This window comes from Lemur catta, chromosome X, assembly GCF_020740605.2.
Source record: "Lemur catta isolate mLemCat1 chromosome X, mLemCat1.pri, whole genome shotgun sequence".
NCBI classification, from domain to species: Eukaryota; Metazoa; Chordata; class Mammalia; order Primates; family Lemuridae; genus Lemur; species Lemur catta.
In genome coordinates, this window is record NC_059155.1 from 10,839,772 (window position 1) to 10,941,359 (window position 101,588).

Below are 101,588 nucleotides of genomic sequence, written 5' to 3' on the forward strand. Positions count from 1 at the left end.
TTATATCTGACTTCTAGTAGCTTAAGATCTAGAAGGTGCCCCTAACAAGGTTTTAATGATCTATTTTGTAGATGGAGGAACTGAAAGAGAAAAACACAAAATGACAATATAAAATAGTCAAGACAAATTATAAGGTTAAGCTTATACAGTAAAGTCTGTTTCTTTAAACTCTAGTTTGAGCACAAAGTAAAAGGTTTGAATAATAATCAATTTTCACTGTGATATAAACTCTAAACCATGAGGCTCATAAAATAATGAGCCAAATTGTTATTGCATATATCTAAATATTGGAGTGTCCACTCTGTGCCAAGCACTGGGTTAGCACTAAGAACACAATACAATATAAGCAAAAACAGACATGGCCTCTACCCTCATGGAACTTACAAAAGTTGTGGAAGAGAAAGACATTCAAATAAATTGCACAAACATGTGAGATAAATGTGATAAAGGAAAGGTATGTGGTTTATGTTAGAGCTTTTTAATGAAGAAGGGGCACTAGGAAAGTTTTTCCTGAGGAAGTGAACTTGAAGTATAAAGGACTTGAAGCAGAAGGTATGCTTGAGGAATTAAATAAGGTCTGGAGTGTAGAAAGTGAGTTACAAGATGAGACAGGCAAATAGACAAGGGTTCTTGCAAGACTGTACAGAGTCTTATAGGCCATGGTAAAGACTTTAGTTTGTATCTTTAAAGCACTGGGAAGCCATTGAATGGTTTGTGGCCACTATCATGTTTTAGAATGATCATTGTCTGCTGGAAGGAGAATGGATTACAAGGAGGTTGGCAGATTGTGCTAGTTGAACCCCAATACCTGTTCTCTTCTTCTATAGCAATAAATCCAATTTTTAGCTGAGTATGTGACTACCTAAAATAAAGAATACCTTTCCCTGCTTCCTTTGTGGCTAGATATGGCTTTGTACTAAGTTCTGACCAATGAGAGTGAGCATAGGTGATACGTACAATTTCTGAACCATTCCCTCAAAGGACAGCTAATGGGTGCAGTGTGCACCATCTGGAGGATGGACATGCTTGAAGCTCTGACTCAGGTGGGGCAAAGGCAATGTATGTAACCTAAACATTTCTACCCCTGTAATATGCTGAAATAGAAAAAATTAAATAATTATTATTTTTTTTTTTTAAAAAGGGAATGCTCTCTTTCCCTCCCTTCCCCATTCTGCTGGCTATAACGTGAGCATGGTGGTGAGACATCTTGGATCATGCAGAGAAGAGCAACACCCTACCGATGGCAAAGTAACCAGCAGGTAGGAACTTAGGTCCCTGTCATTGTGGAGCTGCCATACCAGCTTTGTACCGCTTACCTCTTTTGGCTGTTGTATGAGAAAAAAATAAACTTCTAGCTTGTTTAAGCCACCATTATTTTGAGTCTCTGAACAGAAATCTAACCTGTATCCTACTAATGCAAGAGGCAAAACTGAAAGCAAGGGGATTAGGTAGGTGACAAATGAGATTGAGAGAAGTGGATATAGTCAATATAACTTTTGAAGGTAACATTAAAATACAGATTTTATTGTTACAGTTAAAATACAGATTTTAAAGGTAATAAGTACCTTTATTAAGGCACTTAAGTACAAGTAATTGAAAAAGTCTAGTAATATTTAATGTTTGAAACAGTACTATATAGCAATGGTTCTCAAACTTGGCTTCATATTGGCATCACCTGGGAAGTCTCAAAAATTACTATACCTGAGACTAACCCCCAATTATCTGGGGTGCAGCCTGGGCGTCAGAATAGTTAAAAGCTCCCGAGAGATTTTAATGTGCACATAAGTTTTAGAACCATCAGTATATAGTACTGTTTCAAGCATTTGTTAGTTTTATTAGAGTTCAAGCTTTATACAATACTTTGAACTTAACTTTCCTATTTAGGTGCTACAATTCTGTGTACTCAATACACCCTTGCTATGAATTGTGCTGATGGGAAGGAAAAATTAGAAATTGATAATTTCTAAACAACTTTCATTTTCACAGAGCTCTAGTATGTCAGATCTGGAAAAGACCCTATAGATAAATCCTAATCCAACCTCTTTTATTGTGCAAATGCAGAAAAAGGCCCAGAGAGGTTTTTGTTTTCCCAAGGATATACTAGTTGTTGCAGAGTCAGCACTAGTGGAAACTGTTAGTTTGTAAGATACTTCATAAATGTTCAGAGTACCAGCTAAAGTGCAAGTAAACATCAAACCTTTATAGATTGGAAGTTGAAGCACAATGAGGTTGAAATAAAATGGCAGCAACTAATCTGTCAAAATCAGAACTAGATCAAGTTATCATCCATCATGTACAAGTTGTGTGATCTAAAGTTCTCAAACTTGAAAGTGCATATGAATTACCTGGAGGGCTTATTTAAAGTACAAATTCCTAAGTTTTCCCTCAGATTCTGATTCAGGATTATGGAAGGTGGGACCCAGGAATCTGCATTTTAATAAACTTCCAAGGTATTCTAACGTAGGTAGGTGTTCTGCAGACAAAACTAAAAACACTGAGTTAGCACTTAGACCACTCAACCTCCTGCAAATTACCTTAAGAGTAAAAAAGAAAATTAATTACACTGATGGGTACTTATTATTCCAGGACTCATTTTACTCAACTGCAAATTTTTAAAAACAATTTAAAATTATCTTTGCAAGTTATGACTCACTCTGAAAGCCATAAAAGAAAAACATAAAAGCACTTAGATATAAGATACCAAATAAAGTCATGCACTGACCTCCAGAACAATACCTAATAGTTTAGTGAAATTCTGTGATACACAGTGAAATTCTGTGATACACAGCACTGGCACAAGCTGTTAGGAGAAAGTTGTCATTTTTAAGGCACATAATGATTTAACTTGTACAAAAATATAATGTGAAGATCTGAAACTAGTATGTTAAGATTATTTAATAGGGAGACAGTGTTAAAGGCCCAGGTGTGTCTTTCTACCTTTCTCCATGTTTGTGCATACAGATATATTTCCTTTTAAAGATACAAAGGGGGCTTAGTTTTATTACCAAAATAGAGTCATAGTATATATATTATTCTATAACTTGCCTTTTTTCACTTAAAATGTATATCACGGGCATAAGGTCTTTAATAATATATAATAAAATACCTTTGGCACATTTGCTACAATATTTCCCCAATGTATTGCTGCCCAATTGACATAGTTTGACAATGTTGACTGGGCAAATGTTCCTCTAATTTCTTCCACAGATAAGGTAGCCTGCTCTGCTTTTTCTCAGGGTTTAATAAATACTCAGCTCTGTTTTCTGCTGGTTTTAAAAAAAATTATTAACTTTTTAAAAATGTTATTTAGTCCAACTATAGTTTATTTTGGTGTAGGGTGAGGAGGAAATGAGAAGCCAAACTGATTATTTTTCTCTTTGAACTTACTAACCAATTGTCCCATCACCCTTTATTTAATGGTGCTTTTTTGTGTTTTTATTAATACATCATGGTTGTACTTACTTTGGGGGTACATGTCATATTTTGATACCTGTATTCAATGTGTAATGATCAAATCAGGGTAACTGGACTATCCATCACCTCAAACATTTATCCTTTCTTTGTGCTAGGAACGGTACAATTCTTCTAGCTATTTTGAAATATAGAATAAATTATTAACTATAATTTTCCTACTGTACTATCAAATACTAGAAGGTATTCCTTCTATCTAACTGTATTTTTGTACCCATTAACCAACTTTTCCTCTCCCCTTCCTCCCTTCCCTTCCCAGCCTCTGGTAATCACCTGGGAGACATTGGAAGGGGATTGAACCAGGTGACTTTTTACTTTGTGTATCTTTGTCCTGAATCGGTTCTCTTGGTATCACAAGCATATATTACTTTTATAACTTGAAAAAAAATAGAATTTTAATTTTAATGATATGAAAAACACCTAAGGACAAAGAATATCTAACCAAAAATAAGGAAGAGAAGAAATGTAACTTTATGAAAAGAAATGGTCAGCCTCAGCCAGGCGCAGTGGCTCACGCCTGTAATCCTAGCACTCTGGGAGGCCAAGGCGGGAGGATCATTTGAGCTCAGGAGTTCAAGACCAGCCTGAGCAAGAGCGAGACCCCGTCTCTACTAAAAATAGAAAGAAATTGTATGGACAGCTAAAAATATATATAGAAAAATTAGCCGGGCATGGTGGCACATGCCTGTAGTCCCATCTACTCGGGAGGCTGAGGCAGGAGGATCGCTTGAGCCCAGGAGTTTGAGGTTGCTGTGAGCTAGGCTGACGCCACGGCACTCTACTCAGGGCAACGGAGTGAAACCCTATCTCAAAAAAAAGAAAAAAGAAATGTTCAGCCTCACTAGTAATCAAAGAAATACAAATGAAAGTAAAGTATTTTTGATTACTAAGTTAGTAAAAGTATTTCAAAATGATGACCAAGGCAAGGGAAAAGAAGATGAAACCAGCATAATCATGCAACATGCGTTGTTCTAACCCATTTGAAAAGCAAATTGGCAAAATGCATTAAGATTTTTCAAATGTTCAAATCTTCAACCTATTAAATCCACTGGAAATATATCCTAGGATATAATCTTAAATAGAGAAAAAATGGTTGTACAAAAAATGATAACAGCAAAAACTATTGTTTAAAGTTTTGATCAAATGAACAAAAATGGAATGACAAAGTAAACTGAGGTAGATCCATTAATGGAATTTTATATATCTAATAAAGCATTATCTACAAAGATTATAGAATAAAATGTAAAATGCTTGAGACATATAGTCAAATTTTTAAAATTTAAAAATATGTAGCTATAACTGTAAGAAAAAAACTCTCTACATAAAATAATGAAGTCTTAAAAAACAAAATTATTTAACAAAATTTGACTTCTAATGGATTTAGCTAACTTCTCACTAATCTGTTTTTAAACTATTTCATGAGAAGTTTTTCTTTAAGGAGCAATTTAATAACTGGTGGAAAAGTCAAATCAAATTTCTGTGACTTTCCTAATTATTTGAATGTTGAATGCTGATACTGAATTTATCACAAATGACTGTCCATCAGCAATCAGCAAGCTAATGGCTTTGACAATGATATTTATAATAACAGTAATAACATTTCTGTTTTCAGTCTGATGATGTTTGTTGTCTAGTGAATATAGGCTTTATTATGATCTTTTTTTTTTTTTTGAGACAGAGTCTCACTTTGTTGCCCAGGCTAGAGTGAGTGCCGTGGCATCAGCCTAGCTCACAGCAACCTCAGACTCCTGGGCTTAAGCGATCCTACTGCCTCAGCCTCCCGAGTAGCTGGGACTACAGGCATGAGCCACCATGCCCGGCTAATTTTTTTGTATATATATTTTTAGTTGGCCAGATAATTTCTTTCTATTTTTGGTAGAGACGGGGTCTCACTCTTGCTCAGGCTGGTCTCGAACTCCTGACCTCGAGCGATCCACCCGCCTCGGCCTCCCAGAGCTAGGATTACAGGCGTGAGCCACCGCGCCCGGCCTATTATGATCTTTAAAAACACATCAAAATGGTAGTGCTAATAGCAAAATTACCAACTATTTGTGTTTACTCTTAAATAGACCGTAAGTTAATACACAAGACCTTTAAACTTTTCAGTTCAATTATATGAATTACTAGGTGATTTACTATGTGTAAGATGCTACTAATACCAGGTACTATGGGAGGATACACAGATGAGTAATTGGCAACTATGATGTGATAGAAAGGTTCACATTTGTATTATGCATCTGTTGGGATTTATTCAGCAGGTTTTGCTGCTGATTTCCTGAACTCTTCCCCTCTGTCAGGTGGTGTTAACTATTAGTTTCCCACCTTCAGGGTCCACCCCAGTGCTGATGTCTCAGATGCTTCAGAACAGAAAAGAAGTAGGAGGAAGAAACAACTATCGATCATCTCCATCAACAATGTCTCCTATTTTCTTATTTCCTTTTATTGTGTCCCCTTGGCTCTGGTAGTCTTGCTGATTCCAGACTACTTGCCTTGGACTTTGGACTACCATTATGCCAGCCTTCCTTGTGAACTGGTGGCTTTTTGCTTCTCTGATGCCTGATGCCTGCTTCTCTAATTTGCTGACTCTTGGCCCAGACTCCTGATATCTCTGTTTGTCTTGTTCGTTCCTCTATTCCTTCACCAGCCCTTGGCACACATTGCAATCTCCCTATCCCAGCAATTGGCCCAGCCCAGTTGGCCCATAGCAATATGTGTGCTAGTGCTGATTCAAAACAGAACTTAAAGGAGACAATGAACAAAATTAAGCTGTGTATACATTTGAAAGAACTTAAAATAAAAACTCTAAATGTTAAAAGTTAAACCTTGATACATCATAGTGAGGTTTTTAAAAAAATTAAACCTTGAACAGTCTTTTTTAGAGTATGACACATGGGACATAAAAATTAATGGAATGCAGCAACTCATAGGTATCAATCAACAAATATTTGCGTGCCTACCATGGGCAAGGCACTGTACTTGGAAGGAAAATATCTCTAGACACTAAAATGTTTACTTTCCAACAAATAAACAAAGTAGCAGAAGATATTCCTTGGGGAGCCTGCTAACCAAAAAAAAAAAGAAAAGAAAAGAAAACCCACCAAGAAATTAGAGGAAAAAAGGCAGTACAATCTATTAAAATTACAGATCTTAACTTACTCCTAGCCAAACTGGTTGATAGCATATTTCAGCAGGGCTTGGAAAACCAGTTTAGTGTTTTAGATATTCTGAGAGAGGTGACTTTCAGCTTTGTCACGTGGGATTCCCAAGAGTCCAGTTCCTCATTCCAATCCACTCCTTGTTTATGAAAATGCATTAGCTACAACAGTAAGAAGAAAAAAATTTCACTGCAGGAAGTCATCCAATCCTGATAAGTTGACATGTAGAATAACGTTGATGGTGTTATTTATTCCTAAGGTAGTCCTGGTTAAGGGTTACGTGTGTGTACCGTTGGAGGAGGGGAAGGCAAAGGGGAATGTAGATAACTAAAGTGAAATAGAGCTGATGCATTCAGAGCTTACGTTGCTAGGGGTGAGATCGGTTTCCTACCTGCAACTGAAATTTCAAACTTCTGTTTAGCAGGGACATGAGTGGACAATGGTGACTGATAGCTGGAAATATCAGCAGACATCTTAAATTTTATGCTGAAATGAACAAGCAATGAACCAGGAGAATAAGTCCAGGTTTTTTTGGCTCCTCGTCATCTTTACCTTTTTACTTAAAAGTACAGCAGCTTTCTCAATGAACGCCTATGTGGTTGTGACTTATTACAATGAAACCAGCAACTATACTACAGTGGAGACATGTGAGTGTGGTGTTTATGGATTAGCCTCACCAGTGGCTAATGCCATGGGGGTGGTGGGCATCCCTAAGAACAGTAACTACCAAGCTTGTGACTACAACACTGAGTTTACTAATACTAAGAAGCCCTGGATTGCGCTGATAGAAAGAGGTAATTGTACATTTTCAGAAAAAATTCAAATAGCAGGCAGAAGAAATGCTGATGCTGTTGTGATTTACAACACTCCAGAGACTGGCAACCAGACGATACAGATGGCAAATTTTGGTAAGTAATAATGGATTCCCAAAGAGGGTTAATGCCTTTGCTTATCTTAAAACAGTATTTCCATCTAGAATTACTCTAGGATCTGCAATGAGGTTGTAAAACAATTTTACTTTAAATTTTTTTTTTTGCCTGGCACTCCTTGGAATTACTTTATTATTATTCGATGTTTTTTCTTAATTTGTCCCAAGGACAATAGCAATTCATGAAGTGGTTCCTATTTTATTTCAAGATTTCTTAGCAGTATCAGTTTTCCCGGTGTGCTTACATAATTGATTTTTAATAAACTGTGCCTTTAGCTCTGAAAATTTTTAAAAATCTTAATTTCATTATTAATTTGTACTTTTCAGTTTGAATCATTTTCTCCTGCAAAAGGGATTGTATATATTCAAGTATGTGAAACTGTAAAACTGATTCATTATTATGATTAAACAGTAGCATATTTTAAGTGTGTAAAATGTTACAGAAATGAGAATTTGACTCTACTGTGTGCAGGTAAGATCTGAATCTGTTTTCAGGACTAATACATACAGAACTCTTCAAGAAATGTTACCCATTGAAAAGGCTATGGCATGTATAGGGTAACACTGTAATTCGCATCAAAAATAAAGATTTCCCTTAGAAATGTTTATTAATAACTTCTTAAGTAAATAGTATCATCTAATTTATTAACTTTGTAAACGAATTTACTTATGAGAATTACTGTTTTTATTTTATTTTATTTTGTAAAAAATGACACTTTCCAAGTAAATGGTTTTTTAAACCAACGAAGAAGTAGACTTCTAACCCAAGTTTTCTACACTGTGGGCGGGTATATGTATTTTTTGCCCCAGACGTGGCCAAAGGGAAAAAAATAAAGGAGTAATTTCAATCAAGGCAAGCACTGACAGTAAATGAATACAATATTTTGATAATTAGTGTTATCACCACCAAATATGGCCTGTAAGAAAATTAATGCAAATTAAATTAAACGAATTTCAGAATTATAAAAGGAGAAAATCAAACTTGTGTGAAGAATAATAGAGTGCTTGGAACATTCTAAATTGTGTACATACAATATGGCAATTCAGTACTAATGTTTGAAAAACAGTCTACTTGTTTCCCTGGGTATTGAAAAACCAGGTAAGGTGGTCTTTCAGCAGAACAAAATTACTCAGTAGTACAAAACCCCGTTTGCTACCTTTTGTAACACATCCTGGACATGGCCAGAGCTCACTCAAATATTTTTTTATTTTCAAGCTAAGAGCATTTCATAAGCTTTCCCTGTATGTTCCTATATTTTTACGAGTGACTTTTATTTTTGTAGAAAGCAAGCAATGTCACTCTGATGAAAATTGAGGATTAAACCTGTTCTAAAGAGTCTCTTTATATTTAAACTTAGAGATCCTGAGTCCTCTAGGTTTCCTTTTGCTTGTACAATCACTGTACGCTTATTCACTCTCCAGCTATTTTTAAACTATAAACATTATCAAACTAAATAGTGGTCCTGTTCTCAAAACTTGCTTTGCAACCTGTGGCAGGGACCAACATCTAGTGCAGTGTACGTGCCCCACCACTTAATTTGAAATATTTACCAAAGCTCACTCACAGTAAATCTGTCCAAAAAGTATGTGCACAGTTACTTGAATATGTGGCTCTGAACAGAGTTTTTAAAAGAGGCAGTTAGACTTATCATTCAATATATAACTCCAGTATAACCAAAGACACGTGATCAAAAACATTTTTAAAACTACAGTGCCACCCCTAAAGTAAACAAACACGTTAAAAATGATAGCATAATGGCAGGGCGCGGTGGCTCACGCCTGTAATCCTAGCACTCTGGGAGGCCGAGGCGGGTGGATCATTCGAGGTCAGGAGTTCGAGACCAGCCTGAGCAAGACCGAGACCCCGTCTCTACTAAAAAAATAGAAGGAAATTATCTGGCCAACTAAAACTATATATATAGCAAAAATTAGCCGGGCATGGTGGCGCATGCCTGTAGTCCCAGCTACTCGGGAGGCTGAGGCAGGAGGATCACTTGAGCCCAGGAGTTTGAGGTTGCTGTGAGCTAGGCTGACGCCACGGCACTCACTCTAGCCCGGGCAACACAGAGAGACTCTGTCTCAAAAAAAAAAAAAAGATAGCATAATGACAGTAACTGTAAGAGTTAACATTTATTGGCATTTACTGTATGCTGGGCACCGGTCTAGGGCCTTTATTTTATTTAATGCTATTGTTTTTTAACATTCAATGATCTCAACCCCAAATAATTCAAGTTGTAAGTTTGGAGTTTTGCAATTTATAAGACCTGTCTACTAGTATGTCATTGGATTTCTTCCTTCCCAGAAATTTCCCTTCTATAAGAACTATTCTGTGATGTACTTGACAAATACAAGGAAGCAAGTGTGGATATGAAAACTATATGATCAGCTTCTGGATTATTGAAAACTGAGTCGTTATTTTATAACATAAGCCAAAATTTTGTTGTTGCAATCTTTTCATTAGTGTTTTGTTTTGACACGGAGTAGGGGAAACAATTCATCCTCCTATAAAAGTTCATTTCCATCACCACATATTTACATCTTTTTTTTTTTTTTTTTGAGACGGTCTCGCTCTGTCGGCAGGGCTAGAGTGCCGTGGCGTCATCATAGCTCACAAAAACCTCAAACTCCTGGGCTCAAACAATCCTCCTGCCTCAGCCTCCCAAGTAGCTGGGACTACAGGCCCATGCCACCACGCCCTGCCCGGCTAATTTTTCTACTTTTTGTAGAGATAGGGTCTCACTGTTACTGAGGCTGGTCTCGAACTCCTGGCCTCAAGAAATCCTCTGGCCTCAGCCTCCCAAAGCGCTAGGATTACAGGCATGAGCCTCATCTTTTATGATTTCCTAAAAACCACCTTTTCATAAAACCACACTGGAGCCCACTCACCCCATGCACCCTTCCACTCTTCCCTGGCTCCCCCTACCTCTTCATTCCTTCAGTCTCATTTTCCCATGCAAGGCCTTACTAGCCCTTCCACGATGGTGTGTCCATTTACTTCTTACTGATGTCAATGTCTTCCAGCCAAAGACCACTCGCAACAGACTTGTAGTTTAAAAAGTTAGATTTATTGCTTGTTGCAGCAAAGGGAGATTGCATACCATGGCGCACCATGGAACAGCTCAGTAATAGGATGTTAAAAAGGATTTAAAGATTTGGGCTTGCTTTAGGTGATTTGTGGGAGGGTTTAAGGAAGTGGGCTGTTCACCAACCGTCCCAGTTTCCTTGAGATTGAGGGATTTCCTGAGATGTGAGACTTTCAGTGGTAAAACCAAGAAATTCCTGGGTAAACTGGGACAAGTTGGCCACCCTAGCTGGCTTTGTTCTGGACTTGGATGTTGTCAGGAAGTGAAGGTAATTCTGTGATTGGGTTTCTAAATAAATCTTTTTTATAAATGGGGAAGCCTAGCCCAAGGTCAAAGCTATAATTGGCAAAGAAGGAATAGTTGCTATATTAGCTGGGATAAGGTGATATTTGGTCATTTTTGTGGCTTTGACATGGTCCATATTTTATCTATGTTCAGACATTTACCAAGTGGTATTGTTTTCGTCTTGATCCATTGTGGTCATAGAATGAACTTCTCTAATGTTGATGTTTTGTGAGATAGTTTACATTCAACAAGAAAACACCAAGGGTCCAATCGATAGAGTTAGGTCAGGTCCTGGATATCAGGGGGCTACTTGTCTCTTTCTCAGTGACAATCCACTTTGCCCACTATTTTACCGATATGCAAATGCATTCCCTCCCCCCATGTCCTTTTACATTTCTGTGCCTCCCCATCCTCTATAGGCTGCCTTCAAGGGCCCCAGTAAGCCTAAGGGATGCTTCTGCACCCCTTTCCTCACATGGTTTCATGATGTAGGTACAGAATGTCCTTACTCCTGGGCCCAGTCTATTTACAGCCTCCCTACTAACAGTATTCTTTTTCTGAAGGGGATAACTTCAGTCTGAGAAGAGCTTCCACTGAGGAAGAATAGTGTATAGCCTAATACTTGGAGGTAAACTTTTAATTCAAAGTTTCCCAATTTTCTGTGTCCAATAGCAACTTCCCAGTTTGCTACTGGGCTTCCCCTTTGGATCATATCCTACAGTGGTGAATGTAGACTGTATCTATATCTACCCACAAACATAAATGCCTATATGTATGTGTATACATGTATATATATTCATATTCTAGCTTACCAATAAGAATGACAAGATTTTGACTTGGCATTTTGATGAGGTTGGAAATAGAAGGATATGTTTACCATGTCTTTAAGTAAGTATGTAACTTCATAACAATCCTTTTCAAATGCTGCAGAGACAGCAATCCAATTCTATCCCAGATGTGCAAGAAAAGTCAGGACTCCTGAGCTATCCAAACAGAAAATTCAGAGCATATCAAGTACTTGCTTGCCAAGCAGACAGTTTTTGAAAGTTAAATATACTATTTATAAGTAATTTGCCTTAATAAATGCTTAGATTTGAACAGAGTTTATGTCAGCAAAGTCAATAATTTGGAAGGGATGAAATGGTTCCTACTCTATATCATTTATCTCCGTCTGACTATGTCCAACAAGTAGATTACAGCGAGGCTTACAGCATTTCAGAACCCCCCAAACTCACCAATCCAGAGCAATTAAGTGCATGGAAAGGAAGGGTTTAATCAAAGCAGCAAACTCACATACTTTATAAAAATATTTTTCTAGAAATGAAAGGAGAAATAAAAGCATATTATATAAATGAAGTGAGAAGACAATTTTAAAAACTCTTCAAAAAGACTCAGATATAGACATAAAGAAAAGCATAATTCAAGAAAACCAATCAGTTTCATTTCAAATGAACCTCAAACCGGTCTAGCTTTTTAGAGAAAATAAATCTTACTCTGTTTATAATCCTTCTGTGGCCTATGACACTTGTGGTAAATTCAAACTTCTTTGCATGTTTTTATCCAGCCCTGAGTCATCTGGCTCCTGCCTACCACTCTTGATCTCACCTCTAATCTCATCTCCTCTCACTCCCCACTCTCTCGCTCGCTGAGCTCTTGTCACACTGGGTCCCTTTCAGTCTTTCAATTCCACTAAACTTTTCCCTGCCCAAGAGCCTGAAAGTAACCCTTGCTACCTTCCTCATCTTCACTCCCACACCACATTAACTATAAGGTCCTATTGATTCAACCTTCAAGCATGTCTTAAATCCATCCACTTTTCCACCTCTGCTGCTTCGACCCAAGCCCAGGCCAACATGATCTCCACCTAGATTACTGCAATGGCCTCCCAACTGGTTTCCCTGCTACTCTTGCGGATCTACAGAGTCTGTCTTCCACACAGTAGCCAGAGGGATCCCATGGAAAATATAATTCAGTCTCAATTAGAATAAAATCTGGGCCGTGAACCCAGGCCTACAAGGCCCTGTATGATCGGACCTTATCCTATGCCCTTCTCCCCCACATTACCGTGCCTCATCCACTCTGGTCTTCTTTTTCTGCATCCTAACCAAGAGAAACACGTGCAGGCTTTTGCATTTTGCTGCCCCCTCCTTCATTTTTTCACATCAGGCTGCTTCCAAAATATAGCCGTGTCTACTATCACCAGCCTAGTGCAGGCTACTGTCAGCTGTCACACTGACTACCGTGGACAGCCTCCAAACTGGGCTCCCTGCTTCTACTATTGCTCCCTACCCCATATATTCTCTACACAGCTGCCAGAGCCATCTTCTAAAAATACACCTCACTCTCTTCCTCAAAGCCCCCCAGTGACTTTCCATTGTTCTTCAAATAAAATCCAAACTTTACCATGCCTAAAGGATTTGTATGATCTGGCCTTTGCCTTCCTCTCCAACCTAACAGTCCACTCTCCCTGTCCCTCAGGATGCTTCAATCACTCTGGCCTTCAGACATTTTCTCCAACACATGAAGCTTTTTCTGCATGAGACCCTTTTTGCTTGCTTTTCTTCCTCTCACCACAATCACTGTCACACATAGTGGGTTCTCTAAATCCCAGTTTAAATGTCTTTTCTTCTAAGGGGTCTCCCTTGACCTTACCCACATATTTCCCATCAAAACCTGTGGCTCAATTTTGTTTGAATCTCTTATAACATGAAATGATTTTGTTATTTGATTATTATCTGTCTCTCCCACTAGACTGTAAGCTCCAGGAGGACAGAGACGATGTCTGTCATGCTTGCCATTGTATCCACTGTGCTGAGTGTAGCACATGGTTTTCACTAATTGTTGAATGAATGAAAGTTTAAGGAACTAGAAAGCAATTCCTTTTTATGTATGAAAAGATGAACAAGCTTAAATGAAGTTGATTAGGTGATTTCAGCAAGATAACTGCATTTTTAAATTGTTTTTATTTTTGCTGATATGAGTAATAAGTGAATACTTTTTCGTTATAAAAAATACTAAAGATATAATTAAAGTCTCCCCTTTACTACCACCTCCAATCCAGGTACCCTTCCAAGAGATAACTATTGCTATGCATTAAATATATAATTCCATGTCAGTAAATTTAGATATAAATTGAATTTATTCTTGTAACTATTGCATAATATTCCACAGTGCACCCACACACAATTTATTTAACTACTCCTCTATTAATGGACATTTGAGTTCTTTCCAATGCTGCTCCTTTCCAAACAGTACTTCAATGATCATAGTTATTACTGATACATAAGAAAGCTATTGGTATTGATCCTGTCTCACTATGGATGGTGATCTTGGATCTGACCACCTTGCTGAACTCCTATTAATTTTAATAGTTTGTCCATTGAGTCTCCCGAAGTTTCAAGATAAATGATTATTTTCTCTACAAAGTTTTGCTTCTTCTTTTAGACTAATTATACCTCTTAATTCTTTCCAATGGTCTTATTCCATTATCTAAGGCTACAATAGCAGTAATAGTGTACATTCTTGACTTGTTCCTGACTTTACTAGAAAGTGCTCCCACTGTTCTACCATTAAGTATGTTATTTGATTGGAGTTTCTAGGAGATACTCTTTATCAAGTTTCAGGACGTCAGTAAGGCTTTGAATTCTGTTATTCTTATTGGTAAGCTAGAATATGCATACATATTTGTAGATAGATATATTAATAGATATATTCACCACTGTAGGATATGACCCAAAGGGAAAATCTAATAGTTTACTGTCAGCTTGGAAGAAATAATAAGTGGTATATGGAAGCAATAGGTAAAAGAGACAATTTTGTTTTTCTATTTTTTCAAATTTAATTTTACTGATGCCCTGCATAAAAGAATTGAAAAAAAAATTTCATTGCTTTTACATATGACCCCAATTGAGTGTCAAGTTGTACGGCACAAACAAAATTTTAAAATTTTGACAAATTTGGAAAATTGTTTATTAAAAACAAGGTGAAGTACCATAGTGAACAGTAAAGTATAATAAATGTAAAGACAGATATAAAATAAAAAAACATGGGCAAAAAAGACAGGTTTATAAGCAAAATTTGACAATCACATTGTATTGCAAGTTAACTGAAGAATGACAAAGTTATTTTATAAGTTGACATAATCATGGGATGTACTAGCAAGTATATAACAAGTTACGTCTGGAAAATAACTCAGCTATGCTTGGAATTCATGAATCTCTTCAAACATCATATGCCTTTGTATAACCTGGCTTATAATAACAAGATTTTAATATCTCTTTTGTTCTTTCACACAAGTGCCCAAGTATCCCCCCTCCCTTGGGTACAGGCATGTACAAACGTAACTGCATAAAAATGTATGTTTACAAGGGAATCAAGATATAGTACCTCTGGACACTAATTTCCAAAAAAATGGCAAAATGAGTAAATTTACTGTGAGCCCTTTAATGTACATTTTATCTGCTTTTTCTCCATTTTAAAATCAAGGACTATTTTGTGAGTTTAAATATGTGCTATTTGTTCATTAACGTATTCTTTGTTTAACTCTTGGCCTTTTCCTCCTAAATTTTTGATGTTTTATTTATTATGTTTTGCTGCTAGGACATTGATTTCCCCCAGAATTACTGGTAATTATTAGGAAAGAATGTGTGTGTGTGTAAACATACACAAAACAATGCCTGAGCAAGATTGTATAAAGTAGGCTACTTCCTCTTAAGTACTCTCTCTACCTCTCATTTCAGCAATCCTTGGTTCCTAAGTGCTCTTACCCCAGCTACCTCTCTTCCGTCATTCAACCTTACCTTCCCTAGGCAGCAAAGACTTCATGTAAATAGATTATATCCATTTCCATCTAAACTTGCAAGTCCTATCTCCTATTGGTTTAGAGAAGTGTTAGATATTCAGGAGCTATTTTGATAAAGTGGCCCCTAGTGGGTGAGGAGGCTTTTCACTTGTTGCACCTGGAAACAACACATCTTAAGGGAGAAAAACAGCTTCTAGCAGGTGAGAATATCAGACCTTGGACAGAACTATGAAAGAGTGAATTTGAGAAACTTGTATTTCAGAGCATCCCTCATCACATCATGTAAGCAACAACCTATTCTACCTATGCTCAGGACCTGCTTTGAGTACATAAATGTTCAACAGTATGGTAATGCTAATTATAACTTTTTAGAATTTTTGATGTATACTGCATTTTTATCCCAATTTTTAATAATATATATTCTCAGCATGACCTATCTAATGACTTCACTATGCCATAATAGTGACACAATGTGGTCAAATAAACTAGTCTCTAGCAATAATAAATACATCAACATTGCCTCAGTGGAAAGAACAAATAGAAATGAAACTTTGCTTAATAATTCACTTGCTTTCCATTTATATTTTAAATGACTGTCTCTCAGTATCATTGCTCATAATAATTGGTGCTCTTTTTTTCTTTCAGTATTTTACGTGTTTTTCCTTGTTTTTCCTTCCCCTTTATGAAGGCAATTGTTAATAGTAAGTACTCTATTAGCTATGTGCCAAGTATTCTTCTAAGTGCAATTATCTCAACAACTCCATGAGTACATAGTGTCAGTATCTCCATTTTGTATGTAAGGAAACTGAGGCACAGAAAGGTTGGTTAACTTCCCCATGGTCATACCGCTAGTAAGTTTCAAAGCTGAACTTTGAAACCTAATATTCTGACTTCAGGGTTCGTCCTCTTAATCAGTACACAATACTAGCCCTCTAGTGAGCATATACTATGGAAGGCACTATAAAAAATGGTACAAAAACATCATCATTGCCCTCAAGCAGGGAAAGGTAGACAGGGGAACCAATATTTACACAACTAATAGAAGACAGAATATAAAAAGCTCTATCATAGGAGTGTTAAGGTTATTGGAGTGGAAGAGATTAAGAAATTGTAAGGTCCAAGTGTTGGAAGGGTCATCAACACTGATGCTAAAGTTATAGAAGATGATAGCAGAGAAGTCAAAGATCAATGCTGAGAATATAAAAGTGAGAGAGTTATAGGACAGGCAATCAGAAAGTGGGATATTTCCGTTAAGATTTCAGAGGTTGGCTGGGTGCAGTGGCCTCACACCTGTAACCCCAGCACTTTAGGAGGATCGCTTGAGGCCAGGAGTTTGAGACAAGCCTGGGCAACATAGCAAGACCCCATCTCTACAAAAAATTTAAAAATTTAGGCAGGCATGATGGCGTGGCCTGTAGTCCCAGCTACTAAGGAGGCTGAGGCAGGAGGATCACTGGAACCCAGGAGTTTGAGGCTACCGTGAGCTGTGATCACACCAGTGCACTCCAGCTTGGGCAACAGATCCTGTATTTTTTTAAAAATTAAATTAAATTAAAAATATTGCAGAGGTTGAGCAGATTAGGATGATGATGATGTCCAGAGTATGGTCATGGTGGTGGGTAACTAAAGTGGAATGGAGACAAAATCCCTGAAGTTAAATCACACTGAGTCCAGAGTGTTGGCTGGTGGAAGGACTTGGGGAGGAGAGGATGGCTATGATCCAAATGAAAAAGTCTTCAGTAAATGTGGGGGAATGACTGAGAGGTTGGTCCATGACCAAACATGGAGGAAAGGGATAGAGGGTAGTAAAACCAAATGCCATGATTCTCCAAGAAGCAGGGGTTTTATTCATGAGAGTGGGGGAGAAATTGTCTGGAAACAACAATGTGGGAGTGAAGAGACTCCTTATACCCTGAAATAAGTGGGGCACAGACAGATGAACTGCCTCTACCGAAAACAACTGAACAAGTAGAGTCCTCATAGGTAAGACAGGTTTGGGTTGAGTTAGGAACCATAGAGAACTCACAGTGAAGAGAAGATGAGGGAATTTTACAAGTGTCATGTAACCAGAGACCTAGAAGACACTGTAGAAACTCTTAGGAGGGGAGCAGTAGAAGAAAATAATGAGCAGCATGGAGAGGGGAGCGCGGAAGTGAATATTAACCAAATTAGCTTCCATTGGGGGCAGTAACTAAGGATGAAATGGATGTGAGGCCAGGTGGCAATAGGGTAAAAATTTCAAACTAAATTCTGGAATAAAATTGTCTCAGGCAAGTACAGGACTTGCTTTATCAGTGTAAAAGGCCAGCACTGTGTATAAAATGTAAGAGAATTATTCACAAGGGAGCAGGCACTCTTGAAGGGGATGAGAAGGCAGAGCAGGACAGGTTAGAGATGAAAATATGAAAATTTAAGTCAGAAGGGTTTGTTCCTAGAGCTGTGATTGTAAATCACAGGGATGAAGGAGAAGCGCGTTAATGTTTAGGCAGGGAGTAGAGTGAGGGTGCAGCAGAGGTTAAACAGGTGCTAAATGACCTAAATATAAAACTAACCTACCTTAAGGTTCCAAATGGAAGTGCTTTAGAGTCTTAATCCAGGTACAAGTTGGTCCTTGACTTGAGTGTTACCTGGATATCTGGAGGATGTAGCATAAAAATAGGAAATCATTATAAAGAATGAGCACATTACAAAATTCTTTTGGGCCATTTTAATAAATCAAACGTCTGGGGAATGATCTGTTTGTTATGACTAATGCTAATTACCTCTCTCTTCATTGAGGAGATTAGGACTTTAGTTAAAAACTGGTAGAAACTTAGTCAAGGCCTTAGGATGTCAAAATTGTGATCATTAAATGCCTGGATACCCTGCATTCCAGAATTGAATTAAATCCAATCTACATTTACTTCTGTATATTTTTAGCTTTTCAATGGAAATGTAAATTGAGTTCTTTTCCTCAAAGTAGTCAATTCAGCGGAGGAGGAGAAGTGTGGAATCAGTCAAATCAGATGTCTGAGATTATCTTAGTTCTAAAAACGTCAGCATGGACCAAATAACCATTTTTCAGAAATAATTTTTCAACGGATTTTTTTAACCTCATATAGGATGCAGCCAGCAGTTAAATGCTCAGTAACTTTTGTATAGTGATAATATCGGCAGTTGGAGGCCACAGTGGTTAATTCTGAGAAATTTAGTACCATTTCGATCATACAGACAGGCCAATACTCTCAGAAAATTAGTCTTAACAAAAACCCAGGATATGAGAAAGACCGTATTTACGAAAGGGCTTTGTGAGGACTTCTGATGGAGAGGAATAAATCGCATTTTGCTTAAAGGAAAATATGTAGTTTGACCATTTCACAAAGAACACGTACTTTCTCACCTGAAAACTGCAGCCCATTGCCTCAACAAGGGCAGCTTGAAGAAGGCCTAAAGAGAAATACTAGGGCTCTTACCTGCTGCACATTACCAAGATACTTCGCCCACCTGGGAGACCTAGGGGCAAAGAGAAACCCTAGGGTATAAAGCCCTCAGGTGCTGCTCGTTCTTGTTTACATGTCTATAGTCTGGGCCAAGGTAGCTCTGCAGTGGCGAGGAGGAAATCTCTTAGGGAGAGCAAGTTCTGGATGACAGTTGGGTTTTCTAACATGCAAATAAAAGAAGGTCAAAAAAATGTGGTTCTTATTTTTTTTAAATCTAAAAAGCAAGGGTTTACTTATTCACTCAACAAATATTTACTGCCAACTATTTGTCAGACACTCTCCTCCCAAGTTTTATACTTCATAGTTCTATCTCTGAGCCTTCAACCATGTATGGATTCTACCAGAAGCCGTAGAATATACTAGTGATTCAGAGCATGGGCTTCATAGGGAGATGGACCTGGATTTGAATCCCAGATCTGCTGTTTGTTTTCTAGCTGTGTGATCTTGGATGAGTTACTAAACCACTCTGAATTTAGTCTTCTCATCTCAGTCAACTCATCTGTAAAATGGGAATGCTAGTAGTACTACTTTCTAGGGTGGGTGTAAGGATCAAATGTGATAATGTACATATTAATAAAGAAAGCACTCCTCACAGTGTCTATTCCATAGTAGATACTAAAAAATATGATAGTAGGAAGATGATGCTGATGAAATCATCCCCTTCTTGGTTTAGTCTCCCTCTTCTTCACTTATCCATGTCTCTTTCTCACATTAAAATCTTGGGCAAAATTTGTGTCCTATGAAACGTATTTTTGATCAGTTTACCCTGATTTTTCCTTTACTTGGCACCTATACAACACTTTATATACATAGTTTAGGTTATGGTAATTTACTTCATTGCTTATTTTTATGTATTCTTTTGCATTCATTGGTATCATTCCTGGATTCTTAATTATCATAGACTAACAGGTTCATAGACTAAACAAACAATTATAAATCTTCCATGTCCTCCAGGAATTCCCTTCAACTAAAACGCTGTCTGGTGGTCATTCATTTACTGCTTAAGCACTTTTGGTGACAGGGAGCTCATTATCTCCCACGGTAGTTCAGTTCATTGCTGGACATCTCCAAGTTTTTAGTAAGTTATTTTTCAAACTATGCCAGAACGAGCCTCCCTCTAACTTTCACACATTGTTCCTAGCTGTGCCTTCACGAACAATATAGGACATTAGACTGTTCACTATTTGAAGTTGTCTTCTATTTACTTTATATCATCCAGTCAATTCCCAGCGGTATTCACTTGTTGCCTTTTTTTCCTTTTTACTAATGGTAGAATTTGAATCTCAATGTTTTTATTACTAAAATATTTTTTTCTATTGATGGAGTAGGAGAAATTCCTTCTGCTTTTTGAGAATGACTTTACTTTTTATGTCTTGGAGAAGGATTTGAAGGCCAGTCATCTGTGTAATGTGGTTTTCTGGGGGTCTCAGGAATTCCCCTGCCTAGTAATATTCCCCTCCTTACTGATATGCTGTTCAAAATTTCATCCTTCATTAAAGCAGCATTCCTGTAGGTTTTAAAGGCTATAGGGTCATTGAGTCCCTGTTTAAAAGGCACATCGTCCCTGGTGGTCTAGTGGTTAGGATAAATAAATAAGTAAATAAATAAGTGGCACATGATCTGGGAAAAATAACATTTAACCTTAACAACAGATACCATAACAGGGGTTAATTCATTGATAGCACCCTGAATGTAATATAGGAGACTGGATGAGATGTGATCTGGAAGCAGTAGTAGACTGCTGGAGACCCAAGGACCTTATTTCATTCATCTCGGTATATATGGCACTTTACACAGTGACTGATTCATACTAGACTCTCATTAATAAATGAATGAATGAAAATGAATGAATGAAGCTGGAAAGGGGAATATCCGTCCCCCCAAAACAAATATTACCTATTTCACAATTCTATCTATAGCCATTAGAGTATGGCAGCACCAGAAATGTTTGTGTTCCTTGGCTTAATGACGCTATGTTGGTTCTTAACAGAGTGTTCTTTTTATCTCTGTCTGCTCTCCCTGCAACTATTTGGTGTCTCATCTCTAGCTGGCAGTTGGGGACATGACTTCTTTGTTAGGCTGCTTCTATATAAAGCTCTGGCAATAGGAACTGCCTAGATTACAACCAGTGATTCACATAGCTACACAGAGTGCTTACACCCACACAGGGTCATAGAGTGAAGAAATCAGATTCCAGGTCAGATCTTGTTTCACTGTACGATATTGTGGAATTAGTTAACATTACTCTTCTAAGCTATTAGAGATGTAGCAATTTGCCTCACAGTATGTGAATTTGGGTAGAGTATTAAAAGCCTCATTAATTCTCACCGGTGTTTAAGGTTAAAATATGGGGTTAGCATTTAGAGGAGTGAGGAGATGATTAAGAACCTTCAGAGAACTGAAACTCTTTTTAAGCAGTATATGGAAGCAACTGTTTCCTGCAAATAATCTTTGCCTATTCATTAAAGCAGATCCAGAAGTGCTTCTCTTTGGCAGCATTTTAGTAGCAACTCATTTGTGTTATTGTATTACTTGAAAATAATAAAACTACATTTTGTATTTTGTCAAAACTTAAAGAGGAAGGCCTGACAGCAGATCCCATAACAATGGAAGGGTATTTTTAAAAATACGCAAAATGCCTATTTTCAGACATACAGAGTAATGTAATCAAAGCTAACAAAGTATAGAAATCTGCTTCAGAGAACAATGTAAATAATTTAAATTAATAGTCCAATTGCTTTTATGCAAATGAATACTTCCTAAAGCACTAGAAAAACTGGTTTTCTTGTACAAGGTAACTATTCCCAGTGTAGAACTTACCTATAACATGAATTTCCTTTATGTTATAAGAGAGAGTCTTAACCTCTCTCCAAAATAATGAAATGTTACTATATTCTATAATTCCAATTATGGAACTTGCCAACTTCAAGCAAGTCTGATTTACTAAAGTTTTACTCTATTTGCAAAATAATTTCATAGTGAAAGTAAAGTTCTATTTTCTTTATTCTGCATGCTTGGACTATACTTCTAGCAATGAAAAAACTTAAATCTAAAAGAATATCCCCGTTGTTCATTTTTGGAAGTTGTTCCAATTATCAGATGTCCTATAAATACTTCTCTGAAGAAGTAATGTCCACAACCCATTAATCCTCACTCTGTTGTTAGAGCCGGTTCCCCTCGGCCCCAGGAACAGAGAGGCAGAGTCACCGAGGCTGCAAAAGGCAAAGGAGTTTATTGGCTAGCTCGAGCTAGGGTCCAAGTCCCAGAGCACCAATGCAGTGGCCTCTGCATGAACTACGACCCTGCCCTAGGGTAAGAACTAAGCTTTTATACTTTTCAGGAGGTTACATGCACTGGGCATACCATCCCCCCTTCCTCCCTTAGTTCATTTGTTCCTTCAAAAGTGGCTGATCATCTTGGCTCCTGATTGGTTGGTTTCCAAGCCGCGGGTCTGGCTTCTGATTGGTTGGTTTCCAAGCCACGGGACTGGCTCCTGATTGGTTGGTTTCCAAGCCGCAGGGCTGGCTCCTGATTGGTTGGTTTTCAAGCCGCGGGACTGGCTCCTGATTGGTTGGTTTCCAAGCCACGGGACTGGCTTCTGATTGGTTGGTTTCCAAGCTGCGGATCTGGCTTCTGATTGGTTGGTTGCCGCAGGACTGGCTCCTGATTGGTTGGTTTCCAAGCCGCAGGACTGGCTCCTGATTGGTTGGTTTCCAAGCCGCGGGTCTGGCTTCTGATTGGTTGGTTTCCAAGCCACGGGACTGGTTTCTGATTGGTTGGTTTCCAAGCCACAGGACTGGCTCCTGACTGGTTGATTACAAGCAATACTGGGAACATACACCATGCACAAGCTGTTCATGCACTGATCATGCCTTGCCCTTCTTATCTGATTAGTTGATTGGAAGGCCCCGGGACTCTCTAGCCCTTTATCAGGAAGTAACTTGTGGTTATCTCCCTGGGGCCTTGTTTTTCTTAACTTTAGTGAAGCCTGCCATGGCTCCACTTAAGCTAAGCGTCATGGCTCCACTTAAGCTAAGGACCAAGCCAGCAAGCCATATTTACAGAAGCAAATAGCATCAGTTAGAATCAAAGAGAGCACACATTTTTTTTTAAAAACAATTCCTGTTCTTCACTGTAAATACCTAAAACATTAGTAAGGTGGTAAACACTGATAAAACGTGTCTCCTTCAAGCAGTAATACCTTATAAATCCGCTACTTTTAGGCTTCCATTTAACTGGCCCTTAACCAGTATTTACATTTTTAAAACATGAAGTTATGGTGGTTTTGTTTTGTTTTGCATTCATTTGGGACATTTTTCTTTCTTTCTTATTTATTTATTTATTTATTTTTGAGACAGAGTCTCATTCTGTTGCCCAGGCTAGAGTGTCATGGCATCAGCCTAGCTCACAGCAACCTCAAACTCCTGGGCTCAAGCAATCCTTCTACCTCAGCCTCCCGAGTAGCTGGGACTACAGGCATGTGCCACCATGCCCGGCTAATTTTTATTTATATATATATTTTTTAGCTGTCCAAATCATTTCTTTCTATTTTTAGTAGAGACGGGGGGGTCTCACTCTTGCTCAGGCTGGTCTCGAACTCCTGACCTCGAGCGATCCGCCCGCCTCGGCCTCCCAGAGTGCTAGGATTACAGGCGTGAGCCACTGCGCCCGGCCTCATTTGGGATATTTTTCTGCTCTAACTTCTTATGGGTGTTAACTAAAATAAAATTTTAAGGCTCACCCCCCACTGGCTGACTAAATGGACCTCCTCATGGCCAAAGGAATATCCTAAAACTAAATTGCCTGCCACGAGGAGGGAGGTCAAAAGTGCCTCGTCATGCCCCTCTCCCTTCTTGGGGACATCCTTTGTAACCCATTAATAAGCCTAAGGGTATGCAAGACACACCTGCAGGCCCTCAATTTACACAACAAATCTCTGTCCAGTGGCTTGTCTCTGATAAACAGCGACTATGTTAAAACATTCCCAGCCTTTAGACAAAGCTTCATGTCTTTAACCAATTACAAGCCAAAGAATCTTTAAACCCACCTGTAACCTGCAAGCCCCCACTTCGAGATGGCCCACCTTTTTGGGCCAAACCAATGTATGATTCCCACGTATTGATTTATGACTTTACCTGTAACCCCTGTCTCCCTGAAATGTATAAAACCAAACTGTAACCCACCCACAGTGAGTCCACTTGCTCAAGGTCTCTTGGGCGTGGCTCCAGGTCATGATCCTCAAATTTGGCTCAGAATAAATCTCTCTAAAATTATTTTACAGAGTTTGGTTTCTTTTCCGTTGACATGGGAAAATTTCTATTTCCCTACAGTAAATTCTTGGTGATAGCATACTTTTTAAAAAAATCTTCCCAAATCACATACCCTATTTATACTTCAAAGAAAGAGAATATGGCCAGGCACGGTGGCTCACGCCTGTAATCCTAGCACTCTGGGAGGCCAAGGGGGGCGGATCATTTGAGCTCAGGAGTTAGAGACCAGCCTGAGCAAGATCGAGACCTTGTCTCTACTAAAAATAGAAAGAAATTATCTGGCCAACTAAAAATATATATAGAAAAAATTAGCCGGGCATGGTGGCGCATGCCTGTAGTCCCAGCTACTCGGGAGGCTGAGGCAGGAGGATTGCTTGAGCCCAGGAGTTTGAGGTTGCTGCAAGCTAGGCTGATGCCACGGCACTCTATCCAGGGCAAAAAAGCGAGACTCTGTCTCCAAAAAAAAAAAAAAGAAAGAAAGAAAGAAAGAAAGAAAATATTACTCAGAATAGGAGGATAATTCAAGACTTTTTGCCTCCAACCAAGCAGAATGACAAAAACAAACAAACGAAAACCCCAATGTCCAAAATTTACCTTCATATAAATTTAGATTATTGCATAAATTGTATTCTGATTTCTGAGAAGCTAAACAGTAAAGTACCATGTCCTACTGAAATATGAAAAAATTGATAATCCCAGTTCCTGTAATATGACTGTTTTCCGTCCCTGAGTCAGTTTCACCCTTGTCTTTGATCTCTCACTAGGATTTATAACAAAAGGAAAGCAGTGAAGACATACACAGCAAAGAGCAAATTTTTAGTGCTCCAAGCACTACTGTTGCACCTGTGATTATTTATTCTGTTAACATAGCATAAGCAATTATGGATGATGTGTTAGGAAACTCAAAGAACTATAATTTAATTGAGGGTATTGATCTAAATGAGTATAGAAGAATTTTCAGTTTGATAAAATTAAAACCTTTTTGAGTCTTAGGGGTATGCAAAGCTTATCTAGGTGCCTTAGGGAGAAATTCATAAAGAAAATAGCCAACTATATTCTGGCCAAATTTTTTGAATGTCAGTTAGCACTGTGGGGGGGTGTAGAAAAATTAGTCTCTGGGTTCAGTCTAGTTTTGTGATTTGCCTCTTCTGAAGGTATTAGCAGGAATATGTGGTCAACTAAAATGTGGCTGACGTGCACAATTTATTGAACTTTGTATGATGCCATTTGACAGTGAAGGAAGTTACTGGGAAGATACTTGCTGGATATTTGCTACTTTACCACACTAGATGTTGAAAAATATTTTGATCCACTAGAAATATATGAATAATTTTTGCTAAAGAAAACGCTGATGCTAATTCCCCATTCTCTTCCATAAGCAAAACACCCATTTAATTTATAGAAATATGTGCTTGTTTATAGGAGTAAGCCTCAGATTCCTCCCCCCTCCCCTTGGGGGTGGGGGGTGGGAGTGGAAATGCACCTTGCAAACCCTGCAAAAATCTGGAATTAGCATCTAACCTTCACAGATATCCTCTTGTGGATGATAGAATTATTTAGTTGGTTTACATATTTATGGAGAGTTCGCCTGACAATATGATCATCTTGTTTCATAAAACACAGAGGAACTCCCAAGCACATAACAAAGTTTTCATTTACTTGGGCCCAGATGGTATTTTAAATCTTCCTTTTGAGACTAGCTAAGTGAGCCAGACTTATCCATGCCAGAAAGACTAGTGAATTTATATTTAAGGTTTATTTCTTCCACATCATAGTTACAGTGGGATTCCTTTTCTCAATCCACTGTACAACCAAGTGACACAGCATTTTTTTTTCCAATCTTATAAAAGAAAGGCCCAGCAGAGGGCACATTGAGCATTTTTATGGCTAATCCAAACACCTCGGTGCTTGCTTCAAGCATATGTAAACAGTAACTTGATATATTGGCACCTGAAATCAAATTTCCAATGTTTTCTGACACCAAATGGCAACTTTTTCAACTAAGAGACCACTAAAGACATTCAGCCAAGGTCAGCCAAATAGATTTAAATAAAACAAAAATCAATCTAATTGATTATTTTAAAACTAAGCATCTTGAATGTAAATAAGTTCCCAGAATGAGTAAGACCAGTGAGTCCATAGATTCTCTTTAGTGGCTACATGCTCGTGAGAGTAAGATGATATACAGAAGATAAATATGCTAAGGTATGCCATTAATTTAATTATCTGCATGTGGCTAGTCCACTGGCAGTGTTTAAATCTGAGGCTAACTTTCTTTGATCACTCAGCATACTTCAATCATCTCTTATGGGTCTGAAGAGAATGCCTCCGTAAAACATAAGAGGAAAATGTGCTGAAAAATGCATTTCCAATCCAACTCCAAGTGTCTTGTGATTATCTGCCTTTTTTTTTTTTTTTTTTTTTTTTTTTTTTTTAGACAGAGTCTCACTTTGTTGCCCGGGCTAGAGTGCTGTGGCTTCAGCCTAGCTCACAGCAACCTCAAACTCCTGGGCTTAAGCGATCCTACTGCCTCAGCCTCCCGGGTAGCTGGGACTACAGGCATGTGCCACCATGCCCGGCTAATTTTTTCTATATATATTTTAGTTGGCCAGATAATTTCTTTCTATTTTTTTAGTAGAGACGGGGGTCTCACTCTTGCTCAGGCTGGTCTCGAACTCCTGACCTTAAGCGATCCACCTGCCTCGGCCTCCCAGAGTGCTAGGATTACAGGCGTGAGCCACTGCGCCCGGCCTGCTTTTTTGTATTATCTACATCACTGCTTGCCATCTACTGGTATCTATAATTAAGATCTGATTCAATTCTTTCTTAAAGACTAATAAATAAACAGCGACCCTGAGAAAACTCCACCTTGCTTTAGGCGGAAAATGAAATTCAATTCAAAAAAAGAAAAAAATTGATTTCAATATCTGAAAAAAAAAATTCAGTAAGGCAAGGTTATTGCTTGTGTTTTAAGTGTGTAATTCTTCTAAGAGAAAGATCATCAGAGCTTTGGTAAATGACTACCACTTTAAGCATGAATGCCCTCTATTCCTAAACATTTGACAAACTACAATGAACCAGACAGCTACTTATTGCAAGACACAAGTTCCTTTACATTTTTCACCTTTTTTTTTTCTGCCTACACATCTAAAATATTACTCAACTCAGCTATTTATTTTCTCATCACAGCATTTAAAATCTTGCTGTTTCCTCTCCTATTTTAATAACCCTTTGCCACAGTTAATATCATGTATGTTTACATGACACTAAAATAAATAAAAGATACTTATTGTACAAAGCAACTGAACGTTCTACTTTTAACCAGTTGTTTTGGTGTTATGTAGATAAGCCTGACTCTTGACTGTCTCCTAATGTTTATTCTATATCTAGGTTCTCCTTCAAAACTACTTTGTGCATTTGAAACAATTCTTCCTATTTGCAAGTGCCAGTCATATGTTCTTCTGTCATTGTATATAATAATTGAAATTATAAGAATTTGGACTCTATAGTACTTAATTCAAAGACGATTTAAGTTTAGTCCCTTGGTTGAACCCAATGCAAAAAAAAGACATTTATGGATAAAATAAAAATCAATCTGAAGAAGAGTTCTTAGGCAGGGGTCCTTGGAGGTATGTAGATGGGACTCATGCTGTTTTTATGCAATTGAAGTATTCTTGAAGTTATAAGTACATGGATTTAATTTTTTTTAAAAAATAGAAGCAAATCTTATCCTAAGTGTTATAGAGCAATGCTTTCCAGTAGGACATTTTGCAAAGATACAAAATTCTATCTCTGTGTCAAATATGTAGCCACAAGCCACCTGTGGCTATTGGGCACTTGAAATGTGGTTAATGTGACTGAAAAACTGAATTTTTAATTTGTAAAGAATTTCAATGGCCATATGAAGCTATTGGCTACCATATTGAACAGTGCAGCAGTAGATAAATGTCAACATGGGGTCACTGGATAAACTTCATGAGGTCCATAAAACTCCTTAAAATTGTGCATAAAATTGTGTGTGTGTTAATTTATTCTGTACATAGGTTTCATCAAATTTTCAGAGGTAACTCTGACCTTAGGAAGGTTAAGAACCACTATAGCAGAAGCAGAAGTAGTTGCCCCTTTGTGGGTTTTATGCTTCCTAACAACAAAGTTAAAATTAGAAACATGCAGATTTTATTGTTTTTTTATGTCATAAGAAAACATGCAAATTCCTCAGCAAAAGAATAATAATTTCCTAAAGAGAAATTCAAATAATACATTATAAATTTCTATAATCAACATGTATTCCTCTTTTTAAAAACTTTTTATTTTAATAAAATGGTAGATTCACATGCAGTTGTAAGAGATAGAGAGATCCTGGATACCCTTCACCCAAGTTCCCCCAATGGTATCACTTCATATAACTATAGTACAATATCACAACCAGGAAATTGACACTGATACGATCCACTCACCTTACTTGGATTTCGATAGTTTTACATGCACTCATTTGCATGTTCTATGTAATTTCATCACATGTGTAGGTTCATGAGACCACCACCATAGTCAAGATTCAGAAAAATTAATCTTGACACTGGGCTCCCTCAAGTTGTCCTTTTGCAGCCACATGTACCTCTGCCCCATATCCGCTTATTAACTTTGGACAGCCACTAATATGTTCTCCATTAGTATAATTTTGTCATTTCAAAAATGTTATATAAATGGAATCTTACAATATATAACCTTTAGGAATTGGCTTCTTTCACTCAGTATAATTCTCTGGAAATTCATCCAGATTGTTGCATATATTAATAAGTCCTTATTGCTAAGTGGTATCCCATGGCATGGATATACCACAGTTTGTTTTACTATTCACTCTTTGAAGGACGTTTCGGTGGTTTCCAATTTTTGGCAATCGTGAGTGAAGCTGCTATGAAAATTTGTGAATGGCTTTTTGTGAATGTAACATTTTATTTTTCTGAGATGAAGGCCCATGACTGAAATTGGTGAGTCGTATGTTAGTTTCACGGTCTGTTTCATAAAAAGCTGCGAGACTGTTTTCCAGATTGGCCATGCCATTTTACATTCCCACCAAAAAATGTACGTATGGTACAGTTTCTCCTCATCCTTGCTATCATTTGGTGTCACTACAATTTTTAAAATCTTAGCCATTCTGGTAGGTATGCAATGATATCACATTGTGGTTTTAATTTGCATTTCCCTAATGGCTAATGATGTTGAACATTTTTTTATTTGTTCATTTGCCATCTGTATGTCTTCTTTGGTGAAATATCTATTCATGTCTTTTATAATCAGAAAAAAAATACAAAACAGGAATGGGTTCTTTTTATATAGGAATTTCAGTAATCAGTGGATAATATGGTTTTACAAAAGAAAGAAATGCCATTCAACGGGGATTTTTAAAATAGGCTATCTGCTAAGACAGATGCCCTAACAGTAACTCTTACCCCAGTGAAAATGTTTTTGGGGAGGACTAGGAAAATAGGATCCAAGAACAACACTTGGGTTTCTCATACCTTGACTATGGAGAGAATGGAGAGAATACACATGAATGGAAAGATAAGAGAGCCTTTGGCAAGTATTGGATGCATTTTCTAGCACATACCTGTAGTGAAGATATTTTATGTCCTTTGTATGCTTTGGATATATTTAGATAGAGTTAGTTGCCTTGTTTTAAGAGTCTCAGTTGTATACTCAGCTGGACAGAGAGCTGTGTACTTCAGCTCAGGCAGGGAAGTAGAATTACTTGCAGACAAAACTACTACTCTTCTCAAAAAAGAGCTTGGATCAAAAACCTGCAATGGCAGCCCACTGCCTGATGAATCAAGACCAATTCGCAAAAATGTTATTCAAAGTCAACAAAGCCCTAACCTACCTTTTCTGCCCAATCTCCCAGGACTCCTCCTTTTGTGCTCTAGCCAAACTGTTCCCCAAATCCACTCTGCTCTTTCTGACTCTGAGCTTTTTGTTCCTTGCTGTATCCTTTACTGAAATACTTTCCCTCACCATTTGTGCCTATCAAAACCCCATGTATCCCTCAAGGCCCAGCTCAGATGTTACTTTCTCCATGAAACATTCCCTAATTCCTTGAGTCAGAAGCAAACATTCCTGTCTCTATTCTAGCAAAGGACTCTGTACTCCCTCACAGCACTTACCTACCCAACCACTCTTTTGTTTAAATGTCATGCAATACAATAGCATGGATGAATCTTAAGTGCATTTTGCTAAGTGAAAAAAGTCAGATACAAAAGGCTACATTTATATGACAATCTGGAAAAGACAAAAGCCAGAGGGAAAGAAAACAGATGAGTAGTTGTGAGGGGTTAAGAGTGGGAGGAGGGTTTGACTATACAGACATAGCTTTGGGGAGTTTTGGGGGTGATGAAACTATTCTACATCTTGCTTGTAATGGTGGTTACATGACCATATACGTTTGTCAAAATTTTTAGAACTATATGCTAAAAAGGGTGAATTTTACTTTGTGTAAACCATACTCTAACAAAAACAGTGGAAATACCACTAGACAGCAAACTACACAGCCTGCCCTTGAGTTCTTGCCATCCATTTACTTGCTCTTCAAATGTACTGTAATGTACCAGAGTAAGATCTGGGGCTACAGAGAAGAAAGATATATGGTCCCTCCTCTCAAGGAGCTGTCAGCAATGAAGGGGATAGGTATGTAAGTAAATAAATGCAGCATCGTATGAAAGATGCTTTATATGATACAAGTATGTGTAAATACAGTGAAGATGTAAAAGAGGCAGTGGTCAGATTGCCTCTAGATTGTTGAGACCTAGAATTCCAAGTTCAGAAATTTATAGTTTATTCAATATGCAATAGGAAGTGACATAATCATAGCAAGGTTTCAGAAAGTATAATCTGGGCCAGGTGTGGTGGCTCACACCTGTAATCCTAGCACTCTGGGAGGCTGAGGCGGGTGGATCACTTGAGGACAGGAGTTCGAGACCAGCCTGAGCAAGAGTGAGACCCCCGTCTCTACTAAAAATAGAAAGAAATTATCTGGACAACTGAAAATATATATAGAAAATATTAGCTGGGCATGGTGGCGCATGCCTGTAGTCCTAGCTACTTGGGAGGCTGAGGCAGGAGGATCACTTGAGCCCGGGAGTTTGAGGTTGCTGTGAGCTAGGCTGATGCCATGGCACTCACTCTAGCCTGGGCAACAAAGCAAGACTCTGCCTCAAAAAAAAAAAAAAAAAACAGGAAATTATAATCTGGCTGTATTATGAAGGATGATTTGGAATGGGAGAGAGATGAAAGACAGGAAGATCAATTAGAAGGCTATTCACAATAGTCTAAGAAAAAAAATATTATCACTTCTCTTCTCCATTTGTAGACAATTGAGATTAGACTATGCTTTCAAGTAAAGTTTATATTGCTAATAATCTAGACGCATGTAGGTAAAAACAAAGGGAAGGCCCACAAAAGTTTTCTTGATACAATTTATCCCCAGTAGACTGAGATTTTTAATGGAGGGAACTTGTTGCATTTGTCTTATCTTCTGTGGCAACTTTGTAAGACTTTGTAGACAGTAGAAGCTCTAAAAGGTGTTTATTATTCTAATGAATAAATTAGAGAATGGATGAATTTTCTTTTAAATCACTGAAACTCCAAAATAGAAAATTATAATTCCTTTATGCCCAATGATGGTTATTGCTTACAATTTTGTATGTCAGAAATCTCAGAGGGTCAAAGTTGGTAAAAATATTTTATTCCTAAATTTGTATACTGACTGCAGTGATCAGGTGAGGTTAGTCTAGCACATTTTTCCCCCCAAATATTGTTTTATTGAAAGTCTGCTTGATCTTTGCTTGTTCACTGCTACCTAATATAACTTGCAGTGAGTGACAAGGGTAGGATTCAATTGAAAAGAAAGCCAGACAACAGCAGACATTATAAATCCACTCTTTAGCATACTACTGTTAAGCAATTGATGATTGTCTGTCTTGGAACCTGCGAACCTCTTCCTAAAATGCCATATGTGTGGCATATTGAAAGCAGTGATATATAATAAATTAGACTGCTTCCTGGAATGTGTGTGCCGAAGAGTTTTCATTCTGCCTTGAATCCAACCAATAGAAGGCCCTCAAACCAGCAGGGTGCTGTGCCCTAAACACTGCATAAAGCCCAAACGTGTTCTCATCAGGTCTCTAAACACTTCAACTGTCACCTAAGAAAAGCTAAGATATTTAATGAACTGGTGGGATCATTGACAGTAAACTTGATGAACCTCTTCTTCAAACAAACAAAAGCTTTGGGCTTTCAACTTCTGCCCTCTTTTTTTCCCTCCTAGAAAGGCAAACATTGCCAAACCACTTCATTGCCTCTGATAAAAGACTTTCTATGGCTCTAGGGTTGACAACATCCAGAATATTAAGCCTTCAGTGACTTCTGTGTCTGAACCAGTTTACTGTGAAGAACATAAAGTATTCTGATGCTATCTGCACCCAATGTTATGCAGACATAGCTTAAAAAACAATGTAACAATGTACCAATATACCTACCCCTCCCCATAACTGGAAGATTGTTAGCTAAGGGAGAAGTGATTTTATGGATGCCAGGGTGTGCTATGGTTCAATGTATCTGGGCATTTTTTTCCTTTTGACGTTCCCACTAGAATTTTCCCCCATTAAAGTTCCTGTGCTTTATACTGCATGATTTGTGGTGAAGCCAAAAGCCAAAGTAATTTTTGTAGCCATAAAACACCTTTTTGTTGGAGGCTTGCTTGTCCCTTGCCTATTTCCAGCTACCAACATAACCATAACACTTATCTAACTGGTGTGACAAAACTTAATTACTGTGTGAACCATGAGTGGCAAGCCAGCCAATTTCAGTTGTCACAACTATGTGGTCACTTATTGCCAGATACTTGTTTACTCCCAGTTATTGATCAAGTTTGAGTCCTGGGCAGCTGCAGCTAATCCTAATGCATATAGTTGGCAGCTGTGAATTTGCGACTTTGCCCCTTGGAATACAAAGACTGCCTTTGCCCACATTCATGCAAACTTTAGCTTCTAAAGGGCAAGTCTTAGCCCCAGCCGGTGATTGTAATTACGCACTACACTAGAAGGATGTTTATTCTTAAATTGCTTTTTCAGAAGCCCCAGCCTTACTAGAAATTATGAAATTAGGTTCCTATCTTAAAGGAATTTCTTTCTGTCTGTAGGTTAAAAAAGTGCTCATGTATATTTCTTAAGAACTTAACTCCTCCCTAATTTACTAAACTGATCCTATCCACGCCTGCCAGGTCCACCTCCTTCTACAACTCTTCTGTTATCTGTCCTAGGCAGTGGCAAGATCATAGATATTTATTTCAGATATACTATCTGATCTGTTAGGCTTTCTTCTAGTAGAATATCAAATGGTTCAAAATATATCTATTCAATTTATTATTATTAGAGTCCCTATTCTGCAGTTGAAAAAGAAGAAATAGAGACTTTCTCAGTGTCACATAACCAGTCAACAGCAAAGGTAAAAATAAGAACAGAGACTAGAATCGGGGAGTTCTATGGATCTAGTCTACAGAGTGGCATGCTTGATCTGATGAATGGAGTGAAAATAAACCTCAAATATGTGGTCATATTTGTATAGCACAATTTATTAGAAACATTTTCCTCTCATTTTCCCTAAGTAATTGTTTTTTCTTTCTTTTAATAACATATACATAAATCCTCTTGTGGTCACAGCGTTAATTCTTTTGGAATCTTCATCTTACTGGAAACCTGAAAAGGAAAGATAGGAGACTGTATGAGACCAGATGAGTTTCCCAAGTAGGTCTGCCAGATACCACAGTAGGGGATAAAGACCTCTCATCTATATAGTTCGTTCTAGCACCTCCCCTGCCCAACATGCGCCCAAGGCCATTCCTGCTGCCATGCCTCAGGCTCTTCCCTCTGTGTCTGAACTAGTTTACTGCGAAGAACATAAGGTATTCTGGTGCTGTCTGCACCCAAAGTTACACAGAGATAACTTTGGTTTATCCCTCTTTGAGATCACAGCAATCTGTGATCCACTTAATCACATCCCTAAACTTAAGATAGCTAATCTGATCCCCCAGTAGTACTAATGAAATAGACACAATTTAGCTCAAGTTTTCTGTAGGGTCCTCCAGCAACACAATTTCTGTGCCAGTTTTCATCAGTGGGCATAAAACACATTACAAGTGTTCAGGCACTCCTCTCCATACACTCATGTGAGCAAGCACGTACAACTGACTATGTAGGCATTTGTAAGTGATTATGAAGCACTTGACCAGATGTCCTCTCGTAATCTGTTATCTAGGATTTCTGGGATTGCTCAGCAAGGCATCAGGGCACTCTGGGGAGGGGGTTCTTAGTATGCTAAAATGTATTACTGGATGTGGCTGAAGAACACCCATTCTTTCTGCCTTGAAATGATATCCTCCCTATGTATGTAAAGAGGTAGCAAAGCAGAATGAAAATAGTATGGTATTTGGAGTCATGCATACCCTTGTGCGAATTCCAACTCTGCCACTTACTAGCTGTGTGACTGTTTACCTTTCCGATGCTCATTTTCCTCATCTGAAAAATGGGAATTATAATAGGATATTATTACCTGTTGTGAGAATCAAATGATATAATCAATACATGTAAAGTGCATATAGTAGGTTCTCAATAAATATGTTTCCTTGCTACTTCTACTTTTTTTTTTTTTTTTTGAGACAGAGTCTCACTCTGTTGCCCAGGCTAGAGTGTCATGGCATCAGCCTAGCTCACAGCAACCTCAAACTCCTGGGCTCAAGCAATCCTCCTGCCTCAGCCTCCCGCTACTTCTACTTTTGAAGGTAGTGTTATATAAAGTGGAAAGTGGTATAATAGGAAGAGTATAGTTTTGTAGTTAGACATGGGATCAAATTCTAATTCTGTCATTTGATTACCATGGGTGACCTAGGCAAGTTACTTAGCCCAAGCCTGTTTCTTCTTCTGTAAAATGGAGTATATAATACCCACAGGTATAAAGTACCTTGCCCATAGTAGGCCCTCAATGGTAGCTGTTAATGTTATGAATATGAAAAGACTTCTTAGTTTCAGATATACCACACCTACTGTCTGTAAAGCCCCTCTCTGTAATTCCATCCTTTCTTTGAGTGCATCAAAGCTTTGTTTTTAAAAAAATCCCCTGTTTTCTAATGGTTGTGTACCAACTTGAGCTGACTGAGTTTTATCTGCATTTGCAAGTGATGTCACATTATTTGGAAGTATGCTGCAGCATCACATTGTGGCTTTTTGTTTTGTTTTGTTTGGCTCCCTCTCTCCATATCCCCACCCATAGAACAGCTGCCTAGAGTGGAGATTTGTTACTGTCCCTTCTCTACGCATTCTCTACACCTGTGTTGTCAACCTGGGTAGCCACAGCATCGCTTAGATGCCAGGGCACTATTTTTCCCAGGTTGTGCATTGCCATTTGTTTAATGGTAAGAAGCCAGATGTGATGTCTCATTTCTTGCAAACATATTAAAGACTGAGCACTATCGTCCATCTCTTCGACTCTGCAGAAATTCAGTGTGATCAGAAACTTAATCTGCCACAATGGTGCCCTGCTGTTGCTCCTGCAGGATGCGGCTCTGTTTATCAGTTCATCATTAGATTGTGCACTGCTCAGGGTGGCTTTCAGTTCAGTATTGCTGATACAAATATTTGGCAGGGTTAGCCTTTGTGGTAAGATTTGAGGAATTCAAAAAGGCTCCTGGTCCAAATATATCTCCCTCAATGGTCAACAGTGCCTGAAATGCATACAAGAAACATTTCACTTGAAATTTCTTTCTTTGGTATAAAGCAATGTTAAAATGTGAATGCCACTTTCCAGAGGGAAGATAGAAAGTCATTATCAGCTAGTAATACTTAAGAGTCAGAACTGCATTAGAATCCTGCTGCTGTTCCTAGCGATATGAGCTTAGGCAGGTTGCTGGAATTTTCTCTGAGCCAGTTTCGTCTTCTGTAAAAATGGGGTTAATATTTGACAGTTGTGAGGATTAAATGAGATACTGTGTGTAAATCAAATAGTAGCTGTTCAATGAACACTGGCTGTTATCAGCCTTAGGGAGAGTAGAACCCTGAAGGAATATATTCAGGACTAGTAAATTTGGTTTGTCAGGAATCAGGTGAGGTCTGGTACAGGGGTGCTGCTCAGAGGAAAGGCCTGGTGAAGTGGTGATATGGCCAGGCTGTAACATGGAAACTCTAAGGGCCTGGAGTTAGAAGAGGAGGGTGGAAGGAAGAGGAAGGACTGAAGCACAGTCAAACTACACTTACATGAACTTTCCAACGAGAAAAGTGTAATCTTACTCAGGAGGCGATGCTTTGTAAGGTAGTGAACTGTGCCCCTGGGAGTGTTCAGGAAGATACTAGGTGCTGGCTACTTGTCAGGAATACTCTAGTCTACCCTAGGGCTCCTCAAACTTACTTGTATGTTCAAATCACCTGGGGATCTTGTTAACATGCAGATTTTGATTCAGTCGGTCTGGGTAGCACCTGCAATTCTGCGTTTCTAACCAATTCTCTGATCATGATGATGCTCCTGACCAACAGACCTCACTCTTTGTATCAAGGCTTCATTTTAGTTTGAAAATAACTCACAGTGAGACAGAGGGATATGGTTGGGGAGAGCCGGTGAGTTATCCAGGCAAGTCTCCATGGAGTAAAAGGACTCTGATGCAGTCATGATCTACAATCTGGTTTTTAGCTTTGCAAGCTCTGAAATTTGATTGGTAGCATAACCAGAGACTGGGCTCCTGGGGACTGATTCACATTTAACCAAATTCACAGGAGACCAATATGTAAGCCAGAATGCCAACTGATTAATTTATAATGAGAAGTATAACTTCCAAGTGGACCAGATACTAGTGTTTGCTGATCAGTGCATTATCTCCCTGTAGGCATATTTACATGAGGAGCTAAATGATAATAAGTAGGTTGCTTGGTGAGGGTGGACTCAGAGCAAGGGTAGTTCACAGGATGACTTTAATGGCTTATGTTATCAAGCTATGATAGTCTGATAACTCCATCCCATAATTGGGCTAGACTTTCAGAACAGTTTTGGAAATGTTAGTCTTCTCACTAGTCTCTCTGCCACCAGTCTCATCCTCATACAATCCAGACGATCTATTTAAGCCTGAATCTGATCATATGAATCATTTGCTCCACTGATTTCAATATAAATTCATAATTTTAAACTCATTATTATAAAAAGTTAAAAATACTATATGCAGAAAAGTTGCAAAAACATTATAATGAGCACCCATATAACTACTACATAGACTCAATTATTATCATTTTCCCATATTTGTTTTATGTAAGTCAGTGCACACATACATGTGTGTGCATGGATATTGAGTCCACACTCTTAAACATAATTTTCCAAACTCAGATGCAGAGAGAAAGAAACACTTATACACCGTTGGTGGGACTGCAAACTAGTACAACCTCTATGGAAAGCAGTATGGAGATACCTCAAAGAACTGCAAGTAGTTCCAGCAATCACTACAATCACTACAAGTGATCCAGCAATCCCACTACTGGGTATTTACCCAAAGGAAAAAAAGACATTCTATAAAAAAGATATCTGTACTCAAATGTTTATAATAATAGCAGCACAATTCACAATTGCAAAGATGTGGAAACAACCCAAGTGCCTATCAATACATGAATGGATTAATAAAATGTGGTATATGTATACCATGGAGTACTACTCAGCCATAAAAAATGGTGAACTAATACCCTTTGTAACAACCTGGATGGAGCTGGAGACCATTCTCCTAAGTGAAGTATCACAAGAATGGAAAATCAAACATCACATGTACTCACTATTAAATTGGAACTAATTGGTCAACACTCATGTGCACATATGGAAATGAAATTCAACCGAAATCAAGCAGGTGGGAGGGGGGAGGAGGGGATGGGTAAATTCACACCTAACAGGTACGATGCACACTATCTGGTGATGGGCACACTTATAACTTTGATTCAAACTGTACAAAAGCAATTCATGTAGCCAAAACATTTGTGCCCCCGTAAGTCTGAAATAAAAAATAAATAAAAATAAATAAATACAAATTTTCCAAACTCTTCATGTTTTGGCACAACCTACTTGACTAGCTTCATTTCCTGGGCTCCCCCTTTGCAACTTACATCCCAGCCATACCTAACTACTGAATGCTGACTGTTCTTTGGTGTTTTCTTACAATACACTATTGCCTATGCCTGAATATACTTACTCTCTTTGCTTGGGTAACTCTACTTGTTCTTAAAGACTCAGACATACCTGTGTTGCCCTAGCACCTATGCTTTTGTCAGTCATAACATTTATTACCCAGTACTGTTATTGTCAGTTTACCTCTCTGTCTGTCCCACTGGACTGCAAGCTCATTGAGGGCAAGAACTATTTCTTTTGTCTCTATATACCCCTGCCTCTCCAGTGCTTGAACTCAGTGGGTGTTCAGTAATCCGAAAATCCAAAAACACAGTGTTATCTGGTTACATCATAACCTCAAAATCAATATATCTAAAGTGAACTCATCTCTCCTCCTACCCACTCTACACATTTAAAACCCTCCTCTGTATTCCCTGATGGAATGCCATCCAGTCTTCTGAGCCAAAAACCTCAGCACAATTCCTAACTCCTCCCTCTCTTTCATCCCCCAAATCAAATCTTGTTGATTCTACCTGCAAAATACATTCCCATTCTGCCCACTTCTCTCGTCTCTGTTACCCATCTAGCCCAGGCCACCTTCGTCTCTGGAGCACTGCCACCAATCTTCTATCTAGGTTCCCTGCTGCTACTCTTGTCCCCTCTAAATTACCCACAGAGAAACCATACTTATTTCTAAGTTTCAGATCTGATTATATTACTCCCTGCTTAAACCCTGATATTACTCATTGCTTTGGGATAAGGTCCAAACTCCCTAGCTTTACCCAAAGGACTCTCAAGAACTGGTCCTGTGTACCTCTCCAACTTTATCTCTTACCATCCTCCTTGTATTCTAAGTTCCAACCATTTTGCACGTACAGGGCTTGTAGTAATGGTAGTTTCCCAACATTTTCTGTTTCATGTCTCAGTGACTTTCCTCGTGCCGTTTTCTGCCTAGAATGGCTAACCCTCTCAAACTCAAGCATGGGTGTAACCTCTTCTGGGAAGCTTTCCCTTACTTCCCAGTCTGGGATAGGTGCCTGTTCTCTATTATCCACTACTGCCCTCTGTGCGTACCTCTATCATAGTGCTTACACTAAATACATATATCACCCTATACTGCAATTATCATTTTACTTGTCTTTCTCATCAAAGGTAATTTATGAGTTTGTGAGAGGAGAGTTGATGTCGTATTTGATTTTGTACCCCAATGCTTAGACCATGGCATATAGTAGATGTGCAATACATATTTAAGAAAATAATGAATACACATGAATAAATGTCTCTCTGAATTTTATTTTTGTAGATAACTTATAAAATACCTTTCTTTTGAACACATTGTTTCTTCAAAGTATGTTATAGTTGATTGTCATTTAAGCAACATTGATAGATTGAATTTTGAGTGTTCTTCACCAGCAAATTCAGACCATTCCTGGAATTGGAATTATACCCATTCTTAGAGATGGTTGGGCATACCCATTTCTTTTCCCCTAGGTAATTTTTATCTCAGAGATTGTCATCAGTATTTCAGGGTACTATGCTGTTGGCTCCATATGCCCCACCTTGACTTCTAAAGTCCCTTTTAATACCTAGGGTTCATATTTCACAAAATTGCCCATGTATTTATATTCTATGTTCTGTTTGGTATATGATGTTAATTTTCCTCTAGGTTTCTCTCAAGCTATAAGCGTATCAAATGCAGAATTGTCCCATGGTTGATCTTTGGGAATAACATTAAGTAAATGTTGGGGCAGGAGTTGAGAGGAGTGATGCTGGACTAGATAAAGTAGATTTATTTCTTTAAACTGAAAAAGTGGCTAAGACAATATCCTGAACATCATTTTCTCTGATTACCTCGAAGTAACAACTTTCGGACTATTTTAGAATTACTGTGTCCCTGAACCTGTTTAATAATAGTATTTAACATATAATTTTTATACTCTGCTAAGCATCGTTCTAAGTGCCTTACATGTATGAACTCATTTAATCATCTGAACAACTCTAGGGAGTCGCACTATTATTATCCCCCTTTTACGGATGATGAGGAAATTCAGGCACAGAGAAATTTCCCAAGGTCAAAAGTTATTCATAACTGTCAGACACTAGGTGTATTAATTCAGCTTAACTCAATGCATATTTATAGAGCACTTAGTAAATGTAATAGTTGACAGGGTAGACAAAAATTGTTTACTTAAATAAGGATAAATCACAATGCAATAGTGCCATGAGTGAGTTGCCTAGGTGGGTCAGGCTCCTTTCAGTTAGTGGGAAATGGAGGAAGATTATGTAGTTAAGGTGACGCATGGCGCAGGAATATTCGTTTGGGTGAACCTGGTTTGCCGAAGGTGAAGAAAAAAGGCTTGGTTTTGAGGTGTGTGAAAACGGTGATCTTTTTGTGAGGACTAAGATTACTTTTAGAAGAGGCATCTGATGCAGTATATTTAGCCTGGGGTAAGGGTGAGAAGGAAATACACAAGTCTGACGCTTGTTAGGTGCAGGAAAGGAGAAAGGTGCCATTTGGAGCCAGTAAAAGGGGGTAACAACGCGCTTTTTCTGCCCTTCCTCCTTACAGAGAATCAGTAACAGCCTGATTCTACCCACATTCCACCCAGCTACCCAAATTTTCTTGATTACAATTCAGACCCTTAGGATGTGCGCTGTTTGGAAGTCCTGTACTTTCACAGTCTGGCACCGTAAGCCTGAAACGCCCTTTCGGCAAATGTTAGAGAAGGGAATGTTGTATGCTTGCAATTCACCATGGAGTGGAATCCTACCAGAAAGCTTTTATATTGGCGGATCTAGAGTTCCTCACCCGTCCTTTTTCATAAAACGACGCGACACACCTGGCCACCCAGCCTCAGCTCCTACTCTAATGCTTCCTATCCGGTTACCCTTTTAAGAGGCGGATCCCGCAGTGTCCTTTCCTCCCTCCCAGCCACCTCTACCCCCAGCCAGCGGGGCGGAGCTTCATGCCAAAGCCCCAGAGCCCGACGCGGACGCAGCTGTAGAGCAGAGGACTGGAGCTCGCAGGGGCTGCGTCTGCGGCAGCCTCTCTCCGCTGACGCTACGTGCTTCCTGGCTCCGACCTAGCTCGCGGCGCGCCGCTCTCGGTCCGCTCCCTCCCCACCTGGCGCGCACCTGGTCAAGGCCAGGGTCCCGCCAAGCGCCAGCAGGGCGCGTGCCAAGGGCCAAAGGAACCGCGGAGCTCGCGCGCCATGGGGCCGCCGCCCGGGGCCGGGGTCTCCTGCCGCGGTGGCTGCGGCTCTTCCCGATTGCTGGCGTGGTGCTTCCTGCTGGCACTGAGTCTGCATGCCCCTGGCTCCCGGGGGGCCGAAGCGGTGTGGACCGCGTACCTCAACGTGTCCTGGCGGGTCCCACACACCGGAGTGAACCGCACCGTGTGGGAGCTGAGCGAGGAGGGCGTGTACGGCCAAGACTCGCCACTGGAGCCTGTGTCTGGGGTCCTGGTACCGCCCGACGGGCCCGGGGCACTCAACGCCTGCAACCCGCACACGAATTTCACGGTGCCCACGGTTTGGGGAAGCACCGTGCAAGTCTCTTGGTTGGCCCTCATCCAGCGCGGGGGGGGCTGCACCTTCGCGGACAAGATCCATCTGGCTTACGAGAGAGGGGCGTCTGGAGCTGTCATCTTCAACTTCCCGGGGACCCGCAATGAGGTCATCCCCATGTCTCACCCGGGTGAGTGCAGCTACTAAATTGCACCCCTCCAAACCTCTACCGAGGCCAGTTTCTCTTATTTTCCTCAGTGCCCTCCTCCCCCTATCCCCTTACCCTGAAAGAAAACGAGTGTCATTTCTGCCCTCACCGAGTGGAGCAGGGTCCTCCCCGAGATTCACTAGACGTGGTGGGGGTTGGGCGGAAAAAAATCGTTCAGAATTTGCCTCTCTGGTGGAAAAGGGTAAGACAAACGGGGGACAAGCGGAGGCTGGCAAATCGAGGACCGTTTGGGCTCTTTGCGTCCCCTTTTCCTGATGCCAAGGGTGCCTCGCCTTGGATTAAGTGGTAGTGGGCATTGGCTTTTATGTGACTGGGGAGAAGATCGCCTGGAAATCCCTTCCTTACTCTGCTGTTTAACAACCTCAGGCCAGCAGCAGATTTTCCTCTCCTCTCTCCCTGTTTTTCTTTCCATGTTCCCGAGGTATCAGGTACTAGATTGTGTTACTGTGCCCTGTTAACCTCATTGCAATTTTGGTGGAAACTTTGCTTAGCTCTTGGATTCTTCTCTGCCTGGTGGTCTCAAGTCCCAAGTGACTGTTGGTATCAGTGTTGCCTCTGAAAAATCTGATTTAGGTTATTGAGTTGCAAAACAGGTAACTAACGTTATCGAGAAAGGAGAGGTTTATGCATGAGATAGCAAAGGCCTGGACTTTGGGAAAAAAATAGTCCAGGTTGTTCTTAAATGTGTGGAGCTAGTATGGGTTACTATTTTTCCCCCTTCAGTGATCTGTCCAGAAACCTCCCTATTTGTGATTAGCTATACATAACTTATGTATATAGTGACCCTAGGCCTCCAAGGACAAAGAAAAAAAATTGGAGAAAAAGGTAGAGACACGTGTAATAGCAGTATATCATAGTTGTTAAGAGCTGGGCCTCAAGTCAGATCTTGATTCAAATTCCTGCTCCATTGCTTACCAGTCCTGTGACCTTGGGCAACTTATTTGAAGTCTTTGAGCCTGGGTTTTCTCATCAGTCAAATGGGAATGAATAATAAGAAAACTTATCCACAGGTTTGCCTTGAGGATAAAATGAAATGACACCATAAAGAATTTGGCACAATATAGTACATCATCTGTTCTCAGTAAAGGTTAGCCGATAGGATTAGCATTCTAGGAGTCACTGGAGAGATGAATCTGCTTATTTGACTACTAGAGGTTTTCTGTTTTTCTTAAAACAGTGTAACTAGTCCTGCCTATAGAGCACTTGTATTGAGAGGCTGGAGGGCATAATAGAAAGAGCACTGAACTGGAATTTAGGAGATTTGAGTTCTTTAGTCCCTTCTTTGCCTCTACCAGCTTTGTAACCTTGTACAAGTTATTCATGTGTCAAATGGTAGTATAGCAGTAGGGGGTGAAAGCCAGGAGTACAGTGTACAGAGAGAAATGTGAACTAGATGAACTCTAAAATGCTGTGATTCTTAGATTTTATATTGATTAAAGGAGGAACTGTATTTCTCTTGGTTGATAATGCATTGATTAGAATGAAATTACTTTTTTTAAATCACCTTTCTCAGGTTGAATGGATGAAATTACATTTTAAAAGCTAGTAAATGAAGAATAAGGACTTTAGCAAATTTTAAAGTCTTTACATTTCAGTTGGCTATCTAATTGCAAGGGTTTGCCTTTGTCTCCTTCAAAAGAGATTCATTTGCACAAATGATTTTGTAATTATAGAATATTCTTTAATTAGAGAGTTCCTATTTAGATCATTTTTATTTTACTTCTGTTAAAGATATTTATCTGATAGTTTTAGGGGACAATAAAATTAACATTTGTTGAGCTCCCACTATGTGTCAAGCACTCTACAAGCACCTCACTTATACTTTATTGAGAGGCAATATGGTGTACTAGGAAAAGTGTAGGCATTGTAGTCAAGATTGAGAATCAGATTCTAGATATACCACATAATAGCTTTGTGTCCTTGGTCAGATTATTTAAATTTACTGAGTCTTGGACTCCCCATCTGTAAGATGGAGGTAATATTTACATTGCTGTGATTACTAAGGATAATATATGTAAACTACCTAGCAGATAATAAACAGTGAATGATATAATAATAACCTATGCTAACAAGGTGCAAAAAAATTAATGTACAAATGTATGATTATGCAACTGTTGATTTGAAGACATGAAGACACTGGGAATCTATTTATGGCTGTTGCATTTCAGGATACCATATAGGAATAAAACCCTAAATATTGATCACTTAATTATAATACAGTCAGAAAAGCATTTTGATATTTTAAAAACTTAGTATTATCCAAGATAATGGCTATAGTCAAGTTTGCCATTACACTAACTAGCCAGAAAAGCTAGCAAACTACTTGAGGTATGGAATCATATTTTTCCGTTAAACTCCTGGAGAAACTACTTTTCAACATAGGGGAGAAACCACTTTGCATTTCATCCACGTGTGTTATTGAATATTTGTTTGCAAAGTGCTGTATTTGCTTTGCTCATTCCTGAGAGTAAGCCTAGTGCTTCATTTTAATCTCTGGTCAGAAAAGACTTATCTTGGATCATAGTGGCAGAGGTAGGACAGGCTTAAGTGTCGATTAACTCATTATAAATTGTCATAAATTACACAGAGGCCACCAAATGTGGAAAAGCCATTGCTGTCGTCTTTGTTTACACAATCTCTCCTCACTCATTCTCAGGGTCCTGCCCTTGAATTGTTTGTCCTTTGTCAGAGTTTGTGCTGAGTGTCCACACTCACCTTTCACAATCCTTGTGACCATGAAGATAACGTTTGTTTCAAGTAATAGAACTAACTGGTTTAGAACAGTTGCTTTAAAATTTCTGTTTAGTAGAGAGAAACTCCGCTATATAAGAGCAATCAATTAGGAAAATGTGACTGTTTCTATGTATACCAAAGTTTCACAAAAAGTAGTTGTAGCCTACCATCAACTCGTGCAGTTTATTTTTGTAGTTTATTTTGGTTGCAAAGTACTCAGAAAGTACTGATTCACACAGATTAAATAATTACGAAGGACAGATGTTTATTAACAGTTTGCCTTGCTAGCTCTGGATATATTTCAGTGAAATTGGTCCAGAAACCTGGAAGGAAATTAGGAGGAAATTTTGGTTTTAAACTTTAATTACCATTCGGATTGCTTATCTTAAATATGAAAATCAGATAAGCAGCAGCCAAGTCTTAGCGTAAGCACTAAAGCCATCTAAAATGTAGGATTGTCACGATGAGACACGTAAAGCATGTTCTCACTATTGCGCAACTAACTGTTCTGCTTTCGCCAAACAGATGGGCCTGAGCTTTGCCTGCTGTCTAATTGAGCACAGCCCCCCGGGTTGAAGAGGTGTGTGTACTTGCTTGTACAATTTTCCATGAGTCAACATGCGCAGGCATAAATGTATTGAAAGACCCATGCAGTGCTACAACCTTCATAATCCGTGACACATTCACAAGAACTTGAAACATATGCAAAGGGATGGCAGGAGAAGCATTATCCCTGAGGGCTGTTTAAAAAAAAGTGAATGAACCAAGCACTTCAAATTAATGATTTGGAAGTCTCCGATGGGATAGTGTGATATATAAAACAGTTGCTTGTGTATATTGTTGGAAGACAGTAGAACAGATTTATTAAGAGGTTGGGCTCTGTCACTTAGTATTTTTAAAATCTTAGCCCAGTCATTTTACTTCTCTAAGTCTCAGTTTTCTCCTATGTAAGATGGACATAATAAGAAACTTGCCTCCTAAAGTTGCTGGGATTAAATGAGATTATGCAGATAAAGCATCTAGCACAATGTCTGGCATATAGGAAGGCTACTATTTAAATCACAGTTTAGATAGTTAAATGTATTTTAGAAAATGAAAATTGAATCCTGTGTTTATGGAATATAATTGGAAACAAACAGCCTAGAGTACTTCAAAGTCCATGTTACCTGAAATCCCAATTTGGTCCCTGTAGGAATAGGGTAGGTAGACTGAGTTCTTTACAAGGAAAAGATCTTTTGCCCTTCCTATGTTTGTCATTCTTTTTTCAAATAACTGCTTCTCCCTCCTGCTACCAATCTTCTTTTCATTTACAAAGGGCTTTGGAATAATATTTTATACTGATTTTCCACCACCCAATTATTTTCACCCCTTCTACATTTAGTTTTTATTTTATTTTTTCTGTAGGATGTTGACTTTGAAAAAAAAAACCTTTTCAGTAAAGAGGTTCAAAAGAGGATGAGAAGAGATAGGCTGACGATGATTTACCAATGTAAAATACCATTCCCAAATCTACTTTCAAATGTCTCCTTCTAGATATCTCTGTACTACTGTATTTGACACTGTTGACCACTCCTTTGGAACTCTCACAGTCTCTTGCTTCTCTTGCCTGTTTTGTTTCATTTCTATTTTATTAATTCATTCAACACTTCTCCTTTGCATCCCAGACCTTCAGCACTCCCCTTCTAATAAATAGCTACCACATCCTGTTGATTCTATTACTTTAAACATTATCACATATGTCCCCTTCTCCCTTGCTTTCATTATCTTACTTTCAGTTCCTGTGTCTTCTCATGGGAAAAAATACTTAGCCTCCTGATTGGTCTTCTTGCCTCCAGTCGTTTTCTCTCTGTATGCAGTTTTTCCTCCATTATTGCTACCAGAACACTGCTCTGATCACATACATGCCATTATTTATAAATTTTAGACTACATATCTCAGCATGGCATACAACAAGACTCTTAATAATCTGGCCCCAAGTGACTTTCAAAGCTTTATATCCCTCTTCTCTCATGTTGAACCCTAAACATTCTTTATCTTTTCCATTAACATTCCTTTGCCTGGCCAGGCGCGGTGGCTCGCACCTGTAATCCTAGCACTCTGGGAGGCCGAGGCGGGTGGATCGTTTGAGCTCAGGAGTTCGAGACCAGCCTGAGCAAGAGCGAGATCCTGTCTCTACTAAAAATAGAAAGAAATTAGCCAGACAACTAAAAATATATGGAAAAAATTAGCCAGGCATGGTGGCGCATGCCTGTAGTCCCAGCTACTCGGGAGGCTGAGGCAGGAGGATCGCTTGAGCCCAGGAGTTTGAGGTTGCTGTGAGCTAGGCTGACGCCATGGTACTCACCCCGGGCAACAGAGCGAGACTCTGTCTCAAAAAAAACAAAACAAACAAAAAAAAACATTCCTTTGCTTATTTTTCTGCTGTTGCCTACACACCCTTTTCTTCCTAGCTCTGCTGGTCAAGAATTCACCATCCTTCAAAATACAACACAAATGCTGCCTCATCTTTGAAGCATTTCTTAATTCCTTCTTTTCCTCTTCTCACCACAGCCCACACTCAAAACACAGTACAGTAATCTCTCTTTGTTCCCATAGCACTTCATCTCTTATAGTTCTTTCTGCATTTTGCTGGTAGTTATTTGTTTACATATTTTACCATCCTACTGGACTGTAATCATTTTAATGTTTTGTTAAGCTTCGTATTTCCTATAGGAACCTTTGTGCTATATGTGCTCCAGAAATGCTTGTTGAATTGCATTAAACACCCAAAAACTCTACTGCTAGAGAATCATAAGATTACTGGAAAAGTATCTAATGGAGGGGGACTGGAATTCAGTTCATTGAGCATTTATCAAAGGTCTACTGTCTGCTAGGTATTGTGCTTCTTGTCTGAGTATACAAAATAATTAAGGTAAAGTCCCTGCCCTCTTAAGCAATGTAGAGTCAGGAAAAGAGCATGTAGGAATAAGAACGTACAAATTCTTCAAGATTACAGCTTCTCTGATTTCTATGGTGACCACCATTATGGGCCGGTTTTATGGATTGTTAATGGCAAAATGACCTAGGCAGCAAGGAAATAGTGACAAATGAGTTTTTAGAATTTTTATATTGAGTTCTCCCTGTGCTATTTTTCTATGTTTTAAAAAATATTTATACCAGCATTCAATTTGTGTCTCCAATTAAAATGCTTCCATTGAACATGTTGATGAATGTGAAATTTCATGACCTAAAATAAAACCCCCTTTTTTAAAAAAGGGGAAATAGGACTGGGCACAGTGACTCATGCCTGTAATCCTAACACTCTGGGAGGCTGACATGGGAGAATTGCTTGAGGTCAGGAGTTCCAGAGAAACCTGAGTAAGAGCGGGACCCCATCTCTACCAAAAATAGAAAAATTAGCCAGATGTGGTGGCAAATGCCCATAGTCGAAGCTACTCAGGAAGCTGAGGCAGAAGGAGTGCTTGAGCCGAGGAATTTGAGGTTGCAGTGAGCTGTGATGATGCCACTGAATTCTAGCCAATATGATAGAGTGAGACCCTGTCTCAAAAAAAAAAGAAGGGGGAAATAGAGTCAGCCCTTTGTATCTGTGTCTGCATCCGTGGATTCAACTAACCAAGGATCGAAATGTTTTGGAAAAAAAAGTCTATTGAATATGTATAGACTTTTTTCCTTGTCATTATTTCCTAAATAATACAGTATGACAACTATTTACTTAGCATTTACATTGTATTAGGTATTATAAGTAATCTGGGGATGATTTAAAGTATAGGGGAGAATGTGGGTAGGTAATATGCAAATACTGCAACATTTTTATATAAGGGACTTGAGCATTTGTGGATTTTGGTATCCTTGGGAAGTCCTAAAACCAATCCTCCACAGATAACCCAGGGACGTCTTTATAGTTTAATCAGTGAATTGTTTTCTAAGCACATAGAGAACTTTTTTTTCTTCTTAGTCTCTGGAAGATGTGTTATCACATACAGAATACATTTAATCTCTGTTCCCAGTCTTAAATGGAGGAAAGAGAGGAGACTACCAAAGACATTTTCTAAGTTATTTTCCAATTATAAAATTATTTATGGGCCAGGCATGGTGGCTCACACCTGTAATCCCAGCATTTTGGGAGGCCAGGAATTTGAGACCAGCCTGAGCAATATAGCAAGACCCCATCTCTACAAAAAAAATTAAAAATTAATTATGCTTCTTATGGAAAACTTAGAAAATACAGAAAAGTGTAAAACTAAAAATAAAATACCCATAATTCCACAACACAGAGATAGCACTGTTAATATTCCTTCTTCTCTCCTTTTCCATGCATAGGCATAACTTTGTATGTTCCTTTTATCACAGTGGTTAATTTTTCATGAGTATTAATGTAGTATTAAGAAAATACAAAAAAATTAAAAGAAGACATAGAAATCTGTAGGTATAACCATTTAGCATTTTCAGGTGTTGTCATTTTATTCTTTAGCTCTGCATATATATTTAAAGAATTATAATTATATACTCTGTATACTAGTTTTGTATCCTGCTTTTTATTGTGTTTCCCCATGTAATTAAAAACATAAGAGGGTTCTCTTATAGTTGAAGGTCATGGCCATTGACTGGGGGTGGGGTTGGGGATTGAGCCTCTCTTCTGTTAGCTACCAGAAAGAAAGTGCAAAAATGTTGATGGGAAGGAGTGTGAATTGGGGCATTTAAAACAAAGACATGCTCCACAAAGGTTTATTGTAAAAATATACTTACTAGCCATAAAAGTGGTCTGATCTAACTTGTATTCATTGCCTGCTGTGGCCTTGGGTCCTTTAAAGGATTTGATCACCATTTGTGTTTAGTTCCTTTTCTCCCACAATATTCCTATAGGTGATGTCTTTTTTCACAATTGAGATTTTTTACTTGGTTTCCCTGTTGCTTTTGGTTAAGTAGCACTTCATTGAGTAAAATAGCTTTTCTTTTATTATATCATGATGGCTACTGAGCTGTAAACTATTATTGAGGTTTTCCCCAAAGTGTATTTGATAAGGCACCATAAATATTTCCTGGGGATAAATAATTTTTTGTGTATATAAATTTTATTAAAGTATCACATACATACCAAAAAAGGTACATAAATCATTGTTTTATAGCTCAGTGGATTTTCACAAAGTGAACACACCTGTGAACCAGCACCCAGTGCAAGAACTAGAATAGAACCCAACTCCAGAAGAACACCTCACATCTCAGTATGAAGAATTTTTGACACAGCATAGTTGTCAACTTTGTCTCCTGAGGGAATGACCTCTGGCAGCATGTGATAGTAGCCCAGTCACCTGTAGAGACTCTTTCACTGCACTGGATCTGTGTTACAGGGGTGATCCTCAGCTACATACTCTGGGCAGTTATTAGCAAGCCAGTCACCACCATGCACCTTTTGATGCAGTTACTAATACAGTTCACAGTTGCCACACTTTGCTGTGTAATACCTACCTTGGAGCCCTATGTTCAAAGTGGAACACAAGGGCTCTTCGTTACTATTTCATTTCCTGTTCTGTCTTTTTCGTCTGTATGTCCTTCTATACGTCATGGTAAGTAGTCACTGCTTGAATTTACCTATAGGCTTAGTACAATATTGATTTCTTTCGAAAGGAAAGTTTGGTGATTTATGCTGAGCTGTGAGAAACTGGTTGATGGAGGTTGTTAAATTCAGAATCTAGTTGTGAATTACTTGGTTGTAATACTTGAATGACCAAGTTAGGTACAAATCCGTGATTTCAAGTTAACCCTATTCATTTTGACCTTTTTTGAAAGAAGATGGTACTGGAACTCACTTGTTTGGTGTAGGTGTATGTTTCTCTCTAGATATTAACTTGTCATTTTGGATAAAATGCTAAAGTGGCTTAGTTAAATGCTGCCTGCAACTAAAAGTGCTTTTAAAAAGAAAATACACCATAAAGTCAACATTGTTGGTGAATTTATGGGTGATTATTGTTCTCTTTGTTATTATTTTTATGTATTTACTGAAGTTCCTATGGTGAATATGTTTCACATTTAGAATCAGAAAAATTAGTTATTTTTAAAAACCCAAAATACTCCCAATAGTGTTGATGAATCCTAAAGAAAGCATAATAGTGTGACTAGCTACAAGAACAAAGCATATATGATTATAGAAATGATTTACAGACTATTATAAGAATTTAAGAATTACTTTGGCTTTTTGAATATATCTAACCCATATGATAGTGTGATCCTTTATTGTTAACACTAATTGGTTTCTTCATATATAAAATGAGCCTTGAATACTAAAAGAACTTTGAGGACTGACTTTTCCTATTTTAGCATGGAATGTTTCTCTTCTCTTTACCCATTGCATCACTATTTGTATTTTTTCTCCTCTCCCCCACATCGAAGGACACATACCTCACCTTTCTTTGTATTTTTGGTTCTTTCCCAGAAGAGGCCTGCTTGCCCTCATTAGCCCCCTTCAGTATCTATTCTATTCAATGCTTTTAAGATTAGTGCTAAGTTTAATAGCTTTATGAAGAATTTAATATATTGGTAATTTTCACCCATGAGACACTGGGTTCATCTGATGATGATAGCTTTTGTCATTCTAGAAAAGAGAAGGAAATTTTGTTAGAGCAAGGGTAGAGGGCAATCATGATGTTTTTATTTTATACTTTATTAATAATATACAGAACATACAAGCTCATTAAAATTGAGTTACTTGGCTGGGTGCGGTGGCTCATGCTTGTAATCCTAGCACTCTGGGAGGCTAGGGAGATGGGAGGATCTCTTGAGCTGAGGAGCTGGAGACCAGCCTGAGCAACAGTGAGACCTCTGTCTCTACTAGAAATAAAAAACTTTAGCTGGGCGTGGTAGTGCATGCACCTGTAGTCTCAGTGACTCAGGAGGCTGAGGCAGGAGGATCACTTGAGCCCAAGTGTTTGAAGTTGCAGTGAGCTACGATGACACCACTGCACTCTACCCAGAGTGACAGACACTCTGTCTCAAAAAAAAATGGAATTACTTGTTTTTAAAATTAGCATTTCCCTTGAAATTATACCTTGCTATATAAAATTTTACCAGTTGTTGGTTCATACAAGAAACTGTTAAATTTCAGGATTGCTTTGGTATCATTTCTTTTCTTCTTAGTATGCATTTTGTGTCCTACTTTTCTACCCCTTTCCTCTGCCTTTCATAACTTGATTAATTCTGGTAGAATTAATCTTACACACACACACACACACACACACACACACACACACACACACACACACCCTCTTGGACCCCTTCTTCCTTTTAAAAAATTTGGTGTTTCCTTCTATATGATTCCACTTCCTTTGAAGTGAAATTAAATATTATAACAAACCAGTACTCTCAATATCTAATGACCTCAAATGTATCTATAACTTTCATAATTTCCACAGAAAGCTCCCATCAACCATGTAATCCTCCTGATTAAATATGCATTTTCTCATGTACTGGTATTCAAGATAAATTTAAGTGCTTTTTTTTTTATTTTGCCTTAGATATATTACAGTGATATTGTTTTCTGAAAAGTTTTATTACAAATATGGGTTAGATATTAATAATTTCTATTTGCTTTTCAGTTTTTAGTCCTCAAAGCATTTTTACATGGAATAATCAAAGGGCTCATTTGCAAACCCAGCACTATTTAGCAACATTACTATGGGAAAATGTCTTGTCTCTAGTTCCAAAGAACTGGCTTACACATGAACTTTTGAAATATAACCCATTAGTGTTTCTGTTGTGGTTATTGTTCATAATGATAGCCCCATAAAACATAGTTTATTATATTCTTCCCAACTGTGCCGGTTTAGAGAGTTTTCTCCACTTACTCACTTTGTCATGTTGACCAAGGTTCTTCTTCCTCACCTTTTCCATGTGTTTCACCTTAAGGCCTTTGCATTTTTGTTTTCCTAATTTATGATCTCAGAAGATGTTGACTTATTTTAATAGCATTTGTAATATTCCTAAAAATCTTAAGAATATACCTGAACTTTAACTTGTGGCTTAGTTAGCCATCAATAGATTTTCAAGTACAGTTGGCCCTTGGTATCCATGGGGGATTGGTTCTAGGACCTTCTGCAGATACCAAAATCCAGGAATGCACAAGTCCCATATAATAAAATGTTGTAGTATTTGTCTATAACCTATACTCATCCTCCCTAAACTTTAACTCATCTCCAGATTACTTATAATACCTAATATAATATAAATGCTATATAAATAGTTGTTATACTATATTGTTTAGGGAATAATGACAACAACATTCATGTACATGTTCAGTGGGACATTTTTTTTCCAAATACTTTTGATCCTCAATTGGTTGAATCCATGAATGCAGAACCCACAGATATAGACGGATGACTGTACATCTTTTCTTATTTTAGAGAATTTCAACAGTCGCTTGGATGAAGGCTAGAAAATTGTTATTATATTGAGTGAGGTTTTCATTCATAGAACCATGAACAACCTATTATATATTGAACACAGTTGTAGGGGTGTTTCAGTCAAATTCTTCTTTTTCACCACCACCATTTAATTTTGGCAGGAGGGTAGGATGTGTAAGAGAGACTGAAACTCGCCAGTATAAAATCACCAGTCCCCTCCCTTGACCCAACTCCCAATCCCCACCCATTTTGCTGCTCCTGTCTGACTAATGCCTTTTGGTTGAACTGGCTAACAAGACAAAAGAATTGACTTACCTTGAGTAATGTAATTAAAGGCCAACAAATTATCCTTTGATGGTAAGGAAAGCTACATGATCGCTCTATTTATATTTCAATCTGTTATACCCAAGGTGAATGTGTTCCATTTGAACCTGGGAGACAGCATATTGCAATGGAAGAACAGGTATCCTTGAGTCACCTGTTCCAGCTTTACCAATTAATAAATATGTGAGCCTGGACCTCATTTATCTTGTTCATAAAAAGGGGGATAATAATGCCTACTTTCTGTGATGTTGTAAATAAAATGTTTGGCGTGTGGTGAGTACTTAGTAAATGTTAGTTCTCTTTAAACTTTTGATAACAATTTTATTACTACTAAACATAATGCTTTTCCTTTGGTTATTATAGCTGTTTACTACCACATTTTGAAATATATAATTGTTTCATATATAAAGAAGAAAAAAACTGACATCCATATTGCTATTTTTCTGGGCAGTTCTGAGAAATGCAGGGAGAAATCACATAATCAAGAAACTGAAACAACTATCTTGTCTTCCTTCTCCCCTGTGTATTTCCATTTCAAACAACAGTAAACACTTAAAATCAAGGTATTAAGCTCTAACAATGGAAATGGCTATGGTCCTTTTGCTGGCACAGTGGTAAAGAGAAAGGACTTAGGAATCAGATGGATTTTGATATGAATCTCAACTCTCTCATGTAATATCTTTGTGACCTCAGCCAAATTAATCTAAGATTCAGTTTCTTTGCCTGTAAAGTGGGGAATGATAATTGTCTCTACTTCATACGGTTATTGTGAGGGATAAACTAAATAATACATGTAAAGTGCTTAGTGCACATCCTGGTTCATTAAAGGATGGCTTAATCACCACCTCACCCTCATCTATAGCCCAGTCTTGGAGACTAGCCATGTGTATCACTGCCGAGCTTCTCAGAACCTCTAATATGCTAAAGAAACCCTGTTTAACTTTGTTCAATGCATTATTTTCTGAATTTATTTATCTGTAGAAGCCTTTTTCTCTCCAAATACTTAACATCTGAAATATCATCTGGAAAACACTGATTGTGTTGCATTTGACAACTTCTCCCTCCTTTCTCTTTTCTCTCTCTCTCTCTCCCTCCGCCTCCCCCCATCTGTCTTTAGGCTGGCCTCATATTTTAACTGAATCAAAGTTTTGTCAATGTCAGGGAGTGACTAAACCAATAAACTTACCTTGCTATGATAAAAACAAAATGTTTTCAACTGCGATGACAAACATTTAGTTTTTGTGTGTGTACTAATACGGTACCTTTTATATCAGGTTAATGTGGCTTCAAAGTGTAGTTCTATAGACTAGGTTTATTCTCATTATTGACTTTCAGAAACAATTTATTGTGAAAGGATAAAGACATAAGTGAAACAGGTCTGTGTTTTTTATAATTAGTGTGTGGGCCTTAGTGCAGAAGCTAGCTTTTGTAATACTTCATACAGGAGAAAATTTAATATACTTAGAGACTAGAATGTTCTTATGAATTTTTTGGTACCTATATGATACCAAAAGTTATGCAGAGGCATACCAAATTATTTTCTCTAATTTGGGTGCCTAATGGAATGCTAACTAATTGGACTACTGGAGCTTTTGCACCCTTTGGTTTTGTGGCCAGGTCAAAATGAATACCTTCTCTCTCAACATAATATTCTTCCTAACTTTAATGATAAATGCAATATTCAACCTAATCCCCCCACTACAAACTATACCTGAAGAGAATGCATGGAAAAAGAGGTTTCGATTTCAATAAAAGTTTGAACACCCCTTGATGACCAGCATTTTGCTAGATGTTGTGGTAGGAGGAGAGGAGTGAACAGGCAATAAGTAAGGATAAATAATGACGTGGTCCTTTTTTTCCAAGGAGCTCACATTTTTAGCCTTTATTGCACTTATTTTGGCTAATAATGATGTTTTAGTCTGGCACTCAAATATCAATTCAGCTATGATTGGGCCACTTCACTCTAGGCTGGGCAACAGAGCATGACCCTGTTTCTAAAAATTTTTTTAAATTAAATTAAATTTAAAAAATAATAAATAAAACCTCGCAAATATCAATTTAGGTAGGACTTTCAGATCTATATGAAAATGGCACTGTCTACAGTTTGGTAACATTTAGGGTACAGAGTGCATATATCTTCTACATATTCTTATACTAGTTCCACCTGGTGTGAAAGGTTGAGAGTAAAGTGTCAAGAGATGGAGGCCATGTCCAGGTTTCATTGTAAGTCTAGGCTATGGCCTAGTTGTGTACCCATGTGTTTGCCCATGGATATAGCAATAATTTATTCGTGGAATTCTCCTTTGCAAGGCTTCACATGATAGCAAATCAGAACCAACAAATACTAGTACAAAAGGATCACCGTAATTTCTAATGTTCATTTGTATTAAGTTTTCTTTCCTAGAAACCCAAAGTCTCCTAACCATTTACCATTTTTTTACTGCTCAACAAATAATCTAATTATTTTTAACCTGTTGCATATATCTTATTAGTTATAGTTGCTTCACCTTCTACCATCAAATATTCTTTTTTTTTGGGGGGGGGAGAGGCTCGCTCTGTTGCCCGGGCTAGAGTGAGTGCCGTGGCGTCAGCCTAGCTCACAGCAACCTCAAATTCCTGGGCTCAAGCGATCCTCCTGCCTCAGCCTCCCGAGTAGCTGGGACTACAGGCATGCGCCACCATGCCCGGCTAATTTTTTTTCTATATATATTTTTAGTTGGCCAGATAATTTGTTTCTATTTTTAGTAGAGACGGGGTCTCGCTCTTGCTCAGGCTGGTCTTGAACTCCTGAGCTCGAGTGATCCGCCCACCTTGGCCTCCCATAGTGCTAGGATTACAGGCGTGAGCCACCACGCCCGGCCTCTACCATCAAATATTCTTATCAGATTCTGAACAGCTCTGGATATTGTGCGATTTATTATCTCAAGGGACTGAATACATCGATGCTATAGAGTTTACTGACTAGTGTTCTTTCAGAAAGCATTAATAAACAGCAGCAGCAAATGTTGAATTTGGTTTCTAGAAACCTTACCACCACAAAACAAAAACTATGACAATAGAAAACATTAGAATAAAATTGATTATATAATTACAGAATATCCTATTTACTAATAACATATATACTATAACTCCTGCATGGCCTTGCAAAAACATATCTTATTATTTTCTTTTCCTCAGTATCAGCACAAATTTAAGGTTGTGTAGAGACTCAACCTGTTCAGCTGCTTCAACGCTTCTCTTTTATGCCCTCTGAACCTCCTTATAAGTGCCCTAACCATCATTCTCCTAGTGAACCAGGATGAGTGTGTTTTAACTTGAGCCTTAGGCTAAAATGGCATCATCTGTCCTAACATCTGAATGTAAGCCTGAAACTGAGGTGTAGCCAAGTCCAAGGTTGGAGAGAGATTATTGCCACCATTAGTGCAGCTCTGGCAGTATGGTCATTTCAACAGAGTCTGCACTATGGCAGTAAGCATCACACTAAACCCAAGGTCTGTATAGTAGGATTAGTGTTTAACTTTTTATTTGTATATTTATTTGATATGACCCTGCTGTAGGCAGACATATCCTATCTGGATATGCCATCTTTGTATATAGAGAGGAGGTGCACCTTAGACTCTGTTCACAACAATTATCTTTATTTTTTTAGACTAGTCAAGTACAGTAGTGAGAAGGGAGCAAAGTAGTAGAACAAGGAGTTCATTACCTTTGGACCAGCCCACAATTATCTTTAAAAGGTGAATTTGTTTTCAGATTGAGTCAAGATTTAAATTATTACTAAATATAGCATATTTAAAATCACATTCACCAAAAATTTATTTGACATGTGTTATATGCCAGACACTCTGCTAGATGCTATAGATACAGTGATGAAAGACCCAGTTCCTAACTTGAAGAAGTCCGTAGTTTAGTGAAGGATAAGTAAACCAGATGGCTTATAGGAAGTCTGCACTAGATAGTGTAAAAGTGAGACATGTAACCCAGATGGGTCAGGATCTTATAAAAAAAGATTGGACTTTATTCTGTAGGTGAAATGGAGCTCTTTAAGGGCCTTTATCAAAAGAATATTTCCCTTTCAGAAAAATTTTTCTGGTAGTCATGAGGAGAATGAATTTGAGGGCTAGGACTGGTGGCTTGGAGACCAGTTAGGTTGTTAATAGTGATTTAGGTGAAAATAATGGTGACACTAGAGATATATATATATATTAATAATAACAGTAAAGGAATGGGACTATTTCTGATGTGGCTAATTTTCAAACTTCTCTACATGAAGTATATTATATACTGATAAAAAACAAAATAATTCTGTTAGAGTTTTTCTAAGCATGGTAAAGGATTGGTCTTGATCTAGACAGAGTGACTGGAATACTATCTTGAACTCTTTGACCGTAACATCAGTGAAACTGTAATCAAACTCTAGCCCAGTATTTTTCAAAGTATGTTCCACAGACCACATGCAGCAAAAATAACCCACAGAACTTGTTAAACCTGCAGATTCCCAAGCCCCACCCCAGACATAATGAATCAGAGAATGGGGCCCAGGAAGCTCAATGTTTTAACAAGTTTCCCAGGTAATTCTCATGCATTTTAAAGTTTGAAGATCAATGATCTTCTAGCCCAATAGTTCTCAAAATAGGATCTGGGGACTGCTGGTCCCAGAGAGTCTTTCAGAGGTCCGTGAGGTCAAAATTATTTTTATAATAATACTTAGACATTATTTGCCTTATTCACTGTATTGATACTTACACAGATGATATAAAAGCAATGGTGGGTAAAACTGCTGGCACCTTAGCATAAATTAAGACAGGGACACCAAACTATTAATTGTATTCTCTACCTTCATGCACTTACAGGAAAAAGAAAATGCCAGTTTCACTTAAGAATGTCCTTGACGAATCAGCAAAAATAATTAGTGTTATTAAATATCTACGCTGTACCACTCTATACAGTGTGTGTGTGTGTGTGTGTCTGTGTGTGTGTGTCTGTGTGTGTGTCTGTGTGTGTGTATATATTTCTGTGTGATGAAATGGGAAGTAGACATAAAGCACTTCTGCAGCGTTCTAAAGTATGATAGTTATCTGAAGTAAAAACACTTGTATGACTGTGTTGTGAGCTCAGCTAGCCACTTTCTTCAAACAACTTCTTTTAACTTTAAAACCTACTGACAACCAACAGTTATTCAGACTTAGGTAGTATTTGGAAGACTTTTTCTCAAAAATGAACTAGGTAAGCCCGTCATTTTAAGGAAAACAAATGACTCTATTTGTTGACAATGATAAATTTTAAATTTTCAAGCAAAAATTAGAATTTTGAAAAACTTATTCACCACATGAGCTTGATAACTTCCCAATACTTAGACTTTTCTAATGAGATCAGTGGTGATACTAACAACTGATTTCGTTATTGTTTAATCTTGAAATGAGTCACCATATGGAAGATCTGCATAACTCAGTGAATATTTTCCAAATGACCAATGCATGATATTACAAAACCATGCATGAATAAAAGACCCATTCAGTATTGGGGATAGGCCAATGGATTTTAATTTAACCAAGTAGAAAGAGTTTATTGATATGGTTTCAAATTCTACCTCACACATAATGTTTAAGAAACTACCACTTGTTGAGTTTTGGTGTAGTATCAAAGAAGAATATCTAAATGATCTGAAAATGCTATTAAAACACCCCTCAATTTTCCAATTGCATATCTCTGTGAGTATAGATTTCCTACATACGCTTCAAACAAAACAACATATCACTACAGGTCTAATGCAGAAGCAGCTATGAAGATACAGCTATCTTCTATTAAGTCTGACATTAAAGAGGTTTCACAAATGACAGTCAGTACCACTCTTCCTTATTACATTTTTTGGGGGAAATATAGTTATTTTTAATACACTTATGTTGATTATATTAACATGTATATATGATTATTTTAAATGAATAAATATTTTAGAAATTCCTCAGTATTGATTTCTAATATGGTAAATATCAATAGAAATAATCAAGATAAACACAAATTCTTTGGGGTTCTCAATAACTTTATAAGTATAAAAGGGTCCTGAGACCAAAAATTGGAGAATTTCTGATCTAGCCCATGGGTTCTTAATGATATGCTAAACATAACTACTAGTGGAAATCAGAATAGTCCAGGCAGGACTAGGTATTTATTTTTGTTGTTGTTTTTGTCTGAGACAAGGTCTTGCTCTATTGCCCAGGCTGGAGTACAGTGGCATCATCATAGCTTACTGCAGCTTTGACCTCTGAGGCTGAAGCAATCCTCTTGCTTCAACCTCCTGAGTAGCTGGGACTACAGGCGTGTGCCACCATGCCTGGCTAATTTTTCTGTTTTTTTGTAGAGACAGGGTCTTGCCATGTTGCCCAGGCTGGTCTCAAACTCCTGGCCTCAAGCAATCCTCTTACCTCGGCCTCCCAAAGTGTCGAGATTATAGGCACGAGCCACCATGCCCAGCCAGGACCGGTGTTTTATATAACAGTTCTAGGAATTGTTTACCTGTGAGTGTGACATGTCATTTACAAATTATTCATCTGTGACCTTTTGAACAGTGTTGCTTTTAATTATCTAGTACCTTACATATGTTGTTTCCTGAGGACTCCATTTGCTGGAGAATTTTTGTGCTATATCAAGCCTGTGACCCATTCCCTAGTATAGTATTGCCTTTAAAAACTACAGCAAAAGTATCTGGGGGTGTAGAGAAGAAAGAAAGTCAACTTGCTGTACTATACATGGCTGTAGGCCCCTCTTTCATTTGTTGGCTTACAACTTGTAATAATAAAAGGTGATTTTGGTCACCTTCCCTGCCACCAACCGCTTACCCCAAAAGATGATTTGTAATAATACAGAACGTTAGGAACCAGTTCTTTAATCAACAGCTAATCTGTACTAATGCCTATTCTGCAACAGACTAGATTTTAACTAATGGCTAGTTAGTAGGTGTCTTGTCCCTTTGTGTTGCTATAAAGGAATACCTAAGGCTGGGTAATTTGTAAAGAAAAGAGTTTTATTTGGCTCATGGTTTTGCACACTATACAAGAAGCATTGCGCTGGCCATCTGTTTGGCTTCTGGTGAGGGCCTCGTGCCACTACCACTTATGGCAGAAGGTAAAGGGGACCCTGCATGCAGATGACATGGCAAGAAAGGAGTTAGAGAGAGAGGGGAAGAGGAGGAGGTGGTGCCAGGTTCTTTTCAACAACCAGTTCTCTCAAGAACTAGGAATGAGAACGCATTCCTGTGAGAATGGCACTAAGCCATTCATGAGGGATCTGCCCCCATGACCCCAAACCATAGCATTCCTCCCCTGGCCCCCCAATGTCATGTCTTTCTCACATGCAAAATACAGTCATCCCTTTCCAATACTTGTTCCAGCATTAACTCAAAAGTCCAAAGTCTCATCAGAGACTCAAGGCAAGTTCCTTACTACTGTGAGCCTATAAATCAAAAACAAGTCATTTACTTCAAAGATACAGTGGTACTTCAGGCATTGGGTAAACACTTCCATTCCAAAAGGGAGAAATTGGCCAAAAGAAAGGGGTAACAGACCCCATGCAAGTATGAAACTGAGCAGGGCAGACATTAAATCTTAAAGCTCCAAAATAATCTCCTTTGACGCCATGTTGCACATCCTGGGCATATGGGTGTAAGGAGTGAGCTCCCAAGGCCTTGAGCAGCCCAGTCCCGATGGCTTCGCTGTGTGCAGCCCACATAGCTGCTCTCACAGGTGAGAGTCCAATGCCTGCAGCTTCTCCAGGCTGAGATTGCACACTGCTGGTGGCTCTGTAATTCTGGGGTCTGGAAGGCAGTGGCCCTGCTGCCACAGGTCTGCTGGGCAGTACCCTAGTAGAGGCCCTCTGCAGTGGCTCTGCCCCTGCAGCAGGCTTCTGCCTAGGCACCCAGCCTTTCTGATACATCCTTTGAAATCTAGATAGGAGCTGCAACGCCTCCACTACTTTTGCATTCTTGAATAAGTTCTAAACTTTCCCTTATGTTTTTGTCTTCTTCTGACCCCTCCAGACTCTTCCAACCTCTGCCCATCACCCAGTTCCAAAGCTGTTTTCACATTTTCAGGTATCTTCATAGCAACACCTACTCCTCAGTACCAATTTTGTCTTAGTCCATTTGTGTTGCTATAAAGGAATACCTGAGGCTAGATGATTTATCAGGCTCATGGTTCTGCAGGCTGTACAAGAAGCATGGCACCAGCATCTGCTCGGCTTCTGGTGAGGTCCTCAGGCTGCTTCCAATCACGGCAGAAGGTGAAGGGTGGCCTGTATGCAGATCACATGGTGAGAGAGGAAGTGAGAAAGCTGAGGGAGTGCCAGACTCTTTTCCAACAACCAGTTCTCACAGGAACTAAGAGTAAGAACTCACTCACCCAAGAATGGCAGCAAGCCATTCAGGAGAGAGCCATCCCCACAACCTAACACTTCCCACTAGGCCCCACTTCCAACATTGGGGATCAGATTTCTACATGAGACTTGGTGGACCAAACCATAGCAGGAAGATAATGACATATTAAAGGGGTGTGCAGTACTGATTTGGTCTGGTGCCCAGTGAGCCACAGACATACGTATATATTTCCAGATACTTTTAAGAAAGTATTTGTATATTTGCTTCTTTGATGAGTTACAAGGATGGAAGTAAACTGTTATGAAGCAGTCAACTTCAGAAACTTAAATTTGGTTCATCTTTGGGAATAATCAAAAGGCAACAAAAAAAGTTGCCACAAAACAGGACTTTGACAAAGAGAGGCTAGTTTGACTTGAAAGTTTAGATAATTTTGTTTGTTTGTTTGTTTGTTTTAAAAAATGCTATTTAAGATTCTTAGTCTGATGATCTTTGATATCCCTCTTTGAAATAGTTAGCCTTCCCCAGTTGCCCAAAAAGTTTGGTCTATAGAAGGGAAAACCTAGCCTTTGTAAGCTATTATGGACAAAATGAATATTCGGAAGTCCACTTGAATTGGTTTCAGATTTCCTCATGGAGGAAATGTTATGTTGGAAGTCTTTACACCTAGATCTTCATTCTAGATATCAGTGAATCCAGAAGTGCTGACCCCATTTTATTATCAGGATGTTTGGGCAGTATTGAACATGAGCTTAGTTTTAGAAGACCTACTTTGGCCTTCAGTTGCCCTTATTACTTGTAAGTCACTCATTGTGAATACAGCCCCTTTTCTAATAGCAAAAGTAGAATATTGGTTGAAAGAGATGCTAAAACAGCTTTCCTCACCTTGTATTTTGTGTTCAAATTCTAAACTGCTCTAAGTATGTTATTATGATCTTTAGAATATTTCATATATTGTAAAATGTTTTAGAACTTATTTTATACTTTGACACATTAATATTAAATGTTGGAAAAAATGATCCAGAAGCACAAGATTTACTATATAGTTGGTACTCAATAAATACTTGTTCAATGAATTTGTCTGTGCTCACAAATAAGATTAGACCAAAACCATAATATTAATATCAGCTTTCTGAAAGAAATGAAAGGGTTGGCCACCAACCAGATCTTATATCAAATTTCTATACATTGTGAATAATAAATGTTTTTCCCCAGTAGTGACTTTATATTAACATTTTAACTGAATAGTATTCGTCAACAGTAGTAAGAGTTGCTAAAACCTATTTCATTACCTTTGTTCCCAAGACAGGTGCATTCCAAAACCTTTTTTCATTGTTAGACATTTGAAATTGGAATCTATATTTCTTCTTCTACTTAATTGCTACCTATTTATAATCTGTCCCTTCTCCTAAAATATTTTAGATAGCAATGTGAAAATGTGGTAAATGTTGAGCCATGTCATGTTGCTATTAATGATTTTTAAGTAGGAAGCATAAGGATTCCTTATAGAATTGCAATCTATGACTACTATTAAATATATATATTTATGGTGTGAAGATAAGTGTTCTTTAAGTTATACTGGACCCAGGAATTTGTGTTTAAACAACTAGGGTCTAGATTAGCTATTCCCAACCATTAAATTATCAAATATAAAGTGGTATAAGTACACTGGAATTATAAAAATGACAGCCTTTTCTGCTTTTCAACTCTGAAAATGTATTTATCATATATAAGTTTTATGAATAAACCCTCAATTTATCTCTACAAATAAGGCATTTAACTAATAAGTTTTGTAGTTTGTCTCAACAATTTTGACTAACAGTCCATGAAAGAAAAGGGTATAAACAGTCTCACAATTACCTTTGAAACAAAGTGCAGACTTAGAGTGATTGAAACTCTGAAAAGACAGATGTTCTATGATCAGAGTTTAGGCTATTAGTGGTTTGTTGTCCAATTAATGGGCAGTTTTCCTCATCAGACAATTTTAGCAAATTAAAGATTTTTTTTCTTTGTGAGGGGTTGTTATTTTACAAATTACCAGACATTGAAGGAAAATAATTTTTTATATAGGAAGATATTCTAGTAGTATCCATTTGGAATGTGATTTGGAAACTTTTTTCCTACTACTGGCCATGAGAATATATATGCAAAATTCATTTCACTGGCTTAGATCATATTCTTCCTGATGATAAATGGCTAATATATGGAAGATATTTATATGTGCCTAGAGGGCAGGGACAATATTTTATTCCTTTTTGTAGCTTCAAGGCCTGGTATAGTGCCTGGCATGTATGTAGATACTCAAAAAAACACTTAATGAGGTTAGGAATACTGTCTATCTTCTGTATAACTGGTCCAGAAGAAGGTGGACTTGATCTTATTAGCACTATGTTTTAATCAGCTGAGCTATGCAACCCATATTTGGCTTCTTAAGCCTGGTACTTTCCAAAGGAGATAGTTGTTACAGTGAAATTTTGGATAGAAAAATGGAAAGTTCTAGAACTTGTACAGGACTCTATATATTAGTACATTGACATTGGTTTTAAAAATCAATTGTAAGGCCGGGCGAGGGGCTTATGCCTGTAATCCTAGCACTTTGGGAGGCCGAGGCGGAAGGATCGCTCGAGGTCAGGAGTTTGAGACCAGCCTGAGCAAGAGTGAGACCCCGTCTCTACTAAAAATAGAAAGAAATTATCTGGACAGCTAAAAATATATAGAAAAAATTAGCCGGGCATGGTGGCACACGCCTGTAGTCCCAGCTACTCGGGAGGCTGAGGCAGGAGGATCGCTTGAGCCCAGGAGTTTGAGGTTGCTGTGAGCTAGGCTGATGCCACGGCACTCACTCTAGCCCGGGCAACAGAGTGAGACTCTGTCTCAAAAAAAAAAAAAAAAAGAAAAGAAAAGAAAAAAAAAAACTCAATTGTAAGACTGTTTTGAAGAAATAGCAATAATTTTGCGGACTATGGTAAAACTGTTTCCCTTTAATATGTTGTTGTTCTACTGTAAGAGAATAAACTGATAAGCAAAATTCAGCAAATAAAACATATAGATTCAATGATATAAGTTTATCTCTTAATTGGACTTGTCTTCTTGCAAGTCTGAGCTCCTGTTTTCATAGATCAATTTTTAGGAGCACAGAAGAAGCCCTTTAATATTACAGCACCATTCACAATAGCCAAGATATAGAATCAACCTACGTGTCCATCAGTGGATAAATGGATAAAGAAAATGTGGTATATGAGGGCTGTCTGGAAAGTATCCTGCCGTTGTTAATATAACAAGAACGGTTTGCGCAACATCTATGCAACCTGGCAGCCAAGAAGAGTGGACTGTAACGTGCACGAGTGAACAATGACGACTTCACTGTACTAGTCAGTGCAGCACTAGACACCATTGAGTGAGCACGTGTACTGTGTGGCCATTGCATTCAAAATGACTGAGTAGAGCAATGAATCTGCATCAAATTTTGCATTAAGCTTGAACATTCCTCCACAGAAACTATTCGGATGATTCAGAAGGCTTTCGGGGGATGATGCAATGAGTGCAGCACAAATAAAAGTGTGGAACAAATGCTTTAAAGATGGTTGCAAATCTGTTGAAAGTGATCCACATTCTGGAAGACTTGCAACAAGCAGAACACCTGGGAATGTTAAATGTGTATAGGTTAGGTTAAGAGGCTCTAGGAGAACTGTATGAGCTCCCAAGGTGCGTACTTTGAAGGGGACTGAGGCGTCATTGTCCTGTGTACAGTGTTTCTTGTATCTTGTATCTTCTTCAGTAAATGTCTCTATTTTTCATATGACATGGCTGGATACTTTATGTAAATACCTCATATATATATATACAGTGGAATATTATTCAGCCATAAAAATAATGAAATCCAATCATTTGCAGCAACATGAATGGAACTAGAGGTCATTATGTTAAGTGAAGTAAGCCAGGCACAGAAGAGAAATATTGCATGTTCTCACTCATATGTGGGAGCTAAAAATATGGCTCTCACAGAGGTAGAGAATAGATTGGTGGCTACCAGAGGCTGGAAAGGGAAGAGGGAGGGGGGATGAAGAGAAGCTGGTTAATGGGTATAAAAATACAGTTAGATAGAAGGAATAAGTTCTAATATTCCATAGTACAATAGAGAAATTACAGCTAAAAATTATTTATTCTATGTTTCAAAATAGCTAGAAGAAAATTGTAATGCTCCTAACACAAAGAAAAGATAAATGTTTAAGGTAACAGATATTCCAGTTCCCTGATTTGATCATTACACATTGTATACAGGTATCAAAATATCACATGTACCCCTAAAATATGTACAAATATGATATATCAGTTTTTTAAAAAGAAGTGCTTTGAGTATCTCCAGGAAGGGAATAGCAGTACCTCACCCTTTCAAATAAGCAAAAGATTATATTTTAATCATCCCTTTGAAAAAAATGCTAATCTGCGCATTTTCCAAATCTCGTTTAAGATGAGAAAAGCTTCTGGCCTGTGTGTGTGTGTGTGTGTGTGTGTGTGTGTGTGTGTGTGTGTGTGTGTGTGTGTTTGTGTTTTAAATGTTCCCTTCACTTTCTATTCTCCAACACACTGTTAATCAGGGAGGTTAAAGGTTCAGAATAAATTCTGAATATGACCACATCTATATTTCTTATTATAAATGGCTGACTGTACATACAGTATGTTTTGTGATCCTTTACAAAGATCACTTACAAAGTTACTAATTTTAATATGAGAGGTTTGGGATCAGCTGAAACATTATACCAGCCCCTTTCCAATATTTTAAGGATAGAAAAAAGCTTAAGGGAGAAAAAGGTTCAGCAAGGCCCATTTAGCAACAGAAACACACTACAATAAGAAAAGTTTTTTTTTGTCTGTTTCACAAAGAGAAGTCTGAGTGTTCTTTGGAGTTTCAGAGTACATATCTTATTTTGTGATTTTTACCAGAGTAGCAAGTACAAAAACTTAACTTGGGATTGTACATGAATTTTGACTGGTTTTTAAAAGTAGGCATGAATAAGTGAAAAAACTAAGCAAAGTGAATTTATTGCAGGTTAAGTTTTGAATTGTATGCTACTTGTATACTTAAGTTGTGTTTTTATTGTTGTTTTTAAGACTATTCAAGCGTAGTAGTGAGAAGGGGAGGTGGTAGAACAAGAAGTTGCATTGGAACTGACTGTGAACAATCAGTTGTATTTAAGTTTTGATTCTGTAATGTCCAGTAGTGAACTGGAGCCATCTTTCTCAGTCAATTGTACCCATTTCTTTCCAATTCCACATTCCCATGGCCATGATGGGAGTATTTACACCATGGAAATTGGCACACACTACAAATCAGGGCTTTCTCCAACCCTGAGACCCAGCTGTTAAACATTTACCACTGAACCCCTGAACTACCTATTTAAGTTCCATTTTTACACTTCAATAATGGCTTTAGGTTTCAGTGAAGATACAGAACTAATGTACAATGGTGGTGAAGAGCAGAGGCACTAAAGCCAAACTGGGTTCAAATACCATTTCTGTACTTACTAGCTTGCATTATCCTAGGCAGTTTAGTCTTATCATTAATGGGGATAATAGCAATGCCTATCTTATAGGGTTGATGTGAGAATTAAATGTGTTAAAGGCCTAGTTTATAGGTAAATTTTATCTGGTAACTTCGATTATCCAGATCATAGCCAGAATTCAGGAAGTAAACAAAAATGTCAGTGAGCAAACAATATAAATGTCAGACAGAAGGTACTTGTACTGAAGCCCTCAAGCTCTCTCTCTCTGGAAGCTTGTCTTACTGTTTCTGTAGACCCAAGCTTGATTGTCTTTTCTGAGCCAATGGTAACTTTGAAGCATAAAATTAGAAAGAAAGAAGAGATGGTGCTAGATGCAACAAGTCAAGTGAGAAATCCTCCCTCAAAGAAAATTGCCCAATGTGAGAACTCAAAAATAAGCCAAACTGAATGATTTCTAAGGTCCATTCCAGCTCCAAAAATCTATGACTTTGGTGAAAAATCATTACACTTTGGAGACAAATAATATTACTATTTGTACTTACTAATTACTGCTATTAAATAATGACTTAAAAAGATAATCCAGTATCAATAACAAATCATAATCAGTATCTCCTAGTTAAGAAAATAGGGCAAATATAGATTACTTTTTAAAGTATCCAGTCAAAATTGTTAAAATTAAGTATTTGTATAAAGTCTTTTGTTATCTGTAAATTTTACTTATACAGAACATCTAAGTCCTTGACAATACCAAATAAAAAAAGGCATTACTGTAGTTAATTAAGAGACTGCCAAGTCAAACAATGCAATAACAAATAATTAATTAGGTTAAAAATGGGTAAAAGACCTGAATAGACATTTCTCAAAGGAAGACATACAAGTGGCTAACAGGTATATGAAAAAATGTCAACATCACTAATCATCAGGGTAATGCAAATTTAAACTACTATGAGATAATCACCTCATCCGAGTTAGAATGCTTATTAAAATGACAAAAAATAACAAATGCTGTCAAGGATGCAGAAAAAAGGCAACTCTTCTACGCTATCGGTGAGAATGTAAATTAGCACAGCCATTATGGAAAACAGTATGAAGGTTCCTCAAAAAATTAAAAATGGAACTACCATATATTTCAGCAATCCCATTACAGGTTATATATCCAAAGGAAATGCTATTCAGCCATGAAATAGAATGAAATCCTGTCATTTATGGCAACATGTATGAATCTGGAGGACATTATGTTAAATGAAATAAGCCAGGCATAGAAAGACAAACACCACGTGATCTCGTTTGTATATGGCATCTTAAAAAGTTGATTTCACAGAAGTAGAAAGTAGAATAGTAGTTACTAGAGCAGGGGAAAGTTGGTCAATGAGTACAAAGTTACAGTTAGACAGGAAGAATAAGTTTTGGTGTTCTGTTACACAGTAGGGTGGCTATAGCAAATAACAGCATAGTGTATATTTTAAGATAACTAGAAAAGAAGATTTTGAATGTTGTCACCACAAAGAAATGAAAAATGTTTAAAGTGATGGATATGGTAATTACCCCATTTGATCATTATACTATGTATACATGCATTGACAGTAATTACGTCGTACCCCATAAATATATACAATTATTATGTGTCAGTTATATTAATAAATTTTAAAAAAGAGACTGCATCTGTCCAAAAACAGTTCTTAATTTAGAGAGAGATTAAGGCATGCCAATTGAAATGCAAAGCAAAGTGAAGTACTACACAGAGGTTAAAAACCAAGTAACCGGGGAACAAAGAAGAAACATTTACTTTCTCACTTGGAACTTGGGGAAACTGTATAGGAGTTTGAGCTGGGACTTGAGTAATACTGCAGACAAGCAGAAGAGGGGGAGTGTCAGAGCGGATATAGGGCATTTTAGGCTGAGGGCACAGAATGAACAAAGAGAGTTTTGGAAAGTGAGTGGCAGTCCCATGTGGATGGATCTGAGTATTCATGAAGTGAGGTATAATGGAGATATATCAAACTGGCAAGGTCAGTTGAGACCAAATCATATAAGGCTTTAAATGCTAGGCCAAAGAGTCAGACTTTAATGAGTAGTAAGGAGCCACTAAAGACTCCTGAGCAAGGGAAGAGGCATGATCCAACCAAGTGATGGGAAAAGTCAAATAGGAAGATAAACTCTGATAAAAGTTTAAGGGACGGGAAATACTGGATAGAGGGTGACCAGTTAGGAGGTTACTGAAATAGTTTAGGCAAGGAAATTATGAGGGCCTATAGCAAGGCAGCAGAAATAGAAAGAAGGATCTGATAATGGGAGATACCAAGGAAGTAAGTAACATGTGCATGGCTGACAAGATGAGCAGTGAGGATTCAAATATGATTCTGAGGTTACTAAACCAGGTGACCAGAAGTGTTGTGACACCATTAACTGTGATTGGGAACAGTGGAGGGGGAGCAGTTTTTAGATAGTTGTAAGGGTGTGCAGGGAGATAGATCATAATGCTTAGAAATAGGTTTTTTATATGATTAGAAAGTTAATTCAGTAGATTTTTCATAGTTGGACTATATATAGCATGTATGAATATGAATTGTGGGGATTGAAACACAGCATTGTTCCTAAGACGTAGACGATGTACATTTCTTGATCATCCTTGTTTTTTAATCTCCATCTGACCACAATGGCTAGAATGTTCCTGAGTATTCCACCTCTGCCACCCACCTCATATCTTGTAAAAGAATAAAAACTATTTATATTATTGAAAAAAATTACTAGAAGGCCACATCTGTGATTTTTTAAAAAATCTTTTAAATTATAATATATTCCAGAGCCTGATTTTTAGAATTCTCTATGCTTTCAAAGATTATACAGGTTACAATATCAGAAATGAATGCTAGGTTGTATAATTAACCAAAACTTTATAACCACACATTTTCCTGAGAGATGGCTTGTAAAAAAAAAAGACAAATAATGTCTGTACTTTTAGTGCCATAGCTAGAAATTTAAGGCCCCCGATTAAATAGGAAGAAAAGCCACTCTCTTGCAAAATTACCAATTCTCCAGACACATAAGGGATATTTGGGTTATAAGGTGATATTGGAAGAATATACAACAGACGGTATCTACATTTTAGACTCCTTCACTCCCCATTGCTTTTGAGATTTTTCACCCATGTAAACAGAGAACAGAGTGAGTCATTAACCTCTGTCAAACTGAGTGATCACACATGAGTCAGTAAAGTTATAAAAGGGTTTAACTAAATGGCTATCATATGTAAAAATAGTATCTTTTGGAACTTTAAGCATCTGTAATAATACCCTTTAAATATATTTTTTAATTAATAACTTCAAATAAGGAGACAATCTTTGCTAGCATACTGTGAGATATTTCTTTTTAGCCTTATCTTTTGAAGACTTTGGCCACTGGACACTGTAAATTTAAGGGCTTACTTGGGTAATAATTCTACTATGTACATAGCCATTTAAGGTTTATATTCTTAATTTGATCATCAGAAGTGTGAATACTATTTTAACATTGTACTTTTGTGTTTAAATTCTAGTCTAAAGGTCCTTTCAGAGTCATGGGGGTGTGTATTTATTCCAGATTGGAGTTTGATCATTAACCTTGATTAGCACCTGGACCTAATATCAGTGGGAGGTTTCTCTGGTTGGCAATACCTTAACATTCAAAGAGCTCTATTCTTTTGCGTAACATTATTGGTCTTAGGTCGTATAAACTAGATAGAATGTAAACCTTGATAAGCATTGGAAAGGCATGAGCAGCCTGACATTCTCACAACATTGGGAAAGATAATGTTTGTCCTTTATTTTTTTCCACAAAACTTATATAATTGGTGGTAGAGAGGGAGGTATTATAGATATTAGGTCTTTAGCAATAAGCTTAGTCTAATTTCAGGCTTGTGTTAATGGACTGAATAGAAACGTCCATTTCTATCAATTCTATGTGTTATCTTCATTGGTAACCTGATCAGGTTCGTGTAAAACCTTAGAGCATCTTGGACAAATTTTATATTGCTTATGAAGATATAGAAAAATGGCACATCAGGACATATATAAAAAGGTTGTACATTTGGGCTTGTAAACATTATTTGTCTCAAATTACTATCCTGATATGTAAATCCTTACACATGTTAGTAATGAGTTCATGTGATAGTCTATCACTTATATTGGGAGATGTATACTTAAATATTTCCATATTTCCCGAATCTCAGATTCCCTAGAATGTAAGCCCTATTTTCTACCATCCCTAGGGCTATTTATTTGTTGTTAAGACAGCCATCATATAAGATGCAAATTGGCCCTCAAAGGCAAAAATGTTGAATTATAGGTAGTTAACCTGAAGAAGAGGGAGGTATTTGTTATACGTAATAGCTTCCCTATTAAACTATGAGTTCAGTAAGATCAGTAACCAAATCTCATGCATTTTTATATACCCAACAACTTTTTTTTTTTTTTTTTTTTTTGAGACAGAGTCTCACTTTGTTGCCCGGGCTAGAGTGAGTGCCGTGGCGTCAAGCCTAGCTCACAGCAACCTCAAACTCCTGGGCTCAAGCAATCCTTCTTCCTCAGCCTCCCGAGTAGCTGGGACTACAGGCATGTGCCACCATGCCCGGCTAATTTTTTATTTCTATATATATTTTTAGCTGTCCAGATCATTTCTTTCTATTTTTAGTAGAGATGGGGTCTCGCTCTTGCTCAAGCTGGTCTCGAACTCCTGACCTCGAGCAATCCTCCTGCCTCGGCCTCCCAGAGTGCTAGGATTACAGGCGTGAGCCACCACGCCCAGCCTCCCACAACTTTTATATATATAGTAGGTGCTCAAAAATGTTAACTGAATGAATATTATTCCTTTGTCTCATTGAGACTCATTTAAAATGATTTCAAGAGACTCACTTAACTCAGATTCTTTTAGCAATTGGATTTTTATGCTAAGAATGCTTCACCTAACTAATACTGAATTTGTTTTCTTTTACAGGTGCAGGAGACATTGTTGCAATCATGATTGGCAATCTGAAAGGCACAAAAATTCTACAGTCTATTCAAAGAGGCATACAAGTAACAATGGTCATTGAAGTAGGGAAAAAACATGGCCCTTGGGTGAATCACTACTCGATTTTTTTCGTTTCTGTGTCCTTTTTTATTATTACGGCAGCAACTGTGGGCTATTTTATCTTTTATTCTGCTCGAAGATTACGGAATGCAAGAGCTCAAAGCAGGAAGCAGGTTTGTAATGGTCCTTTCTTCCAATTTTAAAATATTTTTACTGCTTTAATTGTAGTTTCAGTGTCATGCATTTTAATACACTTTACTTGTTAGACAATGATCTGTTCATACATTTTCTGAAATCTGTTGGGTTTTAAAACTATGTCAGCTTTTATCTTCTCAAATCTTTTATTTTCTGTATTTGTCAAGGAACTTAATCCTGCCTGATTAAATCTTCTAATACCTCATTAGGGAGCACAGCCAGCATTTAATTATATATAGGTGTAAATACATATGTTCTATTAAATAAACATTTTTTCTAAATTACAAAAGCATTTCTATTCAATATAGAAAATTTAGAAATTAGAAAGTACAGAGTAAAAAACCTTCACCTAAAACCTAATATAACAGTACAACTGTAGTCACTGCCAAGGGTAACCACGGTTATTTTACATGTATATGCATATTTGCATGTGGGGGTGGGGCTGAGAAAAGACTAGGGTGAGTATCGTGGAAGGCAGGTTTACAGCTCTAATCATGCATGGTATAGTGCTAGGCTCCAAACAGTGTCACATATTCATAATTTCTACCATACTATACCATTGTGTAAAAAGGTACAAAGTATAGACAAAATAGAGCAAAAATTCCAAAGTATTATTGAACAGGAAAGTACTGGTGGTTGTAGATGTGGAAGTACTCTTGATTGCTTCAATTTTCTTCGTTGGTCCCTTCATCTTTAAACTGTCCCTTACCCCCCTGATAGCCTCACTTCTCTCCTTAACCAGCTTAAATTCCATGGTAACTCTCATGCATACACCTTCAGTTCCCTTGGCCCTTCTCTCTCTTTGTTATACTTGCTGGCAAAACCCAGCCCTGGTTAAATACTACTTCCCACCTATTCTATGATTACACCTTGCACAGCTGAAGTAGCAGAAAAACATTTAGAGCTATACTGACTGATCACATTTTAAATTTATGACCACAAACTCAAGAGTGGCCCCTTAATGCTGCCTAGGAATCACACTATGTTTTTTAGCCATATACACTCCTACTTTTGTGTTATTCTTTATTCCTATTTTTTTCTCACTTCCCATATAAACTCCATCAGCACATCCTCTTGGTTCTACCCTCATTATATATCCAGAACCTGATTTTTTCTCACCACCTCTATTACTTCCACCCTGGTCCAAGCCACTATGATTTCTTACCTCCTCCCCCTTCAGGTATTCTCAACACAACAGCAGAATGGTGTGCCACTTCTCCAGAATGCTCAGTAGGGATTTAATGCTTTCAGATGATCATATGGTAGAGGCAACAGAATAAATTTTTATGTCCTGAGAAGTTTCTCCAAAGACAGTGAAATTCTGGCCACTTCATGCACTGTTTCTCCCATAAGCAAAAAAGAACAAAATTTATTTAGGAGGTGGGGGGAGCAGTGAGGATTTCTATATAGCAAAAAAGTTAATTGAATTTAGGAATAGATGAAATTGAAATTTTATTATAAAAACTTCCTAAAGGTTAGGTACTGGCATATGGTAATAAGTGATTATTATCTCAGTGCTTAAAGTTAATTGACTTCTGTCCTTCTCCTCAGAGAAGCAGCTTATCACACTGGTGACAGGTTCAGCCTGTTACTAGCTGTAGTCAAAAGGATGTTTAAAATTCCTGTGCCAGGCCACTCAATAGTTTCACATTGTGTTAATATTTGACATTTGTATATTGTGCTGTTTTTATCTGTGAGTTTGGAAAGAAATTTGTATCCAGTATGACTAACTAATCAAAGGCTATAGTTAAACAATGACAAGAGTGTTTGGTTTGCGTATGATCATGGTAGGATATGTGTTTCTGTATTTTCAGTACTATAATAAACCTATTAACATGGTGTTGAAGGCCAGGCGTGGTGGCTCACGCCTGTAATCCTAGCGCTCTGGGAGGCCGAGGCGGGTGGATCGTTCAAGGTCAGGAGTTCGAGACCAGCCTGAGCAAGAGCGAGACCCCGTCTCTACTAAAAAAATAGAAAGAAATTATCTGGCCAACTAAAATATATATAGAAAAAATTAGCCAGGCATGGTGGTGCATGCCTGTAGTCCCAGCTACCCGGGAGGCTGAGGCAGTAGGATCGCTGAAGCCCAGGAGTTTGAGGTTGCTGTGAGCTAGGCTGAAGCCACGGCACTCACTCTAGCCCAGGCAACAAAGCGAGACTCTGTCTCAAAAAAAAAAAAAAAAAAAAACATGGTGTTGAATCCCATCAGCAAGTAATAAGCTTTATAAAGAACTTTGCCTAGTATTATACAAGGCAAAGCTCTTGTCTCATGTTCATTTAATTTTCATAATTCATAATATATTTTATGAAAATAGACCTCTATAGAAATGATCAAGAATAGCATTAAAACTTCTCATCTATTAGAGAAGGCTTTTGAAAGGGCCATTTATTGTATTACTTAATGGACTATATCTGTTTATCCTTTGGGGGTTAAGAGATTAAATATATGGCTTATAATCCATTTTGCTTATAAATATTTGAGAGTACTAGAATGTCATGACTTCCTGTTTAATTTTAAAAGGTAAAGCTTGATATGCTGTTTATAACTATCACTAAACATTTACCTGCATTATCTCCATTTTACTGGTAGAAATGGTGATGAAGCTGAGTTATGGAAACTTACCTTCATTAGAATATTAGGGAAGAATTCCAAGCCTAGGTATACTGTTAAAAAAAGAATACTAGGGAAAATTAATATATTCAGGAATTCCTTCTGAAGATTATGATACATAGTATATAATGTCATGCAAACTGATAGCTGTGTAACCATATTTTGATGCCTGAATGCTCAGATGAGCCCCGCCCCCAGACATAGTGGCCTAACATGCCATAATATAATGTGTAAGAAACATACATCATCCCTGTTTTAGAGGATGGAAAGCTTTTAAATGGGATGAAAAGTATTGATATCTTGTGAATAAAAATAACATATTAGGCATTACAAGTTGAATTTGTGTCCCCACTGGGAACAACCCTAACTTGATACAAGGAAGATTATAGGGAACCTTATGGCATACTCAGACTAAACTACATTTGGGTGTGACCGCTGTATACTTGACTCTTGCATGGGGTACCAAAGGTTTTGGGTACAACATCCTAACTGTATTCCAGCAGTTAATACTCAATTGCAACAATGCATGTACTGGATTAAACACTGGCCTGTGAAACAAAAGAGGGCTCTAGGTGAAATAGGAATTGGCCTAGTGTATTGGGAAAAGCTGAATTTACTTTTAATGAAGAGTGACTTTTAGAAGAAAGGAATTAACTAATGGAAATAGACAATTTGGAAGAAGTCATCTTCTAAGAGGAGAGAAAAGAAAGGGAATCCACTTGGAAAGGTGACAAAAAGCCTCGATAAAATAAAATGGTCACACAGACCCAACACATAATGCTAGAGAGTGCTAGGAATCAACATTGGGAAAGAGAATATATGCTGACACAACAGACTCTATTAAGTATTTTACTTAAAGTGGAGGCCCAAGTGTCCATGGAATAATGACCTTCCATTTTTAGCTGTGGAAGCTCAGAGAATCTTTGAGATACATGCAGATCCCTAAATTTATGGAAAGTTTTTGGAGAAAATTGCCACTTACAATGCTGATCTCTGACTGATATTGACCAAAGGATGAACCAAAATAAGACTAGCTGGTAAGAATAGAACTAATACTGAAAGAGTAAGGGAAACGGCCTTACTGCACAACAGTTAATGGGAACCTAAAACTGTATAATAATGAGTTGAGAAAAATGATTGGCCTTGTCCCCAGCTAACATGGAACGTAGAAATGACAGAATCATTGCCACTGGTGACAATACTTATTCATAAAATATCTGGTATATGGGCAAAAGCTATTTCTTCTAGGAAAGTTTAATAAATACTTCCATGATACTTCCTGATTTATTTTGTAACCAAACAAAACTATCATAACCATACTGTGACATAGTATAATACTGATATTGTTGGTAAGATTCAACTACCTTATATAAATAAATCATATGGTAATCAAATATATTTTGGAAATTGACCTAAAAACTCCTCAGGATGTGATACCAATGGAGAGTGATTGTTCTGAAGAAGAATTAGAATGATTTAGTTCATTATGATATTAAATAGTTCTGTGCAAGTTTATCACTAAGTTCAAGTAACCATAGACCAAGGGGGGGGGTAGATGGATAATTAAATTGGTATAACAATGTAAAGATGTTTGTGATGGTCTTACAGACTGGATAAATTGTTCCTTTGAGCCTGTTTCTGCCCCTTGTTGGCTTCTTCAAGTATTAGATATGCTTATGTTGTTCTTATGACACCTTTTGTATAAATACTGTGCTAAGTGTACAGTAACTGTACAGATAGTAACTAACTGTACTAAATACTATACTAACTGAAGTATTAATATACGTACTATATTAGCAGTTAGTTACTATACTAATGGTTTTATAGTAAAAAGGCTTTGACCAAGGACAAGGGGATGGGTTGTGAGGAAAGAGGTAACACAACAGATCTGGTTGTTTACTCCTTCTATACCCCAGGGGAAGCATGATTGGCCCTTGGCCAATGCTGGGAGTATGGCTCTCAAAGTGTTGTTTATGCTAGTGATTGATGATTTTGTTATGTACACCTAGAGCAATGGACCATATTGTACCAGCTTCTCAGGGTTGCTTTGTACAACAATCAAGATTGATGATATCCTGGTTTCACTGTAGGGGCTTGAGTTTTAGGCAACTTGGCCAGTTGCTAGCAGGATATACCTAGTGACCAGCCCCCTATCTAAGTCTTAGACCCTGATATTCACATTGGCTCCCTGGGCAGAGATATGCCACACATGTCCCTGTAGTTTATTGCCAGAGACAGCACTCCTGTGTGCTCTCAGATGAGAAAGGACTAGGTTATATTAATATCTTAAAATCTGTCCTTGAGCTTAAAGCATTACTAAAAATTATCTGAAATATTTCTGGTTATGTTATATTTTCTCCACTCTACTAGTACATGAAACTAACTGAAAGATTCATTAGGTATTTACATACTGTACTACTATCACCGTATACACATTTGTAGTTGGTGTGTTTATACATATATATCTGTTCCTGCCTAAATTTGAGAATAGTTCAGGGCCTTTTACAAAACCATGAGAATTTTGGCTGTTATATAAGAGCAGATTAAATTTTTGTCTAAGTGGAACCTAGATTTAGTCTTTCTTCTGACTTCTCACTGAACAAAAGGAAGCTGTTATAATGGGTCTCAAGATTTTTATATATTCACTTACTCTAATTTTATATTTATATCACTAATTCTTTTTTCCAACTTTATTGACAAATAAATATTCAAGGTGTACAACATGATTTGGTATGTATATACATTGTAAAATGATTACCATAATCAAATTAATTAGCACATCCATCACTGCACATACTTACCAGTGTGTGTGTGTATGTGTTTGGGTATGGTAGGACACTTAAGATCTACTCTCTTATCAAATTCAGGAAAATCATGCTGTACATCAGATCCCCAAAACACATTCATCTGAAAAAGCTGAACTCTCCCAGAATCAAAGTTGGGATCAAAAAATAAATTAATGAAAAATAAAATAAATAAAAATAAAAAAGTTGAACTCATAGAAGCAGAGAGCAGAACAGTGGTTACCAGGGGATGGGGGGTGGGTAGGAGAAATAGGGAGATGTTGGTCAAAGGGTACAAACTTGCAGTTGTATCATTAATTCTAAAGGTTTTGATTCTTTCTTTGAAAAAGGTTATAATCTGAGCTATAACCTATCTACTGAGTCAAATGCCCCTGTTTTTCATGGTTCTTCCTTACAGTGCATATCCTTATACTGCTCATAGTGATCAACTTCATGGGAGTGGTCTGTACTCTTATTTATCCCCTTATCTATAGTTCTATAGATTTATGGGAAGTTGTTTTATAGCCTGTGCCTCCTCTTACCAGTAGGAATACTTTCATTCAAGTATTATGCAAAAAACCCCACAAATATTATACATAAGTTTTATTGAACAAAACAGATTTTTTTTCATTTTTCATATACCTAAATAGCCACATGGCTCAGACATTGATTTTGCTCATAGGAATATATCTGAGGAAAAAAAATCTACTTACTATAATTCTTGAGTTTTAGTATCTTGTGTTATAAACTCTTAGCCAAATTTTTATGAAAATGTTTATTTTTAAAAGGTGGTGAGTTAAGTACAAAAAAATCTAGTTTGCTTATATCTACCCTCCTTTCTTGCTTTTGCACACTCTGTCCCCCATCAAGTAATTAGGTTTGACTACATAACATACCTGAGGTTATTCATGTGGGTTTCAGTTAAGCTAAAAGCTGAACACCCTGCGACCAAACACCATGCTGACAAAACACCAGCCTGAAACATGTATTTTACCTAATTGGGTATAAATACTCCAATGAACTAGGTAGAATATCTTTGTGTTCACTATAATTTTAAAATTGAACACTGTAATAAAGAATAAGAATTGGTTTGACTTTTCATTTTCAGTCCCAATAAATTCCCACTCAGAACCAAAAACTATATATATAGCTGAGATTCTTCAGTGGAGCCACTGTAGCTTTTGATTAGTCAGAGTAGTGACAAAACTTCTGTGGAAAATTGGCCAACAACCAGCTTCTTTGAATCAGTGTTCAATTGTACTGCCAAATAGTCTTAGACCAGGTATCTCTTAGGATTAGGGAAGAGGAGGGAGCGGTGGCTGGTATGATACATTTGTTTTTTAAATTCCCCAAATCACTGTAAGTAGCCAATTTAGGAAGAATTTTAAAATCGGATAATAGCTGACTTTGAGATTTTTTTTTCTTATTTCTTTCGTTTATCTTCTTCACAAGGAATGTGAAGCCTTTTAAAGACTTCTTTTCTATTACACAATGGAGGCAGTGTACTATCGTGTAGAGATCATGGGCTTTAAAGCCAGATAGAACCTGGGCTTGAATTGAATCATAGCTCTGCAGCTAACCAGCTGCCTGGACTTTAGTCAAGCTTCTGAACCTTACTTTTCTTGTCTATGAAACTTGGATATTAAAATACCTATTTCACAAGATCGTTAATGATTAAACAAGATGACACATGTAAAAAGCTTGGGGTTGAACCCGACACATGGTAGGGGCGCAATAAATATGCTCTAAGCCTATCTTTTCCCAAATTTAGTGGAGTAGAGGCTTTTAATAACTAAACAAGGAAGTGTCTTGGATGAGAAAATCATGGAAGTCTTTTATATTTTCTAAATTCAGAAAATATTTTTTGAGCACTTACTAGACACTATGGAAAATTTATTTTAAAATGACTAAGGCCCAGTCCTCCAAACTATTCGCAATCTAGTAGGAGAGAAAGACATGTGAATAATACAGTTACAGAATAGGATAAGAGGTGGAAACAATATGCTATTGGAATTTATAGGGTAAGAGAGAATTCTAATATGGTGGCAAGGCATTGGAAAAATACCCAATGTAATTTATATAACAGTGTAGATGTATTATTGAAATTGTTTTTTTTCTTTTTTTTGAGACAGAGTCTCACTCTGTTGCCCAGGCTAGAGTGCCGTGGCGTCAGCCTAGCTCACAGCAACCTCAAACTCCTGGGCTCAAGCGATCCTTCTGCCTCAGCCTCCTGAGTAGTTGGGACTACAGGCATGTGCCACCATGCCCGGCTAATTTTTTCTATATATATTTAGTTGTCCATATAATTTCTTTCTATTTTTTTGGTAGAGATGGGGTCTTGCTCTTGCTCAGGTTGGTCTCGAACTCCTGAGCTCAAACGATCTGCCCGCCTCGGCCTCCCAGATTGCTAGGATTACAGGTGTGAGCCACAGCACCGGGCCTGAGATTGTTTTAAAGAATAAAATATAAATTAATGTTTGCACTGGGGCATGTTATCTTTAAATGTTGAGGTATATCTGGGCACTCAAAAGTTGACTTAATATTGTCCAAACATATGTATTTAATATAAACTACTTGGTCCTAATGCTATTCTTATATTTCAGTTTTTTAGAGGAAGGAATGCATCTTGGAACTCTTGCTATCCATGTGACAGTGAAATATTTTGAGTATTAATGGCAGTTTTGCAAGTGACTTTCATTCAAGCTCTAAAAATGTAGTTTGTGCTTTTTACCAAAATCATTTGTCTTGCATTGATATTTAAAGAAAATGGCTATTTTCTTTATGTAATCTCTGTAGGAGCTATTTAAAATATCCAAATTTCCTTTTAAACAAATTTTTATTCCAAAGCTGCTTTGTAAAACATTAGTTTATGCTATGCTTCAACTTTTTTAGAGATCTTTTATAATCAAGTCCCTTGCTTAGTATCATCTGGCATCTTGGATTTTGCTCTATGTATTTTTTTTGTATTCTTCCCCCACCACCTTTTTTATGCATTCATCTTAATGTAAGTTCTACTGTTTTCCTGGGCATAGACTCCGACATTACATATAAAGTTTCCCTTTTGATCCCATAGAATTTGTTACCTAAACCTAAATCAGAAGTGCTTTAAAGACAACAAAATGATTGTCAAAGACTTGTCATCAACTATATTACCCCCACTCCAGTTTCTCTTCTTGCTTTATTTTTTCCCATTTGCATTTTTCTCCTCTAAGATGTTAAGTAGCTCATGGTCTATATGAAAAGAAGGTAGTGTAGTTTGAATGTCTAGGCCAGGGCCAGGACCCTGTAGGCATACTGGTTGTTCACTGGAAGAATTGCCACAGTTTGACAGACCACAGAATCCAGGAGCTTGAAAAATGTCAAAAGATAGCTGAGTTATGGCTGGTTATATTGTAATGGACTCTTGGAATATGAAGAACAGAGTTCTAGTACCAGCTCTATTATTTAGAGGCTGCATGCCCTTTTGGATAAGTTATTTTACTTTTTCAAGCCTCTACTTGCTCATCTTTGAAGTGAGGATATTACCTCCTTCAGGGGTTGTTGTGAGGATTAAATGAGATAATAGATACTAAAAATGATTTTAAACTAAACTGCATAAATATAAGGAAGTAGTAGTACTAGCTTCCTGCCCAAGCCACAGTCAAAACAGATGGTTACTTTTTTTTTTTTTTTTTGAGACAAAGTCTCACTCTGTTGCCCAGGCTAGAGTGCCATGGCATCAGCCTAGCTCACAGCAACCTCAAACTCCTGGGCTCAAGCAATCCTCCTGCCTCAGCCTCCTGAGTAGCTGGGACTACAGGCATGCGCCACCATGCCTGGCTAAGTTTTCTATATATATTTTTAGCTGTCCATATAATTTCTGTCTATTTTTAGTAGAGACGGGGGTCTCGCTCTTGCTCAGGCTGGTCTCGAACTCCTGAGCTCAAACAATCTGCCCGCCTCGGCCTCCCAGAGTGCTAGGGTTACAGGTGTGAGCCACCGCGCCTGGCCTACCTTGCTGTAACTCTGGTCTTCAGTGGGGCTGACACTAACCAACTCTGATATTTTGAGCAAGGTATTCTTCTTAGGGCATCAGTTTTCTTATTTGTCGGATTAGATGTCAGGCTAGGTGATCCATAGATCTTAAGTGTACACTGTCACTCTATTGTTTACTTATGATGCAAATAACAAAATAGAAGGAAAGATTTCTGTGCTCAAAATAAAGTTTAATCATAGAATTTCCTGTTTAGCTCATAGTTACATTCCAAAATAGGCATGAAAGGGCCTCTTATTAGCACCTATTTACTTCCTAGGATCTAAGCCTTCATGTTAACTGTTTCTTTTAAGCTTCTTTGCTGGTCAGGTAACAATCTGAGAGGCTTCTGCTGTTCCTGTGCAGCAGATAAATAGTTTGGCATTAAGCCAAATACCTTTCACAAAAAGATATATAAGAAAGACAGATTTGGGCATTAAGGAGATTCCTCACATACTTATGGATTATTCCCTTCCAAAATATATTTGCTACAAATATGTATAGACATGTTACAAGTACCTGTTATACTTATTGATGAATGATAGTTTATATTTTCATTTAATAAACATTTTATTGAGCGTCTACTGTGTGCTAGACATTATACTAAATACATTATCTCTAGTTTAAATGTAACTTAACTCTCAGGTGGGGATTGTGCTGGGGATGGAAGTACATATAGAGGGATGAAAAATCTGTTTGCATTCTCACAATGACTCCTGGTTCTGGGTGCCTGCTTTTTGCTGAATTTCTGCTAAGTTTATTCATTTTGCAGTTCAAAATAGGAAGATTGCTTATCATCTTGCTATGCTGCACATGCTGTCATTATATTCTATACAGCATCAACTCAGGTGTGATACCTTGCCTCTACTTCAATTGAGACATATATTATATTCCCTTGAAGCATTTGTGTACATAGTAGATTTTAGTGAAGAGGAAGGAAGAATTTATTTGAAGCATCACAAATAACTTAAAATTAAAACCAAATATCTCTTATCATCTGAGATTTTTTTTCCACTGGCCAGTTCATCACACATAGAGGTCAGTCTCTCATTGATTCCTCTCCTTGTAATATTTGCCTCACTTCTTGGATTCCTCCCACACCCTAACTTCTCTTCTGACTCAGTTATGCATAATATTTTAGTCCTTATTCCGTAAATAGGCCTGGGGCTTGCCTTTGTATATCCAGACTCATCTAGATATTGCTCAGTGAAACAAACAAAAAAGGCAACCACTGTCAGAATCCATCCTTCTTATAAGGCAACCGTGGTTATAAACAGCATTTTCCCCCTAATACCACACACTGTAAAGGTCGGTATTATTCTCATTTTATAAATGAATAACAAGCTCAAAGAAGTAAATGACTTGTCCAGGTTTATTCATTTAGTAAGTGTCAAAATCAGATTTTGAACCCAGATCCATTTGGACCAAATCTTTTGCACTTTCCACCAAACAAGACATGATTCAAAAAAGAATTTGGAAAAGATACATGTTAAGGTCCTCTGAGCTTGAAAATAGGAAGCTGGCTTTGAAAATTCATAGCAGCTGAATCCGCTTTGAGTAGGGACACATAGCTTTACTGTTAGGGTTCCAAAGGTTGTTTAAGAAAGTAGGAAAACATAATGAATGAAAAGTTTTAGTATTATAATTTGAAAAATCCTATCTGATATCAAGTAAATGAGATACTTATGGTTAATCAAATCTTATCTTTTGAAATTAATTTATATATTGACTTTTACCTGGTATTTATTAACCCTCTCTACCTTTTTATCATACTTCTTTTAAAAAATAGTTTTTCTAATACCTTCTATTTTTTATTCCAGAGGCAATTAAAGGCAGATGCTAAAAAAGCTATTGGAAGGCTTCAGCTACGCACACTGAAACAAGGAGACAAGGTGGATTTATGACTTTTAAATGCTATTTGTTTTAAAAACAATGCTACCAAGCCATTGTTCAAGCCAAATGTTCCTTCCAAGTATGCTTTTCATTGATATTTATAAATCTGATTGACTTTGTAAATCTATCTGATGCTAGAGGTAGGCCCAATGATATCTAAGTCCTAATCCCTAGAACCTGTGAATATTATATGGCAGAAAGGACTTTACTGATACTATTAAGTTTAGGATCTTGAGATGGAGATATTATCCTGGATTATCTGGTTGGGTCCTAAATATAATCACAGTGTGCCTATAAGAGGGAAGAAGAGGAAGATTTGATTACGGTACTGGAAGGGATGTGACAAAGGAAGCAAGAGGTTGGAGTGACATGAGGAAGAGGCCATGAGCTGAGGAATGCAGATAGCCTCTAGAAGCTGGAAACAGTAAGAAAAGGGATTCTCCCCTGAAGCCTCCAGAAGGAGCATAGTACTGCCAACACCTTGATTTTAGACTTTTGATCTCTAGAACAGTAAGAGAATAAAGTTTTATTTTAAGCTAAGTTATAATAATTTACTACAGCAACAACAAGCAGCTAATACAATGCTTTATTGCAGCCTTGCTTGAACATCCATTTTTAGATTTAGGACAGTTGAAAACTACCATTGATAGGTAAAACACGTATCACAAAAAATAGCTATAGAACTTATCAAAATAAAAAATATACCATTTATAATAGCACCAAAGCCATTAAATACTTACATATAAATCTTACAAAATATGTCCAAGATCTATATGCTTAAAACTGCAAAACACTAATGAAAGAAAGAAATCAAAGAAGACCTAAATAAATGGAAAGATATACCATGTTCATGAGTCAGAAGACTCACTGTTGTTAAGATGTCAGCTCCCCCCAAACTAATCTATAGATTTAATGCAGCTTCAATTCAGATCCTAGTGGGATCTTTTGTAGAAATTGACAGGCTGATTTTAATATATGGAAAAGCAAAAGAATTAGAATAAATAAAACAATTTTGATAAAGAAGAGCAACTTTGGATGAGTCACACCACTTGATTTGCAGAATTATTTTAAAGCTACAGTAATCAAGGTAGCATGGTATTGGGAAAGAATAGCCTTTAGAGTAATGGAACAGAAGAGAGAGTCAAGAAATGGACCCACACATGTATGGTCAATTGAGTTTTGATAAAAGTGCAAAGGCAATTCAATGAGGAAAGTATAGCCTTTTTCAACTGGGTAGGCAATTGTTGGTTATCCACATGCAACAATTGGATATCCATAAGCAAAAAAAAAACAAAAAGAATCTCTCTCAATCCATTCTTTATACCTTACGTAAAAGTTAACTCAATGGATCATAGACCTAAATATAAAACCTAGAACTATGAAATTTTTAGAAGAAAACTTTGGAGAAAAAATATTTTCATGACTTGGGTTACATAGATATTTCTTAGATATGACACCAAAAATAAGTCCATAAAAGAAAAAAATGAGAAATTTGACTTCATCAAAATTAAGAATTTATGCTCTTTGAAAAACACTATTAAGAGAAGAAAAGACAAGGTACAAACTGGAAGAAAATATTTGCAAATCACATATCTGTTAAAGGGCTGTGCACAGAATATATAAAGAACTCTCAAAATTCAACAGTAAGAAAACAACCAACCTAATAAAAAATGGGCAAGCAAAACAGACACTTCACCAAAGAAAATACATGAATGGCAAATAAGCACATAAAAAGATGTACAACATAATTAGTTATTAAGGAAATGCAAATTAAAACCACTAGACAAATTCATCAGAATGGCTAAAATAAATACAACTGAAAATACCAAGAGCTGGCCAAAATTTAGAGCAACTGGAACTCTCACAAATTTGCTGGGGAGAATACAAAATGGTACAGCCACTTTCAAAAACAGTTCAGCAGTTCCTCATGAGGTTAAAAATACACTTAACATAGGACCCAACAATCTTACTACTAGATATTGCCAAAAACTAGAAAGAACCCAAATGTTCTCCAACTGGTAACTGGACAAACTGTGGTACATCCATATCGTGGTAAACTATTTAGCAATAAAAAGGGGGGAACCCTACTGATACATACAACAGCATGGATGAGTCTCAAATGCATTATATGTATTACGTGAAAAAAGCCAGACTCAAAGGCTACATAATGCATGATTCCATTTATATGACATTCTGAAAAGGCTAAAACTATAGGAACTGAAAACAGATCTGTGGTCGTCAGGGCCTAGGGGTAAGAGGAAGAGTTAACTACAAAGAGATATGAAGGAATTGGTTGGGGGTAATGGCACTATTCTATATCTTGATTGTGGTGGAAATTAAGTGACTGTATATGTTTGTCAAAAGTTGTAGAAGTATACAATAAAAGTGAATTTTATTGTGTATGAATTCTACCTTATTTTTTTAAATAAGAAAATACAGCTATACAACTTGTACAAATGGCATTTTATGAATTCTAAAATCAGGAAAAATAGTTTAAAGCTGTACTACATGTTTCTCTTTATTCTGTTTCCCTTTCATTTGACTTTATCCTTTTTACCTTTTTTAAGTCTAAATAATTTTAAATCATGTATGGAAATTTATGGTTACATAGTCATTTAATGATATAATGCTCCTCCTTCCATAGGAATTTATACTGGTTAAATACACATGTACTCTGATCTTGCTCTGCAGTTTAATGTATTTTTTCTTATCTGTCAAAGTAACAATAACTATTGGCTCTTAGGAAATCGGCCCTGATGGAGATAGTTGTGCTGTGTGTATTGAACTATATAAACCAAATGATTTGGTGCGCATCTTAACCTGCAAGTAAGTTTGGTTTTCTTTTATATCATCACTAAGAATAGCTGACCCAAAAAAAATGATTGTGGTGGAAGAAAACTATTTTGAATGTTTCTAAATTGATGTAAAGAAAATGTTTATTTTTAACTTATTTTCATTAAAATATAGAAGAATGCTTTATTTTTTATTTTAATTTATTTATACCACCGAAATTGTTATAAGTCTAATTGTAATGCGGTACAATTTGTTCTAAACTAATTCCATAAAAAACTGAAAACCTAGCCAGCACAATTTATATATGTTATATATGTGTGTGTGTGTATGTGTGTATATATATATATATAAGTTAGTGCTAGATTATTTAATCTTAAATTCATTCTAATGATCCTATTGAGAAAAAAGAAAAAAAATTAACTTATGAGCACTTATTTGGAAGTTTTCACTCTTTAGTTTTTTAAATTATCCCTCTCCTGAAGGCTGCTCTTAACACTCTTAGCTATTAAATATAGTAGTGGTGTTCTTGGAATGTATCACATTGCCTAAAGCATCAGTACTGTGTTGTACTCAATACAATATTATACTATATTATTGAGAATGACTGTGCCATTTAACAGGGAATGACAGGATAATTGGTTAAGATTTGAAATACTGACCAAAGTCTCAGGTCAGGTAGCATCTTAGCCATTTCCAAGTGAATACTGAAAATAGTTGTTTTTTTTTTTTTTGAAGCTAGAATAATAAGGCATTTATATTTGAAAGTGCTATATTATCTGCCTTATTATACCTATGGTACTAAGAACAGAAAAAAGTAGATAATGTTGGACAAGAAACCTGATAACAAATCCCAGTTCAAAAGCATTTGGGAGTGAATCAGAAAAGTATGATATTATGAAATCTCCAAATTTTGTTTCTTTGGCTCCTTCATTGTATTAATAGTGTGTTTAGAAAAGGCATCTATTCGGAGACTAAGTTACCAGAGTAACCTGTTAATATATATTAGGCAAGGTACTGTTGCTATTTCACAACTGATAATTAAATTATGTGTTTTTTCCTTCATTAGCCATATTTTCCATAAGACGTGTGTTGACCCATGGCTGTTAGAACACAGGACTTGCCCCATGTGCAAATGTGACATACTTAAAGCTTTGGGAATTGAGGTAAACATTGCTATGTTGTTTATATACAGGATATATACCTGGGCTTTCAGGAAAATAACATCCTTATTTTTTAGCTAGTAACATGCCATATTTATAGTTTATACTTAAAACTGTATTTACATATTTATATCATATTTACATCATAGAGGCAATGAGATGCTATCTTGGACTACGTCCATTTTCCTTCTTCCTCCCTCCCTTTCTTCAAATGTACTTTTTATTTGGTCAGAATTTAAAATGATGACCATATAAACGACCAATTTGGCATCCCCCTTTCTGTGTTTTTATCTCTTACTATTGCATAGTGACCAAACTTATAGTTAAATGAGCATGCATAATTTGAGAAAGCATAATAAATTTTAAATTATAATTTTATATTTGGTAAATGAAAAAATGGCCTATTTTCAAGATACAACAAAAAGTCAAGCTCAACATAATCTTCTTGACTTGAGAAGTTGTGTAGACGACAGTGATTCTCACTTCCTCTAGGGGATAGCATGATTTTTTTTTTTTTAGTGCCTACCTTGTATGAAGTGCTGGCATCACCCAAATGAACCTGTCAGATGTGAGGGCACTCTGCCTATAGCATCTTTCACCCCATTGGTGGACTCAGTTACTCTAACTGTGCTGACTGGGCCAAAAAGAGATTTTTGTAATTATCAGAAGGAATTATAGATTTAAAAGGTTAAGAAACATTGCTCCAATAAGTCACCTATGAAGAAATTTTGTAATGCTATGTCAAGGGAAAGCATGCACTCTGAGATCCTTTTAATTCGTTTAAATGCTTTCCAAAGGTGGATGTTGAAGATGGGTCAATGTCTTTACAAGTCCCTGTATCCAATGAAACTTCTAATAGTGCCTCCTCTCATGAAGAGGATAATCGCAGTGAGACTGCATCATCTGGATATGCTTCAGTACAGGGAGCAGATGAACCGCCTCTGGAGGAACATGTGCAATCAGCAAGTAAGCAGCATACTGAGGGTCTGTGAGTGCCCTACAAATGATCCACTGTGGATCATACGCCCATCCGAGTACTCCTGCGTTTTAGTATTTCTCATTCAGCCATTATCACATTCTCCAGGTTTCTTCTACTCAAAATGATGCAATGAAGGATGCACCCTGTTAATATAAACATACTCAAATGTACCTGAAATAGATGAAATGCATCGGAAGTGGGGATTATTCTCAAAAGAAAGATTAGAAACTTTTCTCTGATGCATTTAAATGTTGGCTTATTAACTACTTACAGAGGCTAAAGAGAAACTTTAAACTTCAGAAGCCATTGTTTATTGAAGATAAATCAGAAATTAAGATAAAGGAGTCCTGAAATGATAAAATAGAATTCAATTTACAAAAACTTGATTTATACATAACTTCTCAGGAACCCATCTCTTGCAAATAGGAAACTGTTTAAGAAAGGTATGTGCTGCCACCTGTTGACTATTTACCATGAAATGAACAAATCATTAGAAACTAAAATTGAAATTATTTTCAAAATCCATGTGAATTAGTATTGCACCTTAGTAATTTTATACCAATGGAAAAATTTTAGGAATTTTGTTACTTAAAGAGATAACCCCTGTAAAAATTATTTTCCCTGTTTTTAACCTCCACCTTTTTCATGTTTTTTTGTTGGTTTGAAAGTTTTTTCTAAATCTAATTTTGAGATAATAGGATGGATTGTGAAAGTTTCAGCTTCTTATGACATAAACCTTTGTCCTCTAAAGGCTTATCAGTAGCATAGATACCATTTCTGAAGATGTCACAAGGAATGCTACTACGCAAAAGCAAACCTTGTATTTCTTGTAATCTAATCTACAGACATTTCCTTGAGTATAGTCATAAGAATCTCAATCATCTGTGGATTATTCTACCTGTAATAGATAATCATTGACTATTTGTGCCAGATGATCTTGTGCTTGCATAATTGTGTGGTAATAGAATTCAGCTAAGGTAAAAGTACAGAATAATTTAATTTATTGCTAGTTTTTTTTTTTTAAAAAAAAAGAGAAACAAAATTCCAACCTACTCTTTTTGTGTCCTCTTGTTCTCGTGGGCTGGGTGGTGGACAGAAGGGGTAAGCACAACAGATTTTGCAGCGAATTGGAAAAGCAAATGAAATGATGTCCATGTTCTTCCTCCTATATTCTTTATCTGGATGAATGATAGTAACACCCACCCAGGTGCCCCAAACCAGACACTAGGGAGATCCTAGATTCTTCCTTCTTCCCCTTCTTATTGATTCAACATCTGTTTTCTCAAATCCACCCCCTAATTTCCAGTCTCATTCAACAGTCATAGTTTGAGCCATTATCTTCTCTCTGCCCATTCCTTCCATTCTTCCTCTCCCAAGAAATTGGAAGAGCTCAATATAACCTCTGTTCCTCCTTTAAAACTCACCCCTCTTTTTGGCTGGGTGGGATGGCTCATGCCTGTAATCCTAGCATTTTGGGGGGTCAAGGCAGGAAGATTGCTTGAGGCCAGGAGTTTGAGACCAGCTCTTTTTAAAGTTCCTTTGGGTAGGGACAGTATCTTAGATTCACTGTTGTCTACCAAGCACCTAGCACAGCCTGTCATGTAGTAAATATTCAATTTCCTGTTGAATTAATAATCACTTAGAACAGATTTAATCATGTCTGTGATTATGTATTACTAGTTTGGGGATCTTGTATATTAGCCATTGATTTTTATGGTGATTGTAGATTTGCATAACTTGGTAAACCCACAATTAGTTCATGTCTGTGTATTACATCATTGCGCTAAGTTCTATCAGAACACTGGATTTCAAACTTAAATACTCACTGAGTCACCTGGAGGACTTGTTAAAACAGAGGGGCCACCACCAGAGCCTCTGACTCAGTGGGTCTGAGGTGGGGCCTGAGAAGTTTATTTCTAACAAGTTCCCATGTGATGCTGCTGGTCCAGGTATCACACATTGAGAACCATTGAAAAGGGGCCCTAGTTGTCAACCCTGGCTGCACATTAGAATCACCTGGAGAGATTTAAAACCTTACTGATGCCTGGGCTCCACCTCAGAGCAGTTAAATCACAGTCCATGGGGGGGTGGGAGGGGGGTTGGTAAGGCCCAGGCACAGGTGTTATTTTTTATTTTAATTTTGAAATAGCTTCAGACTGACTGACAAAAAGTTTCAAGTATAGTACAAAGAATGCCCGTATACCCTTACCCAGCTTCTCTGAATGTTAATATCTTATATAACCATATACAATTATCAAAAGCAGGAAGTTAACAAATAAAATGTTATTAACTAAACTACAGACCTTACTCAAATTTCACCAATTGACCCACTAATGTCCTTTTTCTGTCCAGCATCTCCCACTGCATTTTAATTGACATATCTTCTTAAAGACTACCAGTAAGTTACTTTGTAGAGTGTCCCTCAGTTTGGGTTTGTCTGCTGTTTCCCAGTGATTAACCTCATTGTTGGATTCTGGCAAAAACACCACAGAAGTGATGCTGTGCCCTTCTCAGTGCCCCATATTACATCATGAAGCACATGTCTGTGTCTTGTTACTAATGATTCAAACTTTGCTCACTTGGTTAAGTGGTGTCTGTCAGATTTCTCCCTTTAAAGGTAGTATTTTCTCCCTTTGTAATTATTGAATAGCCTATGCAGAGACACTTGGAGACTATGAAAATATCCTGTTTCTCATCATACTTCTACCCACTAGTTTTAGCAATCATTGATGTTTCTTGCTTGCAGTAATGATTGTGGAAGTGTTTGCCAAATGGTGATTTTCTATTTCTATCATTCTTTCTATGTTTACTGATTAGCCTCTAATGTAAGGGAGAGCTATTCCTTTTCCTCCGTTTATTTATTCAATTATTTATTTATAAAAGTGTGGGATCATAGCTTTTTTTCATTCTATAATGTAGTCTCATGATTTATCCACTGCTCATATCATCCTAGATTTGGTGATTGGGAACTCATTCAACTTGGTTTCTGTGCTCTTTCAACTGCCTTATTTTCTGGTACCATAGGATATTCTAGGTCTGAGATTGGCCAACTTTTTCTGTAAAGGGCATTGAAGGCTGTAAGTCTCTGTTTCATACTTTCCTTTTTGGTTCGTTTGTTTTATAACCTTTAAAAACCATGAAAACCACTTTTAGATATGGTTTGTAGGCTGTAGTTTGATGGCCCCTAGGCTAAAATCTAGGTTAATCTTGTACTCTCCCTGTCTTATCCCTAGAATCAACCATTTTTTCAGGGGGACTTTTATTGGAAAAATGGTTTTGTTTTGTTTTGTTTTTTTGAGACAGAGTCTCACTCTGTTGCCCAGGCCAGAGTGCCATGGTATCAGCCTAGCTCACAGCAACCTCAGACTCCTGGGCTCAAGCAATCCTCCTGCCTCAGCCTCCCGAGTAGCTGGGACTACAGGCATGCACCACCATGCCCAGCTAATTTTTTCTATTTTTAGTTGTTTGGCTAATTTCTTTCTATTTTTAGTAGAGACAGGGTCTCGCTCTTGCTCAGGCTGGTCTCGAACTCCTGAGCTTAAGGAATCCTCCCGGCTCGGTCTCCCAGAGTGCTAGGATTACAGGCGTGAGCCACCGCACCTGGCTGAAAAATGGTTTTTCAAAACCAAGATCTGGGCACTAGGCATGCTTAGTGCTACTAGGGCATCACTGCTATGGGCCCTTTCAATGAACAAGGCTAGGAAATATGTGTATTTACTCACACAGATATACACACACATCTATATCTATTTCTTTATTATCTATCTATCTGAAAAACAGTGAGCTCATACTGATACATCAGATTCCAATCCAATACCACAGGGTTCATCCCAGTCTCCCCCTTTCCTTATTGTAATTCTTTTCTCCGACAGCAAAAGGAGAAAGCCTCTCCTTACCCACAGTATATTTACTTATTTGTTCAGTTGTGGAATACACATAAAATAGTTTCAGCATTGCTAACTCATACTCCTGTGTAAAACAATTTCACTAACTAGTGTACAGTTCTTTTGTTTTCAGTCTTATAGGTTAGAATCAAAACACTGTTTTCCAAAGTTATTTAAGTTTAGTTCTTTTCTTCCCCACCCTCTTCAGAATGATTACATATTTCATTTGTGATACAATTGGGTTCATTTATTACTGTTTATACTCCATTTGGGGCACCCACCCAACTTCTTGGTTCACTTTTAAAAATCTATCTATATGTGTTTACATATGAAGAGCATTGGTAATTTTTGTTATTTTATTTTTTTATATTATTTATTTCAGCTTATTATGGGGGTACAAAAGCTCAGGTTATATATATTGCCCATGTCCCGCCCATCCCCCCGAGTCAGAGCTTCAAGCGTGTCCATTCCCCAGACAGTGCGCATCGCACTCATCATGTAGGTATGCACCCATCCCCTTAAAGTGCCCAGGTGAGTGGAATGTGTAGAAGAAGACATAACTTTTGCTCTTAAGGAGGCCATAATCTAGGTAGAAATAAGCACACATACATGATTCAAAAAAGTAATTATAAATCAATATGATAATGCCATATATGCTTTATGTAAGGTTAGCATAAATCATATAATTACTAAAGGTACAAGGAATTAGTATAATAATCAGAGTATGATGAAATTAGATAAGAAAGTCATTTTGGAAATGAATATTGAATTTTGTTTTAAAAGAAGAAAGGGGTGAAGTTATCCTAAAATTGCTGTTTCTTTTTAAAGATGAAAATCTACAGCTGGTAAACCATGAAGCAAATTCCGTGGCAGTGGATGTCGTTCCTCATGTTGACAACCCAACCTTTGAAGAAGATGAAGCTCCTGATGAAGAGACTGTTGTTCGAGAAATTAAATCATAAAATCTGTGTCAATAGAAAACTTGAACCGTTAATAACAGAACTGCCAATCAGGGCCTAGTTTGCTATTAATGAACTGGATAAACTTAATAAAATAAGAATGATGCTGAAAGTGCTGAGATGACTAATATTATGCTATAGTTAAATGGCTTAAAATATTTAACCTATTAACTTTTTTCCACAAACTCATTATAATGTTTTTCATAGGCAAGTTTCCTCTCAATAGTGATAGCAACATTTTTAAACATTCAAAACTCTCTTCAAGGACTCACATTTTTCATTTATAACAGTTTTCTTATAAAGACATATTGCTTTTGAAATGTGGAGTAGCTATAATCTATTTTATGATAGTATCCTAATTAAAAATAATAATACTTTAGCTTGGGCTATATGTGTCAGGGTTTTTCTCCAGGTGCTTATAATGATCTGGAATTGTAAAAAGCAATGCAAACTTAGGCTAGTACTTCATGAAATGTCTATTTAAGCTACATTAAGTTAATAGAACAAGATTAAAGCAAAATATTCATTTTAACTTTTTCTTGTTTTTAAAATTAAGCTAAATGTACTTCATATGAGTGTTGAGTATAGTTTATCAGAGAATATGGACTGAATTGATTGGTATATTAGTGACACCAATTTGATACAAGAGTATAGACAAAAAGCTTCCTTACAAAAATACTATGTAACTATTTCTCAAACTTGTGAGATTTTCAAAAGCACAGTATATAAATTACCAAACTATTTGAAAATGGCAATGACAGAGTAAGTCATACAAAAATTGGTAATTGATCTTTGTGCATGAATTAGTCTACAGCAAATGTCCTATAAAATTAGTCTGTAGAAAATGTTTTCCAAACAATGTTGACTTTAAAAATTGAGTTTACATTTGACCTAAATGGGCTAAAATTACATTAGATAAACTAAAATTCTGTCCATATAGCTATGAATCTTGTGAATGCATTTTCTTGCAGTTTGAAAAAGAATGGGGGGGGGGTGGAGAATTCCAGGTGCCTTAATCTAAAGTTTGAAGCTTCATCCACCAAAGTTAAATAGATCTATTTAAAAATGCACTTTATTTGTATTCTGCGTGGCTTATCTTTTAGAGTTTTGTTTTCAGTGCAAATTCCAGCAGAATTTAGGCAAAAACAGAACAGACATGTATTTTTGTTTGCTGAATATATAGAATGGATGAAACCATTGCATTCTTGTACACTGATTTGAAATGCTGTAAATATGTCCCGATTTGTACTGATTCTCTTTAAATATAAAATGTAAATAAAATATTCCAATAAAAATGTTTGTGTCTGATATACAGTTTAGCTGTCATATACTAACTTTTCACATATAATATGCCTGAATTTGGGAGAGAAAAATGGTTTATGTAAATGATCAGTGATGTATTTGATCAAGAGAAACTAAAATTTAGTATGATACGTATTTACATATTTCATTACAAAGAGTAGCTTTGTAATATCACTGAACTTATGATGAATTATTTTAAATGTCAGCAAAGTAAATAATGAGGTTGACCAGTAATAATATGAGATTAAAAAAAAGACCTGGATGCCAGTCCATCTTTATACTATCCATGACATAGGACCTTTTATTACTATGAAGTTTTCCTTCAGCCTTCTCTCTGGCAGTATGATTGTTAGGATGCTGTATCTTCTTTTATCAAACACAATACATTGATGCTTGGAACACCTCAGAACCATGATTGTCAAGCCAGGTATACATCTTATGTGGCAATATGCCAGGGTGTATGTGTCATACCTATATTCTTGCCCTATATTATTAGAGAGTTAACTATTTCAAGTTTGGGGGGGGCATTTAAAATTTTTTTTTTAATTTTTTGGAAAGGCTTTTAATATATGCTGCAAATTTGCTTTCCAGAAAATGTATGCAATTTACATTCCCACACAGCAGGCATGTCCCCCTCCCTCCACATACTCCCAGTATTATTATAGGAAAAAAACTTATTTCTTTTTTTGCCAATGTAGTCATTGGAAAAATAGTACCTCATTGTTTTAACTTGCATGATTTTGATTTTTAGTGAGACTGAACTTTTTAATATATTTATTGGCTGGATTTTAACTTCAGCTAAGCCTCATAGGTATGTAATTATCAGGACTTCCATGTTACCTATGAAAGAAGACTTCTTTCAGAAAATATTTGTTGAATACCTAAGATGTGCAAGACATTATAGAGGTTGTCTTAGATCGGTTCCAGGAAGATGGGGCATCCGCTTCTGGAGGGAGCTCCTGCATCCTGCACAGAGGGGAATGAAGAGTCAACTTTTTAAATTTTTAACAGCTGTATTGAAGTATAATTTACAAATTTACCCATCATAAATGTACAGTTGGATGATGTTTAGTAAATGTATAGAGTTGTATAACTATTACCACAGTCCAGTTTTAAAACACTCCAACCCAAAACCTTCCCTCATGCCCATTTGCAGTAAATTCCCATTTCCCATTCCCAGCCCCACACAACCATCAATTTGCTTTCTGTCTCTATAGATTTGCCTGTTCTGGACATTTCATATAATGGAATCACATTGGGCCTTTTGTGACTAGTTTCTTCCCCTTAGCATAATGTTTTCAAGTTTCCTCCATGTTGTAGCATAAATTCATTCCTTTTCATCGCTAATATTCCCTCGTATGGATATTCCACATTTGGCTATCCATTCATCAGTTAATGAACCCTTGAACTATTCTAACTTTTTGGCCATTGTGGATAATGCTGCTATGCACATTCATGTGCAAGTCTGTGTAGATAATGTTTTATCTTGGGTATAAACCAAAGAGAGGAATTCCATGTCACTTGAGAATTTTCTTACTTCCTGCTATTTTGATATTCTTTAGCATGGGCATTAGACTTTACTCTCACATAATAGTAAAAATTAAGCTGATTCTTTTAACAGCAGCAGTAGATAATATTTATCTGTCTAGGGATTCTTCAACGTAAGAAGAAGGGGTTTCGGAGTTTACTTATAAGTTTAGCAGAGCTCAGGTTGTATTACCTTATTAATAAGAATACACATGGTTCCCAGGTCAATCAGTAGAAACATTTAGAGATACAATTGGAATGCTAGGAACATTCCTTCTTCTCCCCTACATCTAGTTTCTGTTCACCTATGAAATATTTTAAGTTCTATAACATCTGGAGAAATTTTATCTCAGGCTATAACAAATTTTGAGTTATTTACCTTGCTCATTGCTTCTCTTTGGAGTGATTTTCAAATATTTTTAAATACATTGGAACAATATAAAATTTAAACTAACATACAACATGAGACTTAAAAGAAATTCATGATTATGGTGGCCAATTTGACTTCCAGAGATAAATGTTCGTTATCATCCTACCATCAGAGCTAATTTGGTGAAAATTTTGAAAAACGCTACCCACTATTTCTCAACTTTTTTCCACATAAACACAATTTCATGAACGTGAGACACAGGCACACCTAGACTTTGATGGTTAAGAGAGTAGTATAGATAAGTAGGGTTCAGTATGAATATTTAGTGGCAATTTCCCTTGGCTATAATCCCAGCTGATAGATAGCCCGGTTCTCAACCATTGCCTTAGAAAACTTTAATGGGCATGTCCTGATATAAACTTTTTGAAAAATCAATTCAGTCACGTAAAATTCATTAACAGAATTTATTTTTAAAAATATGCCTAAATGTGATTAATCACTCCCCAATTTGTTGTAGAGTTTGATTTTCACATAGCTAATTTGCTTTAAATCAGTGCATCTAAAACTTTAATATGCCTGCAAATTACCTGAGGATCTCGTTAAAATGCACATTCTGATTCAGCAGGTCTGGAATGGGGTCTGAGATTCTGAACTTCTAGCAAGCTCCAGGGTGATGCAGATGTTGCTGGTCCAGGGTCCACATTTTGAGTGGCAAAGCTTTAAATGGCTGTCCTTTAGCAGTGCTCTAACTGTTTTGAATCTGTTTCTAAACCTGCTGCAGACTGCAAAAAAGCATAAACTAAACTAGTGACGATTGTTTCAAAAATCAGTAAAATCCTGAGTGACACCCTCAGCCTTTCCATAGCACAGGGTTTGGAATTTCTATTTGAGGTTTCCTCATATCTTTTCTCATAGGTGTTTGAGGCTCTGATTTAGAAAACTGAGTCAGCTGGATGACTGACCTTCAGATAAATGAGGTATTATTCATCTCTGCATATTTTACTGGGCCCATAAATATGTGGTTTTGATAAATTGAAAAGCAAGAATGGAAGCAAACAGATGAGTTGGGAAACTATTATAATAGTGTGGCAGGAAAGTGATGTGAGGCTAATCTAAAGCCATAATAGGAGGGTGGGTTGGACTTCTGAAAAAGAAGTAGATGAGTGTGTGTGTGTGTGTGTGTGTGTGTGTGTGTGAGAGGGGGGGGGGGCAGGGAGAGATACACCAGTGGAGGTGGGGGAATAGGGGTGATGAGAAAAAGAAGTCTAAGATTATCCCAAGGTTCTTAGCTTGAGTGTCATGGTAAACAGTGGTGCTCTGAACTAAGAAAATCTAGCAGGAGAAACAACATTGGGCAAGGGGAATATTGGAAAAATAAGTGTGGTTTTGGACATATTGTATTTGAGATATCTATGAACCATATGTATAGGCAGTATAGTGTCATGGTTTGTAGTCAGACAAATCTAGGTGCAAATTCCATCTCTGCCATTTATTTAGCTGTATGATCTTAGGCAAGTTACTTCTCTGAGCCTCCTTTTCTTCATCTGTAAAGTAAGCATGTAAAAATGTGCAAGCTTGTTAATGAAAATTAAGTGTCTATATATGTACACACACACACACACACACACACACACGCACACACACACACACACACACACACACACATAGCACCAGTACAGAACCAGCAATGATATCCAAGGCAGTTTGCAATCCCAGTCCTCCTTCCCTAAGCAATTTACATTAACGTACACCATTGAATATTTTTGTTTGTTTTCCTTTTTAATTTTTTTCAGCATATTACAGGGGTACAAATGTTAGGTTATATATATTGCCTTTGCCCCACCTGAGTCAGAGCTTCAAGCATGTCCACCCCTCACACAATTGAACATTGAATAGAGTGACATGATCTGTTTTAAGGTGCTTTCAGAAAAAATGCTTTTATTTGAAAAGGCTTGAAATAAATTGTTTATGATCAAGTCAAAATTTTACATCACAGAAGTAATTTAATTGGGAAAAAAGTTTTCTTTACATAATCAGTGAAATATTTGTTTACTAAAGCAGGAGGTCTCTAAATACCCTGCTCTGAGCCAAAAGTGGGCCTGATCCTGTAATAGGGAGCATGTGGGTATACCTGCATGGAGTTGCAGAGTAAAGAGGTAGAAAAGCCATCCAGTTCTAGACAGCCTTTGCCACAACTCTAACCTTTAAGGGTATTGGAAAGGAATGTGGTTTGATGAGGAAGGAAATAAAAAGGGGAAGGAAAGGTGAAAAGAAAGAGGGACACCTCACATTGCTCTACATTTGCTACATTTACTCATCTTTCATCAGGAAGATAAGAAGATATTATCTGCCTTAGTACTCATTCAAATTGGGATGGCTTTTCCCAAGGATATATTGCAGTCTGGACTCTGGGATACTGACTCTTTCCACACTGTCCAAAAAGCTGCCTTGTGACTACTTACTGCCATTTAGTAGAAAAGAATCCCAAATTGCCCCTTTTCTCACACACAAGAAAAATCCCTACACGTTATGTAGCACACACTCACATCTTTGGAGGGTTAAGAGGAAACGTTCCTGCAGGGCAGAGTTCCCTGGCTCCATGACTTGGCATCTGCATGTGCCCCACCCCATATATATATATTTAGCCATATGGCTGTCAACGGAAAAGAAACCAAACTCTGTAATATAATTTTAAAGAGATTTATTCTGAGCCAAATTTGAGGACCATGATCTGGAGTCACGCCCAAGAGGCCTAGAGCAAGTGGACTCGCTGTGGCTGGGTTACAGTTTGGTTTTTTTTTTTTTTTTTTTTTTTTTTTTTGAGACAGTCTCACTCTGTTGCCCGGGCTAGAGTGCCGTGGCGTCAGCCTAGCTCACAGCAGCCTCAGACTCCTGGGCTCAAGCGATCCTCCTGCCTCAGCCTCCCGAGTAGCTGGGACTACAGGCATGTGCCACCATCCCTGGCTAGTTTTTTCTATATATTGTTTTTAGTTGTCCAGATAATTTCTTTCTATTTTTTTTTTTTGGTAGAGACGGGGTCTCGCTCTTGTTCAGGCTGGTCTCAAACTCCTGAACTCAAACGATCCGCCCGCTTCGGCCTCCCAGAGTGCTAGGATTACAGGCATGAGCCTACAGTTTGGTTTTATACATTTCAGGGAGACAGGGGTTACAGGTAAAGTCATAAATCCATACGTGGGAATCATACATTGGTTTGGCCTGAAAAGGTGGGCTGTCTCGAAGCGGGGGCTTACAGTTTACAGGTGGGTTTAAAGATTCTTTGGCTTGTAATTGGTTAAAGACATGAAGCTTTGTCTAAAGGCTGGGAATGTTTTAACATAGTCGCTGTTTATCAGACACAAGCCACCAGACAGATTTGTTGTGTAAATTGAGGGCCTGCAGGTTTGTCTTGCATACCCTTAGGCTTGTTAATGGGTTACAAAGGATGTCCCCAAGAAGGGAGAGGGGCATGTTGAGGCTTGTCTGACCTCCCTCCTCGTGGCAGGCAATTTAGTTTCAGGATATATTCGTTTGGCGACGAGGGGGTCCATTTAGTCAGCTGGTGGGGGGGGGAGCCTTAAAATTTTATTTTAGTTTACATGGCCTTGAGGCTTCATTCTCAAAACAGCTTGCCAAGAGCCCCTTGCTTGCCTCCCGACTCCTTGCTTCCTATAAACCTGTTTTCACTTTTAATGCACCCTTTAATTTCCGTGGACTTAGTTATCGCAATAAATAAAAAGTCCCCCAAATATTTCTTCATAGCGATGTCATGCAAATTATTGGCCTTATTCACCTTAGTGTTCAAGCAGTGTTCATTGCCAAGATACAAAGAGGTGAAGGCTGCCCTGAAAGGGATATTTTTTCTTAAAAAGAGCTTAAGAAAGAAAAAAATTACTTATAAATTGTTTAGATCCCGAAACGGAGAGTCGGACAAGGTATGTTCTGTGGCTTATTAAGGTAAACGGACAGGGGCGGCTGTGGGGGAAGGGAGGGGCGCCCGGCGTGAAGAAAATGTGTGGCTTCTGGAGATTTTATATTCTTCCTATACGAGCAGAAAGAGCTTAATCTAGGTAAGAATTTTGGATTTAGACAAGGAATCATATCACTGCGCGACCTTGGATAAGTCACCTCACTCGTCAGCGCTTTCGTTAATGAATGTGCAAAGTGGGGAAGAAGTCCCCTTCTAAAAGCTGCTTTGAGGATTATGTGAGATCCCCTAAGTACATAGTTGAGGCTCATTAAATTTTTGTTGCTGCTACTGCTGCTTCCCAAAATGGGCCGTCGTTACTTAAAAATTCGGGAAACTTTGCTTTCTACAGTTTAATGTCTTCGACTGTAAAAGGATAAGGAGAAGCAACACTTTTATACCTGCGGCTCAT

At 37.5% G+C, this 101,588-nt stretch overlaps 1 protein-coding gene across 2 annotated transcripts; it reads left to right on the forward strand.

Annotated features, from left to right (window-relative positions):
• Positions 1 to 6,944: 6,944 nt before the first annotated feature.
• On the forward strand, positions 6,945 to 95,308 carry RNF128 (ring finger protein 128). Of its 2 annotated transcripts, none has more exons than XM_045537901.1 (7): positions 6,945 to 7,534; positions 72,670 to 72,917; positions 84,166 to 84,237; positions 86,982 to 87,064; positions 88,098 to 88,194; positions 88,989 to 89,157; positions 93,883 to 95,308. In XM_045537901.1, exons 1-7 carry the CDS (start codon positions 7,129 to 7,131, stop codon positions 94,014 to 94,016), a joined length of 1,209 nt encoding a protein of 402 aa, XP_045393857.1. In that variant the 5' UTR covers positions 6,945 to 7,128; the 3' UTR covers positions 94,017 to 95,308. The 2 variants fall into 2 exon arrangements, with proteins under 2 accessions (XP_045393857.1, XP_045393856.1); XM_045537900.1 differs by lacking the exon at positions 6,945 to 7,534 and adding an exon at positions 41,606 to 42,340.
• The last annotated feature ends 6,280 nt before the right edge of the window (positions 95,309 to 101,588 follow it).

What these genes read in the sequence shown, in the direction of transcription:
- RNF128 (XM_045537900.1), top strand. Translation starts at nt 41,857, where the DNA reads ATGGGGCCGCCGCCCGGGGCCGGGGTCTCCTGCCGCGGTGGCTGCGGC. An exon ending in CATCCCCATGTCTCACCCGG is followed by an intron (nt 42,341 to 72,669) that starts GTGAGTGCAGCT and finishes TTTCTTTTACAG; the next exon opens with GTGCAGGAGACATTGTTGCA. An exon ending in GTGCGCATCTTAACCTGCAA is followed by an intron (nt 87,065 to 88,097) that starts GTAAGTTTGGTT and finishes TTCCTTCATTAG; the next exon opens with CCATATTTTCCATAAGACGT.